Raw genomic sequence first — 122,672 nt, 5'->3', positions numbered from 1 at the left:
TCTTGTCCCAGCCAGTTTTTCAGGGCCTTCTGATGTCAGTGAGTTTCAGTGCAGCACAGGCAGCAGAGTCTGTTTTTACACCAAATTAAATTAGCTATGACAGAAATTTTTCCTGTGAGAGGCATGAAAGCCCCTGTAGGTCTGTTGAGAATGCTGCTTACAACATTAGGCACCATTGCCATCCACCCCAGCTGATTCAGAACAGACTGTAACAAAATATTGTGCCAATAAAAATCTTTTAGAAAAACAGTATAAAAAGTTTTATATATATAGCATAAAGCTACCAAAAAGTGACTGTGCCATTTCCCCTCTTATACAAATAATATTTTTTTTAAAAAACATAATACATTAGTAATTCACCCAGTATATAACATATTGCACCTTTCCAGAGTCCTCTATGCAGCAGGAGCCCCATACAGTATGTGGGCATTCCAGGATGGACCTGCAGCTCCCCTTTAGTTCTGCCTGTCTCTACAGCAGCTGCCAAGAGTTTGGCTACCACAGGTTTAGGATTCAGAAAGCAGGAAGCTGCAAGATGGCAAAGCAAGTATTTGCAAATCAATACCATTTCTTCTCAGGAAGGAGAAGAACCCATCACAGGAATCTCTTGATTTGTTAAAAGAAATAATATATTCCTTGTTGCTGGTGTCAGTGAAACAATCCAGTTTTGAGTGCTTGTATGTCAGTTTTTACTGGCAGGGTACTCCCCATGTGCCAGAGGTACCTGCAGCACCTGGCAGCGATTTCTGGCCTAGCAAGGACATACAGCCAAACCACAGGAGCACATAAAACCAGGTCAGTTTACTTTGTTCCATGACAAAACACTGTAAGACAGCAACAGACACAGTGTTGTGGGCCTGCTATCTGAAAATGATTAACATTGATTCCTCAATCCAATGTCCGGTCACCTGGAGGGTTTTAGATAGAAGAGCAATTCCTGTCTTGCCCTTGCTTTTCCAGGCATGAGCTTCAGTCCCAGTAACCATGCACAGGTATGCAGAAAAGGAGCTGAATTCCCAGGAACTGAAAATACTGCTGTGTGTGGAACCCACCCTGTATTTGGTCACTTAATCTTCCCAAATAACTCAGCAGGAACTTACTAGCTCTCCATATAACCTTCAAGAATACCAGGAATGGCCTTTAGAATTGAGGACACCCAGATCAGATGATTTGATGGAAGGAGATCTAACCCGCCCTCACAGAGGCAGAACGGGGATGGGGATTTTTGTTAGGGGGGATTTTTGTTGGCTTTCTTTAGCAGAGAGCTGGCAGCAGCCAGAGCCCCTCCCTGCACAAAGCGCACAAAGTTATCCCCTGCCAGAGGCCCCAGGGCATAGAGCCCTTTCTCCTGAGTGCATTCATAGGTGAAGGGATCAACATCTATGGGATTCCTCTTGGGATTCACTGGCTGCTCACTGTCCAGGGCCAAGTCAGTGCCATTATTTGGCAGAAAGGAGAGGTTGGGGTTTGAGCCAGTTAGAACAAGAGCCATGGAAATTTTATAAGCTTTCTGACAGCCGTTCTTGTCTTGAAAGATGCATTTCTTGTCCTTGCCAAAGGAGAGCACGTGATGTTCAGGGAGGCTGATGTAGTGCTCATAGGGCCCTGCACAGGCAGCTGTCTGTTCTTTCATCATCTGGTGTACCTTGTGGTATTCAGGGTACATTGTTTTGGGGAGCTGGTTAAAAATAAGGCCAGGATCAGTGACTCGTCTCCGAAAAACGTGGATTACTGGAATATTGCAATGGTGAGCAAAGAGAATGGCATCAGCAGCTGTCAGACCAGCACCTACAATCAAGACTGGATCTGTCATGATGCCAACACTGTTATTCTTCACTGCTTCTTCAAGGGCAGACAGCTGGTGGTGGACATAGGAAAGGTTTTCTCCCTTGACCCCAAGCCAGGTAGGATTGTCATATGTTCCTGTAGCCAGGACCACATTTTCTGCATAGATGGAGAAGGTCTCTTTAACACCTTCCATAGTTTTGAAAAATCCATCCACCTGAAAGACCTCTGCACTTTTTTCATTAGAGCTCCAGATTGAGTCACTATCCTCCTGCAGATCTTTCTGGGTGTGGTTGGAGATGCTCTCTGCACTCACTTTCCTCACAGAGGTCACAACAGTGCCACATCTGAAATTCTTCTGCAGTCCTTTCTTCACCACATAGTGTTGGTAATATTGAGCAATGTCTTCTGCTGTGGCTCTATTGTTTTTGAGGCCTCTGTAATAAAGGAAAAGCAAAGGTCAAGCAGCAGTTAAGTAAGAGACTGGAATTTGTCCCCTCTTGCACTCAATGTATCCTAGAGCCATCTACCCTGGCACTACAGAGAAGACTGATCTAGTTTCCCTGACTTCAGCAAAGTTATTCCTGACATAGAGAGTTAACAGTCAGGTCCAGAAGCTGTTGGACACAGGCAGCTTTCTGTAGCATTAATCCCAACCCCAAGAACATGGCTGGTTATTTAAGCCTTCCTCTAATATCTTGCTTCCAGTCCATTTTTAACACCTGGACTTCTTAAGATTAATTGTGACTCATGTAAAGAGAGAATGCACAGCACCTCAGAGAATGCAAAGCAGCAGGACTGATTGTGCTTGTCATCAGGGGCAGCAGCAGAAGCCAGGTGACCAGGATTTCAAGCTTTACTCAGAACTCTTGGTCACAGATTCATCTCCCCAGTGGGTGTGGAGAAGGACACATTCCAAGCAGCACTGCAACTTTATCTGAATCACTCAGTATAAAATAGACTGGCTTTGGGGTGCAGGAGAGTGTTCTTTCTCTCACTAAAATCATCCATAACAGATGGGTAGCTACATTCAAGAAGTCCATTCCAGGTTCTCTAAAAATCTCCAGATGTTTGCAGATGATCACACATGCATGTCTCACCTTTTCTTTTGCTTTAACCATTCTTTGAAAGGGAGATCTGGGAGTCCCATCCATTCCCCTTTGCTCAGGGTAAACATAGAGCCCTCTATAGACTGGAACAAGAAACAAAGAAAAATTACTTTAATTTTTTAATGTAAAAACTGAAAGACAACTTATCCATGTTTCAATATGGCACAGATGATTAAATCTGTAATCTCCTCTGATCTGCTGTCATGGATGAAACCATCCATGCTCTCCAAAAAGAACAAGAGATGGGGAATATAAAGGCTTATTTTCCTTTTAAACTTTCACTTGTCTCTACATATAAGATGTAACACAACTGATTGGGATTTTAGAGGAACTTTTCTCTCTGCAGTCAGCACATTTGGCCATTACACAGCACATTTGGCCATTACACAGCACACAGACCCCAGCTGGCTCCAATTCACTCACATGCCAGGCCCCTCCAGGAGCGTTTCTGCCAAGGACCAGGTGGGGGATGGCTCTGTCAGGCTCATGCCACCAGCTGAGCACAGATTCTGCTGTCCCATCAAAGTCGGTGTCTGGCCGCTGCAGGGTGTCAAACAGGAGAGCCACGGGGCTGTGGGATCGTCCCTCCAAGCCTTCAGACAGATACTCCAGATCCTGCAGAGAGAAGGAGCAGATGCTCAAAGGGCATGTAGTGCCAGGCAGCAAACTGCTTCCATTCCATTTTTACTGCTTGTCACTCCAGCACCTCTGAGCAGTGGGCTTGGGCAGCTCATGTACTGGCACACAGACCTGTTCCTGCCCAAGGGCTGCCTCCAGGATCTTGGCAGCAATGCTGGCATTGCAGACAAGGGAGCTCTGGATTACAAAGCAAAATGCTTTGTGATTTGCTTAAGGCTCATTCTGTCTGTGTACTTTGAAACTCCAAACAAGGTAATCACCCATGATACACCCCTGGGATGCTTTGCTGGGATGTCATAGTTTATCTTTACACACACCTGGTCCAAAACAGAGACTTCTGGTGCCTCTTCCAGTTTTCTCTGAAGAATAGGATGAGGATGAAGAGCATATCTTTTGAAGTAAGGGGTGTAACCTGACAGCAAATATGAGAGACAGATTCCTGAAGGTCCATTCCCTGAAAAAAACAATTGAGAAGAGTTTATGCTTCTGGAGATAGAGCAGCTCTTTGAGAAGTGTTTCTAATATGCAGACCAATTCAAAAGACATGACACTGCTATGGATACAGGGGTTTCCTGTTCCAGAATGCACTTATTGGATGGAGTTGGGGAAGACATTTCACCCTTCACTTCACTTGCTCCAATTTGCATTGCAAGGTCCTTAGGACTTGCTGAAAAGACACCGGGTTAAGTAAGCTTGAAGTCTCTAGCATGGTGATGGTGAATGGAGTTATTTCTCTAAAACTAGGGGTTTAGAAGCTGATCACAGGCTGACCAGGGGCCTCAGCTCTCCTGGAAGCAGATTTCACACCACTGCAGAGTAGTTCTGTGCACAGGATACAAGATCCAGAAAAGATGGTGGCTATTGAAGTGAAGGGGAACCAGTTGTTCTCAGGAGGAAATTCCATCTTTTCAGGGATATTTGGCAATACAGCTTTGACTAATGGGTCTTGAGGACACTTTCAAACAGGAAGCAGCCCTACTGTGGTACTGCAGTGTGTTAAGGAAAGTCTCTCTGCCATGCCAAGACAAGCCCACAGAACACAGCACTGAACAGGCTGCAGGATGGCTGAACCCCTTTGCTGACCACCCAACAGCCAGGGGAAAAACTAGATCAGTGTGACTCCAAAGCCCAGTGAGAGTAGCCTGTGGAAAGTTTGCACATGGCTGTTCTCCAGCATGTTCAATATTTCACAGCGTCTGTGTCTCTGCCAGCCTGTCTGGCTGCCCAAAATCCACGACAGTACAGTGATGAGGAGGGGAGAGAGCCCAAGTGACAGCAGCCTCTTGACACAGTGCCAGTGCTCAAGGGTGGCTGGAGCAAAGGCTGATCCTTGAGGATTCCAAAAAAGTGAGGTCACGGCTGTAAAGCCAACAGTGAGCTATGTGAGAGGCAGCCCGTGTCACAGCTGGGGACAAAGGCTGCTGTGCTGACACCAGCCAGCAGCTGCAGGTCAGCGTTTGGAATATTCCGCTTGCAGGAAAGTTAGCCAAAACCAACAGCAGCAGACACTAAAAACAAACCAAACTGCAGCTATAGTAAAATATAACCAATTTCAGGTCACCACTTTGCTTTAGGAAGTACAAGGAGGTACCTAAGCCAAACTTCACCACCTGAGCGCTCAACACTCAGAGGATTTATTCTGAACCACATCTAAGTTTGACATGGATGATCACAAGAACATCTGGGGCTCAAGATTTTTTAAAATGCAACTGCTTCCATGAGGCTGCCAGCAGAGCTGAGGCAGCACACTGCCTTCCTGGAGCAGGGCCTGGGGAAGGGGCTGGAGCCTTCATGCTGTGTTGTCCAGCTGCAGGGAAACATCTGGGCTGCTTCAGCCCCACAGCCTCCTCAGAGTGCAGCTCTTCCCAGTGCTGCTTCTGAGGCTTCAGGGGCACCTCCACCCTGGCTCCCTGTAGAGGTGCCCTAGGGAGGCACCAAAATATCCTCCTTCCCAACCTAGAGACTTGTACAATGAGCAGCACAAAGGCATTCTCAGATAAAAACTTGCTGGCAGTAGTGTCCTTGTCAAAGCTGCTGTTAGCAGGGATTAGGGGTGATGGATGCAGCGCTCTGACTTTGGAGCAGCTCCCTGGGGGCTTTGAATTCAGTGACAGATAAGGAGGGAAGCCAGCTCTGCAAGGCATGGGACACATGCTCAGAGGAGCAAGGTCCAGCACCTCCACAGCTCATGGCTGGTCACAGGGGAAGGCTCTGACATCATTACTTTGCTCAAGAATCACCTCACACTGCAAGATCCCTCTTGAAGTTAGTTGAAGACAGTTATTATATAACCTGGATTTTTTAACTGGTTTTAAACTGGTTTTAAAACTGCATTTTATCAGTCTATTAAATCTGTCCAAAATCAGCGTAGCTCACTCATGTTTTAAAAGAAATCTGTGAAAAAATTCAAGAAAGCTTAACAGCATCTGGAGTACTTTCTAAACAGACATAATGGTGGAAAAGCTCACACAAACCTATCTTCAATTCAAGCACTACAGATAATCCCAGCAAACTGATTACCTATCTGTACTGAAAAGGTTTCAAATCTTTCTGAATATCCAACAGAGAAAAAGCAGGGTGAGTTGAACTGATGCTCAAAAGGTTACCAATTTCACCATTAAAAATAGGTATGTGTTTTAATTTGTAAAATATCTTGTTCCTTACTTCTCACAACTCTGAGAGGTCTCTCAGTGTTACTGGAAGTCGGGCTGTCTGAAAAGGATGCAGAAACAGCAGTCAGGCATTTCTGCCTTGAGTGAGAACATGTGGAAGTGGAACAGAATTAAAGGTAGCAACTCCAAAGAAACAACAGCACAGGAGAACCCAGCAGTGCTGGCAGGAGAGGACTCACCTATGATCACAACAGGAATTGTCTTGAGCCCACTCCTGTTTGAAGGCCTGGTCACTAATGGACACATCTTCCCATCTGGAAGCATTTATGCTCTGGAATCCACCTGCTGAAATAAATATGTTTTGAATTATTTTCATTTTTTGACAATAAACCACAAGGAAACAAACAAGGAAAACCCCACAAGATTTTCTCCAGCCCACAAACTGAGGCTAATCTAAAGTACTATTACCCTTGCATTGCAGACTGTCACATTACACTTCCACACTCAGGACAGACCTCCTTATCTTTTTCTCCTCCTGACCCCAAAATCAAAGGAGGATTTTCTGATTATGCACCACAAAATGGGGACAGAACAGTTATCTTTCTTTTTCAGACATGAATTCCAGTTACTCCAGGATAACTGGCAATTTCAGCAACCCTCTGAATACATTAAATGAAGTGTTACACCTTGTTAAAAAAACTTCATTTCTGACACTACTCTGTAGAAAATGGTATCATTATCACAAACAATTTTTAAAGTAACTTGTGCATTTACTGATAAGTGAAATAAACCTGACATAGGACTTTTGCCCAAAGGCTGGAAATCTCCTGGCTGTATTTTCAAATAGGTATCATTCTATCACTATATGTTTTTTTGAGAAGTGCAAGTTTAGTTCTGGAACCTCCTTTCTCAATTTTCCAGAAAATAGAGAGTTCTAGGTCTGAACAAGTAAATAACAAGTCTTTGAACAAAACATGCATCATAATTATCTTGGAGACAAAGGTGTCATTAGAGTGGAATCTACAAAACTAATCTAATAATTATGTAAACATCCAGTGAACAGTGAATGCTTCTGCCATTTCTGCAGGAATCCTACCATGTCAAACAATGACTTTAGTTTTCCATGGAATTCAACTCTACTGTCACTAACCTAGAGAAGTTATTTTTACCACAATAAATGTGAGATTTCTGAAAATCAGCATAAGCTTTAAAGTTATTCTACAGAAAATATTTTCTTTTATAAAACCCCTATTGTCATTTTGGAAAGCTAAGCAAAATCCATGGAACAGCACAACTTTGTCCAGTAGGGCACACTCTCCACAGCCTTTCCAAGTGCAGAGATCTTTGGCAAGTGCACCAGACACTGCCATAAGGCCTGGCACATCACTGCCTTTGACACAGGTATTGCAGCAAATGTTTTCCTGCAGTGTAATGCCCCTCTTTGGGGCTGACATTTACATCACATCAGCTCCAGCACAGCACAGCACTGCTCACTGACTGGGCAGCCAGGAAACCACCAGTGAGTCCACAATTCACAGATTCCAGGCTTCAGCAGGGGTGCTGTGAGTGCATTTGCTTGCAGGGATGTGACAGCTCTCATGCACACCAGTGTACAGCCATGGCTGGGCCCAACAGCTCCATTCCAACATAACCAGGTTCATCACATAAAATTAATTCAAAACTAGCAGCCTTGGCCAAATGTTTGGATCACAGTTTAGTGACACTTACTAGTTGCCTGTTACCACTTAACTCAGCATTAGTCTAAGACTGTTATGCATTTTGCCTGACAGGGCATGAACCACTTAAATGACATTATAGTTGTGCTTTCTAATTTAAGTAATTTGAAGCATCTAGCTTTGAAGAGAGTTGAATCTCAATGAAACTTATGTTCCCAATTTAATTGAGACTCAAAGGTAGTTGTATTCATACAGAAGATGAGCTCCCCTTGAAGCCTCCCCACAGCCCAACCACTGAAGGATCTCCCCAGCCTTTTGGGTTCTGCCACATTAACCAAAACCTGCTCCTCCTTTAGCAGACTGTGCTCCAAGTTCCCCCAAATAATTCCTTCCCACAAAGCTCCAGAGCTGCAATTAGCAGAATTCAGCACCAGCAGCTGGGACTGCCAGAGACACCAAAGGAACAGGACACTGGTGTGACCAGTGATGTGTTCCCCTCAAACCAGTGAACTGCAGCATCCAGCTGCAGGTCAGCAGAAATTTCTTCTCCGTGATAACAAATAACCCCTCTTCATCACTGTATTATACAAGAAGAGAAGTTCTTATTAAGTTTTCCTAACACAGAGTACACATCCTATTTCTGTGAAGCTCCTGGGAGCCTGGGAGAGGGAAGCAACACCTCTGGGAGCAATCTTGCAGGTTTCTGCTCCACAGCTCCCTGCAGCAGCATGCCTGGGAAAGCTGCATGCACATCTGTGGGATTTTGGCTGGAACAAGGACTCTGACCAGCCCAGCAGAGCACAGGGCAGCAGTTTCAGGGCAGCAGCAGAGGCACACACACACAGAGAAGGAGCTGCCAGGCTGTTTGTAAGGCGTGAGCACAGCCTCACACTGCTGGCTGCCAGCACGTTTCTGGGGCAGCCTGAAGCGGACAAAAAAAGGCACAAGGCAGGAGAGGACAGGCTGGCAGTGCTGTTTGCTTTAGAGGAAGGTTGCCTTGGCTCCTGGCCATCGCACCATGCCACCCCTCTCCACCCTGATAAAGCACAGAGCAGCAGCCGCTCACTGATAACTCCTGCTGCCACCCTCCCCCTGCTTTCTGCACCTCCTGGCACATGAAAGAGGAGCATTTTCGGCAATTAAACCAAATTTTAATAGCTGGAGGAACATAATTGTTAGTCTGATGAAATTTGGGCTAGTCTCTTTCACATCCTATAGCTGCCATCTCTATAATTCATAGTTATTAACTCTTATTTTTAAGTAGAAAGTGAATCAGGTGCTGAACCTGTTTATAGCAATTCCCATCCTGTTGGCTAAAGGTTTGACTTCTGGGGGTAAAACTCAGAGCATCTCAGGCATTGTAGTTTTGGGCCAAACATTCACCTTTCCTCCCATTAGATGTTAAGGTGGATTATTTTAATTACTTAATTACATTTTTTTTTTTCAGTCTTAGACTCCATTACCTCAAAACCTGGGCAGCTAATACAGTGTAGTGGAAAGCCTGTTCTTGCAGAGGGCATTGCAAAGCAGCAGGACATTGAAGTTCACTGCCAATCTAATCTGAACTAGTTAGCACCAGGAAAAAGCCTGAGACAACAAGAAACTTAAGAGTGCTCTTCTCACCCTCCTTTTATGTAGTGTGGGCTGCTGGGCACTCACACTTAGTCAGCTTAGTGACACTGAGTTTGGCTCCTGCTTTGAGCTTCCTACTTTAAACGAATGTCCTTTTCCTTCTCCTCATTTGGGAGAAGGCAGCAAGTTTCACAACTTGGCTTCTTGCTGCTTCCAAAGCATTCCAGTGTCTGTGTGATGTTACATAATTGTTTCTGGCTGCAACGCTCCCAGCTCACTCTGGGCCAGGCTCTGCATACCTTCCCTCGTGTCCAGAGGGACTGGAGCTCACAAACTCGGTCACTGTGGCTCTCACCAGCTCCAGGCTGCCAGCCTGAAACAGGCTTCAAGGGAGCAAATGAAAAAGCAAAGGCACGTTTAGCAAGACAAGGGCACTCTGTGATCCTCTGAGAAATACAAAGCCAGGTTACATCAGCCATGTGCAGACAGCTCTCTCTGTAACAGCCATGAGATTTTGCTAAAGGAAGAATTACCAAGTGATTCTTGGTGATTCTTGGCCTGAACACACTTGGTGTTCAGGCCAAGTGTGGCCTGAACAGCACATGGGGAGAGCTCAAGAGAGCAATGCAGTTGGGGTATAAACACTGGGGGAGTTTAAAAAAGGTACCGCACAAAACTCAGTTTTAAACAATTCTAACAGAGATGCAACAATGGTTTTCTTCAGCTTAATTTCCTCATCAACTCACTTGTCTCACGAGGTTAATATTTAACTAATTAGTACTTAAAAAAAAAAAAAAGGCAGAGATCTTGACAGCTTTTACATTTTATACTTCCCTACAAGTTTCAGAAGCTGTTCTCTCCTCACAGCATCACTCTTGCATGTCAGGCCAGTTACCCCCCAAACACAATTAAAACTATGTGGAAAAAAATTCAACTTTGTGGTATGTAATAACACCTTTCTAAAAACACCCCTGTGATAGTCAGAAACTGATGTTAGGGTACACCAGACAGAGCTCTCTGCACTTATTTGGAGCCTTCTTACCTTTAGCAGCAGGTCTGATGAGAGGTGGGATCTTTGTGAGAGTGATTGTACACTCAGGAGAGCCAACCAAACTACAAGCCTGGAATCCTCTCTCTGCTCCAAGACAGCTGTTTAAATATAGTAGGCAACCAGCAGCAAGAGAGGAGAGGAGGAGCCAAAGGGACTGGAGGTGGAGCAAGGAAAATACTAATAAGCATGACTCAGCAGGAATGTTTCCCTTCCCAGCTCCTGAATGAATGCAGAGAAACTTCCTTAGTAATGTTCAGCTGACTAATGTGACTACAGCAAAAGCAGGATTACAGGAACCATGCCTGTCAGAAGTCCTGCACTGAACAAATTTTCCATTTTTAACCCTCAGGACAACACAGATACACAGTGGGTCTGAAAAGATTGATTTCAGTTTGTGTTTCTTTTTCTTCAGTGAGATGAAGTGTTGTAAGCCTTTTGCACAGTAGCAATAAAATGAGTTAAACTGCTTGCATAAATCCCAGAACCCACCAGGGGTTCCATCCAAGGTATCTTACTCAATTCAGGGAATAATTGATCTGGCTTGCTAAATTTAAAATGCCCTTCACAAATGGAATACCTTTATCCCAAAGTGTTCAGTTCAAGTAGTAAATGAAGCACATGTTTATCTCTGTGGCCATCTGTTTGGAAACCACAATTTCCAGGAAATAGGGCTGCTGATACACAGTTAAAGTGCATACTTTCATTCATGTGATCTAAAAGATAAAAGCAGTTCTTGAGAAGGATTTCTCTGCTCTCATGACTCCCATCAGAGCAGAATACTTAATATAAAGCTCTGTTTTAATTCCACCAGAATAAGTTGTTTTAATAAATGTGAGGCAATTGCTTCACTCAAAGTTTAGTTACCAGTCAATCCTTTGTAAAATCTGACCCAGTAAATGCTGTCAGACTGGAGAGGGTGGGGGGAGAGGGCTAAGGGCTCTTTCCAGTTTCCCAGGCCTTTATCCAAGGGAGCATTTGTACAGAGCTCTTAAATAACTCATACTGATTTTTTGACAGGAAAGGCTTTTATATGCATTATTCAGACATTTATTGGCATGCAACCAATGTGTCCATGTCAGCCATGGAAAAATTAAGCTTTCAGAGAAAATAAGGCATTTGTTTGCTTAGGTGATTTAAGATTGCCCTGTTACTAGGTTTTTCAAATCTGTCTTCAATACATTGCAGTGTTGCATGTCAAACATTGTAGAACAAATCTGTTCAAGCCCATACTTGCTGATACCATAGATACAAGACAAAACCATATATGATGCTTTGGCTTTGTACTAAGGAAAATAAGGAATACTTCTTGTGTGTGCAAATCTTCAGAAATAAAGTTGTTCTCTCTGTAAAAAATAAGAGATCCTGTCCATTTCCTACTAGAATTTATAAAACTAGAATCTGTATTACCTTTGCAAATAAAGCCAGGGTGGCTTTCCAAAACCCCAAGCTCTATCCTTGTTTTGTGCACAGTATAGTTCTTTACAGGAAAATGTTCATGTACAATAACCCACTGCCCTTTATTTGTTTGTACAATATGACCATTGAACATAGCAATTTGGGAGCTTCTTTTCTGATATCCCTTTTGATATCCCTATCTTGATATCCCAGGAAACACATCACACAGAATAGACATATATCAAAGTAACTGTTTCTCCTTGTGTACCTTGACCTCAAACAAATGATTCAGCCCAACACTTTGGATAAACTTTCTAGAAGAAGAAGTAATTGAGCAATCTGTAGTTGGCCTTGCAGCCAGCCCTTGACCTACAAACTCATGCAATTCACTTCTATTTTTTTCCTGAACTGACAAAGCCATTTTGGTGGTGCACACATTTACGGACAAAGCCATAACATTGTACTGGGGAATACATTGCACCTGAACCAACCCCTGTTTCCTTAGAAAGAAATTTCCTTGTTACTTATTGACTTTTCACCTCAGGTTATGTAAGTCCTACCTGTCCATCTCCTGCTAATGAAACCTGTTGGGTAGCCCTGATTCTGCTGTCTCCTGATTTGGGGGAGCTCAAGCTGTGGTGTCAGAATTCATTGCTGACAGCTCATGGCAGAACCTTTCCTACAGCACCTCTCCAGCATCCACCCTTCCCTCTAGCCAGCCTTAAGGTGTACCAGACTGCTAAATTATCCTGACAAACGACATTGTTTCACTCATTAGAACTTCATGTTCTGTTGGTTTTTCATAATGACAGGAACACTCCCAGTGTGATCCTCCATGGGCCACTGTAGTGCTTTGATGCTTTGGTGTTTCTCTCAATTATGGTAAAACAGAAATCTAAAATTCTGCATGTTTTATGGCTAAGAGAATATTAAGTGTTCCATTCACTCACACACAGAATGCAGAACATTTAATCTAAGACAAAATACAAAATCAAGTGTTGGAAAATCTGATCGAGTATCGTGGTTCCACATGGTCTCTGTACAGAACCTAAAACCCAGCTTCACTTTGTTGTTGCCTAAATCATCTCCACCTTTATCACCCAGGAAAGCTTACACTTAGAGTTATATGTTAGCTTAGATACCAAAACTGGGACCCACATTTGTAATTATAATAATTAGTTTGACATTAATACTGTGACAGTTTGCCAGGTTTCTTTTTGCTTCAGCTAAGAAAACCTACATTTGCCACCAACACCACAACCCAGACCACATCAGCAAGATGATGTAAATGTTGTGGCAGCCCCCAGTCTGAAGCAGCAGGTTGTGGCCATACCACTTCAGAGAGCAGTTGGCTGTCTGAGAAATGTGACTTGCTCTGCTCAATGACAGAGGTAAAAAAGGCTGGGAAGTCCCAGACAATTGCTGGGTCTGACAGAAAAAGCAGCTCAGGCAATGCTGGAAGTATGAGACCCAGTTCTGCTCTCAGTTAAACTTGTGACTTCCTACATGTGTTTGTGCTTTCACATGGCTTCCTCTAAAGAAAGATTTGGCCCAGACCACATTTCCCAACTTTCCCATGTCCCTGCCAAGGCCATATCTGTTATGTGTTCATACCTCTTTTTGCACTGTTTAGGCAGCTGGGTCCAAAGGAAGAGAAGTAAAGGTTCACTGCACCCTTTTGTTGTTCACAGGGACGTTGACCTCCCAGTCACATAAATGATTGAAATGGTTTTTTCTTAGTAACTTGCTAAATTGTTTAAGGAAAGTAAAAAAAGCAAAACCTTACAATTTGCTGGAACTATTGTAAGATGGTGATTTTTGCTTTTCCCTGCTTTCAATTAATTACCTTGAAATCATTCCCTGTCTGTTCAAAGAGGGTTGTCTTCCCAAAGCAATGAGATGAAACCAAAGAATTTCACCACCCTTCACTGGCCAGGGGCATCAGCCACTTCCACCACTTTATCTTGAAAACAGCTGTTAGGAAATAAACCTGGGGAGGTGACAATCAACCACACTGCCCAGGAGGGCTGTGGAGCTTTGCTGTCTGCATTCAGTATGCCCTTGGCCACTCTGCAGCAAGGGCCTGTGCACAGCACTCAGTGTGTGCTCCAGTGCCACTGCCTTCCTGGGACATTCCCCACCTCCTGCCTGTCCAGGCTTGGTCAGCAAGAACAGTGGTCAAGAGAGTCCCGTAAACACACAATGTCTCTTTCAAGAGACATTCCCAGTACAACCCTGGAAGCCAACAGTGGATATTTTGCAAGAATAGTTTACATGAGAAGTGTCTGTGTAGAGAAGTAGTAGAGTGCCAAGTGGCTGTGCAGGCATTTCCTCAGAGAATGGGCCAGGATCACGGTTTCCCTCCTCAGATGGCTGGGTGATAGCCAAATCTGGGGTGCTTCCCTTTCAGAAATGAGTAGGATGCAAAGAGGTGCAGTCCTTAGCCTCAGGGACTAGAGCCATGCATGTTTCCCAGGAGAGGATCTTTGCAGATTCTTCATTCCCAAATGCCACAGGCAGAGGAAAGCTCAGCTCCGCTATCAGAGCTCCATCCTGAGCTCAACATTGATGTTTTGGGGAAAAGTAAACACACTTTCATATCAAACAAACAGCATCCATGACCTAGTCAAAGATTAAACTACACATTAAACTGGTTGGGAATTTTCCTCTTATCTAAATGTCAATATATTCAAAATATTTACACGAGTTCTGGAGCACTGCATCATTTGAAGATACAGCCTTTAGTCATACAGTCATAAAGTCATTGTTCAGTTATGTTCTTTTAAGTCTACATGGGCATTTAGCAACTGATTCATTTAATAAACTGCTCTAGCATACTATGGTGTGTGCATATGTCCCAAAGCACAAAATATCCTTCAAAAGTTAATGTTCATAATTTCTTGAGTGGAATAACTTACAGAGGAGAAAACTGGAAGTAGTAGGTACAGCTGAACTGTGAGCACTGAGCATCTTCTCTGTACATACTTTCCCTTAGGGCAAAGCTGTAGTTTCCAAATACAAGTGAGTAATTCAAAGGTGGAAAAGGAGCATGAGATGCTATAAGCTTGTTTAACTCAGCAACACAAACTTTCATAAACAGGGTTGCAGAAAGCCTTTGGAGTCTCTTGTATTCATTTCTTTGCCACAGCTTAAACCTTAAACATTCTGCAGCTCTTTAACCCAACTTTAGTTTTTCTACTTTACCAAGAATCACTTAATCAAGATAAAGGATTTTGTAGCATTCCTTAAAGGCTTTGAAACACATAAAGCTAAGGGTACCCAGAGGTACCCAGCCAGCATGTTCAATTTCGTCAAAGAGAAATAAGATTTTCTGCAGCAGAGCAGATTTAGAAAAGGAGTGGACTAGAGTTATCCTGCAGCTTCCTACCCTCAGGGTTTATTTTCATCTTCCTCTTAAGCACCTGATTCTCTCAGAGATAACAGCTGCTCAGATCCAGGTTAGCCAATCTGATATTCCTGACTTGCAACACTTCCTTTCTGCCATAACTTTGGGTCTAAGTTCAAAGTGCTTTTTGCACGCAAGTCCTTCATCCTTAAGAGTCCTTTCATGCACACTAAAGGTCAGTTGGAGTGATATTTCCTTAAACCCCAATTTCCCTTCACAGTAGCTCCAACACTGACTGGCAGGAGTCGAATTTAAAGTCTCTATTCTGCATAAACCTGAGTGAACCAGTATCTTCCACAAAGACAACCTTATCACTTAGTCACAATATAACAGTAAGTGTAACAAAATGATTTCAGAGGTCAGGGTTTCTCACCTGTAATTGACAGATGTTTCTAGACCAGCTTGAGGTGGCTGGAACACGAAATGAGCTGTTGCTTCCAGTAAAACAGAATGTCCTATTTTGAAACACATGCATATATTCTGGAGTCATTTCTGTGTCTTAATAACATAAAAAATATTTACTATGAGGTCTGAAAAGATTTTGCACAGTGGATTTACAGGTAAGAAAGAGCAGGATTTCTGCAGAAGAATAAAGCTATTCAGTAACTAATTCCCCAAAGCATTTGGTTTAGAAATACATTGCAATTTATGTAATTCCACATTTAACTCATAGACACTCCTTTTTTTGCGCATGAACAAAAATGCTGAACATAGGTCAGTGAAACAAATGTGCAGTGCTGAATCATCTGTCAATAGACATACTCAGCTTGTACCAGATTAAAATCCAATTTCTCCAAGATCTTGCATGAGTTGTACTTCTGTTTTTTGAAGAAATTTCACTAGAGAGGTCTTCCTTGTTTCTCATCCTCAGCTACTCAACAAAAAACTTATCATTTCTGTTGCAGGTGTCTTTTTGCTTGAATTAGTTTAGTTCACATTCTATTGTTACCATTCTGCTGGGTTTTTGGTTGGTTGGTTGGTTGGTTGGTTGGTTGGTTGGTTGGTTGGTTGGTTTGGGGTTTTTGTGATGGCTTTTCTTGGGTTTTTTTGAGCTTTTTAAAGCGTGCTTTATTTTTTGTCTTTTGAGCAGCTTATTCTAGAGTAGAGTTGAGAGGCTCTAGATTAATCTTACATCCTTGTCAACAATTATTTTATCATGAGAAATAACTTATTTTTAATCCACTCACATTTCTGGCAGCTGTCAGGCCAGCTGCATTTTTTATTTTTTCCACAGAGGAGTTGTCCCAAGCACAGATGAAAAGGAGGAGATGTTTCTCCTTGCCTGGTCAATATTTGGTTTGATTGTGAAAATGCTAAATTTGAGTCATCAGGCAAAACCTCTGCCAAAGAGCCTGGGGATTGTAATATGAAGTTACCCTTCACCTCAAGGCAGAGAAGTACCTGAGTGGCCCTGCTTATCAGCCCAGCCTGAGATGTGCCTGCCAGGGCAGAATGATGTGGCACCAGGGTGACCAAAACCTGGGCTATCTTTGGTATCTGCCCCTGGGAGCTCTGCCCAGGGCATTTTCCAAAGCCCTTTTTTATAGTCCTGCCACCCTGAAGGGGAACATTCAGGGCTGTCAGCAATAAATAATTGCAGATTATTTATAACTGCAGATCAGAGCTGCAGAATAACTGCAGATATCAGAGCTGTGGCACAGAAAGTTCTGCCCTTGTCTCTGCTGCTGCAGCTCCTGATGCCTGAATGTGTGTCTGAGCTGCCCTGGGTGACCAGAGCCCCGTGGAGCTGCACTGTCCCTTGGGACATGCACAGGGCAGGCCAGAAGGACCCTAAAGGTCCCTCCAGCCTCCTGTGCCACCCTCAGCAGTGGCCAGGGGCAGTCACCCACTGGATGGAACAGGACAAGTGTATAATTATGTGCTGTCTTTTGTCTTCCCCTGCCTCCAGGTATGTGCAGCTGACACAGCTGGCCCAAGTCTGATGAAGTTTGTTCTCTTGCTAGTTCCTTCCATCTGATTTCATCTGGTTCCCAGTAATTTCACGTGTAGTACTTGTGCTAAAGGGAGGTTACACAACTGGTCCCTCTTCACAGCATCCTATTTACACATTTCTGTTTCTCTCAGTCTTCTGACTTATTCTGAAAACAGAAATTGTTCCATACCCTATATCAACCTGCTTTATCTTCTCCAGATGCTCATCTCAAATGCTGAGATGAGAACAGCAGCATGTAACCCAGCAATCTGAGCACAGATGAACCATAAGTTTATGCATCAACTGTCTGGTTTGCCCTCCATCCTTTCCTAGCACTTAATTCACTTCACCACCAGTTAGCCCTGAGCTGACAGCTCCCAGAACTATTTCTCTTGACCTTAGATTCAAGTTCAGGCTTGTCCCTACTCTGGCTGAGCTTCCTTGCCTGGACCTGTGCCAGAGCATGAGAAAACACAAAAGAATTGTGCAAAAGTGTGAAGTAATAGGACAGTACAGAAGCATTGCCAAGATTTTTCTTCAAACCAATGCAGTCAGCCACATGCCTGATAAAAAGCAAAGCGGGAAACCTTGGAGACTTTCTGGATACTCCTGGTTCACAAAGAAACCTCAACAAAATAACTGAAGGCCTGTGTGTGGGAAAAGCATGTTCTCACCTGATCTCTCAGGAGGGAGGAGCCCTTGGGTAAACACAGTGGGGAAGCTCAAAGAGCTCTCATTGCACTCCATCCCATGGCCTGATCTTGATCTGTGCTTATCCTTTCACCTGAATAAAGCATTCACGGGGTGCTTATGCAAAGTCTCTCCTAGGGTTGCCTCAGAAGTGGCTGTTGTTCTGAAAGGGGCAAAGTACAGGCACCAGCAGGAGTGTAATGAACCTTTCCCTCACCTGGAATGGGGACAATGGATATAAAGCAGCACAAAGGTAATGCCCAGGTAATGTTCTAGAAGACTCCATATGCTTATTGTGCCTGGGAAACATAAACAAGACTCTTGGGCCTGGGACAGCAAAGCTTCTCTATCTGCCACCCACACTGCAGTGCTAACCCCTCCTGAAGCTCTGTCATTGAATACCTGAGTATACATGATGCTTCATTCAACTCATCAGCTCAGCCTGTGAATAAACATATCAAACATGAGGTCAGCTATTGTGCTGGTCAATGATCTCAAGACAGAATGAGAAAAAAGTAACTTCAGAAAGTAATATAAATTGTACTTATTTATGGAATTATGCAGGCTTGCCATACATACCTCCATTTTTTCTGAAATTTTACACCTTTGAATGTGTTATTAATATAAACTATTACAGTAGAACACAATTTTAGAAAATGCCTTTTATTTTTTTAGTTTCCCATAGAGCCTTGCTAAAGGACTGTGAGCCCCACTCAGCTTTGCAGTGCTTTCATATTTTGCAAATGACGTGCATTCAGTATAAAGCCTTGATGGCTTTCTCCTTGTTCTGACATTTGGGAAAGTGTAAACAAACTTGTCCAGCTGTCACCAAACTGCTGTTAGTCTTGGAACACAATAAAAGCTGGAGTGTCATTACTGAGCTGCATCCTGAGAGGGCACTCAGCTTGCACCATTCCCCTCAAACACCAAAAAGAAAAACATCCAATCAAATAACCAAGTGGCACACAAATGGACATGCAATAGCAGAAATCCTCCTACAAAATAATAAGAGAGTTATATAATATAAGGAACAGCTCTAATCTTAACAGGGTGTTAATCTGTCCCATCTGACTCACATCTAGGTGTGCCTGGTTGTCAAACAGATACTTTTAATCATTTAAAGATACAGAAATTAAATGTCAGCATATTAATTGCTATAAGAGAGACAAGAAATGAGCACATATCTCCTGGCCTGTGCTTCAGCCACAGGGCTGCTGTAGGACAAAAATTATCCAGATTCCTTGCTGTGCTACAGGCGACCAACCTGTGTCACACCTGTCTGTGCCTGCTCACAAGTACTGAGCCCCTCATTAAAATGTGCTGATCTTTCTAAGTCAATAGACTAAGTGATTTTTAGTAGTTATTTACAATACAGATTCATTTTTTGTTGTAGTACATGATCCCCCAGGAATGAATTCACATTTGCAAGCTCTCAGTGGGTTCGTTTTGGGCCGAGACATCTGTCAGTCCCCTCAGCCAGGGAACAGCCTGGAACACACCCAAGCTCTGCTCAGGCATGTTCTGTGCATGGGCATCTCTTCTGCTGCAGTGGCTAAACCCTCCAGCACCACTGGGCCAGAGTGCACCTCAGAGCACTCAGCTCCTGCCAAAACCCCCAACAACCCCTGTGCCTCCATAGGCACAGCCTTTGATATAGACATTCTGCATCTTTATCACTGTTTCTCAGTTTCACATCTCTCTGAGGTGTTACAATTTCCTACAGAATTGCAGTTTCTACAGAAAATTTGCATATTTTCCAATGTACAAGCATTTATTTCCTAGTATAAATGGGAATAGCTAAAAGAAGTAGTCTGTTTCAGCATATTTGTTGGACTGTGTTAAAATTCTTTATAGGCTGTATTTATTCTGGAGACATGCTTGTTTCACAGCCTCCGATCTTATCTTCAGCCTGTACTGAGAAATTACTCCCATGAACTTTGGAAGGTCAACTTGTTAAACATCTATCCATTCTCCCCTACTCTTTCTAATCATCTAGAAATAATAATTAACTTAATTTTCTGAGATGGGGATGACTACTTTACTACCCAATTCATGTTATGTGTTCCAGATGACTCATATATGGCAACTATGCTGCCTCCAAGGGTTTTTCCTTACAAAAATTCCTCACTGAAACTTGCCAAATTATTTTTTTTTCTTGTTCCTTATTTCTTCATCCAAGAGGCAACATTCTTTTCTAAAACTTGCAAAAGATGGCTTTGTGCCATGGTACAGGTATAAGCTCGTCAAAAGTAGCATGGCACGAAGCAGAGAGCCTGCATTTGGGACTCTGCTGGGAAATGAAACAACTGAGTCAGGCAAAACTCCATTAACAGCCTGATATCAGCTCCAGTTTTCTATAGATTCTGCCAAGGTCTTTGGAAATCCATTGCCCAATACCTCTTTGGGAATAATACTGGCACATTCACTGGTGTGGAGCGGATATTTCAGCAAGGTGCTGTAGGAGTGCTTGGTGCATCATGAGAATGTGCCTGCACAGGAAGGCAGTTTCACTGGGTACAGCTGGCAGAGGGAGAAAAGAGCCTGAGGGGGAACAAACCCATCTCTCCAGCTGATTAGGTGCAATTACTCCTTGGAGGAAACTCGCTGGTTTCAGCAGCAACCAGCTTCCACCAGCAGACAGAGGTGCCACAGACATCCTGTTCCACTGGACACTGCTCTCCACAGAGTCTCTCTGAAACTGGGAAATGCAGATCAGGGTGATTTGCACTTCAATGACACCACCCCACATCTCCAGAGATGCCTTCCTGTCTACTGAGGAAATCACCTCCCTCTAACTTGTACAAAACCTTGCTGGTTTATGTAACCTTACAAACATGAGGCTCTTTCGAAAGAACTCCCAAACATACAAGTGTCTGAGCAATACATGAAAGCAAGCCTGAATTTCAGCTTTACAGAGTTTCATTATAACAATCTAGTGTCAGGTATCACGAAGGAACTCATTCTGGCTGAGTATCAGTGATGGATGAAAGGGAGTTTGTTAGCTGAAATACCGTAAGGTAGTTGCCAGAATTGCACACAACCTTACCCAGTTAGTTCCTTACATTTGTCACAAAAACTAGGATCATTTTCTTACGGGTTTCATTCACTGTTGAGCAAGGCAGGCAGTCCTTAAGGTGAAAAACAATAAAGTTTTTCAGCTTGTAAATACAGCTCATACATGTTAATTACTCACTTCAATCTCCCCATCTGAAACACTAACACGAGGGAGGCTGTTGGTGGGTAAGGCGTCTGTCAACATCACCAATACCTTACTCTTGGAACATCTTGTGGTTTTTGCTTTTAGAAAGGGTCTGAGCCAAATCACACCACCCTAAACAGAAAGGCCTGTTGAAGCAAAGGTAAACATTCCAACATCTTCAAGGGCATTTGGATTAGCCTTGCTGTACAACTGATATGTCATGATGGTTTTGTAATATAGGAAAAGCTACAATGCTTTTGCATGCACCAGGGCAGTAATCTCACAGTTTTAGGAAGAAACCCAGTAAAGAGAAGATTAATCAAACTAGGATCAGATTGCTGCTTTTATAGGAGGACTTTACAGTTTTCCTAAATGACATACTAGACTTTCTAGGCATGGAAAAAAACCAAATTAATACTAAAAATGGGCATAAGCCTTTTCTAGAGCTTTAAGCTCAACTAGCTTCTCTCCATCTTACATTTATTAAAGGAATGTCCAGAAACTTTATAAGCCCATGTACAGAGGGAAAACACAGTCACAATAACAGTTAAAAAAGTACAACCTACACCTCTGTGGGCTGCCAGTCTCTCTCAATTTCTTATGGATGTACTCTTAGCCTGTCCTGAAATAACCTCTTCAGACTCTTCTCAGAAACCAAGAGAACTAAAACAAGATGCACAATTACTCACACAGTAAACATACAGCCCTACATGATGCAAGAGTATTAAATGTTTGTGCAAAACACTGAGTTAATAAATAAAACCAAATAGATGATAGAAACCTCAACATGCTTGCAGCTGTATTTATGGTAGCAGCTTCTTTAAGTTATAGCTGCAAGTCTTTTCTTCCTCTGGCTCACAGCAGCAGCCTGCACAAATAATTTAGAGTTGATCTGAGCAGTCTGCTTCAGCCCACCACATGCTGTGTCCATTTATGTGCAAACAGACATTCAGAGATCCCTTTCTTGCTTTGCAAACATCTTCAGCTGCTCTTTCAATTCCCTAACTGCTGCTGAGAGCAGCACAGATGGACTCTAATTTCTCCACCCTGGCATCTGCACATTTTTAGCCCCTTACAAAAGAAGAGCAGTTTGAGACTGGCAGGTACATTTTTAACCTTTCAGCTCCAGGGCTCTATTCATGCTGACAAAATGGGATGCTGCCCTCACCCATGCTGCTAAGGCCATTCTGATCAGGTGTGCTCTGTCTGGCCTCCTCCTCCCTGACTCATTAAATGTCTGCCAGCAAGCTCCATTTACCTTTACCCTTATTCTCACTGCCCCATTCAGGGTGTTTTATTAGCTAAGAAAAAAAAAAGGTGTGCAAAAAGGCCTGGAAGAAACTTGTATAAGGCAACCCAGATAAGAAGCTCAGCTGCAAGCAGTGCTGAACTCAGTAAAGACAACAGTATCCACAGTTTTGCAACCACATTCCCCTCGTTTCCAAGTTCAGTTTCACTAATAGTAAAAGATTAAAAGCTCCTATCCAAGAATTAAAAAATAGAATGGGTCTGTTGCTCTGCAAAGGCATCCAGCTGTTCGGGACAGAGAACAGTGTTAGAGCAGAAACTTGGGCTCTTCCCCTCTCACTGACCTGTGCATCCTCAGCAAAACCAGCACTGAGCAGTGAGAGAGATAAAAAGGCTTTTGTCCTTGTCAGGGGTTGGCTCAGTCCCACAGCTCCTCACAGCTCCCTGGATATTTTCTGCTCACTGTCCAGCACTCAGACACTGCCACAGCCACCTCACAGCTGCAGAAGGAGCTTTGCTTCTGTCTGTCCTGTCTTCAGAGCACTTTTCAGCTATACCTAGACATTAAATCTGTTAATTTAAACTCTGAATGTGATTTTAAAAGCAATGGGAAGAAAGATTTAGAGGTCCTATGTCCTGACAAAATCACTCCAGCATAAAGAGTTACTGCCTGATATCACAACCAGTGGAAAGATGCAGAGAAGGAACAGAAGGCTATTGAATCTATATGAAAGGAAGAGTTTACATTGTTAGTTAACAAAAGCATTATCTGAAAGATAAAAACCACCTGGATGGTTATTTCCAGATGGTTATTGAATGGCATTTTAGAAATCATTTGAATTCTCTGAATTTCCTGTCCTCTGATTGCAGTTCTATTGCATGGCCAGGGAATATTTTTCAAAGTGTGTTTGTACAGCACTGAGAAAAATGAGATTACAACTCATTTTACAGCTTCAAGAGCTAACACAAACAGTTTAAACAGCTCCTTCCTACAGACATATAATGAAGAGCATCTGATTTTTTTTTTTTCACCACATAATTAGAGGCCTTTTACAAAAATTACTCATGCCTCTGGTTGGGTAGTCTGAAAATCTCAGCACTTGGTGTATATTAACTCCACAAATGAAACTGAACTATTCCAGAATTATATATTCATGGTTTCTTGAGGGCTTTTAAAGTTATATACAGTTACATTAGTATTGCATCAATAAGATACATTACCCTCCATAAAAACACTGCTTCTCTTCCAGAGGTATTTCATTGCCATTCCTCTAACCCAGCGTGGTCCTTGTGAGCTCCAGCTGGCACACTCAGAGGACTGATGTGTGTTCAGTGGCCTGCAGCCATCCCTCCTGAAGCTTTCATCTCACACAGCTTCACAACAGGACTGACCAACCTTATCTAGATGCAATTTCCAAGAAAAACAGCATCACAAGCAGAAAAGCTGAGCGGGATGAGATTACACAGCGTGGCTGCATGCAGGGGGTTGGTACCTGGGGATGCAGATGTCCATCCTGATTCCAAGTTTAAGACACTGAAGTGTCAAAGGCAGCACATTACAAATTGAGCTGTATAATGCATCTGGTTTTAAGGAGTGAAAAGAATCCATGAGGATACTTGAGGTGGGAGGTCATCTTGTGGAAGGTCAGTCTGAGCTCCTGGGAGACATTGGCAACCAAAAGAACCAGAGGAGGCATTTTAAATCCAGTTACAAGAGAAACTCAGATACAGTGTCATGGTCCAATTCAGATTTTGTCATTACAGCCTGAGGAATCAGCAAAATTCAACAAGATGCTGGCTCTCACTCCAGTGTTGTTTGCATTACAGATACATAAATATTGTGAAGATAGTTTACTGAGCCCAGCTAATCAGAAACCATTCCACTGCAGCCAAAAGAGCTAATCCCCTCCAAAACAATAACTCTAGATTGCTATGGGGTACTGTCTGGATGACAGGTACTATGTAGGAGAGTTTGCATTTGAAATAATATAAATAATACAGCATCAGCTATCAGCTACAGCAGACAGAACAAATCCTGTGCCCACAATGTTCCCAAGAAAGCACCAATGCAGGACCTGGCTCCATAACTACATCATGAATAATAAGCTCATCTCCAGTCCATGCAGCATAAGTGCAAGCAAGGAAAGCAATTAAATTTATGATTTAAAAAATATACAGAGACAACAGTAATGCTCCAGGATTTTTTTTAAACAGGTCTGCTTTTCTGTGCTACAGGACAAACACTTTGTAGTATTCCAGCCCAATATCAGGAGTGTTCATTTCTAGGAGACATCACTGTTGTTTTTGCACAGTAGTAATGCTGTGATGATCCTCAAATATAAATATACACACACCACTCCAGAGATAACTGACTAGATTACCTCAGACACTAAGGCACTGCTAGAAAGATCAGCATGTTTTACACTACAGCATCTTTGTATTATCTCACATTTCACTTCTCAACTACCAGAAATCCTTTGCTTTTTGTCATTACTAAGTGCAAACGACATTATTAAAGATGTGATTTCAAGTCACCTGACTGGGAAAATCCTCAGCTGGTTTCAGATATTCCACACTGGCAGATATTATGGATTCCAGTGTAATCAGTGCTCTGAGAATCACTGAATAATTGTTGTTAAAAATAGCAAACTTGAATGCTGTCATATGGCATTCTCAGTCAAAAACAGGCAAGAGTTTTGAGTTGCTAACACTTCACACTTCCAGGTTTTTGGCAGAATGGTACAATTAGAAAATCAGAACTTTGTTCACATCAGCTGCCTAACATTGCTTTAAAGATTGACTGGAGAGTTCACATAGGAGAGTTTGTCTCACCTTTGTTAGTGCAACTGGCAGCTGATGTTACTGCAACTCTAACACTGCTATATCAGGCTTGATTTCAGCTCCTGAGATCTGAATAAAAACTTATTTATAGGGAAGATCACTCAGCAGAAGATTCAGATCCAATTACTCTGTCACAGATTATGTCACTACTATACAATTCCAGAGGAGTTTCAAGAGCTATTTGACCTATATCTATTTGACCTATATTTGATCTTGTACTGTAATGCTATAAAAAACCCCATTAAAATAATTTGCTTTCAATTAATGTTTGTATTTCAAAATCAAGTCATCATTGCAGTTAAAATGAAGAAGCCTTTGCACTGAGAGGAAGCAACAACCTCCTTGTGCTCCTGCGGTGAATTTAATCTTATTGTACATGTCCATACCCACTGTGAACAACCTTCAAATCTCAACCCAGAAATCATTTCTATAAACTGTGCTCCACTGTGACCTCCAAAGCCACGCTGAAATTAAGAAAAGGATTCTCAGAACGTGATTTAATAATGCAAACCATCAGCAACAGAAAAAGCCAAGACATTCTTTTTGTTCACCTTTCCTTCTCAGTGGTTTTGCACCCTACCCACTCTCTGCCTTCATCATCACACTGTTCCTTGTCAATTAGAGTCAGGAGCAAACACCTTTTTGGAAAGAAAACCTTGTTTGCATCTTGTCTAACAGTGAACAGCAGTTAACTCTGTTCTGTGGCTGCAATGACAATATCAGTCACCACAGCCCAAGCTGGGGTTTTACTTTGCTTTATACCTCATGATTAATACTCCATTGACTCCAGCCTGAGTGAGAACAGTAAAATATCAAGGCTGTTCATGAAAATCACTAGTTGGTTGTAAGAATGGTCTTGAAACTTTGCCTGAAGGCAGCTCTGAGCAGGTCAGGGGAGGACAGGCAGGGCCATCTGAGAGCCCAGACCATGAGAAAGGCTCATGGTAACAGGGCCAGCCCGGGTCAAGCCCAGAATTCAATATGCAGCTTGGCTCTAGTGAGGATAGCCACGGTCAGGGCAGGTCAGTAACTGATGGACAGGACCACAGGGACAAGGTCAGAGTAAAAATTCACTGCTCAGCTCAGGAGCAGCAAGCAGCAGGGCCAGGTACAGAAATAGCACATCCAGAGCTCAGGCAGGGCCCAGGGGCCAAGGACTGAGCTGAAATGGGTTCCTGGGGCTGTGGGGATCCCAGGGGAGGCTGCCCAGGCCATTAAACCTGCCCTCAGGGTCTCACAGGTATAAGAGTAAGCCCCATCAAGACTCCTCTCAGTCTGTCCAGGAAGGCAAAAAAATAAATCACTTCAGTAGGACCACCCCAATACTCTGAAACTCATTTTTCCATGCCAGAAATAACCACATTCAGGAGATTGTGGGTAACCTTTCCTCATTTGCTGTGTGCTGTATGGATAAACAGATGATTTCCATCTCCATGGTTATTAATGTGCTGCCTAAGCTTTTGCTTTTATAAATGCACACACATGTATGCATTTGGAAAGATTGGCATCTAACTTGAGCTCTCAGGCCCTAACTGAAGGGCCAATATAATCAGCAAAAAAATAATTTATTCACTGAATCATGCCCCAGAACTCTAAATGAAGCTAAAAGGAAGAACCTAAGAAAGGGAAGATATGTTGTATACGATTTCCTTGAGTAACAGTCCCTAAAAATTTTGCAGCATGAGATAAATACATAATTTGAAGTGTAGCAGTGTGAAATTGAGTATTGATTGCTTGAAAGCAGCACAGACAACATGATATTCAGGAGCAACAGAAGATGTTGAAGGAATAATTGTGGCAGAGACTAGAGCATGCTGGAGGTGGATTCAGGAGCAATTCAGGATTTTTAATTTTTCTTTCAGCTCAACTAGATTTAACTATTTCCAGAATAGTTCTAGATCTTACAGAAAAATTTGGTTATAACAATATGCATAAAAATCAGCTTAACCCATGTTAGTCAAACATAAAGTCAATTTTCTTCTGTGTGAAATAAGATCTGCAGTCTGTCCTTTCTGCTGTCCTGCCAGTGCTCTGAACAATGTAATAACTGTAATTTGGGGTTTGAAAAACTTTAAACATAAACTTGACACTGAAGTTCTGAAGTCTGGATTCTGGGACAGGTAGGACAGGTGCCTGAGTTGCAGGTTGGCATTCATTACCTCAGCACATCACTCTCCTAAAGCAGGAAACAGAAAAGCAGAAAACAGCAGGACATGGTCTCATTCTCTGGGCAAGAGGAGGCTGAATTTGGCTGTAGAGCTCCTGCAATAAAACACACAGAGTCCAATTCCCACGGGTTTCCCACTGACATGGCCCCTGGGCAAAGCAGAGAGAGCACATGACAAAGGCACCAAACACCAAGCAGATCTCAGTTGTTCTCAAGAGACAGAAAATGCCTCAGGCCTCATGTGAGCATGAGCTGTTCCCCATCACCTTGTCTGACCCTCTAAACCTCTTCTGGCACTGTAAATTCCTAAGACTTCTTCACTGACACCTCCAATAATTTCCTTTCTTCACAGAGTAGCTTTGAAATTATCTCTACCTTTTGTTTTGGGGAAATTGATAGCCTGCTTCTTTAACTTCTAGTCTACCAACCTGAGCACGCTAGTACAAGGAGATGTGTTTGCACCCTCCAGTAACCAGTGAAATCATGGACTGGTTTATGTTGAAGAAGGTTCATACTCATTCTAAATGAGACAAGAGTATGCACAAATATTTTGAGAAATAAAATTTGTTAGATCGAGGAACAAACACACAAAACACAACACACAAACATTTAAATAACTGACATTCCTGTCTTAGCTCAAATTGGATCCTTATCCTTCTACATCCTCCTCATTGCAAGCATTTTTTTTAGTTAGAAATCTTATTTGCTATCCATGAAATAGTTACTGTAGTGGAAGAACAAAGACACCCAGATTAGTATGCTGTGCTCAATAACAGTCAATATCGTTTTTGTTTATAAAAACCAGTGTCCAAGGAAAAGCATTGTGGAGTTAAGCTGAAGATATACTTATAATAATGTAGATATATAGCAAAAAGGGAAATGTAGATGAAAAAAACTTCCTGCAGAAATTTAGATGGTGAAAAAGGTAATTTAAGTTTGCCTACCCAAGATAGTATTAGGTAACTGGAGGGAAGGAAACCCTGCAGAACACAAAGCCACTGCACAGAAAAATAACTTATGTTTCTTGTTCCAAAGCATTCCAAAACCATGTGTCCTTGGAACATTCCAAATTACAAATCCCCCTTGTACAGAACTTTGCTGGCACCATGGAGCAGATTTGGTTCTGCTCTCTCAGCTAATGCTGCACCCACATTCCTTCAGAACACTGCTAAACACATGATTTCCATTTACAAAAGCAAAATCTTTTTTGTGCAATTTTTATCTACCTGCTGGAATGGGTCAGGATCCTGAGAGCACCAACAGGTCCTGATTTCCCTCATCAACATCATCTGGGGAGTCCATCCAGGGCTGTCTAGATGCATTGCAGCTGCAGCCCTTGCTGTCAGCCCTTGCCTGAGCTGTGCACAGCCCAGTCCTCACTGCTCCTGCCCTGCCCTCTCCACCTTTCTGCTTGGGACTATGGCCCAGAAACAGATTAGGGATATGTATTCTACATGCCATAGATTCACTACTTGGGTTTAAAAAGTCCTTTTAGCCACTTTAATTATATAGCACTTTGTAGACAACAGGCAAACCAACATTAAACCTGTTCAGAGAAACTTAAATAAATCTGCCCATGGATGTACTTTGTTATTAGTGCTTATAGCTCATGACATGAATTTGGCATTTAAATACACAGATGATCTCACTCACATGCTAGTGCAAGCTTTTTCCATCCAGTGTGATATGCACAGGATACCACAAAGACTTCAGTATATGCTGGTTTCAAAGTAAAACACCACAAACTTCCAGGAGGAACGAAAAGGTCAGTTCTGCTCGAGATATCATCAGTGATAATCTGGAATAGTTGGTGTGCTTAGTGCAGAACAAATAATAATGAAATAGTCTCCCAAACTTAACCCTAAAAACTTCCATTCTATACTTTCACTTGATTTCTTAAAGTTGCCTTCAGATCCTCTCCAGTCTACCCAGAAAACATGAGACAAATCAGTGATTTATTCCCACTTTCCAGAACCAAGCCAATGTTGTTTCTACATAATAAATATACAGAAAATAAAGTATAGTGGAGAAGGGAAACTGAGAATGGTGTGACACTGGCAATGACTGACAGAATTAGGATTGTTCATTCCAGAGAGGAAGGGGCTGAGGCACAATAATGAGTGTGAAAACATTAAAGGCTGTTGCAGAGCTCTGTGGAGACCAGACTGGACAATGCTGTAAAATCACAGCTTGGTTTCACTCCTTATTCTGCACCCTGCACCTTTACTGAAGCAGACACGGGTTGGGAACTGACAGAAAAGAGGGAGACTAAGCCAGTGTAGCAGACTGGGAAGACTTTAAAAGAAACACACTTCCACAAACCCTTCTGGATTGCCCAGCCTCCTTTTATCAGGGAAAAGGATGAAAATGTCTCAGTCTAAGAATTCATCTGGTGAATGAGTCTTGGTGAAGATTAGCTATTCTCTTTGTCCTGCAGCAAGGATGAGTGAGAACCAGAGACCAATCTAGACCCAAAATGAACTCTTTGACATGCAGGACAATGACCCCCACAGGGACCTGAATAAAATTATTCACAGAAGCTGGGAGAAAGTTGAGCCCTGCTTTTATGGGGAAGGTGGCTGAACACTGGAATGTGTTTTGTAGACTGTTCTTGCTTATATTTAAAGCCTAACTGCCATGGCCCTGTGTACCCTGCTCTAGCTGACCCTGCTTTAAGCAGGGGTTGGACCAGAGGTGTCCAGAGGGTCCTTTCGACCTCAACCATGTTCAGCCATGCTGAATTTCACACCTGGTTAAATTATTCACAAGTAGAACTTGTAGCTAAGGCTCCCTTCTGGATAGATGGCAGAAATTAAAAGGTAGCTTTCTTAGTCCTCAACAGGTGATGGTGGATAATTTTGTATATGAATCATAGCAAAAAATAGAGCAGAAAAGCATTTGGGCCTCCCACATACAGAAAACTGGAGAAAGGATTTGGAAGAACTACTAAAGATACACCAAGGGGAATAATCAGAAGGAAGGGGAACAAGCAGGAAAACACCACAGGCAAGGAGCAGGAGGTTATAAAGCTATTTCAGCATGGTCAGGGATCATGAGGAAGAAGTACCACTCTTGACTGAGTGCTGAGAGTAGCCTTTGGCAAGAACAGCTATTGACTCAGGAAATATCTCACATTTTTTGCCTTACTTAAGAGTTAACTGAAATATTAAAGCAATGTTTTTGTTTGTTTGTTTTTATATCACTAATCATCTTTTATAGCTCATTTCCTACACACAGAAGTTTCTGGGTAAGGTTTTGGAAAGCACAAGAGTGCCTTGGATGCTTCTAGAAAAGCTCCTCTCTGCTGCTCTGCAGTGTCAGTGCTGCAGACAGCTGAACTCTCCATCTGCTCCAGACATTCCTGGCTAACTGGGACTGTGATTGCAGCACAGCTCCAGTGCAACTTGCTGGAATCACCACCACATTCTTGCACTTATTCCCATTCTCAATTAAAGCTCTTAGTCTGCTCTCCAGCCTCTGCTGCCAATGGTTTGCTGTCTTTCACAACTGAAGGACAGTTATGTAAAGGTCTCCACAGCACCAGGTGGGAATTTATCCAAGGTGCTTCATTTCTTAAATAATTAGGAACAGAACTGACTATAATGGAACAGTATAAAGGACTTTTAAGGCCAGGGACAAGTGCCAGAATCACTCTGGAACAGTGCTTATGTTATGGTTTCCTGGGACATTTTGGTTTTATTTATTAACTGTAGGAATTTTTATCTCGTGCCAACACTTATGTGTGATCCTAGTATGCAAAAACCTACTTTCTAAAATGTAGTGAAGTTCCAGGAAAGAGTTATACAAGCTCCATGTATAAACTGATGATGGAATCCATATTCAATCCTGCTTTAACAAGGTCCAGCTAGAACTGAATCCAGCAAGGTCCATAATGACTGGAGGTCTATCCTCTGCATCCATGGCAGAACTACCAGTGGTATGGGCAGATCCACATTTGTTAGAGTTTTATGTTGATATTTTTCTCCATTTGTGCTGGTGGCTCATTTGATAAATAACTTGCACTGGCTTTTCAGAGGACTCACAGCACCAAAGAGAGCTGTAAACTGTTAAAGAGAAGAGAAAGCTTGTGAGTTGTTTTGAAGGGATAAGGATCCAATGATCCAGAACTTCCTGTTGGAAAATAAAGCCCAATCAATGATTCTGTTGAGCAGCAGTTAAATAGAATCAGCCACAGGAAGAAAGTTAAATAGAATCAGCCACAGGAAGAAAGTCTTGCTTGGAGAACAGGGCATGGGATGCAGAAAGGCAGAGTGCAGATCTGGTCATGCCTCTCTGGAGAGCTCCACTCCTGATCTCACCACGCACCTCCTGAATTCTACCACCCTCCTCAGGGAGACTGGGGACACACTTAAATAACCTCCCAGACTGGAGCCAGAATGCACAGACCTGTGGAATGAAGCCCAGAAATTGACTTTAATACTAACCCGGCTCAGCATGTCAATTTTCTGTGAGCTAACAGTAAAAGACATGATGTGAAAATATCTGCCTGTGTTATATCTGCCTGTGAGAATTCCTTATACATCTGTGAATTATCCAGGGTTTTTCAAATAGCTGCAGAATCCTGGCAGTACAAGTTTTGTACATATAGCTCACCTGGTGCTTATTCTCTGTTTGAAATAAATAAAAATTTCAGGGAGATATTAATTTCATTGAAATCCAAATATTTCTTGCAAACTAGAAATCCTTTTGGTCGGGTCTATCACGCACGTGGTAGAATTTATTCAAGTAATGCAGCAGTGACCTCTGCTGCACAGCTGATGCTATTTCATGGCTAAATTAAACCTGCTGTTAGTACTCTTTCAGATGAGTTAAAACGAATTTTTTTTTTCAAAAACAAGCATATTTGCCTCAAGATAAGAACATTCCTCGTTTTCCTAATAAAGATGAGGGCTTCAAACCCCAGAAGATTATTTTTGAAGTTACTGGCATAAGGATGCCACAACTTATTTTGAAAGTTTTCACTGATTATCGAGAATAGTATTAGCATTAAATGAACCCTGAACTACCCTCATAAAAACATTTCTGTTAATTTTACTGGGAAGGAACCTGAGGCGCTAACCACTGGGTGCTGTGCCCACAGTCATACCCAAAGTCTATGGCAGAGGCATCAGTTTCAGGGGACATAATGAGTTCAAGCCCCATTCTTTAACACTGGATGGCACTTTCCCTCTCCTGTGCCAGATCAGAAGAATATCAACCACCTGTAAAAAGCAGAATGCCTGTACATTATGCTCCACACCATCCATGTGGCAAGGAAAAGCAACACAAACTGGGAAAACAGGAGGCTTGTGCCTCTACTTGATCATGTAAGAACACAAATGTCCTAAAGCATCTTCACAAAGTCCTGAGCAACCACAAATCCTGCTAAGTCAGCAGAGGCAGCAAGGAAAATGTTCCTTCTCCTTCCCTCCATGACTAAACCTTCTCTTTCCACTCAGTCCTCCAAGGCTCTGGGTGTTTCATGATGGGGAATTTGAGTCTGCCCCAGCATGGCTGCCCCTGTTCAAAACCCCAGAGCCGGCTCAGAGCAAAGCTGGGTGGTCTCACCCTGACCCTGGGGGGTGAAACCAGGCTGCAGCAAGAGCCAAACTTCACTCAACCCCCCCCAGCCACAAGCAGCAAAACAAAGCAGATTCCTATCATCAATCACACAGTGTTAAAATGGTGTGTCCCTATTTCACAATGTGCTTCTGTCTCAGGCATTTGTTCATCATTGTATTCTTACTTTTTCTGTGAAATACCCATTTTCCTTTCTCATTGAAGAGTTTAATCCCCCTAAACAAGCTATTTCTTGTTCTCTTTTAGATGAATGAAAGGTAACATTCTTCAGTGTCTTGTTGTGAAGTGTTTTTGCTGAACCTGAACATTTCTGGCAAACCATTCTTTGCTTTATTCAGGTTTTTTTTTGGCATTCTTTTCAGAGATGTGCTGGAGCTGTGTATGGACTTCCACCTTGCTGGTGCTCTCTAGACAAACATCACCACAATGTTTCTGTCTCCCTTGCCTTCATTTCAGTTTTGGAGATACTGACTTTCAGGATAAGTCTGATTGTCCAGGCAAGCTCACATTTTATTTATTTATATTTGCTACATGATGGAGTAGCTTCAGCCCTACATTTAGGACAAATGCCTTTTGCCAGAATGAGCCCAGCAAACAATCTAGTTCTCTTCTGTATTGCTTTTTAATATTTCACCACTTTTTTTTGTATGAGTCACAAAATTTTATCAGCTGTCAAATTCACTCTCAGATTAGAGGACAGGGTTATTGAGTCTTCTGCAAACCCCTGTGAAGCCCTGCTAGTGACAAATGCAATCAATGGCAGCTCTCCCCAGCACCTGCTTCCTTAGCTTGTCCTGCAAACTCATCCTCCCCTTCATGTCTGCCTAATGTTTGTAAAGGGCCTCTTTACTTTTATAAAACCTTTTATTGGAAATGTCATGGTATAGCGAAACTTTAATAATGTTTATCTGTGCAGCTACTCTGTGAATTTATATTCTGATTGCTTCTCACTGAATCCTTTACTCACTTCCCTGTGATTTTTTTCAAAACTTACATCAACCAAACTCCTTTGTAGTCACATTTTCCCTTTAATCCTGTCAGTCAGGATTCACCTTTTGTAAATCTTGGCACCAACACTTTTGTGGTTTCACAAAATTCTGGAATTTAATGCTTGCAGCATATTTCATAGTTGAGCCAAATAATAATCTGGATTTATATGTTTAGAATGCTTTGTACTTCTGCCATACTGGCACTGTGTTTGTAATATTCCTTGGGGCTAAGTGTAAAAATAACCCAGAAATCTGGGTTGAATATATTATTTTAAGAATATCAAGCATACACTCTGTACCAGTAAATATATTCACACAGAATTCCTGAGTGCCGTCCTCTAAATGAGTTCCAAATGTGCCTGCTAAGCTTGCTGGATCCATGGTCTCCTCCATGCCTGGTGCCAGCCTGGTGTTCATAGCAGCAATTGTGATACCATCCCTCTTCCAGGAGTAATAGGTAAAATTGGTGGCTTTTCAGCTTATATCTTTCATCTAGGAACTCAGTAAATAGCGGCTTGACTTTTGAAACAACAAAAAAAATATACTAAATCTTTCTTAGACAACAAATGCATTATCACTATATGCTAAGATTTGGCAAAATGAAGTATCTGGAGATTCAAGATCTCTTCAGCAGCTTTGTTGAGAACTTTTGGTTGCAAATGATTCATAGCCAAATGAAAATTTTACTTACAGCTGACATTGTTTATTAGTCTCTATGGTTACTTCAGGATTAATGTGTTTTTTCATCCTTAGATTATACAGGCAACCAGATTCCTGCTTTTACCATCAATACACAATAATTGATTTGTACATAGACTTCTGAATTGATTTGCTTTAGATTTCTGAATTACAAATAATATTTCTGAATTACAAATAATTGATTTGCTTTAGATTTCTGAATTACAAATAAGTTTACCACCACCACCTAAGAATAAGCCACTGCCATGACTAAAATGAGACAGGTCTGCTCTTTTCCTCCCAATATTTTTTTCTTTTTTGGTTTTACTCTCTGGCTCACACAAAGCAATGCACCATTTCCACCCTCAGTGCCCATCACAGCCAGGGAGGTTGAACTGCCCACCCCAGCAGTTCCATCCAACCTCCAGCACATGGAGAGGGGTTTAGGCAGCCTGAATTAATCCATCCATCCTTTCAGTTCAAGGCACAGCACAGTGCTCGGCACAATCAGCACCTCCTGGGGCACAGGGAGATCATTTCCATCCTTACCCTGGCAATGTGTGTGCCACAGGCAGAGGCTGTGTCTGACAAGGCTGAGGAGAGCCCTGGGAGCTGTTCTAGCACTCAGACAAAGGAGGGACACGTTCTCTTCAGAGTCCTCCATGCCCACACTGATCCTGCAGTTTGCAGTCCCTTGAGGCTCCTGCTGCTGTGCAGCCCTTTGCCCACACCCAGCACCCTCCCTGATGCCTGCTGGAACCCTCTAACCCTTCTGTCTCCTACATAATTTACAAAAATTATCTCTTCTGACCTCAGAAGTGACGATTTCTGCTCCCTTCCCTACTGACCAACTCTGCTGTGAGCTCCAAATCCAGTCCACATGTGCCTCCCTGCTTAAATATCTCCTTAGATAATGTTAGAAAATACCATATTCTTGTTTAGCATGTCACCCCCAGTTTCTGACAAACCTCACTGTTGTTACCATTACTGGTAGTGCCTTCCACTGGGTGTATCTCTGTCATGTCGTTTTTAACCTGCTTGTTCAGCACTGCCACAGGGACTCTCTGGTCTCTCTCAGAACCTCCCTGTGCCAAGCACTGAAAATGCAGATCAGCCTTGCTTCAGCTCCAATGACGTAAAAACAGGGAAGAGAAAGCAAATTTGAAGAAAGCAAGAGAAATCAGCAGCTACTCAATACAGCCAGAAAGGAAGACACCATTCTCAACATGTGAACTGTTCCAGGGCATAAAACAAACCAACAATTCCCCAACCTGTATTTTTAGACTGCTGTAGTCCTTGTTTTCCTCCTTACATGGGCAACACTGCTAAGCATCTTGAGATTCAACTGGTAAGTGGAAGTGGTAAAAAGGAAAAGCAGTTATGTTCCCCTGTGCTGAAAGGGAGAGCTTTCCTCTAAAGAGAAACTGAAATTAGCTCCCACATGCTCACAGTGAAAGGGGATGTTTGCCAGTTAGGCTACAAAAATGCACCCAAAAACCTCACTTATGAAATAGCAGAAAGGAAACACAACCACATTTTTTCCAGTACTCAAAGGATGACAGAGAAATCGTAGTAATGTGGGAGCTGGACAAAACTAAATTATATCAAGTTGCAAGGAGGTAAAATAAATTTCATTCAACACTTTTTCTTCTTGTGGAATACAGCATTGTGAATTCAGTGGCTTGAAAAATAAGCAAAGTTTGTAAATTCTCAAACTGACACATGTGACCTCATGAAACTAAAGCACTGTTGTCTTTGAGATCCAGCATGCACACTGATTTTTCAAAGTATTTTCTGGAAGACAAAACAGAGCAGCAAATGGATATAATGTGTTTAAACCTCAATAGAGTATAATCACATGACATGGTTAGTTTATTTTTTAGCATCTTTATTCACCTTTAAGTATTTATTTTTATTTCATTATAATCATAAAAAGCCTATTAGAAACTACTTAGAGAAACTTGTTTTCTCTGATACTTTCCTCGTGGTTTCCTACCAGCTGATGAAGTTCCTCTAAATAAATCATAAGTGCTTTCTCTAGAAGGAAATTACAGACACAAAACTTCCAATGCCAGTGAAACACTCCCTGTGCTAAAAGAAACAAAGCTTATTCACTAGTGTGTCAAAATATGCATTTTTAGGCTTATCATCAAAAAGAGAAGGGAGAGGCCAGAGCACTAAAATCAGAGACTTTTTCAGAAGAGATAACAGTATTCAATTCTGTAGCTTTGGCCAACATCTAATGAGAACTGCAAGAGAGCAGCATTATGGCTTACAATGCTATTTAAATTATTCTTTTCAAGATTAGTGTTAGACATTCAGAAACAGATCCTACCAAAGCCTACTAAACAATTACAGATTAAAAATTCATTACAGCCTAGAAAATCCACATTGAACCTTCTAATACAAACACAGCACTTTCAAAGAGCTTACCTTTAAGGGAAGATAAAGCTGTGACTGCTGGGATTTATCTTCTGTCAGGGCCTGAGAGCACCAAGAATCCCCCAGTCCTCATCTGGGCTCTGCCCACTGGCTCAGGAACTCTATTTAAACTCAAACCCTCTGCTGCTTTGTTGGAGAGTCAGAACTTAATATTTCTGTCAATTCTTATTGTCACCACTTCTGATAGGTTTATTCCTTTTTATTTCACTGCAGAGAGAATCAGCTGATTCTCTTTGAAAGTGTCAGGGACTGAGTTTTTACAGTTACAGTAGCTCAGCAAAGTCACCAGTTCCATTGCTGAGTAAGACCAGGTATAGCACAAGGAATTTTTGACCCTATTAGAGATATAGGACAGGAAAATTAAGCAATTGTTTTCTACAGGCAAGCAAGAAAAAGTAGTCATGAAAGCCATGAGCCTCTGACCCCAATTTCCTCATAATGTCATGGGGGAAGAAAACATATTATTAAAGCTGTTAGATAAGATTTTTTTTGGTTATATGATGGAGCCATATGTAAGAATTCAAGTCAGATGGGGTTAACAGGCCCAGTGGAGGTTTTTCCTAATTGTGCAATGCTAAAAACAATGTTGGACATTGCACAAGAAAGTCTTTGATGTCACACCCTTTCTTAGAGCAACACTTCACAGTTATTTTGCAGAAAGTTGTTTTTAAAAAAAAACGAAGGATTCAATCAATCTGTGCTTCCAGGACCATGTCCAGCTGAGTTTTAAACACTTCTAAAGACTTCACCTCTCTGCACAACCTGTTTAACTGTTCAGTCACCTTTATGGTGTTTTCCTATGTTTAAATAGTTTCCTGTACTTCCAATTTCTTCTGGGTTTTGTGCATTCACTGGGCAACATCGAGTCTTGTTCCATCTTTGCTTCCTCCCATCAGGTGTTTACATACATCAGAAAGATCCCTCTGAGCTTTATCATGAAGCTAAAAAATCTTTATTATTTTGCTTTAAGAGGAAAACATGTCCTGGGGATGTGCAAATTCACTTAATGCCAGCTGTTCCTCACAATCAAGGACCTGAGCCTACATTTGTGTAAGCTGGGAAAACCATGGGCTTTTCCTCAGGCTTGCCAGTGTTCGGGGTTATCAGCTTTTGTACAAATTAAAAATGTTTCCTTTTCAATGCCTGCCACGGAGCTGTCTGTTTTGATACCTGCTTTCCTGTGCCACTGAAACTGAGAGGAAATGGGAGTAAATGTCCCTTGAGGGCACGATAAGCCTCGGGGGTTTTTTGGTCTCTGGCAGTACAATCGGGAAATTTGCAACAGGTCATTTCTCTTTGTTGTCACTTCCTGAAAGAGCACAGCAGAACAAAGTCCTCCCAGTAGAGGCTATTCTGACTCATGCCACGGTGCTATTTTCAGCTTTAAAATGCCAAAGTCAAAAAAAGTACCTCCAGCTATATTATTAGAACTGTTTACTCTTCGGTGAAGTTTGTTTGCCTGTATTAAAATGGATTGATCACTGACAAGTTAAAAGAGTCAAAATATCAATCCCAAAAGATAATGCTGCATTACTGCAACATTTTCTTAAACTATGGGACTAGTACTATATTTTGGCTCCAGTGTCTTTGCTACAGATGAAATGCTGAATTCCAAAGAAAGCTGGCACGCAAGCAGCACGGGGCACACAGCACTGGGACTCTCTAGCATGTTTGGACACTGCCTGTGTCTCCCTTGCTGTGTGTGTCCCTGTTCTCTCATCACTTTCACAGGAGAAGTGATAGTGATCTATGAAAAAGATCACTATGAAAATATTTACTGGAAGTGAGTGCCAAGCAGGAGTCAAAGAACTGCAATGTTCACCCTCCTCTGAGGAGCTTGTTTGCAATGTTACAAACATTCAAAAACTCAGCCATTCAAACTAATATGCAGTTGATGAAACCATGTGTAATAAACAATGTCTTGTGTTCTTCTCATTGTCTTCCAAAGTTTTGGGTCTGTAATCAATAAAGTTTCAGATGGTTTTGATTTGGCAACCTCCAAGTGAAAGCTGAATCTTAGCCCCTTGAGTACTGCAAGTTCTGTTAAAAATACTTTGTCAATAATTTTTGAACTGTATTGAAGTTCCATAAACAGAAAGGTTTTTTTGCATAAAAATACCGCCTTTCATTTTTTTAGTTGCTGTCTCTTCACATCACTCATGCTGGATTCTAGCCCAGGTAAAATTTTTAAGGTTGACAAAGGCAATTCTGGTATGCAAAGGGACATACAATTGGTGGTGGTAGAACTGTTGGGAAATCAAGGTAAATTTTCCACTTTTTGCATCCTGTTTTAGTTGGCTGCTTTCCACAGAAGAGATAGAAGTTCTCTTCTCTGGTTGGACTTAATTCCAGTTCAATATGCTAATGATCAAATTCAAAGAATTCATCTCACCATGAGCAGAGTGTTTTCCTAGATGACTGAAAGCCCACTGATGTTTACTGCAGCCATTCAGAAATCTTTCTTCCATGGCACTCCATTTGAGTGGCCTCCAAGCAGGCTTGGTTATACCAACACTTACAGGAAATCAGGAGCAATCTGTATGTTTGAGATGCTTTTAATCTACATGTTGTTGCAACTTTTAAAAAAACCCCAACCAAACAAAAAAATCTCCAAGTGAACCCAAATCAGCCCTGCAACTGAAAAACAGCATTTGGTCAAGGTCAGACTTTAAAAAAAAATGTTGTTGACAATTTGTGCCCAGATGTATATTTTCACACTCCAGAATTGCCAGGTGGAGAAAAGGCAACACTCAGAATCAAGCCAGTTAAAATGTTGCCCACTTTCTTCTGAAAAAATCCAGGAGATAAGCACGGCATTGGAAAATATATTCCTGTTTTGCTGTCCTAGAGGAAAGACTTCTGGGGATTGCTGAATATGGCTGCAGTATTCCTCACCCTGGGACAGGTATCCTTAGGGGAGCAAGCCTAAGGGAGTGTTCACCAAGTCCTTGCCTAGAAGAGCTTGGGTTTGCTTGGTGTGTGTGAAGGCTTTGAAAGGTGCTTATTAAAGCCTCACCTCTGCCACACATTCACAGCAAGGTCACACAATGCAGGCCTCTGACATTTCATCATTAGCTTACTAGAACTACTTATCTGCAGATAAGGTGCATAATTGACAGACCCGGAGGTTTAGCATTCCTCCACCCTCTCTTAACACTGTTTAGGACACTGTGTTCCAAAACAGATCCCAACTGCTTGGGATGAGGACCAGGGCACCTGTAACAAGTATGGTTCCTAAGCTCTCTGCAGCCTAGGAGCTCTTCATCTTGTTCCAAATTACATGAATTATTGCATCATACCTGCTTAAGATTTCACTGTATAAATAATTGTGTAACAAATCAATAAATGTCTTTGGTAGAAATTAACTAGCAGAGGTGCTTGGCACTACTCACTTTATGGAATTTGCCTAAGGCCAGAAGCTGTGGTAACTTTTGTTCAGTCATCTCATTAATGGCATAGTGAATGTTGTGAATATTTTCCAAAATACCATGGTGTGGGCATTTGAAGAAACAATTTTTTAACAGAAAAAAACCAAAACAAACAAAATAGAAGAGGAAGGCTCAGTTCAACTGCAAACCCATGAAATGGAAAAGGGACACCATAATTTTTTGTATCTTAAAGTATCCCCTTGCAGTGAGTGAGTATTGTGCCTGTTTGAAGTTCTGTCTTCCAGAGCAAGATGATTAAATAATTGGCTGCACTCATGCACAACAGCCCAGCTTTTATAAAACTGAACTATATAGCATTTGAATCCTGCAAATCTAAAACCTACTGCATTTTAAAATTATCTTCTTGTAAGTCCTCGTGAAATAGATAAGATGCCAAAGAAAACAGCACCTTAGAACCTATCTCTTTGCCACAAGTTATCCTGCCCAGATGCTCAACTGGAATAGCCAGATTGACAAATGGTGCTGGGAACTCTTCTGAAATATCCAAGTGTAGTGTTTACTGAATATGCATCAGAGGCTTTGGTATTTGGGTCATCTCAATGCTTCAGTCTTCTGGTCCTGTGTCATTCTTTCACTGTACACACTCACTCTATTTATGCTTTGTCTTATGCCATGGCCCTTTGATGCTGCTGCTTGTAAAACCCTCATTTTGTTCTAAATTTGATTGTAACTGGGTCCACTCTTTGTGTATTTTATGAGGGGAAGACTTATAAATCACTTGTGTCTTAAACTATTACTCTTTAGGTATATTATTATTCCTGGTTTCAGGATGCTAAGGTGTTAAGAACACATTTATGTTCCTTATGAACTGTCTTAGCTTGTGAGTGAGTCACAAAAAAATGTTTGCATTAAAAAAGCAAAAATTCTAGTTCTTCCTGCATTGTTTTGGTTAGGCTTTAAAAGACCTTATTTGGACACTTTGAAAAGTAAATAAATATGATGTTTTTTAACTGCTCATTCTTTGACAATCTGAGGGTCAGTTTTGTTTTTCTTCTGAACAAAATAAAAACTGGTCTCTGGGTTTTTTTAGATCCATGACTCTGCTGAAATACTTGTGCTGTCATTTAGCAGGAATGTACACACAAGAAGTAACCTAGAATTCCTCCTGCAGTTAGAGTCAGATGCTCTCTGCCAAGCCCTCTCTGATGGCTGGATTCACTCATCAGAAGGAATCCTGCAGGCACTCACACCATGATCATTTCCAGTGCTTCTCCTCTGCTTACCTTTCTGTTCATGGTTGTTTCCCCTTCCCTATGGCTGGAGGTGCACCCAGTGGCATTTCCAGGGGAACTCAGTGTCCCCCTGTCCCTGGGAGCAGCACACAGCCCTGGGCACCCAGGAGTGTCCCCCCTCCCCAGCCTCTGTGTACTGAGCTGCCTCTATGGCAGTGAATGAGTGCTGGGCATGGGGGATGAGGATGATTCAGTGTCTGTCTTACCCATTATCCTCTGCTGCAAGGTCTTATTCCAAGTATTTTACATTATTGCAAGGAGAACCAAAATCCAAACAAAGGCAACAATTTACAGTCAAACTAAACTTTTGTTTTCTTAACTGTTTGATTTCTACACAAGACATTTCTGCCTTGCGGGAGCCTATAGAGGATTTCCTTGCCTATTGTTTACAAGTGTTCATGTTATGTGAAAAGCTTTAAATTTCTCTGGATAAATTATATTTAGGTAAAATACTGATTTTTTTTTTTAATTAACATGTTCAGTTAATAATGATTAGCTCAAACCTACACTGCAAACTGGCCTGTAAATTTCTTTTTTCTTCACATATGGATTAAAAGTAAACTTTCTGGTTTTATACTAAGGGTTTTTTAAGCTGAAAACAATAGTCAAAAGGAGTAAACAAATGTGGGATTGTTCCAGTACTCTGTTTCTCCATCACATGATATTCTAAAAATACAGAAGTACCTAAAACTACTTTAGGTGTCAAAGAATTTCTGTAAAATTAAGTCTTTCAAATTTATCTACAATGCTCCTCTGAGGAACTTTTTAAAATTAGCTGCATGGATTTTGAAGAGTTTGTGATTCTCCTGCAGCACAGTGTGAGCCAGATAGGCCAACACCTTATTAAGAGGAAAAGATTTTTAATGTACTTTCTACAGAAGTATTGAATATGGACAAAAATTAATGTGGTGTTGATAAATCAAAGCCATGGGGAGGAGGATCTGTGGTGCCAGCAACACACCTTGACATGCTTCCATTCTTCTCTAGGATTGTTACAGGCCACTTTTCTCACCTCTGCTGCTTCTGCCCCCTCATGCTACATTTCCCTTCAGGAGGGTGTGCTGGGCAGAGCAAGCTGGAGCTGGGCAGAGTTTCACTGTCAGCAGAAGGACACTCTGAACTTCCCCCTCTTGGTGTGCTTCCTCTCAGCCACACAGCCCTGGCCACATGATTTTATGCCATTAGGGACTTTCCTGTGATCACAGGAGGATGAGCTAACTGCTCCCTGGGAGAGAGGGGAGGTTGGGATTTGATCCAAAACCAACACAAGTCTGTGGACAAAATCTCATTGACTGACACTGGTTTTAAGTCAGACTCTATAAATAGAGAAATTTGCATGAAATGTGACCAGCTGAAACAATTGCTCTCTCTCCAAGTTTCCACCTTGCATGCAGCATAACCACCAACCTTCAGTGGGAATGTGTGCTCTAGGGGCCTAGCAGGAACACAGTTAGGCCCTCTAAGGTTTTGACAAAATTAAAAGTGCACAGAGCTTTTGTCATTTTCTAGCCCAGCCTCCTGCTAAAGGCAGGACTGCTGGCAGTGCTGGCTCACCTCAGCCATGGTTTTGGGTTTTGTTTAGCTAAGCCTACAGGACCTTTAAAGGATGAGGGCTCTGAAACCTGAGTGGCCCATAAAGAACTGCATTACTCACCTGGTGATTTTTTTTTCTAGCATCTGGCTTGAACCTCTGAAGTTAAGACACTTGCCTATGCCACTGGTGGTTATCTGCCACTATGGAGAAGAATTTGTCTCTGTCCTCATAAATAGCTGTCTTTCAAATAGCTGTAGGACTCCAACTGATACCTCCTCAGCAAGGCTCTGAGCCTCCGTGGTGAGGAATGTGCCCCAGGGCCCCATCCTGGTGGCTGTGCATTGTGTCCTCCCCAGTTTGTCAACTTTTTCTTTGAACTGAGGGCCCTAAAGCTGATTCCAGTATTTCAGCAGCAGCCTCACCATTTCTGGGCACTGAGACACCATGACTTACCTCACTTTCCTGACTGTATTTCATGCAGCTCAGCATGCAATTTTCTCCTTTTGCAATAAGAGCACACTCCTGGCTCATGACCAGCTTGACTTTCACCCTAACCACTACATCCTCTTTGGGAGGGCTGTTTGTCAGCCCATTGAACCTGGCTTCTGTGTAACACAACATCACCCTGTGCCTGCCACCCTCCTACCAGAAACCCAGCATTTGTTTCCTGTTTTAAGAGCAACTTGGCTTTAAAAGTTTACAGGGTTTTTAACTCGTGCTGTCAGCTTGACCCACTGCAGAGATCAGTATCAGCTGCACAGTCTGAGCACAGCTCCACATAATTCTGTACCTGGGCTCTATCCAATATGGTATTATTGTTATACCTTCTATACACTGCTATATACCTTTCCCTCTTGGTATTCCTTGATGTGGAAGAAGCCGCTGTCCAACCTCTGTTTCTGTAATCGCTCTTATCTGCAGTCACTAAGGAGTTACAGTTTGTGTATCCGACCAGGAAATGTTAAGTGTTTGCAGGCAGCCAATAAAGCAGAGATCAACAGCCCAGCTGACTCACCGGCAGGAAATCCCGAGCTGCTTTTGCATGCCGGCTCACACTTGGTGTCACAGCAGTTTCACTCCATCATTCCGTAGTTTTATGTTAGTATTTCCAGAGGTAAGTTGATTTTTATTTCCAGTTTTTTTCCCTGTATATTAATGTATTTTCTCCATAGTAAGGAAATGTCTTTGCTATAAATTAAATTTTAAAAATTACCTTATAATTAGAAACTTGAAATAAATGGCTTTATAGCAGTCTTTTTCATGCCTCTGCCTGCACAGCTGGGGAAGGATGGCAAAGTTATCTGAGAGTTTCAGTGTCTTACTAAAAAATAATGCAAACTGTTTCCTTGCATAGGTGACCTCTGGAATATTGATTTTGGGGGTTGATAATGAGATTTTTAATAGATATGGGAGAAAAAGCATTCAAAAGAGCAGAATTATTCAAAGAATGTCTTGGTATGTCTTGCAGTACAAAGATGTAGAAACTCCGACACAGGGAGAATGGTGCTTAGCGTGTCATGACATGGTTTGTAACAATAAAGATTGAAGTGGTTTCTGTTCTGACTTTAAAAAAATCACCAGTTTTATTAGATTTTGCAAATCCAGAATAGGAGCTGATGATTAGCTTTAATTCTTGTCTAAGTAGCCAGTTAGCAAGAGTTTAAAAAGTGCTTATATTTTTACTTGATTCAATTTTAAATAAAAATAAATACTTTCAGGAATAGTTTAGGTGGTAAAACCATTATTTGTTCTTCCTTGCACTATGGTTGGAGTTGAGTAAATTTTTTTGGCTATTTAAATTATTATTTATTGCTGTATAGAATAAAAATGAAGCATAATTTTGCTTCTGCCAGCATTTTTATAACCTCCTTTACATTCAGAATTGGTAGATTTGTGTGGTCTGTTTGCAACTTTAAGGAATAAATGCCTCATTTAGAAAATTATCTTCCTTCAGAGGAACTTTTTCAAGTTTTATGAAATTGTTAACCTGTCAGTCTTATCTCTTAAGGACACTTCAGAAAAGCACCTAAGGCAGTTATTGCTTTCAAACTACAATAATCTCACAAAAAAGTAAAAAGTTCAACTGTGCTTTCCTACCAGAATCAAATATTGTTAAAGCTCAAGTGGTAAATGAGCTGCTGCTTTTTGCATTTTGATTGTGGTTAGAGGCAAAACTGGGCTTATATTGTGAATGTGCCTGCCGGACAAGACTGAGATAAACCAACAATAAAATGCTCATGAACTAGAAGCAAGATCACAGGCAAATTTATCTTCATTATTTTGTTTCTATTTTACTTGTGGAGAAAGAGTTATCTGGGTTTGAGCCGTTCTGCATCCCAGCAGAAAGGCTCTTTATGTAGAGCACACCTCAAAGGACACAATTCTCATTCAACAATCCTTCACAGTCAATTCAGTTCCCTCCCTGCTCCCTTTTCTAGCCCTGGTCTACTGGACCCCAAAGGGAATATTCCAGCTTGAGGAGTTCTGACTCACTGACCACTGGTCTGCAGTGATCCTTACCAGTGCCAGCTGGTTTGTGCCATCTGTTATCTCAGATTGCCTGGTTTCCTCCTTTACCCCTCACTTTTTGGCTATCTCCAGTCTAATGGAGCTTCACAGATGTAATTAGAAGTGTTACTCATGCAGGAACGCAGTGAGGCTTTGCAGAAGGTGTCTCTAATCCAAGTGTGTTGCCATGCCAAGGGTCTGAGAAGTGCAGCTGGCCCTGGAGAGGTCCTGCACAGACACTGCACTGCCCAAATTACTGGCAGCTACAAAGACACAACTCCATTTAGCAGAATTCTGACAGCTCACAACAGCAGGAAATGTTCCTTTTTCTTTGCTTTTGCATTTACATATGATGTATTAAAGATGAGATGCAAGAATGATACAGAACATGCTGACATCAGTTATTGAATAATTGCCTTTTTTATGAGAAGTGGAGAAATTATTTGCCTGATATGCAACTGTAAGATGCTAGTTTTGTTGTCTATAATTCAGTATCACATTAAAATCACATTTCATATTATAAGTACTGGTCTACTATTTTGAAGGCATCAGATAGAAATAATTATGAGCAAATAATTAGCACCTTGAAGCTTCAGATGGCAAATTATGGTCCAGACACTCCTTTGCAATTAGTAACTCTCTTTGTAAGGAAAGTCTGATACAGAGTGGTGAAAGGAAGGCTGTTGGATTTGTTATTTGGGAAGTAAGGCGTGGTGCAACTTCACTGTGCTTTGGTAATTGTGACAAAAAAACCTCTTAAAACTTTTTTCTTTTCTGACACATTTTTCCCCCAAGCCAGCCATCAAGAAATGGCCAATCCATTACCTGTGGTGGCCCAGGAAGATTTGGAAAGCTTTACCTTGACCAGGACAGGCTCAGGCTTTGCACTAAAAGCCTTTCATATTTCCTGGAACACTCCCATCTCTGTGAAGCTGCTGAGCAGCCAGGACACCACAGACAGGTATGGCTCTTATCTGCCCAAGCCACCAGGCAGGTGGGCAGCACACACCTGCAGGGCTGGCACCACAACACATCCTGGCATAGCCAGCATCACCTGATCCCTGAGCACATCTCCATCCCTAGAAATCCTCACCAGCCAAGAGGCAACTTGGAGGCAATTTCACTGAGAAACAAGCTCTCTGGTTTTTTACAATTTTTAATGAAGTAGAGCTTAATCCTGAAGTCAGTAATTAATCCACTGGAACAAACCTGGATCAGTAATACTGGTATGATAAGGTGCTATTTTTCTAGAGGTCCCTGAGGAGACCTCAGTTGAATTTAATCTAAACCAGCATGCACAGATGAGAGCAGGGGAAATGGGAGGAGGGAAGGATGGCCAGGGTTACACAGCGGTGAGATGTGCATGGAAACACATCATCTCCTTGCAGAAGGGGATGTCACTAATAGCAAAGGATACAAATTATTTGGAACAGTAAAGGTAAATCTTTGTTTTACTCCTAGCATTTAATATACTCCAGCTTTTTCCTTCTTCACACTTCAATCTTGCTTTAAGCTGGCTCTTATGTTCATATTAAAGCATCCAGAGGTCTTTCATTCTGTATTAGAAAAAACACACTACATTATGACTGCTTCACATTCTTACAATTGTTTGGAAGATTATATGATATTTGGTTTATTGGTAAAAGAATACCAATTTAAAAAAAATTAGAAAAAAATATGTTTGAGCTTGTGCTCAACCATAGGGTTCTCTCTCATTTCCACATCCTACACTCTCATCTCCTGCTGAAGTTCCTTTCAGTCTAACCTGCTTCTGACTTGATTTTTTTTTTTTACAGGGAGTGGAAGTTGCTACTTCAGGACATAGCAAGTGTCAGACACTATGAGTCTGAACGTCTCCTGCCTTTCCTTGGGATTTACCAGTGCCGTGGACTTGTGGGGATGGTGACTGAATGGATGAACAATGGATCCCTCCACTCCCTCATCCATGAGGTAGATAAAAGATGACATCTTAGAGGTGATAAAATTAATTACAAGATCAAAGAACAATCAGCATGTAAATTATGGACAGTAGTCACAATCTGTTCTTCAGTTTCTGCATTGTGTTTCTGTATGGTGGCTCTGTTTGTTGTCAAAAGAAAACGGGAATAGCAACAACTTCACAGTACCAAACCCTGTATTTTGTGTTACTTAGCATCAGCTGTACCCAGAGGTTCCCTTTCCCTTACTCATAAGGATCCTGTCAGATGTGGCTGAAGGGCTGCAGCATCTTCACAGCCTGGAACCCACCCTCTGCCACTGCAGCCTGAAACCTTCCAATGTGCTTTTGGATGTGCACTACAGAGCCAAGGTAGGAGTTTTACTTTTAGTCCATTACCATAAAATCCAGTGACTGTCCTATTGTTGCATATTGATGTTAATAGTCAACATTTGATATCAAGACTTGTTTTATTGTTACTAAAATTACTTTTGCTCTCATTTCCATAGATATCAGATTATGGCCTGAGCAACTGGAGGAAACAGCAGCTGAGGTCAGACCTGCAGAACTGCCAGCAGAGAAACTGCCAGGATTTAGTGTATCTTCCTCCTGAAATACTTGAAGGAGGCCTCCCTTCCCAGGAAGGTGACATTTACAGGTGAATGGAGGCTCTAAGGCCACGTCATACCCAGTCCATGCTGCACTCTACAATGCTGCCAAAACTCTTCTCTTCAAAGACAGTAAAAATGCCAGACATACATAATGCAGTAGGATAGTATGGCATGAGGCCAATTACAGCAGTGAATTAGATTTTAAATTCCCATATTTGGTGAAGCAGATATCAAGGTTAACAACTGTTCCCAAAGTCAGTCATATAAATATTTATATAATGGACCTAAATGTTTTAAAAGTGCAAAGCTGCCAAAACTTTCACATATATTTGGAAGCCTCATAGCTGCTTCACACAGTTTATAAGTGTGAACTGTTGCTGGCTTTAGTTTCAGAAAGAATTGTTTATGCCTAGATTAGGCCCAGGTAAAGATAAGACCTTTCCCTCAGAAGTGTCCCATTTAAGATCCTGTGGAATCTGCTGGGATAAGTTACTGAGCCACTGAAGCACCTGTACTTTTTAACAAAGTGATTTTTACCAAGGAGAAAGATTACTCACTGCCACTTTTGGGTATGTTACATCCCTTGTGGCTGTCTCAATAAATGAGAGGACCTCAAGGTGCCACTGGATGGACATGTATCATCATGGCCAGCACACAGAGCTGTGGACTAATATTTTAAATAACTTCTAAGGACATCACTCTTCTGATTTCTGAGCTTTTGTGAAACCTATAAATTTAAACTCCTGCTTTACTGTCATAGAGGCAGGCTCTAAGATGAAGTCAAATAATGTATACACTTGAGGAGTCCTATAAATGGTGTGACTGACCTCATGTTCACAAACCCAAGTTTTGCACAGGAAGAGTGGAGGTTTACTTTAAGGTAGCATAATTAATTTTCCAAAACTGCATTCATATATATAATTTAATGTATACATGTATTATATAACACATTATATAATAATATGCTGAGATGTGACTCAGATGCATGAGATTTGTGTGCATCTAAACAGTGATGCAACAGAGAAAGCAGAAATCTGTCATACATGAAATACAAAGTACATTTAAGTCACATGTATGTCCACATTACTTGAATACTTTCCAGATTTTTATGTGAAAGTAAATCAAAAGAGGAGGCTCTTTTAACAACTGCAATCACTACAGCAAGATATATAAATAAATAGACATGTTTATCCTGGAACTGCCTCTTCCCCTTTTGATTGCTTTGCTTCTGACTTATCTGTAGACTGTTTTTTCTCATCCAGCAGCCTCGTCTTTTCTGCCTCTGATTTTTGATCTTTTTGTTAAACCACTGTATTTTGTAGCATCTGAGTTGTGGGTTGTATGTATAGATCTATGATCCCACTGCAATTACTCCTAGGATGTTGGAAATGGAAAAAGGTGTTAGGAGCCCCATCAAAATTTGTTGAAGAAAATAGAAACATAGTGCATCAGAACCAAGTTTTTGTACATTAACTGATGTGCTTGTTGGTACCTGCTGAAAAGTCCAGTTGATATTGAAATTACCTGAAAACAAACCAATCATGATAGAGAAGTGTGAACAGAAGCTTCCAAAATTTACAAGGTCAAATGGAAATAAGGCAGTAACCTGAAATGTAATTCTAATTGAACCTATATTTAAGCAATAAAAATCCCTTAACTTGATGATTTTATAAGAACAACTCAATTGAGAACTGAAAAAAGGTCTCATTGAATTAGAAAAGACTTGGATAGACTTTGTCTTGAAAAACTCCTTTCTCTTAAAGCAATAAACTTGCTTTTGAAACTGAGAATGTAGATATAAATTGCAAACTAATGAATGGTCTTTCACTGTTTTGTTGTTTTTTGGGTTTTTTTCAGTTTTGGAATTCTGTGCTGGGAGAGCCTCAGCAGACAGAAACCCTTTGAAGGTATTTATTTTTCATGTCAGACTTTGTGCTGTCCACAAAGTCCCTTATTGTAGTGAAATTTTGATAAAAACACTATCTTTTCAGATGTCCCTTTGCCTTCTCTTACAGTTACAGCACAAAGCTCCACATTAGAGGATGTAAATTTTACAATTCCTCAATAAATCCTGTATGTTTCCAAAGAAGCTGTTCTCTCTGAAGGGAAAAGGCAGAGCTTCTTCCCCCACTAGTATCATCAATCTATGCTTGCTGAAGCGCTGCCACTGAGTTGGGTTTGCCATGGACCATCAGTGAGAAGGAATATCACTTCATACTTGTCAGCTGGAATTTTAAAATCAGTGACAAGCTGCTAATTGAATGAGCATAATACTCATTTTTACAGTTGCTGTGAGTTTCAAATACAAATCCAGAAACGTCAGTTCATGATGAATTATCTCAAGGAAGCAGAGAATCTTACTTTCTTAGATGAAAGTGTGAGCAGTTTTAGAGAAATTAGTTTGCAAAGCATCATATAATAATTGTCACTGTCTAGGATCAATCCCTGTTTCATGGAAGTGGAGATCAGTAAGGGCTTCTTTGCTATGGGCTTCATTCTTCATGGCAAATCTGACTGAAGGACTCCTGCATTTTACTGAGGACCTTCAAAAAATACTGCATGGAATAACATCTAAATACCCATGCAGCTTATGGCTGCCATCTTGAGGCTGCTCAAAGTAGATTTCTTTTTTTAACAGTTATTTTGTTCTATTCTTGTAATGCAAGTGTAAGGCTTTATATAAAACTGTACTTAAAATAATAGCATGTATTCCTGAGGAATCTGTGCATGTAGTTTACAGTACAAGTTTACATAACCATTTGTGACTCAGTATTGGACAGAGTTCTTCATCCTGAAAGATGAAGTCCTGTTGCAATAAGCAGCTACAGCTAATGTTAAAGGCTAGCATATCTACTTCCAAGAGCATTAATATATTTTTCCTTTTAAAAAAGCAGTGTTTGTTTTAAAATACACAATATGACTTACATTGAATGTCATTTTAAGAGGTCTTTATTATTTTTTGGCAGTGATATTTTCTTTTACATTGCAGGTCAAGGAACCCTGCTTGATGTTTTGAGAGGAATCTGCAGCAGTTTGCGGCCAGGCATTTCAGAAAAGTTCATACCAAGCAATTTGCCTGAGAGGAACAGACTGCTGCACCTCATTGCTCTGTGCTGGCATCAAGAACCAGATTATAGACCACACACTGCAGGTAACATTCAGGATTTCCTTCTGTACAAGATCTGTAATGGAGACAGTCTTTACAGGAACATTGCTTTAGCACTCCGAACAACTGAAGTGGAAATGGTCTCTAGATCATCTTTGATGTTTCCTCTAACTGAAGCTTCCTACCAGAAATTTACTTTTTGTCTCCAAAATTTTGTTTACTATAAAGTAAAGTATGAGGTGGAAGTTGTATTAAACTAATATCCTCTATCTCATCCATTTTCTCAATATAATAGTAAAGTTAGTTGCAATATGATGATGCCTAAATGTATACATGCTTTCATACACAATGTGGTATTTAAAATGCTTTATTACCCCTGCAGAATGTGTACACCTTCTAAATGGAGTTTTGACTAGTATAAATAAGGAGGCAATTTCTGCAGCAATCTACAATTTGATGGATGCAAAGGTCAGTGCAGAATTTCTTGTTCTTCTACAACATGATTTGATTCATTCAATTGCAATCTTTCTGACCCAAAACCAGTGAAGGTTTTGTCTTGATTGTTTTACTGGTCATGCCAGAGAGCTGGAGAGTGCCCTTTGGCACTTCAGGTTCATTCAGAAATTGTAGAATATATATTGTGAGGTTCTCTAGAATATTAGTCAATTGCTACCTGCTATTTGAAAAATACAATTCTTTCTAGTCACCACCTGGAGTCGGACTGGCAAACCCATGTGAGTGAGAACAAACATCAGCTCAAGTACTGCAGATTAGGACTAGAACCAAGGACAGTTTTTTCTATTACTGGTTAGAAAGCATTTAGTTCAAAACCTGAACAGCATTGGTACCTGGAGCAATAGCAGTAACAGCACTGCTCTGCACCCTTCACTGCTTCTAAACTGCCAGGCTTTCAGGCCCTGCTCATCCCAGGGTCTCAGGGCTCTCTAATTCCACAGGAGGGGAAGGGGAACAGCTAAGGACTGAGGGATGGAGGTAACTCCACATCTGCTTACACTGCCATGGGAGCTCTGGCACAAATGGGACAGCCACAAGCAGAGCTGCATCCTAGCTGGGTAACATAGGCTCTGGGGGAAAACACTGACATGTGTTTTGGCTCTTGGACAAGGACTCTGACTCTAGGTGGACTTACACAACCCATGCTGTGTTGAAGGTTTCATTGCTGTGTGTTGTGTATGTTGATGCATGCAGGACTATTTCTATATGTTACAATCACGTTCTGGGCTTATAGAGCAGCCTTGATCAATGTTTTAAAGGTGGCATAGTAAGAGTCAAAGTAATTTTTACTACTGTTCAAGTTTATTTAAGATTGTACCACCAAATACTCCACGATTTAATGCTTCAATCTCCCTTGAGCAAGGTTTTATTTTTGTTAGATTGTGAAGATTTATTTTATTAGTGAGCATCATTTATTGTTCAAACAACTGAACTGATAAGTCCAAAATTACTCTGAAAATGATACTGAAGTTTCTGGGAAATTGATTCACAACTGTTGAAGTATAAAATCTAAAAAAATAGTTTAACAGATCTGCTCTGGATGTACAAATTGGAAAAAAAGTTTCAAGTAATGACACATCCTTACTGCAGACAGTTTGGCACACTGAACACAGGATGGCCATGCTGTTTGGCTACTTAAAGACAAACATGTTCTAGCTAGCCCAGTCTGTCTCAATACAAGCTTATGATTCAACACTGGGTTTTAAATAAATGTGAAACACTGGAAAGAGTAAGAGAGTAGAATTCTGTCAGATTCCATGCCCGTTCACTGTGTGCTGTTCATTGAGTGTACCTAGCAGTACAATACACTTTGCCAGTAGGAGTTATGTTGCTATGAACTGTTGCTCCCGACAGCTGTGAATAGCACAAACCACGTCTACACTCACTGCAGTTACTGTGGCTTCCTTCTTCCAGGAGAGAGCGCTGAACGCATGCAAAGGCTCCGAGACCTTCACCCTGCAGAGAGGCACCTGCAATTCACAGGTGAGTTTGGGGCACAGGAGGCTCCAGAGTATTTCATCAGCTGCTCATTCCTCCTGACAGCCCTGACACTGTGCAATGCAAACACTTGGGCAAAATGTTCCTGGCCAGGGTAACTCCACCCAACAAACCCCAGTGCTTTACCTTGTTCCAGTCAGCTCACTCTGACATTGCTCCTGCAGAAACAACCTCCTCCTCTTAGGGTTTGTTTTGAACCTCTCCTGTTTAGAAAAGGTTTTGGAACAAAAGTTGCCAAGAAGATAACTCTTCTCTATTTTGATATCTTTCAGATCATCTGTCCACAAAAAGGCAACCGCTTAATCAGCAAGAAAATTCCTCTTGCAGTGCCAAGCTTATCAACTGTTCTACCTGATAGCAGTGCAAATACAGCAGGAAGAGATAATATTGAGATTGGTGTGTCAAGTACTACCCCACAGAATGCAACCAAAGGTCACTGTCTTGAATTATATTCAGCTCCAGCTGTTACAAGAAAAAGACAAATATTACTAGTATATAGAGATGTAATTTTTCATATAAAATTGTCACTTCTTAGAGTAAAGCTGTGCTCTCTACTGGTATCATCTGAAGCATGAGTTCACTGCAGGAAACCAGAGACACCACAAAGCTTTCCACTTAGATGTATAGATTAAAAAAAAAAAAAAAAAAAATTTTTTACTACTGAGCTGTAAATGAAGAGCTGCCTTTCTCTCACACATCAAATATTGCCTGTTGCTTTTGAGAGAACAAGTCCTTTCTGGGAATCATGCTGCTTTGTGCCACCAGGAATTACATTTTTGTAATCTGCTAAGAAATGGAGATATCTTTAAAATATTTATCTTATCTGAAGATATTTTTTAAAAGGCAATGTTGCCAGGAACATATGAATAATTCCTGATAATCACTGTTCCAATATGGATAACTTTCTTTACCTTTCCAGTGTGGATTTGTCCTGTTTAAATTTGTGTCAAGAATAGACAGCCTGTATTTCTCATGCTCTCAGATACAAAAACTGAGACATCAGAAGTCAACTCACCTGTAGCAACATCTGCATTTCCAAGCACTTCAGTCCTGATCAATAGCCATCAGACTTATGGACAGAATAAAATGTTCCATAACTTCAATAACAAGTTCCCAGACAGAAAAGCCAGATGTGTGTAGTAATAAATGCCTTTTTTTTTTTTTTATAATGATGTATTAACAAGAGCCAAAGTAATCTGGAGTCAGTCTTCAGTTCCTGTGTCCTGTAGTGGCTGACATATGCGTAATTTCTTGTTGTTCAATTCAAAGGTCTAATCATGCTCATCTTCACCTTTTTCTAGGTCACCTAGGCTCTGAGAGAAGAAAACCAAGCTCCTTTTGCACAAATCCTTCATCTACTTCAACTGCAGGCAAAGAGAGCAGTCAGCATAACTCCCCAGCAGTGGCTCTTCAGCACAGACCACAACCAATGCACCTGGGACAAGCAGTGACAGGTAAGGCACCACTGCCACTTTGAGCTGGCAGTACTCACCTTGGCCAGATCTCAGTGATTAAATTGTTTAAAACTCGGAGGAAACATTGGAGAAACATTTAGATATTTCTAGATTTCGTGCACATTTTCAGGTATTCAGTGTAATAACTGATTCTAACTTGATACAAATGTCTCTCTATTTGTGTACAGCTGCTCCTCTGTTCTCAGAAGTTCAGGCACTGACCACTGAGAACATTGGCTTGTTTTATTTTAGGACCACAGTGAGGCTGAGAGCAGTTCTGAAAAGTCCATGATAAAAATACAAAAAACACAGCACACATTAATGGGAAATACATTAGATGTTTAGGTCTGGAATATTCTTTTGCAATCATAAGCTGTGTATTGCCTACCTCTGCAAAAGTAGCTATTGACTACAGAAACAGGTGATAGGGGACCCTTCATCCCCTCACATCATCTCAGGTTTTCCTGCAGAACAGAGGCAGAAAGGGTCAGGTTTTGAATTATGAAGACTCTTTGCCTGTGGGTGAAGCTTTGTGAGGTTTTTATGCTAACTTTTTGCAAACTGGCCTATAACAATTCTCAACCTAGCTGGCTGTCCTTCTCCATGGCAATTTAGTGATTACATAATTTCTGGATTGTTGTGGTGTGCTGAGCCTTTTTCCAATACTGGATAAATCAACAGACTAGACCATGCAGGAAAAGTTCATCACAGAACTCTCCTGCCAACACTCAGAAATCAGAATGACAGAAGCTTGCTCTCCAAAGCAACACAACTTTTGGTTATTAATTTTCTCTTGGTGTATGCTATTTACTGTACACTAAAAACCCTAATTTCAGCACTAGGTATTCTAATCACCCCATGAAAAGAGGCAGGACCCAAAGCTTTCAACCATTTTATCAAGAGTATTGCTTTTGGTATTAGTTTGGCTTTTACCTAGTTTGGCTTTTTCCTAGTTTCACATTATGTGTTTCAAACTCTCCTGCTACCCTGAAGTACCTGTTACCTGTCCTTCCACTTTTATAGGAGAAAGTTTTCTTATTTGTGTCTAGCCAAGGTGCTTTGCATAAAGTTAAATACAGATGAATAGGGCATGACCAGAAAATCTTCTCCCCTCACACAATCTGAGCACCCAGAGGTTTAGAAACACTTATTTGCTGTAATGTGGTCTTTGTGAGTTTCAAACATGAGATGAAAATACTTTTGGAGTAGTTGCAAACATAGACTGCAAACAAACTAACTCCTCCTCCTTCCTTCCTCGGCTGAGTTTGTATTTCTGGTGTCGATGCTATCACTCGCTAACAATTTCTGCATGAAAAAACCACTTGGTTTATCTCATTTTGTTCTCCTTTTCACTCAAGGTCCTTGCAGCAAAGGCAGCTGCTGTCAAATCCTTGCCTGCCAGAGGCAGAGCATCCTGAGCTGCATGACCGAAGGGCTGCTGAACCGCGCGCTGGACGCGCTGCGCTCGCAGCAGGCCCTGTCCCGCGTGGACTACGAGAGCATCGCTGCGCGCCCCACGGTGACCGCGCGCGCCCGCGCCCTGCTGGACACCTGCCTCTGCCTCGGCGAGAGGGCAGCGCAGGCTGCACTCTCTGCGCTGGCAGTGAACAGATCCAGTCCTCTGGGACGAGTCATTCACGCCCAGGCTGTCCTGCCAAGGTAAACAGGCTGTTGTTGCGACTGTTTTTTTCTTCGTGGTCTGCTGTAGGCATCTGAGCTCTAGGGATCTGTGATGGCAAAGATTCACGTTGGTGTCTCACAACCCATGGACCAAAGGCAATTCTTCCTACAGCTCGTTATTTGAGTACTGTAGAGGAAAAAGCTAACTGGATTAAAAGGTCGAGTCAACTGCTGCCAACAGAAATTGCCAAGAGTGGTACAACAAATGCTGATTTGGACCTCAGAGATGGGAAAAGTGCAATATGTGCCAGAGCAAACAGAGTTCAAGTGAGATGGCACCTTATTTCCTTGATTTTTTTCTTTAGAAGGGAGGAAAATGAAACATGACTTTTTGGAGGTCACAGTATGGAAGAATGATTATTTATAAATACTTCCAAATAAAGATAATGAATAACAAAATACTGGATGAGGAGAAAAAAATTGACTGCCTTTCACTGCACTCATATCTGAGCCAGCTGTTACAGTGAAAGCCTTCAGAGAATCAAGAAATATTTCTTCAGTAGAGCCTTAAGTAAGACCTGGAAGTTTTATATTATGCATATAAATTACTTAATTTTCCTCACAAATGGTCATATGAAAATGTAGCAGTACTTACATATGTACTTCAGAGATGTGGGACTTGGAGTACTCATTAAATGGAGAAATGTTAACACTTTACATCCCCATATCTCTCTAATCATGTCTGCAGCACAAATGTAAAATTAAACCAGGCAGAAGAGGTGCCTGGTTTAATCAAAAGCTGATCATTTTCGATGGTAGTTCTGCTGAACTGTTTTCATGGTTGTGCTCTAATGGGGACAGGCTGGGAACACTGGGAGGTTTTGTAGCTCTGGCCTGGACTCCCCCACGGTCACAGATACTTTGGAGCCTCCTGCTGCTGCCTGAACTCATCCTCAGGTCATGGACCCTTAGACTCGAGTTCACATGGAGTTCCAGTCTGTCCAGAAACATTGCTGTTATCAGAATGTTCCCAGGCACAGCGGACGAAGATAATAAGTGGTACAGCAGGCAGTGAAAACAACAGCCCAGCTACTAACAAGCACCAGACTCATGTACAGAAGGCAAACAAGTCCCATGGCAAGCACAGGAGTCCATCAACAGATCAACAGCAACAGCAGCTACAAGTGTGATCCAGCACATTCCAGTAAAATCTGTTGCTACCTTGAACCCCTCAAGCTCACATTGGATGCTGAAAAGAACATTTGTCCCAACAGACAACTATGCTCCACAACAGTAAAACATGTTGGTTGAGAGCCAGAAAGGCAGAAAGGCCTTGGCTCTGTGTGAGCTCTGCCCAGCAATAACAAAACATCCCTGAATTGTCATCACTGTTTTCAGTACAAATTCAAAATACAGCCCCATACTAGCTCCTATGGAGAAAATTAACTCCATCCCAGCAAAAACCAGCATTTGAAAGAGAAATAATAAGATTACTTTCTTTATAATGAAAATAATGATATATTTTTAAAGGCCCAGTGAGGTCTCTTCAAGCTTCATGGCACCAGATTAACATGAGAGCTTGTTATACCATCTACAGGTACTTAAAATACAAAACCACGTTATTTGTTTCCCTATGTTGCTTTTGTTCTCTCTGCAGTTTCAAATTTCTCATTGAATTCAGTCATTTGGCTGATTGCAAATGCAGTAATGATGTGTGGTCTGGGCACAGTTAAGAAATAAGAAACGTGTTACATCAAAGTTTCCAGCTATGATGCTGCTGCAACCATAAACTTTTTATTTTTTTACATAACTTCATTGAACTTTGAGACTGCTTTTAATTGTAACAATATTTTAATTCAAGGCAATGTCTATCAGAATATGTTGACAATAGTTTTGCTTATTAAAGGAGCTAAATATCTTTTTCACAGTTGAATTTTTTTCACTTTAAAATCTACACTTTAAATGGGAAATTTCAACAGTCTGCTAAAAAAGGATGTCTTGCTTGTGAGGAAAGGAACTGCTGTCATGGGGTTTTGCCTCTTTAGAAGGCATAAGATGCTCAGCAAAACAGATAAACATTTACCTGCAGGAAATAGTTACAGACCTTTAAAAGAGAAACTAGCAATACTGTTGAAACTTAATAGCAGCTTTCAAAATCATTCCATTTAGTTGTTCTGCTGGACACTTTACACTCCTATGAAAGATGTGCTGGCTGGCAGGCTATGCTGAATTTTTGTCATTGTGGTTTGGACACAGAAACGGTTTTGGCTCTTTTCTAGAAGCAGCTGCCTACTTAAGAATAAAATCTGATGCCAAACCTAAGCCCAGTCTTAACTGTTGATAGAAGAACTGGCATCAAAACAGTGGGAGCACAAGCTGTCTGCTTTTCCAGTGTGGTATTTTTCAAGGGATGGTACACATTTGTTGAAATGAAACTGTTGTTGATACAAAAAGTTTTGCTACCAAACTAAAATGCAGTGACCTGAAACTAGCAGCATTTTTTCTCAAAAAAACACACTCTCATAAGGCCTGTAGTGTGAGCTGTTACAATTGTCTCATATTGATCACTGGTATGAAATATCAAACTGCTGAAAGCTTGTGGTATTTTGCTCCTGCCCAAGCTTGTTCATTGGCTGAGATTTCCGAGTTTTCTGCAGTTACCTTGATACTACAAAACAATGCAGAATAAATGGCACTGAGCAGGAGTAAAGATAGAAGAATCAAACTGTTCTTTAGTATCTATGGGAAGAAACAAGACTTGAATGTGAAGAACAACTGAAGTTCCAAGAAGAAAATCTGAAACCTGGGGATCTCTAGAAAACAGCAAGGAGAATAATAAAACCAAGTCACTTCAGGACTGGTCATATAAACTGATTAGTAAGATTCTGTTGCAGTTACTCAGAAAAGAATTAATAGTCATTAAAAATGACAAGCTGTACAAATTTTATGAAGCTATTTAAATTTATTAAAGGAATGGTGTGTAGAGTAGGCAGATGTTTATTTTTCTGATATATTGAAATGTAATTTTATTCTTGGTTGCAACTGCTTGCAATCTTTTGGTAGCTATCTTTTGCTGATTTGCAAAAAGATGAGTGTCCCTTGCCCTTTGTCCTAACTATACCATACTTTTATCTGAGATGAGATAGTTTCTGCAGTGTAAGAATGTCTGCAGTAGAATTTGTTTGAAGTTGATTTGTGGAAAATTAATCAGAGGTGCTGGAATGAAATGTTTAAGAGATTAGTCCTTCCAGTAGAGAGGAAGGCAAACAAAGCTATAAATACTACTCAAATGTTCTTACCAGTGCCTGTTAAAAACAGTTCCAGAGAACATCAGAGGAAGATAACAAGTGCATATTCATAAAATACTAATCTACAAAATTTTAAAAAATGCATTAATGGACTGCTAACATATACAGAAGAATTTTACACCACATAAGTAGTCTAAAATGCACAAAACCTAAAGCACTAATGAAAACATGCTAAAGCTCAAGGGTTCTTATTTTATTGTTTCAAGTCTGAGTCCTACATAACCTTGTAAAATTCTCGTGCTTGCCCAGGCTTAGTCACTTGAGCATCACATATGAAGATTTTTAAGGAAGATGAAGTGCATAAATAAATACTTGTGGGCCTGGTATGTTAGGGAAGGACCCAAAGATCATCAAGACAGGCACAGAAAATTTAGATTTCTTTATTGCTATTTATTGATTTCAGAGCTATACAGCTATTAACTATGCTCTCCTCCAGTAATACATATTGTCTCCAGGATTGCTGGGGTCTTTTATGCTTCAGGAAATCTTGCCTTGGACTGTGTTCCCTTTCATTCCTTTCCTGCACACAGCCTTACCTGGCCCTCCCCAGCTTTGCAAAGTACTTTCCTGGCGCTCTAAAGGCCCTAGCACAGTTTGATTTTGTTCCTTTCCTAGAGAAGCAATTCCTTCATTGCCTGCCTGGAACTACATTCCCTTAACTGAGCACATGGTTGACCTGACAGAGGGTATGTCAGCTGAGTTAAACAAAACTCCTGGATTTTGAAGGTAAATCCACCATAAATTAAACTACCTGACAAGGTCTGAAAAGAACATATTTAATGATTTAATTGGGCAACATTAAATTCAGCACAGCTGCAAGAACATATTAATTGCAAGCATTTTGCTTAACCCCAGCAAAAATGGTAGATCAGAAGCTTAGACAGTATTTCCAGCTCTTGTGCTGATACAATTTGTGATCAGTATTTTATTTCCTGCCTTTATTTCTCTTTGCCAAGAATACATGCCAAGTAATGTTATAGAAATCTGTAGCCTCAAACTCATTTTCCCTGGGCTTTAAGAATGAACTTTCTTCTCTCAGAGAAGACATGCATCAGTTAAAGAACTTCTGGACTCCTTCAACCAGGATGAATTAGATGGCAGTAATTTAGAATAAGAACTTAGCCCTTAAAATGTGGTAACATGCCAAAGTATCTCCACACCTATTGTTAGGGACAAGCTGATAAAATTGTGTGTGTTTGGTCTAGCAAACAGGAGATGAAGGGCACACAAAAGAGTCTGGAGCAGAGGCACTGAATATGCAGTGAGGAAAACCAGGGAATGGTTTGTTCTTGTGGTTTGTCAGTCTGGACTGGGTTTAAAGCAGGGGCTTAAAAAGGATTTAAAGGCCTTCATGAAGACAAGCTCCTTCCCCATACCCAGGGAAATTAGCAATATTCATGGAACTTTCTCTTACCTGATCAAGAGTTCTTTAGTTGACAAAATTCATGCAAACAACAGAGATTTACTAAACCTTTCCCCTCAGTCTGTTCAGTTTATTTATGCAAACTATAAACATTTGAAGTGATTTAAGGGAAAAATTAACTTGTTTTTGCTTGGAGGTAAATAACATGGATATTTTTAACTGCCTGTAACTCAATCACTATTCACTCCACTAACACCCACCTGTGAAGGCATGGGTCTGTTATCAGGTCAGCTGTTGGGACAATGGAATAAAGATAACTTGAATTGAAGAGCCCTGGAGATTATTTCCACCCTTTACAGTGTTGTTATGAATTCTTAAAAGAAAAGAAGGCTCTTCTACATTTTTTGCTTTGCAGTAGATCTTGGTTGGTCATCTTCTCTCAAATAAAATGAAAATGTTTCCATTTTTATTAAAATGCAATCTTTATCCACCAAGATTTCTGTCCAGTCCATTAAATGTTTGCTGAGAGCTACTTCACATTCATGTGTTTTCTTCCCTCTTTTCACAAGAAACCACAGGAACATTAAAAAAAAAACCCTTATAGAAACATGAAAAAAGAACCCCTTATGACACACAATATCAAAATGCAAACAAAGTAACAGAAAAAAAAATAGAAAATAGGTTGTTACTTGTGCTGAACGGGTATGAGCTCATAGAGAAATTCAGTTGTTTTTCTGATAGACTGCATGTCTTGGACAGGTTTTATTAAACACTGTATGAGACTAAAAGATTTACAGCCAAAGAAATATTTCAGCTCAGGGAGGCTTTCTGCAAAACAAGGCATTGCTCTGCTCTCCTCCCTTCTGCTCTGACTCCTGCAGAACTGGTTCAAATGCAGTCTGGCAGCTCTGGCTAAAACCTTTTCTCTCCACTGCAATCAATCATGCACTGGTATTCAAACCTGCAGATTTATTTGTTTACAGAAAACTCTCCCTTTCATAGAGAATTCATGACATGAACAAGAGAGGAGAGATTTGGATGCTGGTTTATATTATGTCTTTCAAAACTCAAGTTACATTTAATTTTCTGTAGGATATATAATAGCATTTTAACTCCTCAGCAGTTGCATTTTGATGTGTTTAGTAAGAATTTTTTCCTGTATTCCATTTACTAGCACATCAATATAGCAATTTAATTAATTCTTAAAATCAGAGAAGCATTTAGATTGAAAAGACCTTTAAGATCACTGAGTAACACTGCCAAGTCCACTGCATTCTTAGGTGGTCTGAGACTATTTGTTTTGGTTTAAATCTTATCGTAACTGTCAGCTTCTTCACCCAAATTAGACCCCATCAGTGAAAGCTGTCATTTCTTGTTCAGTGTTCTTTATGTCCATCTTCAGTAGCAAGAGAAGGAGGACCCAGCCTGTGGCCTGGCCTCTCCTGCTTGTAACAGTGCCAAGAACTGTCCCAGTCACTGAGCACAGACACAGCTGCAGAGGGAAAGGTGCACCCAGCATTTGAGACTTCAAGATATGCTTGGGCATGTAGACAGGATTATTCTTGTTTGTTTTTGCAGCTGGCTATTTAATCACAGGTGTTTTTCTTGGACAAAGGAAGCCTTTTTAAGGAACAAAATAAAAGGCAATTATCAGGATTTCACAGCTGTAATTTTACTGTATGCTATACATTGGATTTAACTCCAACAGCATGCAATGTAGCTGCCTCCCATTTGTTTCAGCACAACCACCTAATCTGAATCTTTGGGTTTTGTTTTAATGACACAGCCTCCTGGTTATCTACAATGTATGTCATTCTTGCATAGAATAATACAAAATAACAATTTGCCCAATGATACAACACTTCAGCAATAAAATTTGTCCTTTTTAGTAAGGATAAATACAGAGCTGTCTATGGAGTGTGACACTGAGCACCCTACATGGGCAAGTGAGCAATGTGTGGGGTGAGGACACTTGCAGGACTCCAGCCATAAGGTTTGTTGCAGGAGATGACACTGATGACACAACAAATAACTTGGCCATCTCCTATAGTTTCCACTTAAGCTGAGGTGTTCCACATTTTCCCATAGTAGTGACACTGAGGTAAAAATAACTCCCTGACCTCCAGAGTGTAATGTGACACACGAGGTTTACTTTCCTTTATCCTCCTGCCTAAGCTCTAACAGTAAAGCCCAAGTGTTTGCTCTCACTTCTCTTGGTCTTCCAGGCTCATGTAAAAGTAAAGACTAAAATTTCACCAATGCCACCAATAAGTGATCATGTGTCATTAAATCAATGTTACTGGTATTCAGAATGTTTATAGCCTGTGGATTTCAGCTGAGAAAAAAATGTACTAAAAAACCTAGCAGTAAACTTTAACAAAAGCCCTTTCTTCTGGAACTAAACTATACCTGTAAGTGTCTGAAGCACAGCTTTCAGTGTTTTCAAAAGTTTGATTTATGGCACTTCACAGTATGTGACTGGGAATCTGAAAAGGCTTTTCATAGTTCTGGGGATCTTGCATAACTTGAGAAACTCTTGGTAGCTCTTAATTAGTCCACTATGATTTGCTCTGTGGGACACTGTACACACCAAGTAATCAAGAGCCAAGTGGGGAACAAAGGAGCAAAGTGCAAAACACTCACAAATAGCCTGCTGAGAAATCATTTCTGAAAAGTTAGCAAAGTCAACCATAATTTTAATTTTAGGGCTGGATGCCTTCTAATAATAGCAAAGAATGGATTTGAAATTGGAAAAACTATGCTGGCAGACAAAAGACTAATAAACCCATTAATAGAGCTATCCTATTTACTGCAAAGGCAAATGGACTGGCAATAAATCCCTACTCTTAAAGGTTCTTTTAGCACTAAGATATTATACCTCTCAGTTCTTAAGGTGTACTTTTAAATAGTGAGACATTCTGAAAATATTGCTTATGGAACATGGAGTTCTTTGGGCAAGAACTTGAGTGAAAACTTCAAAGGTATTCTGATCTTATTTTGTGAAACAACATGGTCTTCTTTCTTTTACAAAGCTTGCTAATTAGAACTTATTTGCCACTCTTAGCACATGTACACACTAGACTGTTCCTCTTAGAGGCAAAATGTATGAGATCAACATGCATTGGCATGTTTGGTTAGCACACACTGTGCAGAAGAGAAAGGTCTTTGAGATTATTTTTTGGAAAATTTTACTTTTGGATCAAATACAACTACAGAATCCCCCAGAAGTCTGAAATTTTAGGGAATAAAGGTTGCCCTTACTTCTGTTCGTCCAACAACTGTTCCTACACGGTAAAGTATTGTGTTATTATAAGGTCTCTAAATAAAATAGCAGAGAACTTTTATTAAAGGTCCAAATTTATTTGTATTGTACAAACGTTTCAGGGTAATTCAGTAATTAAGAGAAAAGTAACAGGAGTGCACTACAAGCAAAGGTGGAAGAGTGGGATCAGCACTGATGGGCTTGTACTGTAATATTCTGCATTCAAAATGGCTCTGCTAAGGAACATCTGGTTGTATTTAAATGGCAAAGTTTGGACTCAGCATGATAATACAAACAAAATGATGACATTGGCTTCAGCCTTTAGTAACCAGCTGCTTGCAAGCAGAGTGTCAATGCAACTACTGCTGAGTAGGATCAGAATCTCAGAACACTCCTGCTTTTAATCAGAGAGAGAGACAGGTACCACAAGTATATCAACAAAGGACTAACAATAATGCAGGGGAATCTATAACAGAGAGGAACTTTACTGTTCTGAAAAAGTCTGAGCAGTTGCATTCGAAGGCCAGAGTTACTTAACCCAACCCAACAGATGTCTTTAAACTGTCTCATCCAGAAGAAATTTATTTAAATGCTGTTGAACTCGGTTACAAACATTATAACTAAGGACTTCATATTCTTCAATCATAGTACCCACATGCTAATTTGGGACCTGAAACAAGAAAAAAATACTTATCCTTAAGATGATATTTTTTACAGCTACAAACCCTCATTAGTTTGTTTTTATACATAATTACTTTTAACAGCCTTCAAATTAGACATGGACAAAGAGCATTATCTTAAAAAATCCCTGCAGTGTTATAAGACTTGTGAAACAATGACTCTGACTCCCATGTTGTTTTCCAGGAAAACAAAGACTGCGATTCATTCATTCTCATTAATAAATAGCCAGATGCTCATGAAGTAATTCAACATAGATAAGACAATTTGTATAATCAAAGGGTAGGGTCTCAAAGCTGAATTATTTCATTGTCTAAAACATTAAACACAAACCATCTGTTTTAAAACAAGTATTATGTACAAGGGACTATTTTTTCCAAATAAACTCCCAAAATTGACTGGGAAAAAATTTATGTACTGCTCATTCCCCTTTCAATAGAGAAGATTAAGAGAAATGTAAAAATTAAAATACAATGTTTGTGGCATTAATCAAAATAGTGATAAAAAACTCCCAGGGACTTTTGAAGTTTACCTGAAGATGGACATATCTATGCTGGTGTTTTTTTGCCCTCCTAACAAAGTTAACATTTGAAAACTTGTCCATGTTTTAGAAGACATCTATTCCCACTTCTGCATTGCAGCATGGACAGCACTGAACAAAACCAGCTTGCAATAATGTGCAACAAAGATATGTGTAAGCAAATAATAAACTTTGGTGAGAGTAGATAAGGCAGTGAAAAGAAAAAGGCACCTGAAAGGCAACAGAACCAGATAGGACAAATAAAATTAAAAGATGGGATGTCAAAGCTCATTTTACAATCTGTTTTTAAAAACTTTAGTATATAGAAGCTACGTTTTCCATAAAAGAAGGACTAATGTTGAACTTCAGAGTATTAAATGACTGCAGTTGGAAAAGACAGAGACACCCCACAGTTTCTGTTCCTTAAAGGGATATTTTCTACTAACTCCTCCTCTGCTCCTAGCTTATTCCACGTTTGTATTTCTGTGATTTTGATAGTAAAAAACCAACCTTCATAAAGGTATTGTTTTCTGCCAGCTTAGTGAGCAGAACTGCCTTGCAGAGGGGGCTGGGCAAGTGCCAGCACCAGTCAAATGCTGAAGGCTGGAGTGGGAGGAGACATGGAGCTAGGAGCAGGGGAAGGTAAATATAGAAAGCTAAATTTAGACCTCCTTTAATTGCATAGCACTTTGGTGCTTATAGTCACTCTCATCTGTACTGTGTCACACACTTACCCTGCTTAAACCACTTCCTGCAGAAATTTGTATGATAGAAAGATGAAGGTAAAAACAAAGAGCAAAGGATCAGTGAATTTGTTTTTGTAAACAAAGTCACTCAGCTTTAACCAAAGAAAAGAAACAGGTGCACTTACATTTGCTTTTGAACTGATTCTGTTTCCTGAAATACATGGTTGATACTGTTTGTTGTTCAAAATTATTAAGGTTGAAAAACTAACAAAAAATAATGTTTGCTTTTAAGTGCTTATAAAAATTGTCATTTGCTGGGATCTGGCTAAACTTCCAGATTTACTGTCCTGAATAATTTCATGACCCCTGTGAATAACTCCTGTGTCAACAGAATGTACATTTCCAAACGAACATCAAAGTGGTCCCAGGACTCACTCTGTATGGTCGAATTTCTAAAGGAACCAGCATAAGCCATCAAACACATGGCTGGAAGCAATATTTCCATCATAAGCTCCAAGCTGCAATGAGCAGTGCTTACATTTACACAGCACCCCTTCAGTGCTGACCCTTAAGGAGCTCAGTGCATGCTCATTCTTCCATTAATTAAGTGCATGAGCAACACATTCTTGGGGGACTTATGCTGTGAGGATATGCTTAAACTCAGCAGAATGACCGTGTGAACAAGCACAAAGCTGATGTATAAGGTTTCAAATTCACTCAGATTTAATAGCAATTTTTACCTTGGTTTTGTTTCATGTTCTAAACCCATTTAATGAATATCGTGTGGATTTGGTTTCCCATAATCTGATGCTATTTAAATTTGGTTTGTTCAGGGGCATTTAATCAGTTTATTCTTCAAGCTTTTTGAGTTGAATTACATTTTCTAAGATGTATCTAGTGGCAGTATTAGTCAGACACAAAAAAGGAGATAGGGCAAAACTCACAGACTTAACCAAACTCAGTCTGACTTTGTTCTCATTAGCTGCAGGAGATAAGATCTTAAATTGATTAAATAGTATCAGATAAAACCCTAGTGGAAACAAAATCTTTTTTAGCTGTTTTTTGTCAGCTAGCACTTAGAGAATACACACTACTGTATAAACACAACTTACCAGTGGCCATTTATGGAGCATCAGGGAAGAGCCACACAATTTATGTAATCTGTAACAAGAGAAGAAATAAAAGAGTCCTGACTTACATTTTGCTTCCATAGTAAAATGGAAAAGGTAATTTATAAAATATGAACCTTACTAAAATGAACAAAAATATCTACCTGCATGATTATTCTGAGGTTTGCTTCTGCTCACATGCAAACATTTCAGAAGCATTGTCTGGCCTTATGATGCTGTCCTAACCTGGATCTCTCATACCAACCTCTACAGTGTTTCAAGTTCTCATAATCCGGGTGGTGAACTTCTATTTTGAAACCCCCAAATGGGCACTTTTTCTAATAAATATTTTTCAAAGTTCTAAGGTAAAATGTCATTCTCTATACTTCCAGCATATGCCTAATAATTAATTTCCTATGCCTTACAGTTCTCATATATTCCTTGTTTCTAAAGGCAATTTTATAATTAGCTCACATTTTATGAGTCCATTTTTTTTGAGGAGTCAATGCTGTCTACAGTAGATTCAGTCACGGGAGAGCTTAAAATGCAGCCTACCAACAACTGAAATCAGCTGCATCTTTTACATTCACACTCAATCCACCTTTTGATCAACGTGTGAGACTGCTGCAAACACCCATCTGCCTGAAAATCCTGCACCACAGAACACAGGGCACCAGCACATTTGTAAATCACTTAGCATTATTACCATCTAATGTCTGCTTTCTGGTACGTGTTATCTTTGTAACAACAATCAGTTTCATATTGTAAGGATTTGATTATATTCTGGGGATGTCATCTATGTTTTTATCTTCTATCAGTGCTGTATAAGTGGCTTAAAAACAAAGAAGTCGTCTATCAGGCTGTTAAGCTCCCAGAAGGCAGCAGACTGGTTTTGTTTGTTGCTTTGCAACACTGTCAGTAGCTTCAGCAGGTAATAGATTTAGAATAGTTTGTATTTGACAAAAGCCAAACAAAGAGTTGAGACAAACATAATTAAAGAGCTGAGAAGATCAGTCTCCTGCAAATGAGAGTTTGTTTTGCTATGGTGCTTTATAGTTTAGAAATAAAGTCTAATGGTATTATCTTCTTTGTGTGCAATTAAAAAGCCAACTTTTAACAAAAAAAACAACCCAAACCAAACCAAAACCAACTTTCTTAATTCATTTTTATCCAAACACAGTGTAATGAATATCAGATCTAGATGAGTGCAGCAGTTGCTTGGTAGCCTGATTGTCTCTGTGACAACGAAGGAAAACAACTCCTTGATAAAACACGCAAACTTTGAGAGAAGAAGCAGAATGGAAATCAGAAACATAAGCCTTGTGGCAATAAAATTGGACTCCACTATTGCATTTACTAGCACATTTATGGGTATGACAGTGAGTGCATTGTTCGCCTTTCCCTTTTCTTTTACAGCCTTTTAATTTTTATTTGCCCCTAAGATTTTTTACCCCCTTGAAAAACTTCTTGCCTTACTTATCTGTGTCAGATGATAGATAATAATTGTGGACTAGGGAAGGGAGGAGTAATTAAATTATTTAGAGTGAGACTACGCTGACTCCTGAACCCTGAACCGTCCCTTTGCCTTGCAGGGAGCAGTAAAAAGGAAATAAAAGAACATTAAGAGGGGGCTGCAGTCTGGGGTTCACTGGCTTAGACAGGGTATAACTATTAATCTGCTAGTGGAAGACAAGAAAGCTTTCATTACACCCCAGATAAATCTGCTGAATAGCCAATTCCTTACTATTATAATCAGGGACCACGGGTCACTTTTAATCACGATTCTGGGAAGTCCATTACTATTTTAACAAAGCCAAATTCTGGGTGTAGCAGCTATGCCCGTCTTGGAGGCTGGAGCACACCAATGCTACCGTTCTATTTTCATTTCCATATCCCCTATGACTGGCGCAGGACCTACGGGTAGAAACCCAAAATATCACCAGATTTTAGGGTTTCCACCCTCTCAGCCCCTCAGTTTCAAGCCTGAGGGTCTTTCAGGAGGTGTGACTCATGTGGGTGTAACTTTGTGCGGCGGCCGCCGGGGCTCCACGAGAGCTCCGTGTCCCCGAGGCCCTCAGGGTGTGAGGGCAGGACCCCGGCCCGGCTGGCAGTGCCGTACCGTCAGCGCTAGGGCTCCTCTCCATCCTGCCCCCGCGGGGAAGGGGGAGCCTGGTCCCCCGCTCCGGCTGCGGCGGGGGTGGCGATCGTGGCTCCCCTCACCCACCGGTAGCGGAGGGGCCGACGCGAACTCCGCGGGGCCGGGGGGAGCTCCGGCCCGGCAAACACTTCCCTGCGCACCAGCGGATGCCGCAGGGTCCCGCGTAACCCCCGCGGAGCCGGTGGGCGACTTGCGGCTTCTCCCTCGGGGGGACCATGCGGGAGGTAGCGGATTTCAGCCGGGGAAGGACGAGGAGGAGGTGGAGGCGGCGGCGGAGGCGGCGACGGAGGCGGCGGGGCCGGACCTCCAGGACGCCGTGGCTCTGATGCGTCCGTGGGGGGGCGGGGTGGAGGAGGGGCCGCCATCGCTCGGGTGGCAACGGGCGGGGAGCATCCCAAGGGAGCCTCGCGGGAGCGTTTCCGGCCGGACGGCCCCGGTGAGGTTTTGGCTTCTTTCCCCTTTCCTTCACCTCTCTTGACCTTGAGGGGAGGCGAGCAGGGAGCAGCCTCAATGCAGGGGCTGCGGCGGCAGCCCCTGCCATGCGGAGCATCTGGGGCGGCGGCTTTGGCGATCCGGGCTGCCGAAATGTGCGGTGGTAGCCATATGAATGCCGTGTGTGTTTCTGTATTGTCTTTAAAGGGCGCCCCGACTCTGACAGCACCCGCCTGAGGCGGGTGCCTGCAGCTACTTCCTTCCCGGGGCTGTGTGAACCTCGCTTATTTTATGAGGAGAAAGAGGCTCACCACGGCTTGTGGGGAGCGGGGCGGCCTCCGAGAGTGGCGGTGACACCTCGGGAAGTGCCAGCCCTGCTGCAGGAGCCCTCGGGGCCGCGGCCACAGCCCAGGGGCCACGCTTATGGCGACTCGAGGGTGGCTTTGTCAAGCCACGTGTTCCCTTAGTGCCTTTGGTGGTGGGTGCAGAGAGCTAGCGCACCTTTTCCTGCTGACGTTTAGTAGTAATTTTGGTTGTTTTGTGTGTTTTTAAGCGGACGGTATTAACTACAATCTGATCAGGTGCCACCTAAAGAGTACACATGGGTGTAGCGTGTGCCTTTTGGCGTTATTTTTCCTCCTTTGAAGAGGTTTCTACTTTTCTGCCCCAGAGTGAAACATAAGGTGAATTACTTTAACAAACTCTATGATTGTTCCTTCTGTCTTTACCTGGGGTTTATTGTATAAATTTCACCAGATGATCTCTCACTGCAGCAGCCTCGTGCACTCCCAGCCTAAATCAAGACTGATCAAAGTCCCTGTTGTGAGCTTACTTCTGTTTTTTTCCTTGGAAATATGAAAATAATTAAAAACACGAAAAATATGAAAATATTACTTAACTACTATACTGATACACTATCAAGTGAAAAGACTGTCATAGTAACTTCTCTTTCATACTTTTTTACATGATAAACATACCTTGTCTTTTTTTTTTTTTTTTAAGGATGTTACAACCAGTTCTATTTGATCAAAAGTTTATTGGTATGGTTTCTTCTGTATTGTGCTAAAGATGGTGTGTTTGTGTATGCAAGCACAAAATACTTGGTTGAACAAATCTTTACAGAGGGAATTGTTTTTGTTGCACAGGCTTCCTGTCTGTTAAGTGTACATATGTTAGGGCAGTGATTCTTCTCTCAGCAGAAAAGGAAAAACATGTCCCAGACAAACTCTAAGCCTTTCCCATGTAAGTGTTCAGACTGTGAGGTGCCTAAATATATACTGTGCAATGAATAAGCATTTGCTCTGTTGGAGCTTAACTCCCTGAAGACTTCGATGCTGTTTGCCTGTATAGAGCAATCTTGAATATTGCTCATGGGGCCAGTCATTGTGTTCAGAAATAGTCTTTACATCTAGTACATGTGAACAGCCAATGTAGAGCTGTGTTACAATGGGAGTTGTTTTATGCAATCAAGAGCTGAGGAAGACAGCAGCAAGAGCACCAGAAATCTTTGCTAATGAGCAGGTATTGTATAAAAGCACAGCAAACACAGTAAGCTTTTAGCATTTTGGTACTTCACCTTGCAGGTTCATCCCAGGTCAAACAATCTGCTCAGTGGGAGAAAGGGGATCTTGGCAGATGGTTCCTCTTTCCCTCCCCTTAAAGGAGGGCCACCCTGTAATGCAGTGTTAGTACATTGCTAATTGCATGTTAACCTTCATCAGCTCCTGTGGTACCTGGCTGCAGTGTGATAGGCCTCACCAGAAGATACATTTTTGGTGAAACAGTGAAGCGATCCTAGTTTCAAGTCACTGTGTCCTGGTTTCATGCCATAGCTTTCTATACCAACAGCAGAGTCATTTCAGTTTAAAATAAAAAAAAAAAATAATCTACATGTATCAGCAAAATGTTCCTCACAGCTGCAGTGATCAGCAAAAAAAAAAAAAAAAGAGTTGAAGACACTGTGTTGCACAAGGGTGAGGGATGAGGAAATCCGTGTTGGTTAGCTTGTGTGGAGGCAGAGCCCTGCATTAGCCATAGCACTCCTGTGGTCAGGCTTTGGCAGCATTAGAGATTGTTCTGAAAGTATTTTTAGCTGCTGTATATTAGGATTGTTGTATGTTAGAAAATGTATACTATTTGTCTCTGGTTCTCCTCCTCTAAGCCTCTTTTCTGTTTCCACTGAAATAATTATCTTGGGACAGAATAATAGATTTTGATATATGTGTTTTTTCTCTGACATAGCTTCAGTTTTCTCTAGTCTCTGCTTTCTCTCTTTCTTGGTAAGTTTTTTCCAAGTGGTCAAAGTTGCAGATTCTAATTCCACTTAAAATTAAGTGAAGCACTTGAGAGAAAAAAATCTGCCAACAGTTTTGATTTTGGCCGAGGTGGTGGAAAAGCATCACGTGAGTCAGGCAAATTAGCAATTCTGCTCTGAAGGCTTTAAAAGGCACCTAAAACAAACAAGATGAGGGAGGAGAATGAAGTATCAAATCTCCATTGAGCTGTTGTACACACCTTCAGGCAAATCCTAGTTATTAGCAGATTCCCGAAATTGGGAATAACAAAAGAGACAAAACTGGGAGAAAAGAGTCTGGGTTGAGGGGTACTGTGATTGTTCTTTCCTGGGTGGAGATAGTAGGGCAGGAAACAGTCAAGGTCATGGGTAACAAAACTGTATTGAACTGCAGGCACGTGCTGCTGGTTGAGGTGGATGCATTTGAAGGGTGACTGAGTTTCTACTTGCAGGTAATTAAATGCACCTCTGAACTCCAGACCATGAGGTAAATCAATCATGGTTACTCTTTGTGCAAAACTGGCTCTGAATTAACACACCAGGTTTGATGGGATTTGAATTATTCAATTGACTTAAATCATCAAAATGCCTGAGTATTCCAAGTAATGTGTATGCTTCTGAGGAATTTGTATTTGGAAGGTGTTTAGGAGGAAATGGAAATGATGGTCAGGATATGAGCAAAAAATCCTAAAAATGGTGTATAACATTCATGATCAGTTCTTAACATATTTATCCTTTGGCTGTAAGGGCTGAAAAGAACATGGCATGTTTTAAATGGCAGCTGGATGTCATAATAATAGCTGTAGTATTCTTGTTTCTTCTGCTGACATTTGTTCAGGGTGAATTGCCTTCTAAAAAACATTTGCAACTAGTATCTTGTCCCAAGTTCTTTTCATGGAAATGAAAGACTCAGTTTGGAGTTGAATGATATTTTTATGGGTCACAAGAGTTTTTTTAAATCCACTTCTTGCAGCCAAATTAGTAATGAAAACATCTGCTTTGATTATTTGTTCTGCTGTTTTGCAGAACTTTCTGATGATTGCACCATATCTATAATTGCTTAATGATTATATGCATTTGCAGATAATAGCTTCCTCTTGTAAAGCAAACAAATAATCTTGTGAATTTATGGAGCATATATATTTTTGAAAACTTTGCTCTACTACACCACTAACGCAAAGCCAGGCGTGAAGTGGTTGCAGATGAATTTGGCACAAGGTGGATGGAAGAATAAATAACAAGAGAAACAGGTAACAACTGCTGAGATCAATTGGCTTTGCTTTTCCTTTGCAGTTTTGCTGACACTCGTCTGTAGAAACTGTAGGGAAGCCTCTCTTCTAGTTAATTTTGTTGGAGGTGCCTCATTATAATACTCAAGCTTTTAAGTTCTGAAATGGTAGTGATTAGTTTCTGGAAGTTTGAAAAATTTTTGTTTGATTATAAGTGTGAAATTTAATGTCTTCTGGTGTATCTGTGATATTTGATGTTGACTCGTGTAATGATAAAATGTGTATTCAGTAATTAGGCATCTTTAAAGTGTTTATTTGGAGTATTGAGGGGAAAATAAACCAGAAGGCATCCAACTAAACAGATTGAGGGTCTTACTTTGCATTACTTAAAAGAACACAGTCTCTAAAGATTATTGAGTTGGAGATGAATGAAGTAATACTTTTCAATAAAAAATTTGTACTCCATTTCAGTAGACGTTACTTCTGTAATTGATTGAAAAGAATCTTTGTAATTTTCACATCTTCATTCTAGTTCAGGGATGTCTGGTTAGATTCTCTGTGCTTTAGTATACAAGTGTTGGTTTTATGATAAAGGAGGAGTATTATCTCCAAAAAGGTGTGCCTGCAAGAGCTTGTACATTCATGTGTACTAGATGCACATGTGGTTTGGGTGACTGCATGTTGACCTTTCAAAATTCCCACATTCAGGTTTTTTGTTGTCACAGTTGACAAGTTTATTGTTGCAGATAGAAAACCTTTTGTAAAATTAGTGTTACCCCAAAAAAAAGCACAAAATCCACTCCACACTAGATTACCTGCTTTATTCTAACTGACCCAGATTTTCTTTTTATTTTTTCTATTCTATAGTAAATAGCTGAAGTATACACTAAAGCTTTAATCAGGGACAAGACAAATGAATAGTTATGAAAATAATTCTGGTAGATATGTAGGGCCTGTTTTTTTATGCAACTAATAAGCTTGTGATCTTGTGTAAAATGGGTCTTATTCAGAATTATCAATGTCTTCTTGAGCTGACTGATTTTATTAGCAGTAACTTGCTTTTGGAAGGCATGGGAGCATTTTCTGGAGACTTCAGAAGAAGGGGGCTCTTTTCTGGTCAGTCAGTTCTGAAGCAGAGGAAAAAAGCTAATTTCTGTGTCTTTAGATACTGTTAAATACAACTGCTAATGGAGGAATTTGGATTGAAACCACTGTGGGTTTTTATGTGCAGTCTGTACTTTTAGATAAGTGAGTGATGAGGCAGTGAGATCTGGATAAAGAGTTCTGGGGAGGGAGGGAAGAGCTTGGTGTCAGAGCTCAAGGCTTGCACCAAGGGCACAGTGGAGTGATCACCTCTGCCTGTGGCCCTCAGCAATTGATAACGTGCTGCTGGATCACTCACAAATTACCTGTGGAAGCACAGTGCTTGGATTGGTAGTTTTAGTATTGCAGTACATCTGTGTTCATGCTTAGAACTTCCATCTTGGTCTTGTGGTGCTTCCTGATCTGTAACAACTCACTGTCCTTCTTTCTGGTCTTTCTTCTGGCCTTCACAAGATAGGAGACCTTTAATTCTGTCCTTCCTACAGTTTTGTTTGTTTCTTTTTCTGATGGTAGCAGTTCCTCTTTCATTCTAAGTTATATAGGAATTTGTCTCTTGGTTTGTCTGGGTTGGTTCTGCTGTTTAACTGTGCATGAATTTGACTTTGTGTAAAAAGAACCAAACATGAAGCAACAAAAGGAAATATTTTAATTTATATTTGTAAATCATAGGGTAAAAAGGTGGAAAGAAGATTTTGCAAATGATAAAAAAAAAAAATTATTTCAGCTGTCTATATTTTGTTTTAGATTGTGGTTCGGAGTCGTGGAGAATTCACAGTCTTTCTACAATGGCAGAAAGGACAGATGATAGAAAACCACAAATGTCACTGGCTGAATACAGCCCAGTCAAAAAATCAAAAAGGACAGGTCGGAGTCGAAAACAGGATGGAGACCAAGATACATTGCAACTGAAGAAAGAAATATCTTTAATAAATGGGATAAGCCTCATAGTAGGCAACATGATTGGTTCAGGTATCTTTGTCTCGCCCAAAGGAGTTCTCATCTACAGCAAATCTTATGGATTGTCTTTAATAATTTGGGCAGTTGGAGGGATATTTTCAGTCTTTGGAGCTCTCTGCTATGCTGAACTTGGAACCACTATTACTAAGTCAGGAGCCAGCTATGCATATATCTTGGAGTCTTTTGGGAGTTTCATTGCTTTTATTCGTTTGTGGACGTCACTCCTGATTGTTGAACCAACTAGTCAGGCAATCATTGCCATCACCTTTGCTAACTACATAGTCCAGCCTTTCTTCCCTTCTTGTGACCCTCCGTATGTGGCTTGTCGTCTCATAGCAGCTGCTTGTGAATGTAAGTATTTATTGAAATTTACTATGGTAAGTTTTTATCCATGTTTGGTAAAAGATGTTTTAATAAAAACATCTTACCCACGCTTCGAGTTGGTGCATAATGGATCTGCAATGGTTTGAGGTACAGTGGGGAAAAGAACAATTCCAGCCTGAGAAACTTGCAGGTGTTCAGTCAGTGAATGACCATTTTCTCATTTGGAAGCAGAACAAGGTGTTGAACTCTTTCAGGCTTACTTACCTGGCAAAAATTGCCAGGTAAGTAAGGGGGTAAAAATTGCTTTCCCTTGAGAGAGGTATCTTAAATCAGACCTTGGGGTACTCTTGGGGTGGTCTTAAGAGCTATTGTAGAATGGCTTTTATGCCAGAAATTCTGATGTATTTTGGTTTGCAATAAGTTCTCAATGGTTACATGGTTCAGTTACTACTCTGCTTTCAAAAAATCATTCATTCAAGATTATTCTTTTTACTTGGGATTAACTGTAAAATCAGTAGAGCAGTGTGTGTGGTAAAGCTGTTTTGAAAAGTGGAAATTTTGTATGTATATAAAATTGAAATATTTGTATTCATATAGCCAGCTCTGTTAGTCAATATAGAGGAGCAGCTGCCCACAGTGTTCTGCTGTATGAAAATAATGAAACTGTATGTTTGAATTGTGTGTCTTATTTAATTTCAGGTGTTTCCTATTAAAAGTGTTTATATACATATTTTACATTTCCAGTAAACAGTGAAAACTGTATTTCAGCCAGCGTGTAGGACAATGCTTTGTGATGTACTGATCCACAGCTGTGTGCTCTGGAGCCTGTCACCTGTATTGACACGATTTTGTATCAAAAAGCTAACACAGAACTTGGACTCTTACTCCCAACAATATGCTTCAAGGATGTGTGCTGCCTGTTTGAGGCTTCTTTTGGAAGAGTTTTAATGTTTCTTATTGTCTGTAAAGGACAAGGAAAGGGAAATCACATGTACTTTGGGTGTTTGGCCTCTGTAATTGGTTATGATGATTGCAGCTTCCCCTTCCATTTTTGTTATTTTTTACTGCTGTGGAAGCATTAATTGAGGAGCAAGTAGGGGGGAAAATAATCACCAACTTTGTCCAGGAAATCTGTCTGTTTAATCAGTTCTGTTGCCTCCTTCTTGCAAATGAGTGAAGGGCCTGTAGTGTCATGTTCACATTCCTTAAACAGGTATTGTCCCAAGGTATGTTGGCACAAATTAAGGAGTGTGGGAGAATCTGCTCTTCCATTTAAGGTATCCCCTCACTCTGAGGGCAGATAGCCCTTATAAAAAGGAGTTGGTTAAAAAGCAATAAAGACAAAGTGATTAAATTAAAATTATTATATAGTAGGTATAGACAAACACTTTGATGTCCTCTACATATGCTGCTAATCAAGAGGATTTAACACCTCTTTTTTTAGTGGAGACACATGACAGCAGGATCACTCTCAGGCAGGTGGAACAATTTACTTTAACAGTCTGTTTTATGGTTTAAATGCTTGTTCTGCCCTGCTCTGAGTGTCAGTGCTAAGACTCAGCCCTGCTCTACAGCTTCATTTAGCTGTTAAAGCTTAGGCTTCTCCCTGGCTTGGCACTGCTGAGCTTGTTTGTCACATCCCTAGCTCTGGATATGATTAATCCCTTTGTAATGAAGCTGCTGGGAGTGGAAGTTAGGTTAGGTACAGATTGTATGTGAGACTGGGTGGGTTTGTTGTGGGGTTTACTTTTAGTTTTGTTTTTTGGTTTTTTTTTAATTTTAGTAATAGCAATACTAGAGCCAGTGTGAGAACAGTCTTTGTGTTATACAGCTTTACTTTGACAATCATTTTGGCAGTGGGGTGTCATCTGGTGCTACAGAACTAAACTTCACAGTTCTCAGAAACTGTAAGTGACTAAACAATAATTAAATTGAAGAAAACAGTATTTTTTGCAAAAGAGAGGTGTTGCTTATTCAGAATATTGATAACCTTTCTTTTTGTTTCCCTTATAAGGTATCAGAGTATCATTTCATCTGAAGTAGAGACCAAGCCCTAACTCAATAATTAATCCCAATGAAAGTTGCTTTAAAAAATATGGCAGAAATAAATCCAGCAAGCAAATACTCCAGTCCCTAATACTGAAGAGCAGAGACTGAGCAGAGTTGTTTTTTTTTTTCTGAAGGCTGTTTGGGAGCTTGCAGCAGTCCTGACTTTTGAAATTTGATACAACTGGGTTTTTTTTCCCCTCTTCTTGCCACACAGCTGAAGCTCATCCAGCTTATCCAGACTGTGTAACATAGTACCGCTGTACTTGTCTGATCATTACCTTTCTTTTGTTAGCTTCTAAAAGTTACTGTTTTCAATTTGGTAGCTGTGCTAAGGTCATTTTTATCTCAATGGTATCATGGTATTCTTGGATTATGGGAAAGGAAATAATATATCACATCTTTTAATATAATTTTTATTTACTGCTACCTTACTCCTGAAACAATCAAGTTTAGTTTTTATTTATATGCATATTTAAAATACACAGTACAAGAAGATTCTATGGAGATAAAAAGTACAGTAGTATGTAAACATTTTTTCACTAGCTAGAGAGAAAACTGAGATTTGGAAGAAACACTGTTTCCAATACAGAAGTTTCAATTATGTGGTAGTAATTTAGCTAAGAAAAATATGTGCCAAATTAGGATTTTGTTGAATAAAGAATATTGAAGATACTGAATCCTGTTTAGTAGGAGTTCAGACAAAGGTTGCCTGGCTCTCCACTTCAGAGAAAGGTAATGAATGCATAAGCAAAATGTTGAGAGTCATGAGAAGAACTGTCTTGGGGAAGTTGATCATGTGAGTAAGTTTAGTCAGCAACTAAAAAAATATTTGTGAGATCTGAAAGTCTCATTTCAAGTTTCATTGCAACCTTGTGACATAGGTCTGACTAATTTATTTTGGGATAGAGGACTAAAGGCATTCAGGATACTCATTACTTGCTACCAGTTTGTAAAAATCCTGACTCCTGTTGCATTAGCTGTAAGGCACACGCCCTTTAGAGCCACAGGATGCTTTAGGTTGGAAGGGACCTTGAAGATCATCTCGTGCCACCTCCCTGCCATGGGCAGGGGCACCTCCCACTCTCACAGGCTGCTCCAAGCCCCATCTAAGCTGGCCTTGAACACTTCCAGGAATGGGGCACCCCCAACCTCTGGACAGGTGCCTGTGCTTCATGACCCTCCCATGGAAGAATTTCCTGATGACACCTAGTCTAATCCAGCCCAATCCAATCTAATCGACCTTCCTTCTGGTTAAGGCCATTACCCCTTGTCCTCTCAGTACATGCCCTTGTAAAATTGCTATGTTCTCTCTCCATAATGCAGTGCAGTAGAACTGGAAAGGAGTACTGAATCACCTGGAAGCATGCTCAGCACTGCAGCTACTCCATGGATGTTGAACTCATCTTCAACCTAACAATGAAGCTTAAAGAAACCTTCTCACTCTTTTAATATGTTTGCCCAAAGGAATTTCTAGATAATCTTTAATTTATTAGAACAATATTGGTACATTGAAATTAATTATTCCATGTAGCAGTTTCTTTAGTTCCAGGGTAGTTGCAGAGTACAGCTGATGAGAGGTAACATTAGGAATATGGGCAGAGAACAGGAAAGTATTTCCTTCCACTGTTGAAACAGTGTTTAAAACATCTGTTTCCTGCTTTGTTCAAACCAGTGTGTTTTCAGTTTAACCTAAGTAATAGTATAACAAGTCAGTGCATATTTAGATGTCAATTAAAAGCTTTGAAAAGTGAGTTAAACTGAGCATTGCTCAAACAGAATTTTAATTTTTGTGTTTTCTTCCTTCCCTAGGCCTTTTAACATTTATAAATTGTGCCTATGTTAAGTGGGGCACACGTGTGCAGGATATATTTACTTATGCTAAAGTCCTTGCTCTTATCGCCATCATCATCGCTGGAATTGTTCAAATCTGCCAGGGTAAGCTTGTAAAATTGTAGCAAAGGTTTGTGTTTATCAATTAAGCTGAGTGACTGGTGTAAGGACAGTGAACTTCCTCTGTATGTTTTATGGAATGCCTCAGTAAAAAAAGTGTAATACAGCCACCTTGAATATACCCATAATACTAATGTTAGGTATTGTCATGATACTGTATTATGAGATACCCATCTTATCTCAATTGACTTTGAACTTGGTAAAAGAAGGTAATTGACTGCTCAGCAATGTTGTGTTATTTACAGCCTGCAATACAGAATTAAAAAGGAAGTGAAAACAGCAATTCACAGAGACAGCAAAATACAGTGGCAGTGGTGAAAGTTACGAATTTCTCTAAGGAACATCTCTACTTTATTGTGAGATCAATTGAATATTTTTTTTTACAAAATGAATCTGTGGCCTGAAAGTGTCTGAACTTAAGGCACAAAGGTGCTAAGAAGATGTAGGTAGACTTGTGAAGCTACAGCTCTGTTTTTGCCCAAAGCCTGAGTTCTGTTATACTGTTGAGAATTAGAAAGTGTGTGTGTTGGGCATTGTGCCTTCAAGTTAAGACAAATTCTGAACTTAGTTTTGTTCTTAGCCCTTCCTTTGGGAACAGTTTGTTGGTGTGTTAGCTTAAGAAAATTATCCTGCTTTCAAAGCTGCCATAAAGGGCTGTCTTTCCCTGGCAATCTGACAATTCATGTCCTTTGCTCTAACAGGTTATTTTTGAAAGTTCATGATCAAGATAATTACTGTGAACCAATCAAGAATATGCATATGTGAGCACCATAATCCTTAGCACATCTGCCCATCCCTTGTTTTGTAGATACCAAGCTTGTTCCCATCTGATTTCCTTGACATTGTCTCCATTTTCTGTTCCTAACTCAGCAGTTACTCCACCTGTGTCTGTGCTGAGGGAGTAGCAATGTCTGATGGGGATAAAAAGTAGAAAAGAGAAATAAGTAAAGATATTTTGGAGGCTTCAAATATTACAGTTTTAATGGAGTCTAAACACTTGAGGATGCATAGTATAGGGCATGTTTTGGAGTTGCACAATAGCTTGCCTTTCTGTTTTTGGTGGTTTTGTGTATGTTTATATATATATAGAGTCTTAATATTAAACTATGATTGATGAACTTGTCTTGACTTGCTTACAGTCAAAAGATGGCACAAGTTTTCACAAATACTGGTCCAAAAACCACACATACACTTTAGCTTAGGACAATTTTATCTTAACAGGAAAGCTTTATTCTCTGTTAATTTTTCTCAGTTTTCTCTTATTAGTAGCAAAACCTTAAACATCCCTGTAGGTGTTTGTGTGAGTTTCTCTTTTCATAGTTATCTAAGTCTCTTGTAATCTTTGTTTTCTGCATAGGCTAAATGTTTGAAAATTTAAAAGGATAAAGAAGAATTGAGTGGGTTATTTTTCTAAATATATATGTTATAAACCCCCACACTTAACCTGAGTACTGTCATTGCCATTTGTTTACAGCTTAGTCTGAACTTAATGTTCCTGAACTACTTGTGCTACTGTGGACAAACCAGGTGTTTAATTGTAGAACAGTATCATACACACAGAATAACTGATAGTAGTTTAAATGCCATGCCAATTCTCATGGCTAAAACTTGGAGTAGAATTGGAAAAACGTTCTTAAGAAGCAGATTTGAAGGAATTAGGGTTTCTGAGGTGTTTTTGTAATTGTGTGGCACATGGAAAAATATTACTTACTGTATTTTATTATCCTGTCTTTCATTACATCTTTTCTACATAGGGCACACAGGGCACTTCAAGAACTCTTTTGAGGGATCCTCTATTGATATTGGAGAAATCTCCCTTGCATTATATTCTGCCTTGTTTTCTTACTCTGGCTGGGATACACTCAATTATGTAACAGAAGAAATCAAAAACCCAGAAAGGTAAATGATTTGAGCTTTCTAAATGGGGATGGTCCCAGGTTGGGGGGCTTGTGGCTGTTACTCAGTAATAAATTCTGAGCTTATACAGAAATGAGTGGAACTGCTCTACTGGTGAGGCTGTGGATGGCCAAGGGCAAAGATTTACTAAACTCCATTAAAAGTGAAAAAGAAATTAAAATGCAAGAACAATTAAGTGTAGATGATTGCAGGATGTTGTATTCAGTGCTAGATAAACTTTCAGTTCAAGATGTTGTTACAATTTATTATAATAGGTGTCATTGTTGCAGTGGTACCTAAAAGTTGTCTGTGTTTACCTGTGCAATCATTCTGATTTCATATTTAATAATATTCATATTTTCCATGAATTTATACTCTAAAAGTGTAACTGGCCAATCTTGCCCAGTTGTGAGTCTGTAAGCAGACACCTTTATGTTAGAATAGATTCCCTTTGATGATTTTTGCATCCAGATTGCTATAGCTGAATGGTAAAGAAGAATGAGATTTTTTTTTAGTTCTCCCAACTGATTTTGACTTTTGCAGTTTATTCCCTTCTATGTTGGATGTTGAGTTTTATGCTGGGCATTTATCTAACCAGGAAAGCTATCTATTAAAACAGTGGATAAGTACTTTAAAGAAAACCTAGCTATTTTTGGTTAGATTGAATTCCAGATTTACAGTTTGTTTCCCTAAATCCTCTTGCAAAGATTTGATAGAAATATTCAGAAGACACACATTTTGTATTTTAATCAGTCATTTGGTCCTTCCAATAATGGGCTTTTTTCTGCTGAAAAGCTTCTTTTTTGAGTATTGTTGCAATGCCTTTCCTTTTTAAAGTAAGTATAGTGTTCTCTGTTGTCAGTTTGATAGCTCTTCTATTAGATGCATTGTTTTGAAAAACAATTTTTTTCACAGTATATTTTTTTATATATATATAAAATATAAAAAATTATGTATATATATATATATATATCTGATGAAAATTTCTTCATAATCATTTGCTCTAGATAGGTATCAGTGCCTAATACAAGCTTCATTCTTGGTAGAATGGTAGCTGGTAAAGTGAAGTTCATATTTCAGCTTTCTGCATTGACAGTTCTTGGGAATAATGAGGTATTCCAGACTTTTACAAAATTACCATAAGAATTACATATTTTTCATGTTCACTTGATTGGTAGTGCCTTCATGCTTATCCACCCAAAAGTTGCAATCCACAAATTTTTTTGACATCGTCCCTTGGCGTTAATCTTGGATGATGCAAAGGCCTTAAAATGCTATTTCAGATTTTTGTTACATTGTGTAATATTTCTGAACTAAATTCACTGCTTCTTTTTCTTCTCTGTGCTGGGATTCATGGGTCTCTTACTATGAGTGTGCAACCTGAAGGAAGAGTCAGAACTCCCAGTTACTAATTTACTGATTTATATAGAGGATTGCGGGCCCTGTTTGTTTTTCTGCTTCTATGGCAGCAGACAGACGCTGGACTTCTGGGCCTCAGGAATTTTTTGAGGAAACTTGCAAAGTTTCAGACTTGCAAAGTATTCAGACTGATAATTTTTATGCTTTGGGGTTTTGTTTTTTGGAGGTTTTTTATTGTTGTTATTACAAACAATGTTTATGGCAAATGCACATCAGTGTCACCCTGCTGTATTTGATTTCAAGCTGGGCAAATGCGAGAGTAACACTCTCAATTCTGCTTCCCCTTTTGAAACATTTGAATATTCCTGTGAGGTTTGAGGAAAGAGTAAGACTGAGAAAAGCCAAAGCCACACATTAAAAATATGTTTCTGTGGAGCTGCACACTCAGGGCTGTGACTTTATCTCACAGTTAACTCTTACCTGCTCACATCTAAAGGTTAGCAGTTTCCTGTTACTTGGTTTTGTGTAGCTTTCTAGACCTGTGTTTGCTAGTAGGATACACCACATAGCTGTTCAGCAGTTTGAGATCTGCATCTCTGTTGTGCAGCCCAGTTAGGTTGTTCTCTGCAGTGATGAGTGCAGATGAGAACAGGGGTTTGGTTTAATAAAGCTCCCAGCATCAGTTCCACAAGGAGGTGCTGAAAGGACAACCCCATTCCCCAGGGAGGAGGAGGGCAGAACCTCAGAGCTTTGCCTCTGGGTTCTAAATGTGGTAATTAACATGGACATTAGGAAATCATTTAAAGCATGTAAGTTTGAAGGCTGTTACTACAGATGTGGAAACCTTGGAGTGTTTGAAGAGCAGTTGCAGAGAATCCCTTTTTACACATAATTTAGGTGGTAAGTTACTATAAAAATCTGATTTTTTTTCCAGTCTTCTGTATTAGAATTTCTAGTTATAAAAGAAACCAAACTCTGATTCCAGAGATACCGTCTTTGAAATCTTTGTGCTGGTTTCATTAATTTTCTCTGTATTGTAAATGATAGAAATAAATAACTTTAATCTGTTACTAGTGTAAGTTTTCTTTTTCTGCCGTTGTGGGTTTTGGAGTTTTGGCATTTTTTCTGTCTTGCAGGAACTTGCCCCTGGCTATTGCAGTGTCTATGCCAATTGTGACTATTATCTATATTATGACCAATATAGCTTACTATACAGTGCTGGATTCTCATGCTGTTCTTGCTAGTGATGCTGTGGCAGTGGTAAGTTGACCAAGTGTTACAAGTGAGTGTTTGAGATGCTTAACAAATCATTGTAAGGATATGAGCAAAAACCAGATTCTCTGGGTGGTGGAAGAGATTCTATCCTCTGGAATCTTTAGGAAGACATAGAACATTGTATTCAGTGGATGAATGAAGAAAGGAGGTGAGAATTAAGCTATTCAAAGAAATCTGATGAAATTGAGGCACTTTGATCTGCTCAGATATTCTACATGTGACACAAGCTACAGATTGCTTGTTGCCCTTTATGTAGTTGGTGCAGGTTGGCGTAGGTTGAAAATTACATTGATGAATTTTTAAAGAAACATGGTGGTAATATTGCTTCATTTTCAAGTCTGGTGTAATCAAGCAGCAGTTACATTTCAGCCTCCTTGTTGCTATTTTGGGAAGAAGTGAAGTGGCTTTCTCCTTTTCAGTGAAGAGGCTTTGAGCTGGAAGGGATGGAGTGAAGCCATTTCTGGTTTCTGAATGGACTGAAAGTTCTGAGTAAAAGAAGTATGAAAGGATCTTTCCAGATCACATTCTGTGCTGTTTTTATTGGTGATGGGGCAAAAAAATCATGCCAAGGGGTTATAGGGGAAAAGAAATAATAAAATGCCCTCCTTTTACAACACAATTGGCTTCATGTGATATAGCCCCAGTGTTGGGGCTAAGAAATGGATTTTTTTAAGTTTTTTTGTTGAAGAAATTTAAGTGATACAGCAACAGCCAGCTTAAAAGTTTTGCAAATGCTCTTCAGATGGTTGCTGACTGTGTCAAATCACTCACTTTTTCAGTGATTCCTGTCAGAGTCTCACAGCTGACTTCTGTTTTACCTCCTTATGGAAACCATTACAACCTTTGCTATTAACTTTTATGGAGATGAAAATTACTCTGTAGCACAAACACAAATAAAGAAGAGCAGACATTTTACCTCATCTTTCACCATTACTGAACAACCTTTTTGATGTTTTTTGAGACTACTATTGTGTTTTTGTCTGTGAAAGAGGCAGCTGCTCCACAAGCACTTTCTGGGCTGTTTTGTCTCCTGACTGGAAGCATACTGGCTGCCAATGCACAGTTTGATACCTGTGTTTGGTCATGTTTGTGGGCCTTGATTGAGTTCCTACAATAGGTGGTGTTTGGCAACCTACTTCTTTTAGCTCTTCCTTTGGAAGAGCTAAAAGTGGTTGAAGCAAACAGTTGTCCTGCATAGCCAGCTGTCATATTTCTTGGAGCTGTACAGCTTTGTCAGCAGACTGGGGATAAAGAGGATGACTTCAGTTGCATCTTTGAATATCATCCTGTGAGTGCAGTGTAAATCCATCAGTTCACCCTGGTGCTCTCATATTCTAGAGCAGGCTTGCTTTGCTTTGCCATGCTCCCTCGATGAACTGAAACGTGGGAGGCTGTGTGTTTCAGCTGTTTTATTCTTCTTTGGTGTATTTAATAATTATTGACTGTTCTCAACTAACCACAAAGATATCAGGACCCTGTACCTGATTTTCGGTGCACGAGCTGGAATAGTGGGTACTGCCCTAAGCCTCCTCATCTGAGCACAACTAGGCCAACATGGAGCTCTTCTTTTTTCTAACTGAATTCAGACAGAAATTTTTAAGTTCTTCTTAGACCTTTTGGGTATTACTTCTCTTCCTTCATTGGCTTCACTGGCTTCTTTTCTGAAAAGGAAAATCCACTCGTCCTTAGCCATCAGTGTCATGTTCCTCTTCTTTGCTTGCACAGGCACTTCCCAGTAAGGTTTCTTTGGATGAAGAGCACAGTCCATACCTTCCAACTGAGGGTAGGCAGTTGCTTTTAGAGGGAGAGTTGTTCAGTAAGTTATTTACCTTCTTTCTTGGAGTTAGCTGTAATTCACTGCCAATGCAACACTCCTGATGGCAGCTGCATGGAAGTTCTCTGGCTTTGGAGTCCAAGCTGAAAAGCTGAACTTGAGAATGATATATTATATTTTCAGTATGAGATAGGTAAGAGACTTGGGAAACACTGAACCCTTGTTCTACAGCTAGCTATGAGAGATGATCTAAGATCCTTAGATCCTCTAAGAAGAGGATAAACATCTGAGAAGGTTCAGATCAAATATCTTCAGCACCTCCATGAAAATATAAATGGAACTGTTTTACTGTTGGAGCTGACACTGGAAATTTTAATGTGGGCTGTACAGAAGAGAGAACTTACAGGCATGCAGGAATGCAGTGTATTAATGCAGCAGAGTAGTGCTGGTTCTCTTGCCATAAGATTATATTCAGTGACCCAAAAATGAAGTGGGAATTTTATGCTGGACTTCTTACTGCACTGGTACCTTTTTCTCCCAGTAAAGGTGTTGCCAATAATATGAGAGAATTATGTCTGTTTGAGTAGAATTGATAAACAGCATGGTAATTGAAAGGAGAATTACAGGAGACACATTTAAATTGTTTTCTTTTGCACCTTTACAATTTTCTGGGTTTGGTTGATGGGCACTCTTCCTTTTAATATATGTGACACTAAATCTAATTTGGTCAGTGGGGAGAGATGTCATACAGTATCCTGACAATGTAATCTATGGCAGTGGGAGAAAACTTCTGCTCAGGTGCTTTGTTTTTTTTTGTTTTTTTTTTTTTTTTTTTTTTTTTTGCATGTGCAGCTTCCTAATTGCCATTAATCAAGAGTTTGTTTTTGTTAGGCAGTAGCATAGCACCTTAGAGTCCTCAGAAGCTCAAAATTAAGAAAACATACTGTAATTCTGACTGCCAGATCTTCCTGTAATGTGGGAATGTATTTATACTTCACCTCAAGAAAAGTTTCGAAACAGAATTAATTGTGTTTCCAAAATACCAGTCAGATTGCTCATATATGTATACACACACACATATATATCCCCTTACTGCTCTGAATGTTAATGGAACTTGGTCTGGAAAAGCTCCTGGGCAATAGGATCTTGAACTGAGTTAATGTGAAGAGGCTCTGTAAATGCCCTTTAAACTTTCCTAACAGAAACACCTGATAATCCTTGGGTATTTTTGGGTATAAGTTTCCTATTCATGTTAGGCTACATTCTCTTTGCATTTGTCCATTTGTCCCTCCAATCAATACTGTGTGCTGCTTTGCCAGCCTCACATGTGCTTGTGGCTCCTTATGCTCTCAGTGTAGTCTGACATTTCTTGTGTGCCTCTAAGTACACTTCTAATGTGCAGCTAAGTGTGATGAAACAGTTCTCATCTTGAGATTTTTAATATGTATGTGGGCCTTGCTACTCATCTGTGTGCCTGAATTACTGAGTGTGAGGCAATATCCTGTGTATTTTGCTGTGGCAGCTCTTTATGCTGGAATTTCTGCTGCTTTTAGTTCAACCTGTTTGTACAAAACTGTTGTTTGGACCTTTAAAAGGACAAAAAAGTGTTCTTGCAAACCATTCAAAACTTACCAGCTGATGATCATGAGATCAAACTAACCCAAGACAAAAATAAAATGTAGTTTATTCAGTCATTCATGCCTTGAAACAAAGCTGTAATTCAGTTTTTGACCATTCTTCTGGGAGTAATGTAACATTTTAGTTATGATTAAATAAGGGCAGTTCAGCTGAGAAGTGCAAGGCTGGAAAGCCTCTTCTTTCATTATTATTCCCTGATGTTTGAAAAAAAAAAAAAAATCAAAACTAAAGGGGACAATTCCAGCTGCATGTCCTACAGTGTGCATGTATCCATGTATACCTTACATATTCAATGGATGGGAGGGCATAAAAGAACTGAATCTGTACTTGCAAGGGTTACATCAGCACTTCTCTGAATTCTGTTTCCAAGCTTTTAGAAGCAGTTATAATTCAAGTCTGGACTACAGGATTTGTCAGACTATAGCAGAGATGACAATTTAATCTCTTAATCCTTCTTGCTCTTTAGACTTTCTCAGAAGAATCCTGAGATGATATCCTCATAGTGGTGGTTTTCTCCTGTTATGGTGGACTAAATGTTTCTGCCTATAGCTACCTCCAGGTAGGTGGCTCTGTCATCCTCCACATGCCTTTGTAAACGCTCTATTCTTTCCTCCATTGCCAGCTCATTTGTTTTTATATATGTACTTCACAACTCCCAGAAGTAGTTGTAGTTAAAGTAGAATTGGTGAGGAGCTCAGCTGAAAGCCCAGGTCTGGCTCATTTCTGGAGGATCCATGATTGTACAGTTGTGGTTTTAGCAGAAAACAACCACTAACTCTGCTACTTTTCCCTCCCCCTTTCCCTTCTTGGTTCAGTGCACTCAGTATGCGTGCTTAATAACTTGATTTTGTGTTGTACTTTCCTCTACCCTGCCTTCTTATGCAAAATAATCCTCTGATATGCATGCAGTGAATGTTTCTGTGGCTGCTTTTACTTAGACTTCAGTATCTCTTTTAGCAAGAAATGCTGTGGAGGTCTTTGGGTTTATCTTTGTTCACAAGAGACTATAGCTGAGCTTGGAAAAAGACATTTCTTGGCATCTGTTAAAGGGAGGGTATTGAAGGACTTTAAATTTGTACTCAAGTGTCTGAGTAGTAGTAATGAACTTGGCTGATTTTTGTTATAAATAAAGGTGAAACCCTGTCAGGAAACACCTGTCTAAAGGCAGGTGGGTCTTTATGTTCATGTAAAGCTGGTTAATATCAATAGATAGATTAGACAAACTTCAGGGACCTTTCAACTTTGTTGTACTGAAAGATCATTTTGCAGGCAGGTAGATCTACTTGGCAAACCAAGCTGAACTTTTTTTAGATGATTCTCAATTAAAATATTTTGTATTGCCTAACCTCAAGTTTAGCTCTTGAAGTTTCTCTGCCCTTTGCTCTGTGATGAATCCCAACTACAGCATTAGAAAGTAGATTGGAAATGACAGTGTTTGTTAGGGGTTTTCACCACATTACTCTATTTTTTGAAGAGTCTGACTTGTACAGCTCTAGGGAAATCACTTATTTAGGCTTTGAGCTGGATCAACAGTTGATGTAGCACATAGCCTGCATCCAGAATACATTGAATCTGTAGCATTTTGGTCTGTATATAATTTGTGGGTTTTACTCTTCATTTGAATTAAATGTTGCTTTCCAAGATGTGTGCAACAGTATTAGCATCTCCTAAAACAACTGGATACACATTACAGGATGGAAATAGCCTTTGAGTTAGTCCTGTACTTGTCATTCACATTGGACCATTTCCAGATGTTTCAAAAGGAAATAGAAAAGAACATCATTGCAAAGAACATCTTTGGAGGGAAAAAAATTCTCCAAATGTTATATTAGCTAATTTGCATCCTTCCGCATAAAATTGCATTAATAGTTTTTTTTCTCTCTCTTCTTTAGCTTCAGCTGTTAATATTACTTATCTAAATGCTTATCCTTTAGGCAGTTTTACTAAACATCTTAATTCTCTAACATCTTGTTCTGTAGCTTAACTTCATATATTAAAAAAAAATCCTCCAGGAGTTTTGTGTCTGGTAATTTCACTTATTGTTTGGCTTCAGAAATCAGCAGTTCAGGTTTAAATATTCCTTTAAAATATTATAACAATTGCTTGCTAGTTTTCTTCTTGTCCTCATTCTTGTTCTGGAGGAGTTGTCTTAATTCATTGACTGGATCATAACAAATTGCATTCTGCTTCAGGGGACTGCTGCTTGCTAAGATGTAAAATGTTCAAATCTTTGAATACTTATACAGGAGTATGTACCTTTGTGTTTCCCTAAATAGTGACTTCATGCTGTCTAATTTAATCATGATTCTTTTGCTACTATGACTGTTAGTTTGCTTCTGTAAAAGAAATGATGGAAGTGATTTAGTTATGTGTAGGTAGGCTTGGGATGGGTAGGAAGGCTTCCACTCACATCCTCTGAAGACAGCTGAAGGCATTTCTGCCTCACTTCATGCTAGTGTCCAGATATGTGCAATGCTCAGACCAGGATGGGAGATGGAATCCCTGTCAGTCTGCATTAATTAAATTTCTTCATGTTTCAAATGTGTGGTCTGATACTTTAAGTCTCTCTGACTTTTTTCTCCATCCAGGAGGTTGAACAGAATAGACCAGGACAGTATATTGCAAATTATTACCCATTTTTGTTTTAGATCCAAGACTGCTGGCAGTCAGTGGCTCTTACCACTTGCTGTTAAACTTTGATGCTCCTGATTTCCTGGTTCCAGAGCTCTACCATGGACAGTCACCACAGTTTCTTGCAGTATTGTCTAGCAACATCAAGTATTGAGCAATTGATAAGATCAATTGCTCTGTTATTTGCCAAGTTGTGCGAGTAGAGTCCAGAGGCCCTGCCAGTGGAGCTAAAGAAAAAGATGCTGCTTAGGAAACTGAAAAAAAAAGGAATTGAAGTAGATTCCTACAACAGAATCTATGAGCAGCAGCTGTGATGTTGGCAGTGGTTATTCACTGCAATATGACATTTCCCCGTTTGGTTAGGTAATATTTTTAGTAATCCAAAGAATGTTCACTTGTGTTCTGTAGGTCAGTTAGATAATAAAATATATTAGGATTGGGAAGAAAATGCTCAAAACATTTTCTTTTCCCTTGTGAGCAGAAAATATGACTTCAGATGCTTGGCTAAAGAAGTTTGTGTGTATTTAGAATCCATAAATAAATAAGAGAGCTGTGTGATTCCTTGTGCTGCATTATGAACTGTCCTTACTGTGTTACTATTTTTCCATACAAGTATATTACAAAAGCTCTGATATCATATTTTTACATATTCTTTTTTGCAGATATTTTCATGTTTCCTTTTCTTTTCCCTTTCATCAGACATTTGCTGACAGGGTATTTGGTATATTCAGCTGGACGATTCCCATTGCTGTAGCCTTTTCTTGCTTTGGAGGACTTAATGCTTCAATTCTAGCATCATCAAGGTAGTGCATACCTCTTTCAGCCTGAGAAATGTTCATAATTCCTTTTACATGTTACTGTTATGCTGATCTGTTATGAGAGAGGCAGAAAATACTTTTAAAACTCAAATCATAATGAATAGCCACAATAAAACCACAGATCTAAATAAACCTTTGTGTGTGTCTGTACATATACCCTTAACACTGCCTTGTTTCTCCAAAGCATTCCTGAGTGTATGCAGAGCAAAATTATAAGATCCAATTAATTTTGTGTGGTGAAAATGAATCAAATGAATTTTGTGTGGTGAGTCCTCAGGACTTCTGATTGTTTGCATTACCTTCCATTTTAATTGATAGAATAATTCTAGCAAATTTTTGTTTTCAAATGTATTTATCTAAAACTTACTGACCTTGTAATATCAGTATTTTAAAACTTTGTACTTGAAAAAGCCCTAAAAAACTTGCTACTGCTATGAAGCTGCAATCAGAAAGCTTAGGATACTGTCTAGAACCTTTTCTTTGAGCACTGATTGTGGATGTAACTAGCAAAAGTTTTAAATAGATTTATCCAGCATTTTAATATTCTTTCTATCCATTGAATGAATTTGCAATGTCTCTACTGAGAAGAAATATGATCATCTCTCTTGCCTGTGATCTCAACATGTGTTTTACTTCTTTTTTTCAGGCTGTTTTTTGTAGGATCTCGGGAAGGTCACCTTCCTGATCTGTTGTCTATGATCCACATAAAGAGGTTCACACCTGTGCCAGCTCTGCTCTTCAATGCAAGTTATTGCTTTTCTTTTCAACTAATTAGATGAGACACACAGCACAGCTTCCCTCAAAATGGAGCTTCAACACAGGGCTAGAAAAATGTACACAAATATATATGTATAAAAAATAACATGAGAAAAGTATAAAAGAACTAGTCCATGTATGTGTTCAATTTCATGCTGAAATCAGAACATCAGTTTAGCAGAAGGCCATGCCATAAGAAATGTGTTCTGTTTACAATGGATTGCATTTTCAGTTTCTGCATTTGAAACTGCAACTAATAATTGACATATTGTATATAAAAGATTTCTGCTGCTCAAGACTGAATAATTTCTGAATTATTCTGCTCAAGACTGAATAATTCCTAGAGCCCAGTGCTTCTCTCAGATCCTTACTGCATCTAAATGCAGCTGAGAAACCCAGTCCCCTGAATAAGAATGTAATTTATTGTGATCCAGTCAATGAATTAAGGTAACTTTTTCAGAACGAGAATATGATTATTGAAAGAAAAACTTAAAAAAATTCACAAGAGATAAAATACACTATCATCAAGGTGATTGCTGAGAGAGTAATTTTTTGAGGCACAAAATTATGCCAGACACTAAGGAGTATAAGGTGTTACTTAAAGGCAAAAACCAGGATAAACAGTAAGTTTCAAACCTTTGTGTTTAGATCCTTAGTCTTGTTCTTTTCTGACAGTGTTTTATGACCCTTATTTACCTGGCTGTGGAAGATGTCTTCAAGCTGATTAATTACTTCAGCTTCAGTTACTGGTTTTTTGTTGGTCTGTCTATTGCTGGGCAGTTATATCTACGTTGGAAAGAACCAGATCGGCCTAGACCTCTTAAGGTAATACTGATTACACAATTGTTAAAAATCCCTGCATTCCATATAATATAAAAGTACTGTCTAAAATCTGGACCATACGTGTTAAGTGTAAAGCTTACAGATTGATCAGGACATAAAGTGTGGTTTCCCTTAGATATTGTACCATGAAAGTTAGCTTGTCTGCTAGGTAAGAACAAGAGATTGTTGTGTCAGTGTACTCTACTATTACATGCTAGTTCAATAAGTACCCCTTCTGTCTGCCCACGGGAGAATGTCTTAAGAGCCTAACACAGTAGTTAGCCTTTTATCTAGCAGCAGAAATCTCTGGTTGGAATTGCTCAAGTTAAGTAACTCTGTGGATCACCTTTAGCTCCGATGGTATCTGATCCTGTAACCTCATACTTTGATACTCTACTCAAAAAAGTCAGTAATTCTTGTTTCCCAAGTTTTACTGGTTTTGTCTGAAAACACTTCATGCCACTATGCACTTTCTTTCAGCACACCGAGTTACCATACTTGATTACTTTTGCAATATTTAGCAACAGTTCTGTTAAGAATAATTCTGCAATTTGCTTATCATCCTAAATAGCCAGATATATGAGAGGAAGAGCAGAGAATTCTACAGAGGGGGTTTCAGAGAGAAAAGTCTGTATCATAATGTCTGTAACTATAGATAGTGAATATTTCATTAACACTGTGTTCTCTTTTTTCTGTTTACAGCTGAGTCTGGCTTTCCCAATAATATTCTGTATATGCACAATATTTCTGGTGGTAGTGCCACTCTATAGTGACTTTATAAATTCAGTGATTGGAATTGGCATTGCTTTATCTGGAATTCCATTCTTTTTCTTGGGAGTCTATTTACCTGCATCAAGGAGACCTCAATTTATTAACAAGTTTATGGGTAAGTTTCTTTGTTTGCTGGAGATGTTGTTAGGAAAGGGAAAAGTAAGTAGGTGACTCTTGATCTGTTCATGGAAAGGGTTGTGGTGGGCTGACCCAGCTGAGTAGCCAGAGCTAGCTCATCAGCACCCCCAGCAGCACGAGGGACAGAACAGGAAGAAAAAAGGTGGGAAGACTTGCTGGTCAAGTCAAAGAAAATTTAGTGAGTGAAGAGGGGAAAAAGCCCTGCTGCTGCAAGAGCAATCAATCACACACCTCACAGGCAGCCCAGTGTGCAGCCAGTCTCCAAGCAACAGCTGTATGAGGAAACACTCCCACAGGCAAACACTTCTTGCTCAACCCTTTTCTATTACTGGACATGACACCAGAGAGCCCTTTGCATAGTTTGGGTGAGCTGTTCTGGACATCCTCCTGCCAGGCTGCCTGCCCTCTCCCATCCTGCCAACTGCAGGAAGAGCTAAGAGGAAAGAAAAGAAGCCTTGATATTATTCAGCAATAGCCAAAACATCAGGAAAAAGTCTTTAATTTGAACCAAGATTGATGATTGTAAAAAGTGTGAACATTCTTGGTAGCACAAGCTGTCCAGCTTTACTGAATTGGTTATTTGAAAATAGATAGATTTTATGTCAGTAAAGAATGGAATTTTGCCTTCTATTGAATTACAGTTTGCCAGCAGTTAAATTACACAAATTTCAACTTTTCTCTATCGGTGCTCTTTGTTATTGTCACTGTGTGAGACAGCCATGATGAGGGATGTGGTAAGGAAGGTTTATAGCATAACCTGACCCTGAAAGCAGAATGTGGTGCTGCAGTAGTAGAATGTATGTAAATACTCAGTAATCTTGTAGCTTTCCCTCTATGCTATTAGTTTTACTTTCTTTATTCCACAAATTTTGCACTCTTAATTATAGGGAAAAAAGATTTTATTCAGTTACTTGGCAGGGTACCTAAGAAGCAGAACACCCTAGGATATCAACAGAACAGTTTAAGATTTGTTAAAAATGAGTGGGACAAAGTTATTGTACTAGCTTTTATTGTTTGTTTCCCTAAAGAGAGGTGAGACAGCATTCCTGACAGCTTTCGTTAGTCAGATGTGTTTTGTAATTAGAGTTGAGATAGGTGGCTGTTGTTCTAATCTGTCTCCAATTTCTCTGCAGGTGCAGTCACACGGAACATACAGCTGCTCTGTTACTGTGTTTTAACAGAGATGGACCCAAATGAAGAAAAGAAACCAGAAATCAAATCCAACTAAAGTTTAAAGCCATTGCAAGAAGCAGGAGGGAGGACAAAGCAATTACACAAAAGAAAGGGAAGAGCTGGAACTGGAAGACACAGAAAAACTGGTTTGGGTGGTCTTTCAGAAATGCTGAAAATATTCTTACTTGCAGATGGATTCCAACATGGGTCATGCCCTTGTGTCATCCTCCTAAACTATGGCATGTTTTCAGGGCAGGTTTTCATTGGATAATGATTGCCTACTCATTACTTACTCACACAAGATGTGTGTCAATACTGTTTCTTTTTCGGAATCGGTACCAAAATGGTAAGAGCTAATGGATCAAATTAGATTTCAGCAGAAACAGGTGGTAAAGTAATGCATTATTACATCAGACTAAAACCCACTTTCACTCCAAAGACTAAGTAATTTCCAGCTTAATTCTGATGGATGCTTGCATGAAATGATTTGCTGTACTGTCTCAGTTATTTTCTCAGAAGAAAACTGGTCACAACAAACTACTTCATTTGTTTTTCTGCCCCTAATGATAAATTAAGTTCTGCTCCATTATTTATAGACTGAACCATGCTACATGGAAATGTATCCGACTGTGGCAAGGATTTAATCAACTAAATCACCTTGCCACTAAAGATTTGATTAATGGTTGATTTTTTTCTTGTTAACTCTTTGGTACTTTGTGTTGTATTGTGTTCTCATACGTTTTAGTTGCATAAAGTTGTACTTTGGTTTATACCAGTTTCCCCCTGTTATAATGGTTCTGCCCCTGCTGCCTCCTCCCTCCTTTTTATGTCAATCTCCCTACCTGTTCCCCAAAAGTGGCCGAATCCTTCCCTTAACCCCTCCCCAGGAGTGATCCTGTCCATCACTCTATGGCCCATCCCCTCCCTCTAGAAACTTCTACCAAGGGCGTTGAGTGATAGGTTCAGGCACTGGGACCCCTCCCTCGGCTGGCCCTTATTGTCTCCCCTACCTGCCTGTTTCCCTGGTCCCCACGCCCTCCTGTATCCCCATTGGCAGGTGGGCAAACCCTCCCTGGTCTGCTCCCCCCCTTTATAACACCCTGCACACTCCAAATTGCCATTTTCAGTTGGATGCTGCTGCTGGATTTGGGCTCAGCTTTGAGCTCTGCAATAAACCTGGGCTTTGGCCCCGATTGGGGTCCCCTCTTCTCCTTCTCCCTAAGTCATGCTGCTGTCTCATCCCAAAGGTGAAAGGCTCAGCTGCTCTCCCAACCTCCCGAGGAACAGGGGAGTGTCCCCTGCAGCTCGCTGTGCCAGAGCAAGCCAGGGTGGCTGCAAGCACCCACTCGGAGAGGCACTGCTGCAGCTTCGTAAATCTCTTCCAGGTTTTATGAAACCTCCAAAATGTTCAGTTTGAAGTCTGTGAACAGTTGTTTGATTGCTTCAGTGAAGACACAGTAGCTGAGTTACCTCAGCAGAGAGAAAATTCCCTTCATAAATTTATATGTTGTTCACTGAAAAGTGACCACCTAAAACCTCCTAGAAACCACTTTCTATAGCAGAATTTGGGTGGCCAATACTAGATCTTGACAGCTAAGTAGCAGGGAGAAAAACTAGAAATAAAAACAGAAGTAAAGGGTACTACTGCAGCATAGACATGCTGATTCATAGTCTATGTATAAATTCCAAAGCTGTAAGCCTAGAATCGGGGCTGTTTTGATACTGAATTCTGGTGCCGTAAAAGGCAACAAGAAGCCTGTTTGTCTGGCAAAGTGAGGTATGTATTTCAAAAACATACCTGAGATTTTTACCTTAGTTCAGAATGCCTGTCTCAGTTGACCTGAGTTTGGCCTCATGTATGGTTTTGTGCATTTAAGTTGAACTAAATCTTGAAATTACAAGATTATGGCTGAAGTAATACACACCTCAAAGGGTGCACCACAGTTGCATCAGTGACCTGAATAATAGTGGGGATAATTTGGATTTTTGCACTGCCTTGTTAACTTTTCTCTGAAGCAAACAAAAATACCTTGTCTCCACTCCTTTTTGTTATTACTAGTCAAGACTGATTGGCCTCAGTACTGCTGCAGCCTCCAGTTCATGAGTGACATTGACCAGCTAAGAGCTAATCTTATCAGCTGTTTTTGACAGACTCAAGTAGGAGAGTGCTGAAATACTTCATGTGTCCAAACAGGTACAATGGAATTGTTTAAAGATCTACAAATGCAAATTAAAATGGTGACCTGGGTTCAGCTCTGCCAACTTCTGTGATTTTTAAATGAGTAAAGAAAACTTGGTAAAAAAATAATTTAAAATTTAAATGCACATTGTTCTACTTCAATTGTTAAACTACTGGGGAGAGTAATGGATAGGTCAAGGCATTTCATATGCTCAAACACTTGTCACTTGTGAAGAAAGTCACTTGACATTTAGGAACCAATGAATTAGAAAGCAGGAGGATAGGGTGCCTTCCAGGACTTCATTTCCCATCAGGGCAGACACATCGATCTGCTTGTGAAACCTGACATATTAGTCATGACTGGAAGGGCTGCTGCCAACAGTACCTCCACATCTGTACATTTGCTACAGGTGCAAACTCTTGGGCATGCAGCTTTGGGAAAACAAAAGTAAAGGTCCCTCGTGTCTGTGTATCTCTGGGAGCCTTTCAGGAACCCTCAGCCAGCCCCGACAGATTCAGGCAACAAAAACCCTCAAACTCCTCCCACTGATGATTATGTAGTAGGAGATTGTGGTGCGATTTTGTAGGGTGACTTGCCTTGTTGTTTTGTCATCTGCCAGGAGGTCAGAAAGTGCAGCTGATGGAATATTGGCCTGTTTAGCAACCCAACACTCTAGGTGTGACAATGCACCTCGAGCTTTGGCTGCAGACACCCGTGGCAAAAATACGGTGATTGCAACACCTTTTGGTTCAGACCAATGTACGATTTCAGAATCATTATTTGGGTCCAAATTCCTTAAGTTTCTCTTTTTGTGGGCTGAATTGTGGGCACTGGTTTTGGTTCACCAATCCATGATTCAGGCCTTGTTGGGTGTAAACAGGCTCAGCTTTCCAATGGTGCATGGACCTCCGATCAGACAAGAGGGGATGCCCTGCCACGCTCTGTCACCACAAATAAGGAAAAACCCTTTAGGGAGGGCATGGGGCTTATTATCAGGGATGACAACATCTCCACATGGGAAAGGCTGGATGGCAGCTGTTATCCTTGTAAGGCGGAGCTTCAGCATCTGTCTAGGCAGAAATTCAAGCTTCACTTTCTGACTGTTGTGTAGCTTCCAAGTGAGGAAGAGTGTAGAAAAGTGCAGAGAAGCGAGTGCCGCGCACAGCCTGTCCCGGGGGCGGGTGCCGTGGGCCGGAGCTGTGCTCGGGCCGTGCCCGCGGCTGTCCCAGCGCGGGAGGAGCCGCCGTGCCCTCGGTGAGCGGCAGCGGACGGCGCTGCCCGGGGCCGGGCTACTGTGCAGGGCAGCACAGGCAGAGCGGAGCCCCGAAAGGCCGCGAGGAGCAGCCAGAGAGAGGCGCTGCTTTGCAAACCCCTCCAGGAGCACCGGCTGTGGTTTTTGAGGACTGTATTTGGTCGCGGAAAATAAAATCTTTTGCATTTTGATAATTTGGCTTTTCGATTGATCATTTATAACACACCTGTTATGAATATGAACAAGGTCAAACTTTCTCTGGAAAAAGAGGTTCTCATTTATTAAAATAGCTACAAGGAATGGAATACCTAGGATAAGCCCAAACACCCACACAGTGAGCCAAAAACGCTACCCACAAATGCACTGGGTTCTCCCCCAAAAGCAACTTTCCAAAAAGAATAACCCCAACCCAACTAAACTGCCCCCATTTATAGACCCCTTCGAGTCCAGGATTGCTCCATTACGGATATGCATGGTGATTGGTCCATTTCCAGGCTCCTCATTCATCTTTAACGCCGTTCATTCTGGACCAATCATTTATGCAGGGCTTTGAATGATTGGTCAGATCTTCCATCCAATCCCTCTTTGACCTCGCCTTGCCCTGCCAGACCTCCATTCCACCAAACCCTGGACCCTTCTAGAACATTCTCATAACCCCCCAAACTCTTAACATAATACAATTAATATAACGTAATATATACAATATAATTTAACTCTACCCTAATTTAACGTAACTTATCTTTTACCTATAACACACCCATCTGTTTAATGTCCACCAGCTGAAGCTGGCTGCTCAGACAGTACATTCTCCTACAGCAGCAAATGTTCACCCTCAGTGTGCATTTCATCTCCAAAACCAGGCTGTTAGTCAGAACCCAAATCTTCAATCTGATCGTATCCAAATTCCTTCAAAACCTCCTCTCGATACTTGTCCCATGTTCTTCTTCTGTAACATTGGTCCTCATCACTGAAGCTCTCTTCAGAATCTGCAGAGAAAGCATCAACACTTCTAGATTATCCCTTCTTTTTACTTAAAAAATAAGGTTAAGCAGACTAGTTTAAGCTTCTTGAGAAACTAACGAAGTCTGATTAACTTCTGTATGAGCAGGGGTTTGAACTGTGCTTGAAGGACTCTGGGGTAGAGACTTCAGAAGGCAGAGGCAGTGTTTCACAAGCATGTGGACCCAAGTCACGGATTCCTTCTGTAAGCAAGCAAACCTTTGCAATTCCAGCAGCCTCAATTTGAGGCTCAAAATTTCTCAATTTTGTCTTTTCACAAGCACTAATTTCTCTTCTAGTTCCAAGAAAGATAATCCTTCTCTACAAGCATTTCACCATTTTAAGAGCAGAATCCTACCCCAGCAGTGCTCAGTTAAGTTGCTTTTTTAGGGATAGCATGTAAAAAAGAGGGGATGTATACATGCACAGCAGGAAAGCAAACAGCATTTATGACAGGTGTACCTTTTTCTCCATCTTCCTCAGGCAAGAATTCATCTTCCTCAGGATAATCATTACGCCAGTTATTTTCATCATTTTCATCATCTTCATCATCATACACTTCCTCTGGACCAGGATCATCATTTACCTGCATGGCAACACAAAACACAATGCTGAGTGTCTGTGCTTATAGTGAATGTTAAGTGAATTTTCATCCAGCTGTGCAATACTGTACAGACCAGAAAGAGCCAGGAAATAACTTACTGATGGCCAGCAGAAGTAATTCTGCAGTGACACAGGGCACACTGCAGGAGAATTTGGAGTTGTTACTGCATTCACCAGCACACTTCAAATCTGCTTGAGGTGAAAAATCAGTGAAGTCCCACATGTATGTGTTCCACTCCAGCACTTCAATGCTAATGTCTAGCTTAATCCTACTTACTTCAGCAGTAGTATAATAGATCAGGGAAGACAGAAAATAATTTCAGGCTCCCAATATACAAATCTGTTAATCACAGGAACCATACAACACAAGACTAAACCTTAGATTAAACTTCCTAACTCCACAGTCACTGAAGAAGTATTATGAAAAAATCTCTGATATGAAGATTAAAGTCAAGTCCTCAAAGAGTGTAAAAGTTGTGTGTTCCCCCTTGCTTTTGTTTTCATTCAGTCCTATTTACAATGCCATTTTAATGGCTGCCTCCTAACTGCAAGCAAGACATAAATGATGCAATTCTCCTGTGCCAAAATGGTATTGTCAGTTTGAAACCAGAGAGATTCTTCTCATGACCTGAGCACCATCCCTTCCATTTTGTCATATGATGTCCTGGGATCAAGAGTAACCTGCAGGAACATGGGACTGGCAGTTACAAAAGGCCTCACACAAGAAGTCACTGAGCATACATGTAGTGTCTGCCTGAAAGGACCTTTCTTAGCATGGCAGCTTCCAAGAGCAGAATTTTAAACATCTCTTATTTGATGTCTTTCTAATTGAGAAAGATTGTTTTTTCCACACTCTTACCCATTCATATTCTTCTCTGTAGGGCTGTACAGAAAGGATATTTTCAATCCAGTCAGGGGCTGATGTTTCCTTATAGTAGATGTCATAAACATACTCATCCTCTTTGTGACCGTGTTGTTCTTTACCATCTTCAGAAATGTTTAAACGCTCACGGATCATCTCTACTGCATTGCAGAGAATTGCATCTGGATTGGTCTTCTGCTGAGAAAAAATGAAAAAACATTTCCACTAAATTCATACAAAGTCTCATTTACAGCCAACAGTTTTCAGATGAAAAGAGAACTTATCCATCAGACCAGGGCAAAGGAAAATAGGGTGGAACAAGCTCTTCCTTAAGCAGCAGCTCTGCACACTGTCTGCTTGAACATTAGTGCACTCAGGATCCTCATGAAACATTGCAACTTGTTCCTTTAATAGGAGCTTTAACTAGGTGCACTAGTTAAAGCTCCTATTAAATAGTGGAATACTTAGAGTGCAATAAAACTGCCACAGCAGTCTGCCCACATGTGCCACTCAACAGCCATACCAAAGCACTTCAAGTAGCCCAGGTTCATGGCTGACCTGTGGGTTTGCAGTGGTTACACTGGAATCTCCCACTGTCTCCTCTTCTTGTATAATATCAAACAGCTGGAATTTCCCACAGCAGTCTGAACTCTTATCCACAGTGCCGCTCTCCTCTGGTGAAGCATCCTGCAGTGCTTCAGAGTCCAACCTGTCCCCGTGGGGCACAGCCTGTCCATCTGCGGCAGGTGCAGCTGTGTGGGCACAGTGGGGCCGGTGGCTGGAAATGACCCGGTACCGCTTCTCCTTCCTTTCCGCCTGCCTGGCACAGCGCAGCTCCTGAAGGATTTGCTGGGTGCTTCCCAAAGGCGGCCGCAGGCTCTGAGCTGCCTTGTCCCGTGTGATGGCATCTTTAACGTATTTCTGAACTGGTTCGTTCTGGAGGAAAGGAACAAAGAGGAGGAGGAATGTAATGAAAACATCAACATAGCAAGTCATATTCCTTCCTGGAAGGGATGAAGAACTGCAATACCAGTAATCCTAACATTCAAGTAACTTTTACTATGACTTTAAGCAACATAATCATAATATTCTCTTGTTATGAGGGGAGAAAAGCCCAATATCTAGAAGTCCTAAGACTATTTCAATTTGATTTTTAAACAACTTTGTGGTACAAAATAGCTCTCCAAAGAAAAACACATGCCTTTGGAAGACTGCAGCAGACCTAAATTTAGGGCACAATATCCTTTACTTTACTTTATCCTAAGAAGACCATTTCCCTATTCTTACTCAATAGAAAAGGCTGGATGGAGGCTGTTATCCCTGTAGGGCGGAGCTTCAGCATCTGTATAGGCAGAAATTCAAGCTCTGCTTATTGACTGTTGTGTAGCTTCCAAGTGAGGAAGAGTGTAGAAAAGTGCAGAGAAGCGAGTGCCGCGCACAGCCTGTGCCGGGGGTCAGTGCGTGCTGTGGGCCGGAGCTGTGCTGCTGCCGTGCCCGCGGCTGTCCCAGCGCGGGAGGAGCCGCCGTGCCCTCGGTGAGCGGCAGCGAACGGCGCTGCCCGGGGCCGGGCTACTGTGCAGGGCAGCACAGGCAGAGCGGAGCCCCGAAAGGCCGCGAGGAGCAGCCAGAGAGAGCCGCTGCTTCGCAAACCCCTCCAGGAGCACCGGCCCAATCCGCCCGGCCCATTCCGCCCGGCCCGGCCCGACCCCGTACCTTGGAGGACACGGTCGCCGCGAGCTTGAAGAGGTTGTTCTCTACGGGCTCGGCCCGGCGCCGCTTGCAGGCCAGGAGCAGCGCCTCGGCCGGCTCGGAGCCGCCGCGCTTCCGCCGCACACGCAGCACGGCCGCGCCCGCCATGGTGACTGCGAGAGAGGGCGGAGCGCCCGCACAGCGCCGGCCCCGCGGCCCGGGCTCAGCGGCGGCGGGGAGTGACGGCGTGTGCGGGACAGGGACACGCGGGGCCGGGGCGGGCACGAGCGGCGCTCGGGGCGGATACACGCGGTGTCCGGGGCAGGCACACGCGCCATCCGGGGCGGGCACACCCGCGGGGTTCAAGGTGGGCACACGCGGCGTGTGGGAGCTGCCGGCCTGGGGCTCTGAGGAGGGACGAGCCCGCGGCTTCTCGGGCCCGCTGCGCTGGTTCCGGGCTGGGGATGGCGGGGAGCGCTCCGGCCGTGCCCCATCGCAGCTCGTTCCTGAGGCGGGGAAGGGCCGGGCCTGTGCTGGTTCCCCCTTGGGGACTCCGGGAAGAGAGGCCGCCGCCGGCCTGATCCACTGAAGGGATGCTCTTCCATGAGGATTTACTGCTGTGTTGGTTTCTTTCCTGCGTTGTGTTCTCAGGGGTTACACCTGGATGATCTTCAGGGTCCCCTTTCAGTGCAGGGCTAGGTGACATATTTTAGCTTAAAACGTCCTTAGGAAAAAAGCATAAAGCGGTCACCAGTACTAATGGCTAAAACAGATGTAGTGGGGGAAATGTACAAGAGCTAAAGCGATACTTGTGTTTACTAAAAGTTTTATGCTTTGTTTGTTTTTGGTTTTTTTTTTCACAGCCAGCATTTGGTGTATTCTGTTGAAGTGAAAGCAAAGCTGCACACAATACATAAATAATACAATACGGCTTGAGATTGATCATGAAGACATTCTGTGGAAGAGCCAATCCAACCACTGGCTCGATGGAGTGGCTGGAAGAGGGTGAGGACTATGACTACCACCAGGAAATTGCAAGGTATGCTTGGAAAAGTGGCTTGTTCTGTTAAAGGCTGCTGAAAAATGGGCAAATCCAACATTTTTTTACGGGCAGTTTGGGGGTCTGTCTTTGTAGAAGTTCCAAGGGCATGAGGTGAACAGACTGTAGAATAGTCTAAATGTCAGTAACTGTGCCCAGTAGCATACAGAGGAGAACTGTCAGCGTAAAATGTTGTAAACCATTCTCCAAGTAGTTTCCTTCTAACTTTTTAAATATGTTTTCTGTCCAGCTCATCCTGATACTGACAGTGTCTGAGCTGGGACAAAATGCATTTACCAAATTGCTTTTAAATGGCAGTGCAACATGTAACTGCTGGTTGTCTGTTCTTGTTGTAGCTTTTTAAGAGCTTGGTGTAATAGCCAGCGAAAGTGAGAAGATATATTTTGGGGTATTTTTGAGTAGTGGAACTCATGAAGAAATGGGAACCAAAGAAGTTTAAGTCTCAGTGTCTTTCATTGCTGTGTATGACTCTGTGTGTGTCTCAGGTGCTACTTCCCAGCTGTTTGTCCCTACATCTGTCTATCCCTTGGGTCCATTGCTAGAGAGGATTTGTGCCAGTGATTCATGAGTTGATTTATATGGTGATGGCCAGATCACTGAAATTACACTATCCCTTAGATTAGAGAAACACTTTAGGTCTTCACAGAGTGTGTCAGTTTGTACATTTGTGGGGCACAGGGACCAGTTGCTTTGCAGAATGGAGTATTTAAACTGGAATATCTTTTATGCAGGTCACGCTATGCAGATATGCTTCATGATAAGGACAGAGTAAGTACAGAACCAAAACCCTTTTGAATGGAGGGAAAAGAGCCGTTGCATTTCTCTTGAATAGCTGTCACTGAAAAATAAAATGATCACATTTTTGTACTCTCTAAGGTACCAGACCTGCTCTTAAATCAACAAATGCCTTCTTACATTGGACTTTACTGTTCTGTTGTTTACTGCAGAACATTTTTATATTCAGTAGCCAGTTTTGCTCTTCTGTGTTTGACATTTTTGACAGAGCTTTCATTAGATGAAATTTCAAAGGTTGTAAAAGTGGAGCTGGGCTTCTAAGTTTTTATAGGAGTATATGTAAGTTTGTTCTTCTGTGGTATTTCTACCATATGTACAGGCATGATGAAGTCTGGAGTGAACAGTTCAAATGTTCATTTTCCTCTAGCCATTAAGTCAGCCTTCCATCAATAACATTCTGAAAGATTTTTTTGGTGCCTCCACAATGAATATTGATTTCATATTGAATTAAAACTTGTCAGTGGGATAAGGCATTTAATAAACTTTGTAGAGGCAGCAGGTTGTGTGTGAGTGATAAAAACAGCTATTGGAATTATATGTATCAAAGTTGTTGACTAGAATTGTTGAGAAGGGGGTCCAGCAGACCTTCCAAATGTATAATGTTCAAAGGTTGTGTATTCCTTGGAAAGGCTTGATAAATCATTTGGAAAGGAATATCTTACAGTAGGTTGTTATAAAGAAAATATAACCATATAAATCTGTATCTTGTGGCTGACAGCATTTATTTTCTTCCTGTTGTTGATGCTTATAGCTCTGTTTAATGGCCTGTAACTAAAACCCAGGATTTACACAGGTTTAATTCTCATGTGTGAACTTTTTTGAGTAAATGAAGAGAGGAATCTAAACAAGATACTTCAGCTCTTGTACTGCCATAGGGAGAATATGACTATTTGAGTGGTCCTGCAGGGGAAAATTAATCAGAAAACCTGTATTATCTCCCATGGATCTGATTATTATTTACTTGGGAAAATATATGACATTTGGAAATCATACATATGTTATGAATAGCTGATTGACCAATAGTAATATGAACATTGTGATAAATATTAATGTACTTTAAATGGGCTGGTTCTGTCAGTTACACTTGTTACTGCTGAAAATGGCTTTGGTGTGACTGCTTGGCATGAGGAGTGTCTGTAGGACTTTTTCTGATTATAAACTCACAGTCAAAGAGTGCAAGATTTCTGCACAAAAATTAAAAACATAAAAGGTTGCTGATTTTTTTTCTTTTCCACAGAATGTGAAATACTACCAAGGTATTCATGCTGCAGTGAGCAGAGTAAAGGAGAGAGGTGAGAAAGCAATTGTGCTGGACATAGGGACTGGCACAGGACTCCTGTCCATGATGGCAGCTTCAGCTGGGGCAGATTTCTGCTATGCCATTGAGGTGAGTGTTTGTTAGGGGTTGCACATATTCAACATGTTCTTTGGGATGCTCTTATTTTCAGGTTGTGTACTATCTCTGTTATTTTTGTTCTGAATGAAACAGAAGTTCTCTTCACAATTGCACTGTTAATACAAGCAGGTTTTTGGCATCCTTCAGTGAGTATTTCAGTGCTGGGTGTTTTGGTTTCATTGACATAGTGGCTTGAGCACATGTAAGTCTTTAGGGGCTTCTGTTGATGCATGTATAGGTATCTTTATTTTTACAAAGAAATGAATTTGTTTAATGTAAATGCTACAGTATTAATGTGTATTCTTGTGTTTCAAAAGTTAAATTGGAGTAGCCTTTGGAGGCAGCCAATAACTAACAGTGAAGCTCTGAATTTTTCAAGTGAGGCTCATTGCCTTGTTTCATGGTAATGAACTTCAAACATAGGAAAAGATAAGAATATGTTAATTTTTTTTCAGAATTAAGTATATTGCATTTTGTGTAGGTGCCCTTCCATTTTTGAAAGCTGACTTGAAGGGGGAACCATTTTGTTGCACTCTCGCTGTTCACAGGTGTTCAAGCCCATGGCTAATGCTGCTGTGAAGATAGTGGAGAAAAATGGTTTTTCTGACAAGATCAAAGTAATCAACAAGCATTCCACTGAAGTCACAGTTGGCCCAGGTGAGAAAAGTAGGCTAGGCTTAAAAAAATTGGCAAGTACCTGAAAACCATGAAGGAAAAGGTCTTACTGTTATTTATTATACCTTTTTTTGATTAAAACAAGTGTATTGAGTGCACTGAGGGAGCTGGGATGCGTTCAACTTGGAGAAGAGGAGGCTTAGGCAAACCCTCATCTCTACAGCTGAAAGGAGTTATTGGGTGAGAAAGGTGAGGGTTGGCCTCTTCTCCCAGGTGACAGGATGACAGGAAATGGCCTCAAGTTCTGCCAGGGAAGGTTTAGATTGGAGATTAGGAAAATTTCACAGGAGGGGTGTTAAAGCATCAAAAAGACTGCCTAGGGAAAGGGTAGAGTCAGCATCCCTGGAAGTGCTCAAAAACACGTGGATATGGCACATGGGGACATGGGTTAGTGGTGGACATGGTGATGGTGCTGGGTTAGTGGTTGGACTTTAGATCTTAAAGGTCTTCTCCAACCTTAAGGGTTCAGTGATACTTTACATTCTAGAAAGTAACACTGGAAATCTACTTTGGAAGAAAGTGTTCTGGTAATATTTCAGTAACCATTTGTATTTCAAATGGAAAATAATTTCCAGTCTTCCGCAGACTCTTTAACAGGAATAAGTTTTTAATTACTTGTGAATTCAGGTAAAAGATTTAACATTTCAGTGTTAATTTGTATCTTTCAGATGGAGATATGCAGTGTCGAGCAAACATCCTTGTAACAGAATTATTTGATACAGAGCTGATTGGAGAAGGAGCTTTACCAACCTATGAGCATGCACACAAATATCTTGTGCAGGTAAGAAAATATAGGGAGTGTGTCACATCTATCACTACAGAAATGTCTCTGCCTTCTTTTGAAGTAGGATAGAGATTATACAGAACTTAGGCTTCTGTATCTCTTGGTAAATACACCGTCAGCTCTGCTAGTTTCTTATTCAGTCAATAATTTACTAGATTCATTCCTAGAATAAAGCTATTTGAGTTCATATTGTAAATCACAGGCTCTGAAAGTAGACCTAGTTGCTTTGTGTTGAAACCAATAACTTACTGGTTAACAAATGTCTTTCAGAAAGGCATCCAGTTCTGATTTGAAGCTCTCCTTAATAATAACTTTGTCCCAAGATATTTTAAAAGATTATGCTAAATTTGATGAGCTTTACTTCCCAGGCATTGATACATTTTTGGTTGGATATTTTTTCTATTGTATTTTTACTACTCCATGTGCATTTTGCATGTGAAAATATTTTAACAGTGTATTTAAATAACATCCCTTTTTTGGACTTATAATCTATGGGTATAATTTTGGAGCTTTCTCTTTTACATTTTCTAATATTTTCCCTTCATTAAAATGTGGATGGCAGAACTTCGTTTAGGTTTCCAAGTTTCCATTCATGAGTTTAGAAGACACCATATAAAGACAGTAACACTCCATAACTTTGTACTGCTTTCTATATAGAACTCTTAATTGCAATTAGTCTTTTTTCTGTTAATGCATTGTTTTTGAACTTCATGGTTCGCTTTTAGTGCTTAGTGGGATTTTAGGACAACTTGTATGTTTTCCACTCTTTAAACATGGATACAAAGTTGTCCTTGCATAAATATTTAAACCATTATTTTTCTAATTTTCTCATTACAATCAGTAACTCTCTTTTACTGTTGATAGCTTAGTAATTTTCTGTCCTGAGAAGCTCAAGCTAGATCTCTTATTTCAGAACAATAAAGGAAATGCAATTTTAACTGAGGCTAGTCAACTGATAATATTGCATGATTAATGAAGTAATCTGGCCTTGCTGAAGCACACTGAACAGGACAGATATGTGTATTCTGTTTCACAGAGAGACAAATCTCTCTAATGTTACAAAAGTCTCTAAAATAACTTGTATTTTAGATTTCAAAGCTCCCAGTCCAACTTTTCTTTAAATGAGATTGAATTTCAGTTGATTTAATCTCACTTATGTCAATAAGTGAAACTTGTTGAATGTGTTTACCCTTTGTTTTGAATACTCAGGAAGGATGTGAGGCAGTGCCTCACAGGGCAACAGTCTATGTCCAGTTAGTGGAATCCAGAAGAATGTGGTCCTGGAAGAAACTCTTTCCTGTTCATGTTGAAGCAGAGGATGGTGAAAAAATACTTGTTCCACCTTCAGAAATGGAAAACTGTCCAGGTCTTCCTTCTGTTTGTGATATCCAGCTGAACCAGATGCCTTCAGGTGACTTCAGTACCCTTAGTGATGTGGTGAAAATGTTCAGGTAAGGGAGATATTGTTTTGTTCAAAGCAAAGTTACCCTCTTATGCCTTTCATATAAGCTGTGTACTGAGCTTAAGAAACTGATGAGAATTTCTGAAGAATTCATTTTACAATTTCCTTTCTAATATTTCTTTTTACAATTTTCATGCTTCCCTGCAGTGTGGATTTCAGTAAGCCAGTACAGAGTGCTTCTACCTGCTATAGAGTGCAGCTGGAGGCTGTGAAATCTGGCAAGGCACAAATTGTACTTTCCTGGTGGGATATTGACATGGACCCCTCTGGGATGATAAATTGCTCAATGGCTCCCTACTGGGTAAAACCCACTTCTGCTTTGCAGGTAAAATACTGAGCCTTCAGATACCATTGTCAGATGACTGAGCAGTCCTTTGGAGTACTGGGGGATTTAAGCAGCTCTGCCTTAAATTGCTTAGGAACTTTGCTAGTATTTAATGTATTGGAAGATGCTAAATAAGCAAATTGTAGAAATTTTAGCTATGGTACATGCCCATTTGAGGTTTTCTTTAATGGTAAACATTAAACAGTGATCTTTTTTGTAAAACTTAAAGACTGAAGCTGTTCTTACAGATATCGTTATTTCTTTTATGTTCAAGAAATAAAAATGTCCATATCTTTTTCCTTAACTAGTCTCTGTCCCTGGTTAAAATGTTAGTCTGTGCTTTGCTTCCTTGTAGTTCTTCTGTTAAATTTCCAAGTAAGTTTTATGTTCATGGTAGTATATTTATACTCTCATTAAAACAAAAGAGGCTGATGTAGGAAAGTGCTGGATTGTTATGGATAATTACAGAAATACTATCACTATTAAGTCAGATTGCTGTGGTTTTTTGTGAGTGAATTTACCAGTAGGATGAACTTTGTCAAAAGGAAGTTCAAAGGACAAAATGATTGTCTACACTTAGCATGTTTGAGAATAAAATTTGAAATTATCAATTTGGAGGTGTTCAGCTTAGACTGACTGATCAGCATAGGATATTTGCAGTGCAAAAACCAGCTTTTTGAAACACATAGTAGTTGTGCTGTGATCAGAGTGACACTAAGTGACAATTCTGGGTGCATGAGGCTGTCAGCAGTTCAGGTTTCTAACACAAGTTAACCACGGAGGGTAAACAGTATTAATAAATGCAAAGTAATTTTGGATTGTTTTTCATTTGGTTGCAGTAGAAGCTTGGCCAGTGAGCAAGCCAATGGTCTTGGATTTATTCTGTTGCAAGAAATCAATATTATTCAATGGGTGATATTGGTCTTTATTCAGCCTTGCTAAATTGAACAAGATTCTTTAAATTAATCATGCATTTTCAAAATTGTACCCATTCTTCCTAATTGATTTCCTGCTATTTGTTTACTTTCCATTTGCTATTTATGAGTGAGTTTCTGAGGTTTTGTATATCAACCCTTTTCAGTGGAGGGATCACTGGATGCAGTGTGTTTATTTTCTTCCACGTGAGGAGCCAGTTCTGCAGGGTGAGAAGCTGCACCTGACTGCCTGTCGTGATGAGTACTCTGTGTGGTACAACCTGCAGAAAGCCAGGTAACAATCTGGGTGTGGAAAAGACTGCTCTCTTACTCAGGCTGCAGTATTTGCTGCACTTAAGAGCATCTCCTTTTGTAGAAATGCAAGATTAGAACCTAAAGAGTAGAAAAATATTAAAGGCTAATATGGGCAATGCAGAGGTGGAAAATACACATTATGCCTAAAAACTTAGTTGGACTGCAAGGTCCTGCCTCATACCTGGTTCCATTCTTTGAAAAGAAGCATAAAGCATAATAATAATAATAATAATAATAATGGAAATTGTAAAATACAGCCCAGCTGAAGTGGCATACAGGTAAGGAAGTGAAATAATTGCCATTCCATTTCCATTTTCTATTTTCCTAGTCAACACTGTCTTTTTGAGATTACTGCTTTTTGCTCTGATTAAAAAGAGCTTAATCATGTTGGTTGTCATGGCAATTGCAGCAAACATTATTAAAACCAGTCCTGGCTTTAAAATGTCTGAATCTGATGTGCCTTTTTTACTTTGGAATCCAAAATCCAAACAAGTAACTGTTTGCTGAAAGGGCAAAGCCTAAAGTACCTAACCATCACAGTTAGTGGTGAAGTGGGGGATGGTTCTTGGTTTTGTCTTTTAAAGAAGGTGAAAATTCTTTTTGACCCCTCTTCATTTGGAAATGCAGAGTTACAGAAATGTCTCTGGAGAGCCAGGAGCTTCAAAAAAGTGACAGCAGAGTTTGTGTTCATTACTGTGCATATCAGCCAAAATGCATCAATGTGCTGTTTACAAAAATGTCTTACTGATGCTGTGGTTGATACTACACTGAGTTTTTTTCTAGAGAAGGGGAGAGCAGAGCAGATGAAGAGGAGCAGAAAGCAGATGTCTGTGTGCAGAGTCCTGTCTGTAGGTGTCGTGCCCACCTGCTGTGGAACAGGCCCCGCTTTGGGGAGCTGAACGATCAGAGCCGGACACGCCAGTACGTCAAGTCCTTGAGGAAAGTGAGTGCTTGCTGCCTGCAGGTTCTGTTGGCTCCTCTGAGGGATGCACACCCTGGTTTATTTATGGAATTATTTATGGGATTTGTTTGTCCCCTGCGAAGGACTTTGCTCACAAAGTGTATTTTTCTTCCATCAGCAGATGGAAGTTACAGTTTTGTCTTGAAAACTTTAGTAATAAATTTATAAATGGTAAGCAGCCATTTTTGCATAGGATTTGTAGTAGCTCTGTGTGTTTGTTAGACATAGTATTGGCAGTTGAATAAAAACATCCATTACATTTTTGAGCAAACTTTTTCAGACCTAAGCCAAAGGCATTACATGAGAATTTTTTTACAGTTATTTGGTATGAAAGTGTATAAAGTGTGGAAAGTTTTTCCTCTGCAATAAGAATAACAATGACTATTTGTTTTCTCTAGGTTCTGAAAACAGATAGCATTTGCCTTTGTATCAGTGATGGCAGTCTGCTGCCTGTGCTGGCTCATTATCTTGGAGCAAAGCAGGTACAGTACTTTGTCCTGCTTTTCAGATCTTTGCATTTTAACTTGGTATTTTTCTCTCATTGAGTTCATTTCCAGCTCATTATTTAACTATTTCCAGTGCCTCTTCAGGGATAAGTGAGGAATAGACTCACATTGTGCTGAAGGGGTGGTTAAATTAATCTCTGGTCAAGCTGAAGTCTAGGAAGATGATAATTACCAGATTTGACATTTCCCAATTTGTAGTTTTGAGGGAAAGTGCTGTTCCTTATTCCCCACCGCTTTCTGTTTGCCATCTTGTTTCTCTGAAGAAACTCTATGGACCTAAATGTCTGGGAGGGTATTTTTCTTTTATGTTTGCAATTCCATAATTACATTTATTACCTAGTCTGGAGTGGAAGATCTGTAAGAGCCAAGTAGGAAGCAGTAAGAATACTGGGTCTGTGTGTGTAGCTGAGAGCTGCCTGGCTGTCTCACATACACATAAATGCCCTACTTGATGGGAGGCTCTTTAAACTAAAATCTGTTAGAGCTGAATTGAATATCTGGGAATGTGTAATGTAATATAATCCTGAGGAATGTAGCATATTTCCTAACAATTCATCAATTTTGGATAAAAACTAATTTTTTTCTTACTGCAGAAAGCTTCTGAGCACTTTCCAGCTGATACAGTCAGGTTATACTAAGCAGTATTTACAATTTGACACAGTGGTGATATGCCTTCATTTGTTCATGAATAAATAGGTGCTTAGGACAAATGTTAATGATGCTGTGTGCAACTTAAAAATGGAAAATAATATTGGCATTCTATTGAGGTTTTTTTTCTTGTATGAAAACAGAAGTATGAAAACAGAAGTATTTAACCTGTAGTTTTGGAGGGTGTTTTGTTGTTAAAAAAAGTTCATTATAGTGGGCTCTGGAATAGATGCATGGTTCTTATAAACTGTGCTCACTGGGGCATCAAAATGTTGCTTCATTCTTCAGTTATGTATACTTTTAATTAAAAACTATAAAGCTAGTTTGACTAACTGTGTATTTTCATTAGGTGTTTACCTTAGAAAACTCTGGTGTGTCCTGTTCTGTCATGGAAAAAGTGAGTATTCCATTTTCTGTTAAAGCTGGATCTCTCCTTGCAAGGTGCATGCAGCCTTCAAGAACAGACTTGTTTCATCCTCATGAGTTATGGCAGGCAGTTTTGTTAAAATTTCTTTTGGCTGCTGGGGTTTTTTTCCTTATTTATTTTCAATGAAATTGTTATTTTGGACTCAACTGTGGCTTTTGATAAAGACAGTGTGTTACTTTTTGATTTTAGTTTTTTAAAGCAAATAATCTTGAAGATAAAATTAAAATAATAGAAGTGCGACCTGAGTTGCTGAAGCCTTGTCATTTGGAAGATAAAAAGGTATGTTACAGTTGTCCATTATACTGAATTTTAGGGGTTGTAGGGAGCAGAAGGTAAAAATGAATTGTAACCACAATGAATTCTGTTATATCCCAATTAATCTAAAATTAAAATGGTTCACACCATGTGCCACTAAAATTAGAGACTAAAGAATGTGGGAGGGTTGTTGCTTTGTTTTTGAAGGGTCTGACTTTCCCTGCTGCATAATTGCCTCAGTAGTTAAGGCAGTTTAACTGGTTCTACAAGGCTGTAACTTTCACAGGCCACTCAAGAAGATTGCAATCTATTTGGAAGTAATAACATACACTTCAGAACTTCAGAATTCTGTGACTCATCACAAAGCCTTCCAAACTCAGTATTTTCTCACAAACTTTGTTGCAGGAAAATTCAATTTAAAATGTGGTAGCTAAACCCACAGAACAATGTCCAGTGTGCTGAATGTGCAGTGTACGACAATTAAATCCCTATGGAGCAATCTAGATGATTTCACTTAATATATTGCACTGGCAACTATTGGAAGATCTAAACAGCCTGTGTTGTGAGTTGTTGTTCTTTATTATAATGCTTTTTATCTCTTCCCTCCTTTGCCAAGATTTCTGTCCTGGTGGGAGAGCCGTTTTTCACTACAAGTTTGTTGCCATGGCATAACCTGTATTTCTGGTATGCCAGGACAGCTGTGAGCTCTCACCTTGCCAGCAATGTCACTGTCCTGCCTCAGTCTGCTTCTTTGCACATGATGATTGTGGAGTTCCAGGTGAGAGAGATACACAGTATGTGGTTTGCTGTTGAATGTCTAAGCTACAGCTAAAATTATTGCAAGATTTCCCATTTCCTTTGATAAAGCCAAATAAAATGCTGTTGTTTCTTCCAGGATTTGTGGAGAATCCGGAGTCCCTGTGGCATCTGTGAAGGTTTTGATGTCCGGACTATGGATGATATGATTAAAGTAAGAAAATCAGTTTCACCATAAGTCTTGGCAAAACAAAAAATCAGTTTGGCTTAATCAAGCTTTTAGTGACTGTTGAATAACTTGTGTATTAGGCAGAACACCATTGTTTGAGATTCATTTTTATCAGCTTCTAGAGCTTTGTTCTAGATTAATTTGGAGGAGTATAGGCAATTGTAGAATGGAGTTCATGGTGAGGAAAAAGAAAATTTCAGTGCATTGTGTTTGAAAGTGCCCATTTCTGTTTCAGGGCTGAGGGCCCCAGTCACAGCATTTGGTTTCATGCATGTAGGACATTTTCTCCCTTATGACTAAGTGCAGTCCTGCTCTTTTGCAGCTTTATTGCTTGAATACTCTGGGTGTGCATTTCTCCTGTTTTCAGTTAATTTTATTCCTTCCTTTTTTCAGGATTCTCTGAATTTTAGGGAATCCAAGGAAGCAGAACCTCACCCACTGTGGGAATATCCCTGCAAGTCACTCTCAGAGCCCCAGGAAGTTCTGACATTTGACTTCACAAAGACTGTCCCAGAGCACTGTCTCAGCACAGAGGGCTCTGTGAAGCTCTTAAGGTCAGTTTTCTCACTGCAATAAATATTTTTGTCATCATCCATTTCTTTACCTCCCAGTGAAGCTCTTTAGAGGAGTTGAGTTTAGAGCTCCTTTAAGTGTATTACACTTAACTGGTGCAAATGTACTTGGCAGTTTTAATAATGTGACCTAAGATTGTGGAAGTTGCCCTGACACAAGCTTCCTGTGGATATTCACACTAGGCTATAACAATAATACAATAATGTTTGATATTATTAGATTAGATAATATACCTCTGTTTAAAAAACCAACATTTTAATAGCTCTCACCATGATTTAAATTTTAAATATATTAATTTATAGTTTAAAGAAAATAAAATATTACCTGGATTTTTTTAGTGTTTCTGTTCAGAAAAAGCTTCTACTTAGCTTGTCAAATTATTGTGTTTAATAATTAAACTTATTATGTTTAATAGCTTTAAAATTATATGCTAGTAGCTTATAATTGTTGTGTATATGTTAATAGCTTTTAATGTATATGTTATTCTTTCTTCTAACTATAATCCTGACAGTTTATATTTTGCCACATCTTCTGAGATACTTTCCACTATAACCATGGATTGTATTTAATTCTGTTCAAACTTGAAATGCTGTAAAGAATTTAAAAATGAGAAAGCTTTATTTTTTTAACTATCTAGAGCTTACATAGCTCAAACACTGCTGTGTTTCTCATTCAACAAAATGAGAAAATCAAGCTTTCATAGACTGCAGAGCCATCTGTGGGGTCTCTGTGCCTTTGCAGCAGTTGTGTTTTCAGGCAGCACAGTGGCATGGCCTCTGCTTCTTGTGGAGCAGGCACTTGAAGTGACACCATGTGTGTGGTAAATATTTCCTCTAAATTCAGAGTCAGTGGAAGCTGGGGTCTCTAAAGGAAGTTCCCAGCTTATGCTGTGTAATTCATGCCATGTTACTCAGTGCTGGTTAAGTGGCTGTGCTGCTGAGCAGATGTAGTTATGACATGTTCTCTTCCTTGCCTTTTTTTGGATTTCATATCTGCAAATACTTCAAAGTTTCTGCCCCCAATTACCAACTCAGTCAGCTGTTCAGCTTTCTTTCAAGGAAGGAAGTTGTTCATGCTTTTGCAGCTCTCAGTTAAGCACTAGTGCAGTGTTTAAGCTGCCAGGATTGTGGAAAGTGACAGTTTCTATCCTGCATCTCTCCCCAGGAAAGGCAAGAGCCATGGAGCAGTTCTGTGGATGGAATATCATCTTACTGCTGATATCTCTGTTAGTACAGGACTGATGAAACTGTCCAATGAAAAGGTATATCTTCATTTTAATTCATTATGTCAAAGTCTGTAGGATTGCAGAGGGTCTCTGCTGGCCGTGCTTGGGTTGTGTAGTACCCCTTCTCACACTGTTTGAACATTGTGTCAGCAGAATTACTAAAATTATCTGTTCATGTTTTTATGGGGAGCAGGGGTGTACCTTAAAATGGGAGAGTCTGATTTGCATCCAAATGCTCCCTAGTTTGGAATCAAATTCAGAATTTAAATGGGATGCTAGGTCAAAGCAGAGTTTTTTCATACAAATAACCTCAGTTTAACAAAACCAAAAATTTGGAGAGGAGGGAGTAAGCATTTTTAGTATTCTCTCTCAGTATTCTTTGACCAAATCCATTTTTAGGTCAGTGACTTCAGTGTGTGGTGTAGCAGATGGTTTTTCAAGTTATGGGTTCCATAGTGGAGTGGATGGCAGTGTAAATGATAACTGTTGATCATTGTGTGTTCAGCTGGGAGCAAGAACTCTGACTGCGTTGTTACTCTATAATAACATTGAAGATTTTGACTTCTTTCACTTTAACTCTCTCCTTTAGGGAAACTGTGAATGGAATCCCCACTGCAAGCAAGCTGTTTATTTCTTCAGCTCTGTTATTGAATCAGAAATTCTGTCGGACCCTACTGCTGTTGAATACGCTATGAATTTTGACACAAAGACAGGAGAGATTGCCATGGATTTCAAGCTATTATAAAATCCTTTCCTCCTGCTCATATTCCTAAATTATAATAAACATACAGCGTTTCCTTTTTTTGTACAGCAGAAGTTTTCTTTCGTTGTGTTCAGAGAGCAAACTTTTCTTTAACATGCTTCTAACCTTCTTGGGTTTGTTTTCAAAATACAGTTAGTGAGGTAGAGAGGAGCCATTTCTTAGGGGCAGGAATTCTTGTCAGGAATTATATACATATATACACACATGCTTTTCATCATCTCTTCCAGGGTTTTATATAGTGCTAAGAGGTACAGAACAGTTGATTTGACAATAGCAGCTGGTTATTGCATGGCATATCATTGGATGAGACACCAGGCCTTACACTGACATTAGAGAAAAGTGAGTTAAACACTTCTATTTCTAGGCTGTGCTCTATCACTATAAAATGGGAAATAATCTCCAGACTGCACAAACAGAAATCCCAAGTCAAGATACATATGTATATTAGTACATGTAATAGGGAGAAGGAAACAGCTTAGCTGCTCTCAGACTTGTCTAAGTTCTGGCTGGTTCTAAGCTGAAATGGCCAGGGGATTAAACTGTGGTGCACTGATGTTCTGCTGCAGCTGATGATCTGAGATGCTGCATTTCTGAAGAGTCCTGTGCCAAAAAGTGACCAGAATCTGGAAAGCTGTGACTGGAAATTAGAAAATATATATTCAGATTATTGGAAGTGACAAACCGATGGTAGTCTGACTAGAAACTGAAGAAAAAGAATCATGGGCAAAAAGCAAATCTTTATGAGAGATGTAATATTCAGTAGATGATTAAAAATTACTCATTCCATCAGAGGTGTAAATAAAACCTGCCAGTTTGGCTGAGTTGTGAGGTCTCTGCAGTAGCACATGTCCACTGCTGAGGTTTTCTTAGTTTTCTCCAGATCACATTGGCTGCAGTGGCATTGTGTGAAGTGAGTTCTGCTTTAGATGAAGAATCAATTGATAGCTGTTTTGTATGAGTGACCTATTAAAGTTTTGATAGAAAATCAATGTCCTGCCAGTCCCAAATTATGTCAGCCATCCACAGGGATGACAGTTACTAAAGGTCCTATTTCTCTGAGCAGCAGCTTTAGCAAAGTGAAAGGAATATAAAGAAACCATGAGGCAGCAGGAGCCTCCCCTACTCTGCTCTCCTGGTCACCATGATACATCATTCTTGTGAGTAAAAATTCTTCCTTTTTTTCCCCTGATTGCTGTGATCATATTTATAGACCCACGAGCCATCTGCAATATTCCCAACGTTTTAGATCCATTTTCCTAATGAACAGAAACCTTGCAGCTCCTGCTGATGTGTGTGATTCCACTTTTCAAAACTGCACTTTTAAGATGCCCAGGGGTGGGTGCAGTGAAAGGGAAGGGCAGAGGCTGGATACAGTAGCAGAGCTGTGTTCCCAGGGCTGAGCTGTGTGCTGTGTGCATATAAGGAAGAACATCTTAAATTTCAGTGCACCTGGAGCAGAAATTGCTTTGCTGATATCCAAAAAAAACCCAAAAAACCTGGAAGGATGGAATGCTGAGCATATTTTAGCACCTGTGGGTTCCTAAGAAGAGCAAAATTTGAGGGATATGCTCAAGAAACCTTGTGCATGTTCTAATTCACTGTGAGTGTTACCAGCATCACTAATGCTTGCTGATTTGGCTTGTGCATTTAGATATGCACTGCAAGTGCTTTAAGGATTTAAAATTAAAATTGTTAAATTGCTGGAGGCTACTGAGACAAGCCCTTACCACAAGTGTAATTAAGACTATTTATTGTATGTAACAGTCTTTCTTGACTTATGTGAGTTCTTTAGGTTGGGCTTAAAAACCTGATGTGATCTGTCAATTGTGTGGAAAACAGCTGCTTACAGAGGGACACCATTTCTTACTTCTGTATGCAAGAACAAAATAAGAGCCTGTTTCTATCTCTGTCCTGTTCCACAGGGCATTTACTGCAGGCACACACTTGGGGGAGGAAAGGCACTCTATCAAACAAACACATTACCCACAGCAGCAGTCAGCCTCCATTTGTTCCCAGACCTGACAGAAGCATTGCAGTGATGTTCTGAGTTGGAAGAGCTGCTGGCTGTGGGCATCCTAATAAGCAGAGCAAGATTTCTATTTTCTCTTGGAAGGAACTTATTTGGTGCTGCCAGCACAGGCAATTTTTTTTCTAAATGACAATAGCTTTGATCCTGACTAAGCCTGCAGGCACAGATGCACGTTCTAATAGAAACAGGATCTTCTGCCAGCCCTGAACTAACAGCATTAGAGATCAGATATTGCAATAGAGCTAGTGTATAGCTGGGCAGCTTTTTTAATGCAAGACACAGGTTTTAGTCAGGTATTAAAAGTCAATAAACTACCAAGTGTTGCCATTCACATTTAACTTCCCAGTTTTGGCTTTACTGCAGAAGTAACTGTTCTGTGGTTCTGAATTGCAGTGAGATTTTACTAAGGTGTGGTGGTTACCACAGCACAGCTCCACGAGAGGGTGCTGAGAACCCACTTCTGAATTTCTAGCACATTATAAATCAGGAAAATGCAGAGGCTTGCAATGCAGCTGTCTGATGCAAATCACACTTGTGTTATGAGATACACTGTACATACATGCATGGAAGTGGAAAACCAGTGCAAAAAGTGGCAACTGCTTGTAAATCTAACCCAGACCTGCACCTACTGTTAAAGCAGGCAGGCAACAAACTCTTATGCTGACTGCAGGGTGAATAGTGCTCCTTGGACAGTGAGGTTGTCATGGCCCTAATGAAGGACAAGTCTTGCATTTTAAAAGGTGTTTTCTAAACCGTGGCAGGTGCAAGATTTGCTCCTTTTTTTGCAGAACTGTTACCTTTTGTGTGAAAGCTGGGCACTTCAAGGACTGAGATCCTGGAGCTTGCTTTTCTCTTTCATTAGTCCCTTTGAAACTGCTCTGTGTGGGCTTCCTGCATTTAACAAGATAGAGGATGCAGTTCAGGACTAATTCATTTAGTCACTCATCTTTTGTATTCTATTTGTAGTTACAGCTGGTTGTTAGGGGGGGAAGAGACTATTAGAGCTTCCTAGAGTTGGATTTTTCCAGTGATGATTGTGAGCTGAATACAACGGGTTCTTGTGTTGTCATTCTACCTTATTGACTCTGATGGCATTGCAAAATGTTAATTTGGCTTGGTACTTAATCATTGTGATACTTCACATTTCTAAGCATTTAATGCAGATTAGTGATTAAGATGCTTCTCAGAGAGGTATGTGTTGTCATCTCTATTTTTTGGATGAGAAAAAAACCAAGTGTGGTTTGTGTGGGTGTGTGAGTGTTTCATCTGCCCCAGGCTCACTATAAGATTAGAGCCTCAGAGCTAAAAATTACTTGCTCAAGGCCATGCAGAATAGACTAATCCCCTGACTCCCTAGCTCTGCTTTAATAATTTGTTTTCTTAGCACAGTGTGATTTCAGATGCAGCCTTATGAGGTTTGACCGAGATGCAGCAGATAAAGACTCAGAGACAGTAAATCCTTGGATAGCTCAGTAATTAAAGCCACCTGGGTTTTAATGCACAAGTAAAATATATTTATATTATATAGAAGTTACATATTTTATATATATATATGTGTATATTTACAAAGCTACAGAGCATTGGTTTTGCTTTCAAAAGCTGTCATGAAGATGACCCACTTTTTCTTCCCCCCAGCAGGATTCTGTCTGGGATCTGAGAGCCCTGAAGATGCCTCTTTTGTGGACAAGGGCACTAATGAATGAATGAATGAATGAGAGCTGATGATCTTCCTGTGTGCCAGGGGAAGGCCCTGCAGCTGCAGGTCTGGCTGCTCTTCACAGAGGTGTGGGCACAGTCCCAGGGTGTCCTGGCCTTAAGTTACACAAGATTGGCTGTGTACCCTCTGGTTCTTCCTCAGGGTTTTGCTGAAGTGCAGCTGCATGATGAGCTGCAGCAGCCCCTTTGCTGTGGATGTGCCTCTCACTACTGTCTTTTTCCATTTCCTCTGCTCCCTCTTGCCTTGCACAGCACTCCCTTGGGGAAGTGATGTGCTTTGGGAGCAGGAGTGGGTGCTGCAGGTTGCTGAGTGTGCTGCTGCTTCTGCAGGGTGGTGGATCCTGCTGGATCTGTGCTCACTTAAGGTGCCTTCTGGCTTCTTGTCAGGGTATCTAAGAAACCAATTACTCACACTCCTGACAATCAGCAAATAAATCAAGCTGTGGAGATGAATGAGGTAGGAGGGAGAGACAAGCAGCCTTCACTGCAGCACTCCAAATGCCCTGTCCCTGCTGCTGGGTGTTTCTAGGAATGCTGGAGGGACTGTACATGTCCTGCATGTCTCATCTCGGGCCTGCCTGACACAGTCACTTGTGCCCAGGGGCTGCTGACAGAGGCTGAGGCTCCCTCACAGGGGTGGAGAGGCTGGGAGTGCATCCAAACTGGGAATGAAGTGGCTGCTCTGCAGGAGTGGCACCGGGGGGACACTGGGCCAGGGATGTCCCCAAGCTGCCATTGTGCCCCTTCCTGCTGGGCCCCTGAGGGGCTGAGCTGCAGGGAGGGATGGACACACTCTCCTTACCCCTCCCTGTGCATCCCAGTGCCCCGGGCTGTGTCCTGCCCAAAATAAGATGTGTCAGCTCCTGCTGCCAGCCCACAGGGACAGAGCAGCTGGCCAGAAGGCTTGCTGTGTTCTGTGAGCAGCTGTGGGACTGGAGAAACCAAAGTTAATGTGTTGAGTTTGTGTCTGTGTGACTGCCAGCCTGAGGGAACCAAGAACACACAGGGGTAATGAACTGGTGTGAAGAGAATATTCAGACCATATAATTTTGCTGGCTGTTCTGCCACGTGTGTGTCCTGACATGCTGGGACAGGGTACTGAGGGCCAAGGCAGTGCCTTTAATATTGGCTGTTCATGTTCCTGCTGTTTTAAATCAGCTCTGATGTTTGTGTCTCTGACCTCCTGAGTTGATGCTGTTTAAGGGTTTTCCACCGTGCTTCTCATTGCCTGGTTCTGTTGAGTAGCAATCATCTTTGGACTCCAGCTCAAGTAGTTTCATTCTGTCAGTGGAGTTGAGGTGATGGGCCCTTAAGTGACCCTGTTGGCATTGCTTCTTCTGGAGCCTTGGCCTTGCTTGAAATCAGTGCCCACCTCCCTTCCTGCAGCTCCTGTGTCCCTGTTGGCCAGAGCAGAGCTCAGAGGCCGATGGAGAACACGACAGGAACTCTCCCAGGATGAGGGACTTGAACCTCTCTTGAGCAAAAGCTCTTTCTGCCTAGAAGTACATTTCATCCAAAGTTTATACTTCTGGAATTGATGGAGAAACTCAAAGTTTTATCTGAATGCCCTGAGGAGGCCTTAGCTGTGGGAAGGTGTGATACAGCTGTTCTCTCATGTGTCACTGGATGCACTGAGCAGCCAGGACTGCATGCCAGAGGTGGGAGGGTTTGGGTTGATACCTGATGGCCCTGTGCTGAAAACTCTGCTGCTATATTGCATTATCATGGCTTAGTATGTGTTTCTGTTTTGTATGAAACTCTTAGGGAAGCTGCATGTCTTCTCCTTCATGCATCAAATAAATTTCTTTATAGATTTCAGAGGCTTAGATTCCTGCCTTGCCATGGCTCTTCATTTTTTGCTAATACTGACTGGTGCTCAACAAAAACTAGCAGTTCCTTCTGTGTTGCACAGCAGAATAAATTAACTATGAAGTCAACTTCTGTGTTAAATGTTAGGTTTTTATCTTTTCTTGCATTATCTTGACACATACCCTGCAATACACATGAAAATAAGTCTTCAAAAATGGAAGAAGGAAGACAAATATCTAGGAGGAGCTATGTCTTCATATTTCAATACAAAACAGTCTTTATGTCTGTTGTAGCCGGGTGCTCTGCTCCACAGGTTTAATGGGTCTGTGCTGTCCAAACATTTAATTTTTGTGTTTTCTTTTGTGCTTGTCACAGACACGAGGCACTTCAAGGCCAGTCTCATCCCTCTGTGGTGCTGCCAGGCTGAGGGGTTGTTTCATGCTCGCAGCTGACATGAATGTAGCAGCAGGGCAGAGGCATAAGCAGCATTTCCTTCCCAAGAGGGGCACCAGCACC

At 40.6% G+C, this 122,672-nt stretch overlaps 5 protein-coding genes and 1 long non-coding RNA gene across 10 annotated transcripts in view; 3 read left to right on the top strand and 3 right to left on the bottom strand.

Moving 5' to 3' along the window:
- OSGIN1 (oxidative stress induced growth inhibitor 1) overlaps positions 1–10,523 on the bottom strand; it is a 10,602-nt gene extending 79 nt beyond the window's left edge. The window contains exons 1-6 of one of the 2 annotated variants that reach the window (XM_058034123.1): positions 10,436–10,523; positions 6,385–6,487; positions 3,851–3,987; positions 3,318–3,509; positions 2,886–2,977; positions 1–2,222 (exon numbers count right to left, since the gene is read on the bottom strand). The exon at positions 1–2,222 is cut by the window's left edge and continues 79 nt beyond it. In XM_058034123.1, the coding sequence (XP_057890106.1) occupies positions 1,229–2,222; positions 2,886–2,977; positions 3,318–3,509; positions 3,851–3,987; positions 6,385–6,469 (1,500 nt within the window). In that variant the 5' untranslated portion in view covers positions 6,470–6,487; positions 10,436–10,523 and the 3' untranslated portion in view covers positions 1–1,228. Of the gene's footprint in view, positions 2,223–2,885; positions 2,978–3,317; positions 3,510–3,850; positions 3,988–6,384; positions 6,491–10,435 lie in introns of both variants that reach the window. The other variant, XM_058034122.1, reaches the window with a different exon arrangement.
- Positions 10,524–46,544: 36,021 nt separating this feature from the next.
- LOC131089537 (receptor-interacting serine/threonine-protein kinase 2-like) lies at positions 46,545–56,518 on the top strand. The gene is made up of 11 exons (XM_058034320.1): positions 46,545–46,696; positions 47,532–47,685; positions 47,888–48,043; positions 48,181–48,329; positions 50,140–50,189; positions 51,272–51,433; positions 51,771–51,856; positions 53,318–53,386; positions 53,674–53,839; positions 54,703–54,855; positions 56,214–56,518. The coding sequence occupies exons 1-11, from the start codon at positions 46,545–46,547 to the stop codon at positions 56,516–56,518; spliced, it is 1,602 nt and encodes a 533-aa protein (XP_057890303.1).
- An 8,052-nt stretch (positions 56,519–64,570) lies between these two features.
- On the bottom strand, positions 64,571–69,789 carry LOC131089535 (uncharacterized). Its single transcript, XR_009115251.1, has 3 exons — positions 69,521–69,789; positions 67,405–67,453; positions 64,571–65,078 (listed from the first exon to the last, which is right to left on the bottom strand). It is a non-coding gene; the product is annotated as an uncharacterized LOC131089535 (long non-coding RNA).
- A 127-nt stretch (positions 69,790–69,916) lies between these two features.
- Positions 69,917–95,718, top strand: SLC7A6 (solute carrier family 7 member 6). 2 transcript variants are annotated; one of them, XM_058034038.1, is made up of 10 exons: positions 69,917–69,995; positions 75,362–75,925; positions 79,757–79,882; positions 81,652–81,796; positions 84,289–84,412; positions 91,170–91,273; positions 91,935–92,031; positions 92,720–92,869; positions 93,569–93,752; positions 94,909–95,718. In XM_058034038.1, the coding sequence occupies exons 2-10, from the start codon at positions 75,403–75,405 to the stop codon at positions 95,001–95,003; spliced, it is 1,548 nt and encodes a 515-aa protein (XP_057890021.1). In that variant the 5' UTR covers positions 69,917–69,995; positions 75,362–75,402; the 3' UTR covers positions 95,004–95,718. The 2 variants fall into 2 exon arrangements, with proteins under 2 accessions (XP_057890021.1, XP_057890022.1); XM_058034039.1 differs by having other exon boundaries at positions 69,940–70,000.
- Positions 95,719–98,658: 2,940 nt separating this feature from the next.
- SLC7A6OS (solute carrier family 7 member 6 opposite strand) lies at positions 98,659–102,772 on the bottom strand. 2 transcript variants are annotated; one of them, XM_058034187.1, is made up of 5 exons: positions 102,558–102,772; positions 101,403–101,780; positions 100,842–101,042; positions 99,842–99,965; positions 98,659–99,366 (listed from the first exon to the last, which is right to left on the bottom strand). In XM_058034187.1, the coding sequence occupies exons 1-5, from the start codon at positions 102,699–102,701 to the stop codon at positions 99,245–99,247; spliced, it is 969 nt and encodes a 322-aa protein (XP_057890170.1). In that variant the 5' UTR covers positions 102,702–102,772; the 3' UTR covers positions 98,659–99,244. The 2 variants fall into 2 exon arrangements, with proteins under 2 accessions (XP_057890170.1, XP_057890171.1); XM_058034188.1 differs by having other exon boundaries at positions 100,842–101,039; positions 102,558–102,716.
- A 41-nt stretch (positions 102,773–102,813) lies between these two features.
- PRMT7 (protein arginine methyltransferase 7) lies at positions 102,814–116,649 on the top strand. Of its 2 annotated transcripts, none has more exons than XM_058034185.1 (18): positions 102,814–102,900; positions 103,397–103,572; positions 104,325–104,361; positions 105,626–105,775; positions 106,333–106,441; positions 107,128–107,240; positions 108,453–108,694; positions 108,853–109,030; positions 110,112–110,239; positions 111,043–111,202; positions 111,619–111,702; positions 112,724–112,771; positions 112,991–113,080; positions 113,673–113,834; positions 113,952–114,026; positions 114,435–114,595; positions 115,779–115,875; positions 116,429–116,649. In XM_058034185.1, exons 2-18 carry the CDS (start codon positions 103,478–103,480, stop codon positions 116,582–116,584), a joined length of 2,085 nt encoding a protein of 694 aa, XP_057890168.1. In that variant the 5' UTR covers positions 102,814–102,900; positions 103,397–103,477; the 3' UTR covers positions 116,585–116,649. The 2 variants fall into 2 exon arrangements, with proteins under 2 accessions (XP_057890168.1, XP_057890169.1); XM_058034186.1 differs by lacking the exon at positions 102,814–102,900 and adding an exon at positions 103,080–103,154.
- The last annotated feature ends 6,023 nt before the right edge of the window (positions 116,650–122,672 follow it).

The sequence above is a fragment of the Melospiza georgiana genome, chromosome 14, assembly GCF_028018845.1.
Source record: "Melospiza georgiana isolate bMelGeo1 chromosome 14, bMelGeo1.pri, whole genome shotgun sequence".
NCBI classification, from domain to species: Eukaryota; Metazoa; Chordata; class Aves; order Passeriformes; family Passerellidae; genus Melospiza; species Melospiza georgiana.
The sequence above is the reverse complement of the archived record's forward strand: the minus strand, read 5'-3'. Positions and strand labels throughout refer to the sequence as shown.

Coding starts and splice junctions, on each gene's coding strand:
- SLC7A6 (XM_058034038.1), top strand. CDS start 75,403: ATGGCAGAAAGGACAGATGATAGAAAACCACAAATGTCACTGGCTGAA. Junction 79,883..81,651: donor AATTGTTCAAATCTGCCAGG/GTAAGCTTGTAA, acceptor TTTTCTACATAG/GGCACACAGGGCACTTCAAG. Junction 91,274..91,934: donor TCAATTCTAGCATCATCAAG/GTAGTGCATACC, acceptor TCTTTTTTTCAG/GCTGTTTTTTGTAGGATCTC.
- LOC131089537 (XM_058034320.1), top strand. CDS start 46,545: ATGGCCAATCCATTACCTGTGGTGGCCCAGGAAGATTTGGAAAGCTTT. Junction 48,044..48,180: donor ATGTGCACTACAGAGCCAAG/GTAGGAGTTTTA, acceptor TCATTTCCATAG/ATATCAGATTATGGCCTGAG. Junction 50,190..51,271: donor CAGACAGAAACCCTTTGAAG/GTATTTATTTTT, acceptor TTTACATTGCAG/GTCAAGGAACCCTGCTTGAT.
- PRMT7 (XM_058034185.1), top strand. CDS start 103,478: ATGAAGACATTCTGTGGAAGAGCCAATCCAACCACTGGCTCGATGGAG. Junction 106,442..107,127: donor TGAAGTCACAGTTGGCCCAG/GTGAGAAAAGTA, acceptor TGTATCTTTCAG/ATGGAGATATGCAGTGTCGA. Junction 114,596..115,778: donor GGCTCTGTGAAGCTCTTAAG/GTCAGTTTTCTC, acceptor ATCTCTCCCCAG/GAAAGGCAAGAGCCATGGAG.
- SLC7A6OS (XM_058034187.1), bottom strand. CDS start 102,701: ATGGCGGGCGCGGCCGTGCTGCGTGTGCGGCGGAAGCGCGGCGGCTCC. Junction 101,781..102,557: donor CGGCGACCGTGTCCTCCAAG/GTACGGGGTCGG, acceptor CCTTTCCTCCAG/AACGAACCAGTTCAGAAATA. Junction 99,966..100,841: donor ACAGAGAAGAATATGAATGG/GTAAGAGTGTGG, acceptor GTTGCCATGCAG/GTAAATGATGATCCTGGTCC.